The sequence below is a fragment of the Anolis sagrei genome, chromosome 2 (genome assembly GCF_037176765.1).
Source record: "Anolis sagrei isolate rAnoSag1 chromosome 2, rAnoSag1.mat, whole genome shotgun sequence".
In the NCBI taxonomy this organism is placed as follows: domain Eukaryota; kingdom Metazoa; phylum Chordata; class Lepidosauria; order Squamata; family Dactyloidae; genus Anolis; species Anolis sagrei.
Window position 1 is genome coordinate 24,468,531 of NC_090022.1, and position 110,616 is coordinate 24,579,146.

A 110,616-nucleotide genomic window follows, 5' to 3' on the forward strand; every position below is an offset into this window, starting at 1 on the left:
ATATGTAACCACACGGTACATGCAAAAAAACTACGTACCGTACTGACTGCTGAAGAAATGTAGAAAGGGGAGGGGTGAGACTGAAGGGGGAGGGATGGTGAAAATATGTAACCACACGGTACATGCAAAAAAACTATGTACCGTACTGACTGCTGAAGAAATGTAGAAAGGGGAGGGGGTGAGACTGAAGGGGGAGGGATGGTGAAAATATGTAACCAACACGGTACATGCAAAAAAACTATGTACCGTACTGACTGCTGAAGAAATGTGGAATAAAGGCGAGCCAAAAGGGGCGGGGTGGTGGGGGTAGGAGGGTATATAAATCGTCGGCATGCATGCCGTCCGCTTTCCTAGGTTGCGACTATTCACAGGTGAGTTTTTTTGGAGGGAGGGGAGGGGGACCAGGACTCCAAAGAGGAGCAGGAGCACTCCCGGTGGTCCCTTCGATGAACCCCTCGGAGCAGGCCTGTAGCCAGGATTTTAATTCGGGGGGGGGGGGTGAGTTTGATTCGAGGGGGGGAGCTGAGTCTGAGTGAAAGACGGTCTAGCTTAGCAACCCTTTTGTATCATTACCCCAATACCCCCATGCATATGGGATATATTGAGTATGGTGATCAGATCATAGTATGAATAAACATAACAGTTTAAATAATGCACCAGTAAGGCCTTCTCGCGGACCACCATCAGAATTTCGGGGGGGGGGGGAGGAGGCTGAAGCCCCTCAAGCCCCCCCCCCCCCCCCCCGCTACATGCCTGCCCCGGAGGGAGACATAGGCGAAGGGGACCAGGAGAAAACCACCTCTTAGAATCAGAGTTGGAAGAGACCTCGTGAGCCATCCAGTCCAAACTCCTGCCAAGAAGCAGAAAAATTGCATTAAAGCACACCGGACAGATGGCCACCCAGCCCCTGCTTAAAAACCTTCAAAGAAGGCGCCTCTTGCTACTAAGTTCCTTCTTGGTTCATTTTAAAAATGAAGGCGAATGTGGCTTAAAGAAAAAGTTTGCTCGCTGAGGAAAGGGGCAAGGGCACGATCGGGCCTCTTGGGGGAGGATTCGCCGGGGGAAGCAGGGCGGGAGGCCCCCAGCAAGCGCCCTTCCCTTCCCTTCCCTTCCCTTCCCTTCCCTTCCCTTCCCCATAGTTTTGGGGCTCCGGCAAAGCGGGGTAAAGGGGCTGCATCTAACACCAGGTCTGGGCATGTTTTGGACTCCAACACCCACGGCTGTTAGGAATTGTGGGAGTTGAAGTCCAAAACACCTGGAGGGCCCAAGTTGGCCCAGGCCTGGTCTACAGTTTTTTTGCTCTGGGACCGCCTTGTGAGTCGGGCTGCGTTGTGGGTGGGGCCAAAAGAGGCAGGGGCGGGGTTGGGTCTGGAAGGGGCGTGCCTCTTCTTTGCCCCCCCCCCCCCCCCCCGGGAAGGCACTGTCTCCAAACTATCACTTAAGAGCAGAAGGTTGGAAAATAGCCTGCCTGCTCTATATAAATCTCAAGCTAGTCCTCTCCTTTTAAATGGTCTCATTTACTTATTTACACGTGGTCCGAATGCCTGATCACTGTCTCCCAAAGCAGTTACAGTACTCCCAACTCAAGAACAGGAAACTGAGTGTTGGTGGGCAGGAAAAGAGATTTAAAGATGGGCTCAAAGCCAACCTCAAAAGGCAAAAGTATAATAGCTGGGCCAGGCCCGTAGCCAGGATTTTGATTGGGGGGTGGGGTGGGGTGGGGGTGCTGAGTTTGATTCGGGGGGGGGGGGGTTGCGAATCTACCCTAGCAAACCTTTTGTATCATTATCCCAATAGCCCCATGCATATGGGATATATAAATTATATGATATAATTTTTATTGTAGGTTTTCAAGGGTACATCTGAGAGTTGTTATTCATCATGGGATATATTGAGCATGGTGATCAGATCATGATATCAATAAACATAATAGTTTAAATAATGTACCAGTAAGGCCTTTTCGCGTACCTTAGAATTTCGGGGGGGGGGGGAGCCCCTCAAGCCCCCCCTGGCTACATGCCTGGCTGGGGCCCTACGCTGGTTGCCAGCAGGTCAGAATTCATGAAGGGAAGACATGCGTGTACAGGCATGTAGCCAGGGGGGGGGGCTCGGAGGGCTTCAGCGCCCACCCCCCGAAATTCTCATGGTGGTTCGCGAAAAGGCCTTACTGGTGCATTATTTAAACTGTTATGTTTATTCATATCATGATCTGATCACCATACCCAATATATCCCATATGCATGGGGGTATTGGGGTAATGATACTAAAGGTTTGCTAGGCTAGACCCTCTCTCACTCAGACTCAGCCCCCCCCCGAAACCCCCCCTGAAAAAAATTCAGCCCCCCCCTCCCCCCCGAAATGAAATCCTGGCTACAGGCCTGATGCGTGAGACAGCACAGCGACAGCAAGTGAGAGACGCAGCTGTGAGGGAAGGAGGAGGAAGGGGTCTATGGCTTCCACCACCGTCACAAGTACAGTTGGTGGGGACAAGAGAGAGGGCCTTCTTGGTGGTGCCCCCCCACCTCTGGAATGCCCTTCCAAGGGAAATAAGACAGGCCCCATGCCCCCATCCCTCCCTTCTTTTCATAAGAGCTTGAAGACCTGGTGGCAGGCATGCAGCCAGGGGGTGGGGGGCTCGGGGGGCTTCAGCCGCCACCCGAAATTCTCATGGTGGTTTGCGAAAAGGCCTTACTGGTGCATTATTTAAACTGTTATGTTTATTCATATCATGATCTGATCACCATACTCAATATATCCCATATGCATGGGGGTATTGGGGTAATGATACAAAAGGTTTGCTAGGCTAGACCCTCTTTCACTCAGACTCAGCCCCCCCGAAACCCCCCCTGAAAAAAATTCAGCCCCCCCCCCCCCAAAAAACCCGAAATCCTGGCTACGGGCCTGCCTGGTGGTTTCAACAAGTCTTTGAGAATGACCCGTTTTAGCCCAGCCCCAAACATTGTTGGATATTGCCCTATACTTCCTACCTATTACCACCAGTCAATCCAAAAGTGGCAGGCTCAAACCCAGCACCTCAATCCGTGGGTGATACCAGATGAAAGACTCCCCCCTGGCCACAAAGAAGACTGGGCGACTTGGAAGGTGCTGAACAGACTGCGCTCTGGCACCACGAGATGCAGAGCCAATCTTAAGAAATGGGGCCACAAAGTGGAATCCACGACATGCGAGTGCGGAGAAGAGCAAACCACTCCCCACCTGCTGCAATGCAACCTGAGCCCTGCTACATGCACAATGGAGGAACTTCTTGCGGCAACACCAGAGGCACTCCAAGTGGCCAGATACTGGTCAAAGGAGATTTAATCAAAGTTTGCAAAAATTGTGTTTTTTTATCTGTTTGTTTGTTTTGTTCTGTTAGAAATGTAATACAATGGTATGGTTGCTGATGACACGATAAATAATTCCTCTAATAGTCCCTGGAAATGAGCAGCCACAGACCCGTACCTGCTATTGCTGTTAGCCTGTTATAGCACTGTACTTAATTCCCAGTCCCCTCATATTTTGAGTTTGCACTAGCTTTGGCCCAGCCTTTTAATGGCTCTGAACAGGCGGGATAGTTTTTAACATATATGTGTTATTGTGATAATTTTATGCTTATGTTGTTTTTTAATTTTATGTTATGCTGTTTACTCTGTATGTTTTGGTGATGTTACTTGGAAACTGCCCTGAGTCCCCCTTTGGGGAGATGGAGCAGTATATAAATAAAGTTTTATTTTATTATTATATATACGGCTCACACATTCTGCCCTGATGTGCGGTACTGTTGCTGTGAAAGGATCTAACCAAAAATTGTTTTCTTGTTACTCTAAACGTCTTCTAAAAGATAATAGTATTCTGCTGAGGAGCAAAGAAATGACTGACTGCGAGGATCTCCTGGAAGCGGAGTTGAACAAGCAGCCATTTACCAATGGGACCTGTGGAAATGAAGCAGACACTTTAAACAATTTTGCAGTTAATGAAGATTACAGACCAAACACTTCAGAACGAACAGAACAGACAGGCAAATACTTAAGAATGATGTGCACATGTAAGTTACCATTCTGCTTAATGAGAAATGAGGATAGTGACTGGTGCAAGAATAAATGTTTTTCTTCAGAGAGCTGATTGGAAGCAAAAGCAGTCTTGGGGCCTTTCCACACAGCCATATAACCCAGAATATCTGCTTTGAACTGGAATATCTGAGTCCACACTGCCATATATCCCAGTTCAAAGTAGACAATGTGGAATTTTATTCAGCTATGTGGCAGGGGCCTTAGGGTGTGAGGAGTGGGAAAATGTGGTCTGTGGGTTGCACCAGCAACCATAGGACACAATGAAAAAAACCCATGCATTCCAGTTAAAAAAGATTTAAAGATTCTTCATTAGCTCCCAAATCTTTAAAAATGGATAAGAAATAGCCATTTTGAAGCCCTGGTGTAATATATGTGTGCGTGTGTGTGTGTGTGAAGTGGAATTTTTTTTCTCCTTTTCCCTTTATTATGGCACTTCAGTGATGTTCAGTTTTTCACTACAGCTGTTTGTTTGTTTTCAGAAGAGTGCCAAATTTCCAACCTGGGGGCTATATGGTGATGATCATTTTTAGATATGGGAGCATGTGATCCTATAATTGTATGTACAGCCAATTGTACATAGTCTAAATTAGGGGTGGGCACAGTCTGACTTTCCTATCAGTTCTAGCTAGGATATCTAATGGTGAGGAACACCAGCAACTGTAATGCAACATTGCCCAGTCCAATAGTAGGCTTGACCTACTATGGCCTAAGCCCAAAGTTATACAATGGTACAATTTTTCATACACATACAATCACATAATCACATGAACTGTATGATTCTGTGGACCTGTATGCAGTGCTTATTTTTAGATACTGAGGTTTATGTATGGCTAATATGTCTGCGCTCCATGCAGTCATGCTGGCTACATGACCTTGGAGGTGTCTACGGACAACACCAGCTCTTCAGCTTAGAAATGGAGATGAGCACCACACTCCAGAGTCGGACACGACTGGACTTCATGTCAGGGGAAAACCTTTACCTTAATATGTCTGCATGTACAACTACTTGTCATAACATGTCATGCATGAATCACAACATGCAGTGGCTCATAGTAGTTGTGCTCTTTATTGTGGGACTTGCACTCAACATGTATTTCTTTCTCATTCTCTTAGCTAAAAGACAAAACCGGTGGAAGATCTCGACTTTTGGGGCTATTCTCAGCAATGTAGTCACTGCAGTCATTTGTGAGTTCCCAGTCTCTTATTTATACTTTCTGATTGACTACTATCTGGTCCAGTTATTCAGTACTGGAATTAAAGGATTTGCTTGGTTTTCCCTACCACCTCTGCGTATGTGCCTTCAAATTGTCTTTTGACCCATAATGACTCCATTAACTGTATTAGACTTTCACTGATAAGAACTCAGGCCCCATCTACACTGCCATATAAGTTGGGAGGGGAAGGGATTTTTTTTTTGTCGTGTCAGGAGCGAGTTGAGAAACTGCAAGTCGCTTCTGGTGTGAGAGAATTAGCTGTGTGTAAGTACATTGCCCAGGGGATGTTTTTTGATGTTTTTACCATTCTTGTGGGAGGCTTCTCTCATGTCCCCGCATGAGGAACTGGAGCTGATAGAGAGAGCTCATCCACACTCCCCCCCCCCCCCCCGGATTTGAACCTTTGACCTGTCGGTCTTCAGCCCTGCCGGAACAGGGTTTTAACCCACTGCATCACCGGGGGCTCCTAGGGAAAGGGATGTTACATCGGCAAATACATATTTCTCTATATTTGCTTAAATAATGCAAAAACAGAGGTGAAAGTTGGTAGTCGCAGACAAGATATGTGCAGTTTCACCATTGTCTACACCTATTCTTTCTACCTCATTCCTTTCCCCGAGGGCTCTCCCCTTCCCCCCAAATGGCTTGATTCCCTTATTCAACCGAAGGCTCTTCCACACAGCCCTATATCCCAGAATATCAAGGCAGAAAATCACACATTATCTGTTTTGAACTGGGTCATCTGAGTCCCCACTCACATAATGTGGAATTTCCTGCCTTGATATTCTGGGATATAGGGCTGTGTGGAAGGGCCTTCAAGTTGCCCTAAGTCCATGAAATTCTCTAGTTGCGGATTTGTTCCTTCAAAAGCAGTGCAGTCGGTCAAGATTTACTGAATTGGGCCCTGGGGCTGCAGTCTAGTTTGGAAAAGCTAATATATGTGTTGCATGCCATAGCTGTCATAGGAGTGGCATACAAAAGGCACCAAAGGGGAGCACAGCAAAGTAGATGGGGTCAGTAGTAGGTCTGATCAGTTCCATAGACTGCAAACCACATTTTAGTTCAATAGAACAACTTTGTGTCCTTCAAATACCCTGTTAAAAACAAGAAGTAGAAGTAAACCTGAGGTTCCATATCCCTAAACTAAATTCACGTTACTTTCTTTGTTCTAGGTTTGAACCTGACCAAATCATCATGTGGCTCATGCCCAGCAACAATTTCCCCCCCTTGTCCTTCGGGTTGGGTTGAGCATGAGGGCAAATGCTACTACTTTTCTGAATCTGAAGGGACTTGGAACTCCAGCCAGAGCAATTGCTCTGCATTTGGTGCTTCTCTGGTTATGATTGAAGATCAAAAGGAAATGGTAAGAGAGACTTTCAGAATGTGTAGTAAGGTTTTGTTTGTTTGTTTGTTTTTATTATGCACTAACATTAGGTTCTACCAAGCATCTGTGGGGATCTGAATGCCATGAACCGGTGCAACATTGAACTCACGATGGCAGTAGAAGCTTGTTACATGACTGGGTTAATAATAATAATAATAATAATAATAATAATAATAATAATTCTTTATTTGTAGTCTGCTCTATCTCCCTGAGGGAACTCAGGGCAGCTTCCAACATAATAAAGGCAAACATTCAATGCCTGTATAAAGCAGAAGTAAAAAAAAATAAAAACAACAATAAAATACATCACACAAGTTAAAACAAGCAATTTAAATAAGACTTAAATAATCAACATTGGAACCATTAAAAGCCAGCCAAGATAGCATATCAAATCTATTTCCTTCTCTTTCCATTTATCAATATTGTGAACTCTATTCCTCCTTATCATCATATGCTTAAAAGCATAGGAATGTTTTAAGTTGTTCTTTAAAAATGAGTAAGAAGGGAGGCATTTTGCTCGCCTTGGGAAGGGCATTCCAAAGACAGGGGGTAACCACTGAGAAGGCCCCCTCTCTCATTCATACCAGCCATGCTTGAGATGGGGGTGGGATCGAGAGTAAGGACTCCCCGGCTGATCAAAGAACCCAGGCAGGTTTGTACAGGGAGATGCAATTTTTTAAATAGCCTCAGCCTGAACTGTATAGGGCTTTATGAGTAATAAACAGCACTTTGTATTTAGCCCAGAAGGAGACTGGCAGCCAGTGGAGCTGCCGTAACATGGGAGTTTTCCCGCTCCCTGAATGGCGGTAGTAGTCTGACTGCCAATCTCTGGATGAGTTGAAGCTTCCAAACTATCTTCAAAGGCAGCCCCACGTAGAGAGCATTGCAGTAGTCCAAGTAGCATGTGACTAAGGCATGGACTACCATAGCCAGATCTGGCGTCTCAAGGTACAGGTGCAGCTGGCGCACAACTTTTAATTGTGCAAAGGTGCTCCTGGCCACTACCGACACCTGGGGCTTGAGGTCAACGATGAGTCCAGGAGCACCTCTGAACTGCGAACCTGGGTCTTCAGGGGAAGCGTGACCCCCTCCAGCACAGGCTGTAATTCCATATCCTGATCTGCCTTCTGACTGACCAGGAGTACCTCTGTCTTGTCTGGATTTAGTTTCAACTTATTAGCCCTCATTCAGGACTAATAAGGATGGCATCCTTGGCATTGGGTGGAAAGGAGTAATAGAGTTGGTTGTCGTCCATGTAAATTTGACACCAAACTCCAGATGATCTCTCCCAGTAGTTTCATGTAAATATTAAAAAAGCATGGGGGACAAAATTGAACCCTGAGGGATCCCTCAGGCCACCAACCTGGGAGTTGAACAGGAGTTATTCAGTTGAGTGGGGTCCAGTGTTGGTTTCTTTAATAGTCCTCCGGCACCACCATTTGGGCCTGATCCTCCAAAAAGGACCAGAGCCACCGTCGAACAGTGTCCCCAAGCACCATTCTGGAGAGATGGCCCAGAAAGATACCATGGTCAATAGTATTGAATGCCTCTGAGAGGTTCAGGAAAACAAGCAGGGACACACTCTCTCTGTCTAGCTCTCTTTGTAGATCATATACCAAGGCGACCAATACCATCTCATTTCCATAGCCGGGTCTGAAACCAGATTGAAATGGATCTAAATATTCAGTCTCATCCGAGAAACTTTGGAGTTGTGAGGCCACTACCTTCTCTAGAACCTTGCCCAGAAAGGGGAGATTTGATACTGGCAATAAATTGTTCAGCTGAGTGGGGTCCAGTGCTGGTTTCATTAATAGTGGTCTTACTACTGCCCCCTTGAAAATACTCGGCATTATGCCTTGAGTTAAGGAGGAATTTACCAACACCCACACCCATTCCACCACCCCACCCACCCCCAAGTTGATTTAATAAGCCAGGATGGGGAAGGGTCCAGAGAACAAGTGGTTGCCTTCATCCCTCCCAAGATCTTGTCCACGTCATTGGGCTGAATAAGTTGAAAATAATCCATTAAACAAGGACAAGCAGATGCCTCAGTTACATCCTTGGAGACTGCATCAATACTGGTGTCTACGTCGGAATGGATTTGAGCAACTTTATCTGCAAAGACCATAGCAAAATCTTCACAATGAGTGTCGATTTTTTCAGGGAACTCTGGCTGAGCAGGGTTTAAAAGTCCTCTGACCACTTAAAACACCTCTCTCAGGCAATTCCTTGCAGATGCAATGTTGGCAGCAATAAAAGATTTTAAAAGCCACGGAATAGCCTTTTAAATGAGCTCTATATTGTGCTTGGATTTGCTGCAAGATTGACTCCAATGCTCCTGTAGTCTCCATTTCACTTGTTTCATCACCACTAGCTCCCTGGCTCTTCTTTGTGAAAGATGTTCGGGAGCTAGAATGACAGTGTACATCCTTGCTTTCACCCCTGCCTATCTACTTTTGCTTGTGAAACCTTTGGGTGCATCTATACTGTAGAATGAATGTAGTTGGACACCACGTTAACTGCCACGGCTCAATGCTCTGGAATCATGGGAGTTGTAGTCTTACAAGGTTCTTAGTCATCTCAATTAAGAAATGACAATTCCCAGGATTCCACAGCCATGTCTGTTTGAATCAGAATTAGGACTGCCAGGGTTAAAACTGGAGAGGGCTCCTCTGCTTTTAATGGCTGCTTGTTACCTAGTATGAGAAGCAATACCTGCTGAAATTCTCTTTTCCACACAACTGCCACATTCAGTGTAGAAGAGCCCCTTCTATTTTTTTAAAATAACCCCAGCAAAGTTTTATTTTATCAGATGATTTTTTTTTATAAAGCAGGTTGTGATCTCTCATCCAATTTCAGTAGCTACTGCTACTTGTATCTTCAAAGCGGAGGATTCTAAAAGGTTACTTTTGAAACTCCAGTTAGTCAAATCCCACATAATGTTGGGGGCTGGGAGCTTGCCGCATGTACTTTGGGATATTTCTTTCCTTGGTAACCCACATTTATGTCAAATACTGGTTTGAGATATATTTTTAATTGCAGGACTTCATAAATCAAACTAAGGGACCAACTGAATATTGGATTGGCCTGACAAGGAAGGATGGGCAACCCTGGGAATGGGCAGATGGATCCATCTTCAATAACTGGTAAGGTTTTCCAAATCACCAAAATGGAGGCAGCAGTCAAAAACCAAGCAACAAAATGCTGACCTTTAGTTAATCAGTGATTATTTTATTCTCTAGATTCTGGATTGGTTGCTTTTAAACATATTGTTGGTTATTTATTTCAGCCAGATATAGATTGGTGTGCCAGAATTCCTGATCTGGTAACTCACATATAGCCCAGTGCGTTGTACATGGGCTGCAGTAAATAATTTTGGGGGAAAGACTTTAGTATTCTCATTTTAAAAAATAGATTCTGCTTGCCCAGTTTCTCTTATTATAAGATATAGAATTTGCAGAGTTCTTTGTGTTTTCTTTGATGGCAAAGGCTGTATTGGATGGTTTCTTACAACTCTATCTTTCTCAGTTTTATTTGTTTTTTTCTTCCTTTGGCTCAATATAAATAATGAGACCATTGGTAGCATAATGCAGGTCATAACAAAGGAGCTCCACTTCTGTTGTCCTCTCATTGCAGGTTTGAAATTAGAACTAATGGATTTTGTGCATATTTGGATGATGACAGGGTTGGTTCAACGTTGTGTGGGACAAAACGAAATTGGATTTGTAGCAAGTCGGCTCATATTTCCTGAACAAAACTTGAAGGCTTCCCACCAGAAATATTTCAACATGCCTAGACTGCACATGGTCCAGACCAGAGTTTGGAAGTAACAAGTTACTGTATATAATATTTAATATATATAAACAAGCAAGAGTTCTAATTTGCCAAATAGTCACTGTCGAATGTTTTTATGTTGAATGTTTTTATATTGTGTAAATCCTATTTTAGACTGTAAGTCGCTCGGAGCACCTTGGTGGAGAGCTACTAATTAAGAAATAAAGTGAAGTGAAGTGAAGTTCTTTCTCCCACCCTGGACATTCCACAGATATATAAACCCAATTTTCCTAGTTTCCAACAGACCTCACAATCTCTAAGGATGCCTGCCACAGATGCAGGCAAAATGTCAGGAGAGAATGATTCTGGAACTTTGCTTTGACATTGTTTCTTAATACCCAAATGTATATGTGCCTATCCTGACGTTTGTACATTTTTTGATGCTGGTCAGTGACCATAATAAATTTTGCACTATAATGAAAGGGCTATATATTATTTATTGTTTATTTATTTATTTCAAACATCTGTACCCCGTTCTTCTCAACCTCTGAGGGGGGACTCAGGGCGGCTTACAATCGGCAGCAATTTGATGCTAACACTTACACCATAACAATATAACACAGATTCAACATTAATTAAAACATTAAATTATGAAACAGTCATTTAAAATATAGGGTAAAAGTAGATAAAAGGGATCATTGGATTCTGGGAAGGAAAGGAGTGTGTGTGTGGGGGGGGGGGGCAGGGAAAAAGGAAAAATATAAGGGAAAAACTACAGGAGGGGAAAAAGTTTGTTGACCTCCAATCTCCATTGTAGTTTTGCTTTAATCTTTTCTTTTTTTCTAAATTGCTTTTTCTTTCCCCTTTCCAGCTATTTCTGGGAAAATTACTCTTATTTTCATTGGATTGTTCTATATTTTCAAGCTTTTTTCCCTCTTGCATCATATAATCTTTAAAAGGTTGCCAATCTGTTTCTTGCTTAGCTCTCCCCTGATATTTTGACATTGGTTGATTTAGTTTGTCCATATTCATAATTTTCATCACTTTTATTAGCCAATGGTGTACCGGGGTATTTCTTTTAATCTCCAACATCTTGTATAGACTATTTTTGCTGCTGTTATTAAATAATTGGGGTGATTTGAATGCAATATTCCTGCTTCTTGGCAGAATGGGGTTGGACTGGATGGCCCATGAGATCTCTTCCAACTCTTTGATTCTATGATTCTATAATTGTAGTCTGTCCTTGTTTTCCTCCATATTAACGTCCATTGTTCACAATATAAAGCATTCTAGTATAATTTCTATTTTAATATTTTTATTTTTTGGGGAATATTTCTTGAATCTAATAAATTTAAACAAAATTAAACAAGCAAGCAAACAAACAAAAATACCCCCTAATTTGCCCATAGAGAACCATTATAACCATATCTAAGAGCTGATGAGAAGCGGCATAAAGAGCTGGGCATGTTTAGCCTACACAAGAGAAGGCAAAGAGGAGACATGATGAGGGCCATGTATAAAAATGTGAGGGGAAGTCATAGGGAGGAGGGAGCAAGCCTGTTTTCTGCTTCCCTGGAGACTAGGACGCGGAGCAATGGCTTCAAACTACAAGAAAGGAGATTCCATCTGAACATTGGGAAGAACTTCCTGGCTGTGAGAGCCGTTCAGCAGTGGAATCTCTGCCTCGGAGTGTGGTGGAGACTCCTTCTTTGGAGGCTTTTAAGCAGAGGTTGGATGGCCATCTGTCGGGTGTGCTTTGAATGCAATTTTCCTACTTCTTGGCAGGGGGTTGGACTGGATGGCCCGCGAGGTCTCTTCCAACTCTATGATTCTATGATGTGGTCTGAAAGTTTTCTGAATCGTCCTCAAATAACCCCAGAAATACGCCTAAAAACTGAGAGGCTAAGAGGTGATGATCATAGAATCATAGAATTGGAAGAGGCCTCATGGGCCATCCAGTCCAACCCCCTGACAAGAAGCAGATGTTTTGGTCTTCAGCTGGAAAACTGGGATTTCTGGGAGTTGTAGGCCAAAACACCTGGGGACCCAAAGGCTGAGAACCACTGCTGTAGAGAAACAATGTGATGCAATGTAGCATTATTGTACAACAAGCAATTAGAGCAGCTTTTTCTGTCTCCTCCATAAGAATAAATCCACTGAGCTGGGGGTGCGTCTACACCAGTGGTTCTCAACCTGTGGGTCCCCAGATGTCTTGGCCTTCAGGTCCCAGAAATCCTAACAGCTGGTAAACTGGCTGGGATTTCTGGGAGTTGTAGGCCGAAGCAGCTGGGGACCCACAAATCACCCCTGACAGATGGCCATCCAGCCTCTGTTTCAAAGCTTCCAAAGAAGGAGCCCCTACCACACTCTGGGGCAGAGAGTTCCACTGCTGAACAGCTCTCACAGTCAGGAAGTTCTTCCTAATATTCAGATGGAATCTCCTTTCTTGTAGTTTGAAGCCATTGTTCCGCATCCTAGTCTCCAGGGCAGCAGAAAACAAGCTTGCTCCCTCCTCCCTATGAATTCTCCTCACATATTTATACATGGAATCATAGAATAAAAGAGTTGGAAGTGACCTCATGGGCCATCCAGTCCAACCCCATTCTGCCAAGAAGCAGGAATATTGCATTTAAATCACCCCCCGACAGCATCTGTTTAAAAGCTTCCAAAGAAGGAGCCTCCACCATACTCTGGGGCAGAGAGTTCCACTGCTGAACAGCTCTCACAGTCAGGAAGTTCTTCCTAATATTCAGATGGAATCTCCTCTCTTGCAGTTTGAAGCCACTGTTCCGTGTCCTAGTCTGCAAGGAAGCAGAAAACAAGCTTGCTCCCTCCTCCCTATGACTTCCTCTCACATCTTTATACATGGCCCTCAACATGTCTCCTCTCAGCCTTCTCTTCTGCAGGCTAAACATGCCCAGCTCCTTAAGCCGCTCCTCATAGGGCTTGTTCTCCAGACCCTTGATCATTCGAGTCGCCCTCCTCTGGACACATTCCAGCTTGTCAATATCTCCCTTCAATTGTGGTGCCCAGAATTGGACACAATATTCCAGGTGATGTTGTGTGGGTTTGGGGAGAGCAGGAGAAAGCAGGGAGGGCTCAGTAATACCCTTCCCATCTTCTAGGAGGTGGGGACGGGGCCTCCTCTCAGTCGCTCCGCCCACTTGCTGCAACAGGAAGGGGAAAAGAGCACTTCCGGCGCCCGAGTTGCCATTTGGCTTCTTACCTTCGTCGGGAGAGGACGTGTCGTCCATTGTTCTGCAGCCGCTTCCTTTCCTCGTTTTTCCTGCCTTTTTGTTAAACCACATCTTGGACTTCAAGCCTTAAGCTTTCCCGTCTAAAAAAGGATTATAACCTCCTTGGGTTGCCTTCTCCCGGCCTGGCGGGGAAACCAGGAGGGAACGGAGTAAGTACCGCCTGGGGAGACCCAGTAGGGGCCCAGAAGCAGGCTGCGGCCTAGCTAGATCCCATTCCCAGGCCGCATAGGCGCGGGGGGAGTGGAGGCTTCCTCTCAGGCGGGGGTGGCCGCCATTTTGACGGAAGGAGGGGCCAATATGGCTCCTGGCAAAGCGAAAAGCCCGGATGTTCGCTCTCTTGTTCCCAGACACGCCGACAGAGGGCGCGCCTCGCTCTCCGATTCCCGTGAAGCAGGAGGAAAAGGAGGCGGGACTTTGAGGGCAGGCACGGCTCCTGATTGGAGGAACGGGCTTTCCATATTAACTCTTTACATTCTGAGAAGGGAGGAGGTTTGACACTCAACCCCAGTTCTATGCCAATGTGATCAGGCTTTGTGCCATGAAAAAAAGTGCTTGCACGACTGAAGGAGGTCCAATTCTCCTTCGGGGTGAGAAGGGTGGAATAAAAATGTTTTAAATAAACAAATAGTTATTCCCCAGTCCTTGGTGAAGCCAGCCCCTTTTCACACAGGTAGCTTTTTCTCGAGAGTAGTGGTTCTCTAGAGATGTGGAACCCTTTACAGGCTGAGAAGGGAGGAGGTTTGACACTCGACCCCAGTTCTATGCCAATGTGATCAGGCTTTGTGCCATGAAAAAAAGTGCTTACACACCTGAAGGAGGTCCAATTTGTCGCAGCTATGGTGTTGCTGCTTTATAGTTGGGGTTGATTTCAAGCATTCAAACCCCCTTCTCGGAAGCTGCGCCCCGTTGAGAAGCATAATACAATCCACAGAAGACAAACTTTCTTCCAATAAAGTAAATGTTTAAACAGATTCAATCCATTGATCCCAATATTCCAGCAAACCTTCCTTAAGCTTTTACGGGAATCTATTCCTCTTCCTCTTGCTTCCTTCACAGTCTCACCACCAGCATTCTCTGCTCATACTCTTCTCTACCTCTTCTCTACATTCTCAGTCTCTCAATTTGTAATAGCTAAGCTTTCACAGGTGGCTTGACTGTTGCTGGTCATACAATGACTGGACATGATTCTTGCAATCACTTACCCATTTTTCACTTAAGAAATGATCTAAAAAATATAAAACTCTGACACAATTCCCCTTCGGGGTGAGAAGGGTGGAATAAAAATGTTTTAAATAAATAAATAGTTATTCCCCAGTCCTTGGTGAAGCCAGTCCCCTTCACACAGGTAGCTTTTTCTCTAGAGTAGTGGTTCTCTAGGGCTGTGGAACTCTTTACAGGCTGAGAAGGAAGGAGGTTTGACACTCGACCCCAGTTCTATGCCAATGTGATCAGGCTTTGTGCCATGAAAAATAGTGCTTACACGACTGAAGGAGGTCCAATTCCCCTTCGGGGTAAGGGTGGAATAAAAATGTTTTAAATAAATAAATAGTTATTCCCCAGTCCTTGGTGAAGCCAGTCCCCTTCACACAGGTAGCTTTTTCTCTAGAGTAGTGGTTCTCTAGGGCTGTGGAACTCTTTACAGGCTGAGAAGGAAGGAGGTTTGACACTCGACCCCAGTTCTATGCCAATGTGATCAGGCTTTGTGCCATGAAAAATAGTGCTTACACGACTGAAGGAGGTCCAATTCCCCTTCGGGGTAAGGGTGGAATAAAAATGTTTTAAATAAATAAATAGTTATTCCCCAGTCCTTGGTGAAGTCAGTCCCCTTCACACAGGTAGCTTTTTCTCGAGAGTAATGGTTCTCTAGAGCTGTGGAACGCCCTGCCTGCAGATATAAGATCGGCCCCCTCCCTGCTAGCGTTTCGGAGGAAAGTGAAGACCTGGCTGTTCGAACAAGCAGTGTAATTGAACATAGGAATATGGAATAATGCATGATGAGACTGGATTCTGATTTTACTGTTGAAGAGCTAATGATTGTTATACGGATGTTTAATGATTTATGTTACAATTGTTTTTAATTGCCCTGTACTTGTCTCGTGATGTTTTGTATTGATGTTGTTCACCGCTTTGAGTCGCCTGGGGGCTGAGAAAAGCGGTATATAAAATAAATAAATAAATAAATAAATTCTCAACCTGTGGGTCCCCAGATGTTTTGGCCTTCAGGTCCTAGAAATCCTAACAGCTGGCAAACTGGAATTTCTGGGAGTTGTAGGCCAAAACACCTGGGAAACCCGCAGGTTGAGAACCAGTACTCTAGAGCAGGGGTCCTCAAACTTTTTAAACAGAGAGCCAGGTCACAGTCTTTCAAGCTGTTGGAGGGCTGGATTATAATTTGAAAAAAAACATGAATGAATTCCTATGCACACTGCACATACCTTATTTGTAGTGCAAAAAAACACTTCAAACAATACAATAATTAAAATGAAGAACAATTTTAACAAATATAAAGTTACTAGTATTTCAATGGGAAGTGTGGATCCTCGAGATAGGATTGTTGTTGTGTGCTTTCAAGTCGTTTCAGACTTAGGTTGACCCTGTGTGAGGGCCAAGTAAATGACCTTGGAGGGCTGCATCCGGCCCCTGGGCCTTAGTTTGAAGACCCCTGCTCTAGAGAGACTCCTTGCCAATGTGATGCAATGTTGCATTATTGTACAACAAGCCATTAGAGCAGCTTTTTCTGTCTCCTCCATAAGCATAAATCCACTGAGCTGGGGGTGCGTCTACACCAGTGGCTCTCAACCTGTGGGTCCAGCCCACTTTTCCAGCCCTCCCCTTTTTCCATCCCAATTTCCAGCCCTGCTTTCACACCTCAGTCATTCCCTTCCCCAGTTGCTCCCTTCCCACCCCAATCTGTCCTCCTTAACCGGCTACCCCCTTTCCATCTCATTCTCCCACTTTTTCAACCACCTCTTTCCATTCCAACCTTTTCTCATTTGCAGTCCTTCTTTTCCATCCCCTTCCCAAGCCAGTCTTTCCCACTTTTCCTTATTCATATACACACAGGGTTTTCCCCAAAATGTATTGTTAAAATAAACTGGTGATTGTTGGAAGGATATGTAAGCACATTTACATTGAAGAAGGTTAGAATTATAATTTAATCACTTGTCTTAAATTATAGTTTTATTTAAATATTCAAAAACATTTAATCTACTGATGCCTCAATTATTGTAATTTTATTGGAATCTATTTTTATTTTGAAATTTACCAGTAGCTGCTGCAATTTCATTCTTAGCTTATACTCGAGTCAATAAGTTTTCCCAGTTTTTTGTAGCAAAATTAGGTGCCTCGGCTTATATTCGGGTCGGCTTATACTTTACGATATATAATTTCAATCTAGAAAATTTTAAATAACAATGTTTTTGTTTAGTGTAGTTATTTCTGAAATATTCTCATTGTATGGTATATGTATTTATGTTTTTTGGATAGTTGTGATTTTTTCCCACTCTTTTTTGTTGTTTTTTTGTATTTGTATGCCCTTAATATAGTAAAAGCATACTTGTCAATAAAACCATTTTAAAAATTAAAAGAAGTACTGTTTCTTGCAGACTTGTGTCCTGCCTCTTTTTGTTTGCAAGGGATGTTTTTGTGTGGCGGTTGTGACTTTCTCTCCTCATGATGGATATAAAGCCACCAAGTAGTATAAGCCACCTATCAGATTTCAGAGGAAGAAATACTTCTGAAAGTCTGTTTTATATTGTTTGATCGGAAGAAGACATTGTCAGGAGGCCTCCACAACCAGATAATAGATATGTACTAAGTCCAATAGTGGGATTTGTGTTGCATTTCCAAGCTTCTCAGGAACTTCAGATCTGCTCTCTCAGCAGCTCAATAAATCTTGTCATGCCAGATATTTCCTTTTTTCTGAGCTGTCATTTCTACAGTGCGAATTCCTGTGAACTGCTCATCCAGAAGAAGGAAGTGCAAGCGGAGAGTCAGCATCACAACCCAGTTCCTCTTGCACATCTTGTGGTTTTCTTAAAATGGGGGGTTGGGAGCATGTAACTCTTTTGTATGGTTTCAGACCCTATCAACCTCCATCAGTTCACTTGATCAAGCATAACAGGAGCTGCCGTCCAACACCACTTAGAAGCCCATTGTTTACTTCACTCCTGGTTTGAAGTTCATGGTTTGTATCCATAAACAGGGATGGGTTACTAGAATGGCATTTTAAACAGGCAAGTTTTCATGACCTTCAGGAAAGGATGGTTCAGACAGGGAAGGATTATCGTTCTTGTGTACCTTTGCGCCATTTCTAACTTATTTTGACCCTACAGAGAGTCTCTTGGTAAGATTTGTTCAGAGGGGCGTTGCCTTTGCTTTCCCCTGAGGCTGAGAGAATGTGACTTGCTTGGTGTCACCCAGTTTCCATATCTAAGCAGGGATTCCAACCTTGGTTTCCAAAACTGTAGTCCAATGTTCAAAGCACTCATGTTGGTACCATCTTTTACATGCATCATTTTAAAACATGGTAATTTTGTTTTACTAGCAAACCAGAGGTTAGCACAACTCCTTATAAGAGATACTGAGATGGGTAAATTGTGATAATGAATTATATGAGGATACAATGTGTCCCATGAAAATCCTTTTTTAAAATATATGATGTATTCCTTATTTCACATAGGCTCAGAGGTTTCTCATTACGTCTATCCTGTAGCCAACACATTAGCATGCAATGACATGGAGTTTGGAAAGTTCTGGACTAGGTTAAGCCCAATCATATGCAATGAATATCTCCATTGAAGGCAAAGGTCTCCATTGTATTCTAAACTTCCTGGAAGTTACATAGACGCTACTGCCATTGTTGTTTCTGGCAGCTGAAAACATGCATACTATAGTGCTCTAAATGCCTAATCCTGTGATGTTTACTTTAGTGTAACCTCCCTCTGAGCAAATATGTATTTATTCCCACAGAATAAACATGGATAAAATTAAGTGCCCAATAGAGGGTTGACAGCAATAATGTACATGCCAAATTTATTCTGTTTGCACACTGTTAGGACCAGTAACGTTTCCTGAAGCAAGTTTTCGTGTACTCCAAAATTCTTCATCAAGTCAAGCTGAAGAAGAGCTGAGAAATTGAAACGATTACTTGTTGTGGCTCTTATCCAAGAAAATGAGAACTGCAACTTGAGCTTATCTATTTTTATATTGGACCTGAGGCTGCAGTTTTGATCAGTGTCCAAGATTTTGTGTGTGTGTGTCAGGAGTAACTTGAGAAACTGCAAGTCACTTCTGGTGTGAGAGAATTGGCCAACTGCAAGGACCTTCCCAGGGGACACCCGGAATTTTCTGATGTTTTACCATCCTTGTGGGAGGCTTGTCTCATGTGCTTGCATGGGGAGCCAGAGCTGACAGAGGGAGCTCATCCGCTCTCTCCCTGCATTCGAACCTCCAACCTGTTGGTCTTCAGTCCTGCCGGCACAAGAGTTTAACCCGTTATGCCACCGGGGGCTCCTATTGAAGCCAGATGATATATATTGAAGTGGATTGTGAGTCTATGTCACCAGATTATCTAGATTCAGAAACTGGATTATACAGCAGTGTAGGTGGGGTCACAGTGTTAGGTGGTTAACGCATTGGGTTTAACCCATTGCACCACTGGGCACTCCTAGATAACTGCATATCAGAGGACTTAATGCTTAAAATCAGACACGAACTGTGTCCCTTTCATTTTTGCTGGACTACACTGCAACTTTCATCAGCGTTAGGCCAGATACCCAGCGGTGTGGGAGGTGATGGGAATTACAGTCCAACAAGAGCTGGAAGGCTACAGTTGCCCATCCCACTTTCAAAGCACTGTAGAGCATTCAATAAAAATATTTTAAAAAATTAAAACCAATTGAGATCAACAAAATCCAATAGCTTGTGAGAAGAGGAGGTGTCTCAGCTCTTCTTTTGCTGCCATTATCTGAAAGCAGCTCACTGAGGGCATTTAAGAGTTTAAAAATAGCCAGTCCTTTGGGATAGGGAGATCTTTACTGGCTTATCAACAGCCCTCTTGGTCAGCCAGATGTCTGGGAGAGTTTGGAATGACGGGGAATTTACTTTTTGTATATCATAAAATCTATTAGATTTTCCTTCTTTCATATACTTCTTGCTTCTCTTATTCCTATCCCTAGCCATGCGTTTCCCTGTAAATATGTCCTTCAATGATAATATGACTACAATTCAACAGGAATGGAAGCAACAGCATATTTTGAGACACCAGCCTGGAGCTGGGCAAATAGCACAAACTGTTTTTGAGGATTTCAATGGGCATCTAAATAGGTCCATTAGGTATTTTAAATCCTATCCAAGTCCAAGTACTAGCCAAAGCATGGCCACATTATAGCACTGGAGGTGGGGGGGGGGGGCACAAAATCAGTCTTAAGAGACTGCCTTTTCTACATCTCTGGAAGATGATACTCTGGTTTGTGGAATTGATGCTGCTTACATAAAGGGGATTTCTGTCAGTGGGAAGGAAAGTTTCAGAGAAATGATTTCCGCCCCCACCCAGAAAATTGTGCTTTCCCCCCATTCTAAACCCTAGATAGAAGCAAGAAACGTAGGGCGATTCTTAACTGGAATTCATACAGTTTGACACCACCTTAACTGCCATGGCTAAATGCTATTGGATTCTGGGAGCTGTGATTTGAGGCACCAGCACCCTTTGGCAGAGAAGACTAAAGACTTTGTCAAACCACAACTCCCATGACTATAGCATTCAGCCATGCCAGTGAAAATGGAGTCAAACTGCATTAATTCTACAATATACATAGAATAGATGCACCCTTCGATGCACCACAATTGAAGAGAGATATTGACAAGTTGGAATGTGTCCAGAGGAGGGTGACTAAAATGATCAAGGGTCTGAAGAACAAGCCCTATGAGGAGGGGCTTAAAGATCTGGGCATGTTTAGCCAGAAGAAGAGAAGGCTGAGAGGAGACATAGCCATGTATAAATATGTGAGAGGAAGTCACAGGGAGGAGGGAGCAAGCTTGTTCTCTGCTTCCCTGGAGACTAGGACACAGAACAATGGCTTCAAACTACAAGAAAGGAGATTCCATCTGAACATTGGGAAGAACTTCCTGACTGTGAGAGCCGTTCACCAGAAGCAACTTGCAGTTTCTCAGGTTGCTCCTGACACGACAAAAAAAAAAAGAAAAGCAGTGGAACACTGCCTTGGAGTGTGGTGGAGGCTCCTTCTCTGGAAGCTTTTAAACAGAGGCTGGATGGCTTTGAATGCAATATTCCTGCTTCTTGGCAGGGGGTTGGACTGGATGGCCCATGAGGTCTCTTCCAACTAGGATTCCATGATTAGAAACTCCTGAGTGCAATCCTTCTGGAATCCAGCCAGAAATTAGTCTGATATATCTCACTACCTCTGAGGATGCTTGCCAATGGAAGAAATTAGTCTGATATATCTCACTACCTCTGAGGATGCTTGCCATAGATGCAGATGAAACGTCAGGAGAGAATGCCTCTAGAACATGGCCATATAGCCCGAAAAAACCTACAACAACCCAGTGATCCTGGCCACGAAAGCCTTCGACAGTACAAGTCTGATACAGGTAATTTGTGGTTCAGGTTTACAGCTAGTATCAAGGTTATAGAACTGAGTGAGATTTCTGGACCTTACAATGGAGGCACAGAGCAGAAAGAAGTATTGTGTTCTGCAGAAAGTTCAAAAACTAAAGCCTGACAAGAGCAATCAATATGTCTTTTAAAGTTGGTAGGGTTTAAGAAGACTCTTCTCTCCAGTACACAACTACTATGGTATTTTTCTCCTTCACAAACGTCACTGTTTCCATGGATATTGCGGATCCCAAGCACTCTTGTTATGTGCCTTCACATCATTCTTGACTTTAAGTGACCGGGTTTTCAGAAGTTGAGAGTGTCTGGCTGGAGGAAAACGGCATACCTTGCCAAAGAGAAGTGGGAGGAAAGTCAAGGCAAAACTTGCTTGACCATTTGTGACTGCCCAAGCAAGGGGAAGGAAGAAACTGCTTTACTTTGTCTTCATCTGGAGGTCTTGAGGTGTTGAAGGAAAAGCACCTTATTATTTCTTTTTCTCTTTCTTCCCTTCCTCCTCCTACTCCATCCATGTTCATGGCACTGCAAAAAATAAAGTAGAACAGCCCTGCCAAAGATATATAAAAAGGAATACGTTGCTTCTTGAAATGCTATCTTGGGCTTGGCATTTGTGAGCAATGTTTTTCTCAGACACGGTCTTCTCCTTCAACTGTCATGGCTCAATACTATGGGATCCTGGGAGTCTGTAGTGGGCTCACTCTTGGGCAAAGAAGGGTAAAGACCATGTAGAGCAGTGGTTCTCAGCCTATGGGTCCTCAGGTGTTTTACTTACTTAGGCAATCCCTCGTTGTCAGAGATTGGTGTACTGGCGGTGGGTCCGTAGGTGACTGTGTAGCCCTATTCTTGACCTGCATGTTCTCCCGCAGTGAAGGCATTGGTTTCTAGGTGGAAGTTGGTCCTGGGAGGGGTTGGCTTGGAATGCCTTCCTCTTGGCACGTTTCTCTCTTTTGCCCTCCATTCGTGTCTCTTCAATTCTACAGCACTGCTGGTCACAGCTGACCTCCAGCTGGAGCGCTCAAGGGCCAGAGCTTCCCAGTTCTCCATGTCTGTGCCAGAGTTTTTAAGTTTGGCTTTGAGTCCATCTTTCAATCTCTTTTCCTGCCCACCAACATTCTGTTTTCTGTTTTTGAGTTCGGAGTAGAGCAACTGCTTTGGGAGACGGTGGTCAGGCATCTGGACAACGTGGCCAGTCCAGCAGAGTTGATGGCGGAGGACTATCGCTTCAATGCTGGTGGTCTTTGCTCCTCCCAGCATGCTGTCATTTGTCTGCCGGTCTTCCCAAGAGATTTGCAGGATTTTCCAGAGGCACCACTGATGGAATCATTCCAGGAGCTGCATGTGACATCTGTAGATAGTCCAGGTCTCGTAGGCGCATAGCAAGGTTGGGAGGACAGTAGCTTTATAAACAAGCACCTTGGTATGCCTACAGATGTCCCAGTTCACAAACACTCTGCTTCATTTGGAAAAATGCTGCATTCGCAGAGCTTGCACAGAGTTGTATTTCAGTGTCAATGTTGACTTTTGTGGAGAGGTGTCTGCCTTAGCGGAAATGGTCAACATTGTCTAATGTTACACCATTAAGCTGTATTTCTGGCATTGGAGAGAGATCGGCTGGTGACTCCAGGAAGAGCATTTTGGTTTTCTTGATGTTCAATGACAGGCTGAGCTTCTCATATGCTTCTGCAAAGGTGTTTAGAGTAACTTGTAGGTCTTCTTCTGAATGCGCACAGATGACGTTTTCATCAGCATATTGGAGTTCTATAGCAGATGTTGTTGTAACCTTAGTTTTGGCTTTCAGTCTGCTGAAGTTAAATAGCTTGCCATGTGTCCAATAGATGATTTCCACTCCGGTGAGAAGCTTCTCATCAACAAGATGAAGTATCATAGCGATGAAGTTGGAAGATAAGGTTGGGGCAATAACACATCCCTGTTTGACACCTGATTCCATCTTAAATGGGCCACTTTGGGAGCCATTGCTGTCCAAGACTGTTCCCATCATGTCACAAATTTGTTAGGGCACCTGATCTTTTGGAGGATGGTCCAGAGAACACTGTGATTCACTGTGTCGAATGCCTTTGCAAGGTCAATGTGTTTACAATTCCCAGAAATCCGACAGTTTACCAGCTGTTAGGATTTCTGGGAATTGAAGGCCAAAACATCTGAGGACCCACAGGTTGAGAACCATGGGTGATTCCATAGCATTAAGCCTTGGCAGTGAACGTGGTATCAGGCAACATTGATTCTACAGTGTAGAAACACCGGTTCCAGTTCAAGAAGAGTCTTAACTCTCCAAACCATTCACTAACGCCTTACTTCAAGGGACTGATATATGCCTTACTTTCATATCAAGTGGGTTGTGGCTGTGGGTGTTGCTCATTGAGAGTAACGAATGCAGCCTGCGTAAAAAACTGTTGCCAGGATTGCTTTTGCTTCCTTGTATGTTCCGGACTATGAAATGATCCTGCCTGAACATCCCAGTGAGTACTTTCTTTTTTTCCTCCTGGTGTAGGTTTATATGATTGATAGGTACATTTGATCTCATTTCTTGATAAAGTTGGACCTGTAAGAGAGTTGTTTTCTGAAGAAGGGGCAATGCGAAAGGAGTCTTATCAGGGCTTGATCTCAGCAGTTGTTGTCTCACAGCAGTTGCGTTGCTTAAACAAAGGGAAAGATAGGGTGTGACTCTACACTGTCGAACAAACGTAGTTTGATAGCTTTTCACTCCCATGGCTCCATGCTATGGAATTGTGGGGGCTATAGTTTGGAGGGGCACCAGCACTCTTTGGCAAAAAAGGCTAAAGACCTTGTCAAACTACCACTTCCAGGATTTCTTAGCACTGAGCCATGGCAGTTCAGTCTCTACTGTATTAATTCTACAGTGTAGAACCCCAGTCTACCGAAGAGAAGGGACTGCTCTTCTGACAAGAACAAAAAAGAAAGCAATTTTCTGTCTAAAAAGGCTCCTCTTTTGTGTTTGTCAGCACTTTGCCACAACACGCCAACATGGGAAAGAATTCAATGTCAATGTCATTTCAGCATCCAATCAATAGAATATCTAGTCCAGACATGGGCAAACTTTGGCTCCCAAGTATTTTGGACTTCAATTCCTACAGGCTGTTATGAATTGTGGAAGTTGAAGTGCAAAACACTTGGAGGACCGAAGTTTGCCCATGTCTGATCTAGTTAGTAGTGACAGAAAGTTGAGTCCAAAGTCTTAGGAACAAGGAAACATTTGCAACATAAATGTACTGCCCTCTTCCTCAGTTCAAGATCAGTCATGCTGTTGGAATTTAGTTCTCTTTCCTGCTTTTCTGCTTTCTCTTTGGTAGGGTGTTGTTTAGTACAACATAAGCAAGTCCTGTAGCCTAGAGAGGATGGAGGCCAAAAAGAAGCAAATAGTCTTTTCTTGGTAAATTTTAGTCTGACGTTTACCTGACAGATGGTAATTTTGTCAGCACTGATTGTGTTTAAGTGCAGGCCAAGGTCTTTAGGCACTGTACCCAGTGTGCCGATCACCTCTGGGACCACCTTTACTGGCTTGTGTCTATCATCATCATCAGTACCATTCTCTCCTTATGCTGGTCTGTGACTACAAAATACACACACACAGAGAGAGAGAGAGAGAGAGAGAGAGAGAGAGACAGGGTTGTACAAATGCACGTCCTGGTCCTATACTGTCCCAAATGCCCCATTGCCTCCTCGGGACCATTTTGGGAACAAAACATTTGATCCAGGAGGACTCAAAGCCAGTCCTAAAGACAGTATTTAGTGCTTTGTCGATCCCTGCCCTATAGTTTTAGCCCCAAGGAATCCCCAAAGCAAGTGGCTCCAGTGATCTTTTGACCTAGCGGTCTCTCCAAAACTTGGGGCAGCACTTTTGTAAGGCGAATGGATCTTGCCCACTCAAGACCAAACTTCTCCAAATATACTTTGGATTACAACAGGGATAGTTGTACGTGGGACGTCTCGCGGGAATGGATTCATTTCAATTGGTGAAACCCGAGGATGTGGACAACATACTTGGAGGAATGAGGCCTACCACATCCATCCTAGACCCCTGCCCATCCTGGCTTCTAAAGGAGGCCAGAGGGGGATTGGCTGAGTGGGTTAAGGTGGTGGTTAACGCCTCCCTTCGGGAAGGCAGAATTCCAGCGAGCTTAAAACAAGCTATAATAAAACCGCCGTTGAAAAAACCATCACTGGACCCCACTAAATTTGACAATTTTCGGCCTGTTTCCAATCTTCCCTTTTTGGGCAAAGTCCTGGAATGTGTGGTGGCCTCACAACTCCAGGTATTCTTGGGAGACACGGATTATCTGGATCCGGCACAGTCTGGTTTCAGACCGGGACATGGAACCGAGACAGTCTTGGTCGCCTTAGTGGACGATCTGCGTCGGGAGCTCGGCAGGGGGAGTGTGTCCTTGTTGGTGCTGCTGGACCTCTCAGCGGCCTTCGATACCGTCGACCACGGTATCCTTCTGGAACACCTTGCGGGGATGGGTCTCGGGGGCACTATTTTACAGTGGCTTCGGTCATTCCTGGAGGGTTGGTCCCAGAAGGTGTTACTGGGGGACACCTGTTCAACCCCACAACCTTTGTCGTGTGGGGTTCCTCAGGGCTCAACACTGTCCCCTCTGCTTAATATCTACATGAAGCCGCTGGGTGAGATCATCCGGAATTTCGGGGTACGGTGTCATCTGTACGCAGATGATGTCCAACTCTGTTACTCCTTTCCACCTGCTACTAAGGAGGCTGTCGAGGTCCTGAACCGGTGTCTGGCCGCTGTAACGGTCTGGATGAGGGCGAACAAATTGAAATTGAATCCAGACAAGACAGAGGTACTCCTGGTCAGTCGCAAGGCCGAACAGGGTATAGGGTTACAGCCTGTGCTGGATGGGGTCGCACTCCCCTTGAAGGCGCAGGTTCGCAGCTTGGGTGTGATCCTGGATTCATCGCTGAGCCTGGAGCCCCAGGTTTCGGCGGTGACCAGGGGAGCATTTGCACAGCTCAGGCTCGTGCGCCAGCTACGCCCGTATCTTGGGAAGTCTGACTTGGCCACGGTAGTACACGCTCTTGTCACATCCCGCCTCGACTACTGCAACGCTCTCTATGTGGGGTTGCTTTTGAAGACGGCCCGGAAGCTCCAGCTAGTCCAGCGCTCGGCAGCCATGATACTAACACGAGCAGAGCGCAGGGAGCATACAACTCCTCTGCTGCACCAGCTCCACTGGCTGCCGATTTGCTACCGGGCTCAATTCAAAGTGCTGGCGTTGGCCTTTAAAGCCCTAAACGGTTCAGGCCCAAGCTACCTATCCGAACGTATCTCTGCCTATGAACCCACCAGGAGTCTAAGATCTTCTGGGGAGGCCCTCCTCTCGATCCCGCCTGCTTCACAAGCACGGCTGGCGGGGACGAGAGACAGGGCCTTCTCTGTGGTGGCCCCTCGGCTGTGGAACGCCCTTCCCTTGGACATAAGATCAGCTCCGACGTTAATGGTGTTTCGAAAAAAATTAAAAACCTGGCTGTTTGAACAGGCATTCAGATAAACAGTGCAATGAATATGATGAATATAGGAACGGAATTATAGATGACGAGTTGGATCACGATTCTAGTCACGAGACGCTATTGTGTTGTTATTGATGTGCCATTACTTGTATATTCTGCTCTCATGGTTTTAAATTGTTATTGCTATTTTAATATGACTGTCTTTTTGCTCTGTTGTGAACCGTGTTGAGTCGCCTACGGGCTGAGAAACTGCAAAGTAAATAAATAAATAAATAAATAAATAAATATCTCTGGTATTGGGGAGGGGATGGCTGGTGACTGCTGGAACAGCACTTTGGTTTTCTCGATGTTCAGTGACAGGCCAAGCTTCTTGTATGCTTCTGCAAAGGCGTTTAGAGTACGTGACGGGGTTACACTCCCCCTGAAAGTGCAGGTTCACAGTTTGGGAGTGATCCTGGACTCATCGTTGAGCCTGGAACCCCAGGTCTCGGCGGTGGTCAGGGGAGCTTTTGCACAATTAAAACTTGTTCGCCAGCTGCGCCCGTACCTTGGGAAGTCTGACTTGGCCACGGTGGTCCACGCTCTGGTTACATCCCGTATAGACTACTGCAACGCTCTCTATGTGGGGTTGCCTCTGAAGACTGCCCGGAAGCTGAAATTAGTCGAACATGCGGCAGACAGATTACTAACAGGAGCGGGGTACAGGGAGCATACTACTCCTCTGTTGCGCCAGCTCCACTGGCTGCCAATTAGCTTCCGAGCACAATTCAAAGTGCTGGTCTTAACCTATAAAGCCCTAAACGACTATGGCCCAGTTTACCTGTCCGAACGGATTCTCCCCTATGAACCATCAAGATTGTTAAGATCTTCTGGAGGGGCCCTGCTCTCGGTCCCACCGCCCTTGCAATCGCGTCTGGTGGGGACGAGGGACAGAGCCTTCTCGGTGGTGGCCCCTTGGCTCTGGAACTCTCTTCCACTGGAGATTAGAACTGCCCCTTCTCTCCTGACTTTTAGAAAACTAGTGAAAACTTGCCTCTGGAATTTAGCATTTGATGATGAACTCTTGATCACACGGACGGATGGTGATGAATTGTGATTTCATTCTGACGACTTGGCCTTATGTAATTATATGATTGTATTTTAATGTATTTTATGTATTAGTGTATTATGGGATGTGATGTTTTAAACTATTATTTATGAATCTTTTGTTGTGAAGCGGCCTGAGTCCTTCTTAGGAGGTCGAGAAGACCTGTATATAAAAGTTCTAAATAAATAAATAAATAAATAAATAGTTCATAACAATAGAGCCTTGCAAAGAACAATACACCTCTGGAGATTACAGCAAATGGAACCAGGGCAAAAGCAAGGGAGGTGCTTATTCTTCCTAATCATAAAGAGCCAGTGATTCAGTGTTGAAAGGCGAGGTCCAATAGATCACTGGTGTCAACTGGAAACTGACACATTTCAGAAAATGAGGAACTATATAAATACAAGCAGCTATCAGCCTTCCAGCTTCCTCCATGGCTCTGTTGGGCAGACAGAACCTCTCTCAGGAAACCCTGCCTGCTGCCAGAAAGCGAAATTCACTCACAAAATATTGGCTCAAAGGGAACATGAGCCCCTTCCTCACAGGACACCAAGCAAGTGGGTCTCAATACTTTCTTGTGAAAACAGGTGAGTTTTATAGTCAAGCAAAAGTAAGACAACTACAATTTTAAGAGCATTTCCCCTAGCTGCGTAGTATACAATAACCCTTTCAAGCTAGTTTTGAAACTCTATTTTACTTTTGTCAAACCTCAGATGGAATATTTTGTCCAGTTCTAGGCACGCCCATTCAAGAAGGATATTGACAAGCTACAGTGTGTCCAGAGAAGGGTGACCAATGTAGTCTAAGGTCTGAAAACGAAGCCCTATTAGGAATGGCTCAGGGAGCTGGTTATAGTTGACCTGGAGAAGAGAAAGCTGAGATTCATCTTCTTGGAATCTTTGAGATAGTGTTACATTGAGGAGGGGTTTCCTGGATTTCCTGGAGGAGGGGACAAGCTTCTTTTCGGCTTCTTGAGACTAGGACAGAAAGCAAAAGATTCAAATTGCAGGAAAAGAGATCCCGTTTAAACATTAGGAAGGGTGTTCAGCAATGGAAGAGGCGGCCCTAGGTAATTTTCAATGGTAAGCAAAGAGTATTTTGCCCCCCCCCCCAACCAATCACTGATATATATATATATACTAGCTTGGGGACCCGGCGTTGCCCGGGTTATTAGAGAAAGTGGGTAATGGCGGTTCTGTATGCCAAGTTTGGTCTTTATTGGTCTTTGGATAATGGCAGCATTATTTTCAGGAAGTGAGTGAAGGTACTTGAAGTCCCATCATCCATGGGCCATCCTCCTACAAACAGCAGCAGGATATAGAGTGGGTCATGGGGGCTTTGTGTGCCAAGTTTGGACTTTATCAGTCATTAGATGAGGGTGGCAGTGGTGTCAGTAAGTGAGTGAAGGTATTGCAAGTCCCATCATCCAAAGTCCATCCCCTTTCAAATTGCAGCAGGATGTAGAGTGGATCATGGGGGCTCTGTGTGCCAAGTGTGGTCTTGATTGGTCATTAGAAGGGGGTTGCAGCAATCTTTGGAAGGGAGTGGAGGTACTTGAAGTCCCATCATCCATGGTCTGTCCTCCTCCAAACTGCACCAGGATGTAGAGTGGGTCATTGGAGCTCCATGTGGCAAGTTTAGTCTTGATTAGTCATTGGCGAGGGTCTCAGTGGTCTCAGGAGGTGAGCAACGGTACTGCAAGTCCCATCATCCATCTCCAAAGTTTTCCAAATAACACCAGGACGTAAAGTGGGTCATGAGAAGTCTATGTGCCAAGTTTGGTGTTGATCCGTCATTGGATGAGGTTTGCAGAGGTCTCAGAATGTGAGTGAAGGTACTGGAAGTTCCATCATCCATGGTCCACCCTTCTCCAAAACTGCAGCAGGATGTAGAGTGGGTCATGGGGGCTCTGTGTGCCAACTTTGGTCTTGATTGGTCATTAGATGAGTTTTGCAGTAGTCTTGGATAGTGGAGGTACTTGAAGTCCCATCATCCATGGTCTGTCATCCTCCAAACTGCTCCAGGATGTAGAGTGGGTCATTGAAGCTCCATGTGCCAAGTTTAGTCTTGATGAGTCATTGGCGAGGGTCTCAGTGGTCTCAGGAAGTGAGTGAAGTGACTGCAAGTCCCATCATCCATTGTCAAATTCTTCCAAACCGCACCAGGATGTAGAGTGAGTTATGCGGGCTCTCTGTGTAAATTGTGGTCCTGATCCATCATTGTTGGCAGTTGTAATGGTCTTAGGAAGGGAGTGCAGGTATTGGAAGTCCCATCATCCATGGTGCATCCTCCTTCAAACTGCACCTGGATGTAGAGTGCGTCATGGAGACTCAGTGTGCCAAGTTTGGTATTTTTTGGTAATTGGATGAGGGTTGCAGTGGTCTGAAGAACTGAGCAATGGTACTGCAAGTCCCATAATCCACGGTCCATTCCCGGCCAAACCACACCAGGACGTAAAGTGGGCCATGAGAGGTCTCTGTGCGAAGTTTGGTCCTGATCAGTCATTGGATAAGGTTAACAGCGGTCTCAGAATGTGAGTGGTGGTACTGCAAGCCCCATCATCCATCGTTCATACTCCTCCAAACTGCAGTAGGATGTAGAGTGGGTGATGGGGGCTCTGTGTGCCTTTTTCGGTCTGTATTGGGAGTGTTCTGACCCAGCCTCCGGCCTTTCCTTTCCTCTCTTTCTCATCTCGGAATGTTGGATTTGAGGCTGGCCAATCAGAGACCATATGCAAATTTCCTTCTGTCATGCCCCGTTTCTGCCATGAACCCTCTTCTCCACCAGGGGCTCCTATTGAAGCTGCCCAATCAGAGACCATATGCAAATAGCACCACAGCAGCAGCCAATCAGAACGCTGGCACATACACCGCCCTCCACAATTCCGATACAAACACTCTTCTTTATTATATATATAGATATAGATATATGTGTGTGTGTGTGTGTGTGTGTGTGTGTGGTGGGGTGTGTGTGTATGTATGTGTGTGTGTATATATATATAGGCATGGACAAATTTTGGCCCTCCAGGTATTTTGGACTTCCTATTTGCTGTTTGGAATTGTGGGAACACATGGAGGGTCAAAGAAAGTAATGAGAAAGTTGGTTTCTAATATATGTAATTTTTTGATGCTTGTGGGTAAAAAGTATTTCTTGTTGTTTCTTAGTGTTGATGTGGGGATTGTCTGGTTTGCCTACTCTGGGACATGCAACATATCATTGTCCTTCTTTAGGGGTCCCTTTCAAATCTATGATATTACATCTTCCTTATGTGTGTGTGTGTGTGTGAATCATATAGATCTATCTCTATCTATGGCTGGATGGCTCTTTGTCAGGAGGGCTTTGATTATGTTTTCTTGCTCTGGTGAAGGGAGTTGGTCTGGTTGCAGTACATCAATCCCCCTTTGAGGCAGTATTTCCTAGGTAGCAATCATCTAAGTAAATGCAGCCAGACCACAAATAAGCAGCTCTGTTACATTATCTGACTAATGGCGATGAATTTGTAATGGTGATTTCACTCTGACAAACTGACTTTTTTGTAAATGGGATGAATTGTATTTTAATGTATTTTATATTGATGATGTATATTTGCTTTATCTTATTGTACTGAATCCTCTGTTGTTAGCCGGCCTGAGTCCCTCTCCGGAGGTTGAGAAGACTGGGTTATAAGAACTCTAAATAAATAAAATAATAAATAATAAATAACAAGGTTATCCTCTGATCAGATTAAAGTGTTTTAAATTGTTGTTGTTGTGTGCCCTCAAGTCATTTCCGATTTATGGGTACCCTAAGGCACACATAACAAAGTGCAATTCATCAGGTATCAAAGGGCCCTTCCACATTGCCATGTAACCCAGAATAACAAGGCGGATAACCCACATTATCTTCTTTGAACTGGGTTATCTGAGTTCACACTGCCATATAATCCAGTTCAAAGCAGAGAATCCGTATTTTATATGGCAGCGCAGATGGGGCTGAAAACCTTTTCTACACTGCCTTATATCCCAGGATCTGAACTGAGATTATTTGCTTTAAACTGGGTTAAACACTGCCAGATAATAATAATAATAATAATAATAATAATAATAAGCTTTATTTATTAATCTGGGATAAGAAAATAATCTGGGTTCAGATCCTGGGTTATAGGGCAGTGTAGATCCAAAACCCCTTCTACACAGCTGTATCCAGATTCTCTGCTTTGAACTGAATTATATGGCAGTGTAAACTCAGGGCCCTTCCACATAGCCCCATATCTCAGAATATCAAGGCAGAAAAACCCACATTATCTGAGTGTGGACTCAGATAAAACAGTTCAAAGCAGATATTGTGGGATTTTCTGCCTTGATATTCTGGGTTATATGTTTGTGTGGAAGGTCCCTGACAGGTCCTATATCCTAGGATCTGATCCTAGATTTTCTGCTTTGAACTGGATTATATGAGTCTGCACTGCCAGATAATCTGGGATAAACTGAAAACCTGGGTTCAGATCCTGGAATATAAGGTCTGCCTGGAAGGGCCCTGTGATAATCCGTTCAAAGCAGTGGCTCCAGTCCTTCCTCGAGGGTCGGTCCCAGAAGGTGTTACTGGGTGACTCCTGTTCGGCCCCACAACCATTGTTGTGTGGAGTCCCACAGGGTTCAATTCTACATGCAGCCACTGGGGGAGATCATTAGGAGTTTCAGAATGAGATGTTATCTCTACGCAGATGATGTCCAAATCTGTCACTCCTTCCCACCTGTCACCAAGGAGGCTGTCCAGACCTTGAACCGGCTTGGCTGCTGTGTCGGACTGGATGAGAGGTAACAAATTGAAATTGAATCCAGACAAGACAGAGGTCCTACTGGTCAGTCGCAAGGCCGAACAGGGCATAGGGTTACAGCCTGTGTTAGATGGGGTTACACTCCCCCTGAAGACGCAGGTTCGCAGCTTGGGAGTGATCCTGGACTCATAGCTGAGCCTGGAGTCCCAGGTCTCAGCGGTGGCCGGGAGAGCTTTTGCACAATTAAAACTGTGCCCGTACCTTGGGAAGTCGGATCTGGCCACAGTGGTCCACGCTCTTGTTACATCCCGAATAGATTACTGCAATGCACTCTACGTGGGGTTGCCTTTGAAGACTGTTCGGAAACTCCAACTAGTCCAACCGGCGGCAGCCAGATTAATCACTGGAGCGTCATACAGGGAGCATACCACCCCCCTGCTATGTCAGCTCCACTGGCTGCCGATCCAGTTCTGAGCACAATTCAAAGTGCTGGTTTTGACCTTTAAAACCCTATACGGCTCCGGCCCAGTGTACCTGTCCGAATGTATCTCCTTCTATGTCCCACTGCAGAGTTTAAGATCTTCTGGGGAGGCCCTGCTCTCGGCCCCACCTTTATCACAAGTGAGGCTGGTGGGGACGAGGGACGGGGCCTTCTCAGTAGTGGCCCCTCACCTGTGGAATTCACTCCCCAGGGAACTCAGGTCATCAACATCCCTCCTCTCCTTCAGAAGAAAGCTGAAGACATGGATATGGGACCAGGCATTTGGGTAATCTGGCAGATTAACAAGGTAATGATGACTAGAGTTGGAAAGGACTATGGCAATGCTAAATGGATTGACGAATTTTAGAACTCGATGAATGCGGGCTATAGAGCGGTTTTTTATTTGATTGTATTGTATTGCACTGTATTAATTGTTTGTTTTAACTATTGTGTTATTGCTATTGCATTTTATTGTAACTGTTGGCATTGAATTGTGCCGAATTGTAAGCCGCCCTGAGTCCCCCCTAAAGGGTGAGAAGGGTGGGGTAGAAATGACCGAAATAAATAAATAAATAAAGCAGATAATATGGGGGAAAATTAAGAAAAAGAAAAAAACTCAACTCTGGTTTTTTTTTGTGTTTTTTTTTTTTTTTTTTTTGCACACACCCCTGCCATTGATATTCTGGATTATATAGTTGTGCAGAGGGGCCCTAAACCTCTTTCTACACTGCCATATAATCATGGGGGGAGGGGGGGTCCCTCTGGCCTCTGCTAGCTTCCCGCGTCCCTCGCTCTTGGTGCCCCTGTGTACCGCAACGGCTTACTTTGCGTAATGCTTGAGCCGTCCCTGGGAATATGTTTGTGCTCCTACAAATAATGAGCAACATTATAACAAAGGAAATGACAGCAGGGAGCAGGCCCGTAGCCAGGATTTTGTTTTTTTTTGGGGGGGGGGCTGAGTTTGGTTCGGGAGGGGGGTTGAGTCTGAGTGAAAAAGGGTCTACCCTAGCAAACCTTTTGTATCATTACCCCAATACCCCCATGCATATGGGATATATTGAGCATGGTGATCAGATCATGATATGAATAAACATAACAGTTTAAATAATGTACCAGTAAGGCCTTTTTGCAGACCACCATGAGAATTTCGGGGGGGGGAGGCTGAAGCCCCCCAAGCGCCCCCCCCCCCCCCGGCTACATGCCTGGCAGGGAGTCTATTGGGTCTCCAGGTGGAGAAGTGGGGACCACAGGCAGGGTTTCCTAACTGGAAATTCACCATCGCCGGAGTGTCCAAACTTTTTAAGTGGAGGGCCAGTTCACGGTCTCTTAGCCTGTTGGGGGCCAATGAATAGTTGGGAAAAGACATTAACACATTCCTATGCACACTGCATTTGTCTTATTTGTAGTGCAAAAAAAAAAAACCCATAAAAGAACAATGCAATATATAACACAGACCAATTTTAACCTACGTAAACATGCCAGTCTTTCAATGTGAAGTGTGGACCTGTTTTTGGCTGATGAGTGAGTAAGTCAAGTTAATTAGGATTGTTTTTGTTCTGTGTCTTCAAGTCATAGAATCACAGAATCATAGAATCAAAGAATTGGAAGAGACCTCATGGGCCATCCAGTCCAACCCCCTGCCAAGAAGCAGGAATATTGCATCCAAATTACTCCTGACAGATGGCCATCCAACCTCTGTTTAAAAGCTTCCAAAGAAGGAGCCTCCACCACACTCCGGGGCAGAGAGTTCCACTGCTGAACGGCTCTCACAGTCAGGAAGTTCTTCCTCATGTTCAGATGGAATCTCCTTTCTTGTAGTTTGAAGCTATTGTTTCGCGTCCTAGTCTCCAGGGAAGCAGAAAACAAGCTTGCTCCCTCCTCCTTGTGGCTTCCTCTCACATATTTATACATCGCTATCACATCTACTCTCAGCCTTCTCTTCTTCAGGCTAAACATGCCCAGCTCCTTAAGCCGCTCCTCATAGGGCTTGTTCTCCAGACCCTTGATCATTTTAGTCGCCCTCCTCTGGACACATTCCAGCTTGTCAATATCTCTCTTGAATTGTGGATATCTCTCTTGAATTGTTGTTTCAAACAGTGGCATTTACTGCCTCAGAGTCTAGTGTAGCATCCTTCCCTGGAGGTTTTTCAGCAGAGGCAGCATGACCATCTGTCGGGAGGGCTTTGATTGTGGCAGGGGGGCTCATAGTTGCCACCTGGCTCTCCCCTTTTCTTCCCAAGGGAGGAGCCGTGGCGAAGGGCAGCCCTTCTGGAAAATGCAGGGTGGCAACACAGGATGAAGGTGGGGCAGAGAAGGGAGGGAGGGAAGCCAGGCAAGTGCACAACCTCCAGGGCCTGCCCTTCCTGGCTGTGCAGCAGCAGTGGTGGCGGCAGCAGGAGCAAGCTCCTGGGGCAAACAAGGCGATTGGGAAGCCTTCCTTTTCAAAGAAATAAAGAAAAAGTTGCATGGAAGAGAGAGAGAGAGACAAGGGGCCATTGGGACAGGATGCCCAAGGCCGGAGCCACCACTTAATCAGAGTGAAGGGACACAAGAGCATCTCTCTTTCTCTCCTCCAGAGGAGCCCACCTTTTCCGGGCTCTGAATAAAGGAAGGCAGTCAACGAATAGAGGAAGGCAGTCAAGAAAGGGAGGGAAGAAGGGAGGGAGAGGGCCGGTGGAAATTTGAACAGGGGCCACAACTGGCCCCCGGGCCGGACTCTAGACATGTCTGACTTAAGCTAAACATCAGAAAACCAGATTTAAAGCTTCCAGCTCCAGTTCATCTCAATTGACCTTTGTGTACAATGAAACCTCTTGAAACCTCTTTCTTTTCTCTATGAATGCTATTAACCTCCACCTCTCTTCACTTGTCCTCTTAAAGCTGTTCTTATACCTGGCAAGAGCCCATGTGAAGTACTAAGACTTTGGAGAATCCAGATTCAAACTCCCTTCTCAAGTGTCATCTGCTCTCTTTCGGTTCTCTCTTTCCTCAAGTGACTTACGTGGTCCTTCCTATTTTGGCCATCTAAATGACCATCTGATGGACGTATAACTATGACTGGAGTAGAAAGCAGCTGTCTCCCAGAGCCCTTCCACACAGCCCTATATCCCAGAATATCAAGACAGAAAATCCCATATTATCTGAGTGTGGACTCAGATAACCCAGTTCAAAGCAGATATTGTGGGATTTTCTGCCTTAATATTCTAGGATATAGAGCCCCATACTGTTATACCCCACCTCAAGGTTTGATGAGAGGAGGGTAACAAATACATTTATGATTATCACCACCACCACCACCACCAAGACTGATCCAGTCCAAAGTAAGATCTGAAGTCAGACCAAAGTAGGCCAAGATGACCTTTATTGTTGCAAAGTACTTACAGTAATTGCATTAATATCCTATTTCTTTGTTTCCAAGCACACTTTCCCCCTACATAAACAAGGTGGTCTTTTAACATAAATACATACATACCTTGTTTTACGGTACTGAAATGAGTAAGTGTTCTACAATCCATGATGTCAAGGTGAAAGGGTTAACAGAACTTAGAAATGTTGAAATGCTGAAATGCAAACCTAAAGAGAGGTTTGTCCCTCTCCTCTGACCTACAGAAGGCCAAGAGGAGATAATGTATCTATTGTCAAGTATGCCCAGGGAGTATGCCCAGGGTGGGTTAACACCCAACATGCTTATCTGTAACAATAATATGTGTGTTTACATGTGTGTTTACATAGTTTGTAGAAGGTTATCAGTTTAGAGGCACCGAAGTGGCAAAATATGAGAAAACATGTTTTTGAATGGTTGATCCGATAAGAGAGGTGTGTGCCCATGACACAGCGAAAAGAAATGTATATAAGGTGACTGAAAGATCCAAATGGCACAGACAGCCTTCTTTGAAGACACTGGTCTGTCTTGGCTGTTTGTCCCTGTGTGGCCACACTTGAATAAAGAGATTTTGCTTCACCTAGGAGACTGCTTGCTTTCTGACAACAGCCTAACTAAAGGGGTTCCCTTCAAAGGTAAATCATATTAAGGGGAATGCTGCCATCTCATGGCCATGTATGTGTGTATATTGTGTGTGTGTGTGTGTGTGTGTGTGTGTGTGTGTGTAAGTGTTCTACAATCCATGGTGTCAAGGTAAATCATATTAAGGGGAATGCTGCCATCTCATGGCCATGTATGTGTGTATATTGTGTGTGTGTGTGTGTGTGTGTGTGTGTAAGTGTTCTACAATCCATGGTGTCAAGGTAAATCATATTAAGGGGAATGCTGCCATCTCATGGCCATGTATGTGTGTATATTGTGTGTGTGTGTGTGTAAATGTTCTACAATTCATGGTGTCAAGGTAAATCATATTAAGAGGAATGCTGCCATCTCATGGCCATGTATGTGTGTATATTGTGTGTGTGTGTGTGTAAATGTTCTACAATTCATGGTGTCAAGGTAAATCATATTAAGAGGAATGCTGCCATCTCATGGCCATGTATGTGTGTATATGTATTTATTTATTTATTTGCTTTATTTCTATACCACATTTTTCAGCCCAGTCAGGCGACTCAATGCGGTTTACACAATACAGGTTATTATAACAATGTCATAGGCAATTAAAACACATCACATACAGCAGACAAAATCAACGACAACAATTATCAACTATATATTGTGTGTGTATACACAGTAGAGCAGTGTTTCTCAACCTTCCTAATGCCGTGACCCCTTAATACAGTTACTCTTGTTGGGGTGACTCCCAACCATAACGTTATTTTCGTTGCTTCTTCAGAACTGTATTTTTAATCCTGTTATTAATGGTCATGTAAATATCTGATGTGCAGGATATATTTTCATTCACTGGACCAAATTTGGCACAAATACCCAATGCACCCACATTTGAATACTGGTAGAGTTGTGAGAGGGGGCTGTTGATTTTGTCATTTGGGATTTATAGTTCACCTACAATCAAAGAGCATTTTGAACTCCACCAACAATGGAATTGAACCAATCTTGGCACACAAAATTCCCATGACCAAAAGAAAATACTGGAAGGGTTTGGTGGGCATTGACCTTGAATTTTGGAGTTGTAGTTCACCTGCATTCAGAGAGCACTGTGGACTCAAACAATTTAAACTTTAAGGATTGAACTCTGCATCTTTGCCTCCTTATGTCAATAATTCTTGACATAAGGAGGCAAGGGATATAAATAAATAAATATAGAAAAATAATATCTTTCATGTTTTTAACTAATTTTTATTTATTAGAAACAAAGGTATCATAATAAAAAAGCAATACAAAAGAGCAAATTTTCAGGACCTACATCTTATATATTGCTAAAGCTATTTATTTTATTTATTTACAGCATTTATATTTTTCCTCCTCACCCCGAAGGGAATTCAGAGCGGATCACAGAACACATATACAGCAAACATTCAATGCTGTTATGCAGGCAGGACAGACAACAGATACACAAACACACACACACACACAGGCATTTCCCATCTTTGGCATCCTGGAGGTTGTGCTCAATTTTGGCCATGGGGGGGGGGGCGTGCTGTTGCCCCAACCTCCATGTAGAAGAGCCTGTTCACAGACTTCCTCCCTTCTTTTGATCACTGGTATTTTGCTGGTATTTACTTTATGGTGCCATTTATTAATTAAGTATTTATTTACTGTATTTCTATACTGCCCTTCTCAGCCTGAGGGCGACTCAGGGTGGTTTACAAAACCGGCACAATTCGATGCCACAATAATATAAACAGTTAAAAGCATATAAACATCCTTAATATCCCATAAACAATAAAATCAATAAAACATAAAACATAAATCCTCCGTATCTAATTTCCAGAATCTTTATCCGATTACAATTGTCCAGCCGTTCTGAGGTCAAATAATTATTTACTACATTGCATTTGAGAAAGCCTGCTCACAAAGCCAGATTTTGACTTTTTTTGGAACGTTAGGAAAGTGGGAGCCGATCTAATATCTCTGGGGAGGGTGTTCCATAGCCGAAGGGCCACCACTGAAAAGGCCCTATCTCTCGTCCCCGCCAACCAAACCTGTGAAGAAGGCGGGACAGAGAGCAGGGCCTCTCCAGAAGATCTTAAATTCCTGGATGGTTCATAAGGAGAGATGTGTTCAGACAGATAAGCAGGGCCAGAACCGTTTAGGGCTTTATAGGCTAAAGCCAGCACTTTGAATTGTACTCGGTAGCAGACTGGCAGCCAGTGGAGCTGGCGCAACAAAGAAGTTGTGTGCTCCCTGAGCGCCGCTCCTGTTAGCAACCTGGCTGCCGCCCGTTGGACCATTTTAAGCTTCTGAACAGTCTTCAAAGGCAACCCCACGTAGGGAGCGTTGCAGTAGTCTATACGGGATGTAACCAGTAAAATACCTCTACTCACAGCTGTTTTGGAATGGCTAGGTGGGCAGTGAGCTGGGCTGAAGGCCAGGAGCTCACCCTAAACCGTTGGTACGTTGGAATAAGGACATTTTAAGGTGTAACTCCAACCAAAAATATACCATATATACTCGAGTATAAGCCGACCCAAATATAAGCCGAGGCACTTAATTTTACCACAAAAAACTGGGAAAACGTATTGAGTTGAGTATAAGCCGAGGGTGGGAAATGTAGCAGCTACTGGTAAATTTAAAAATAAAAATATATACCAATAAAATTACATTAATTGAAGCACCAGTAGGTTAAATGTTTTTGAATATTTACATAATATTGTTATTTAAGATAAGACCACCCAACTCTGATTAAACCATTATTCTAACCTTCTTCAATGTAAATGTGCTTACATAGCCTTCCAATAATAATAGAAAGAGTAAAATAATAAATGTAACAATAATAATTATAAATAGAATAAAATAATAAATGTAATAAAAATAACATAATAAAATAATAAATTACAGTGACTCAAGTATAAGCTGAGGGGGACTTTTTCAACCTAAACAAAAGGGCTGAAAAACTAGGCTTATACTTGAGTATATACAGTATATATTTTAGTTTTGGATAACATAGGGGAGGGTTAGTACCCCTGTGGTGTTTGTTTTGCTGTCTGTGTCTGTCAAGACACAGACGCCTTAAAGGGGCCACACACCGTTTTTAGTTCAAAAGCTCAGAAACACCTAACCTCACTGTTTCTTGCAACAACTCAAAGCGTAGACCAAACTTGGTGCAAATAAGGCAAATGGAGAAATAACCCGGATTAGCCGGAGAAAAGAATCGGATTAAACGCAGTCTTCAGCGGCAAACCAAAAAAACATACAAAGAGTTAACAGGGAACAAGAACCAAAGGGAGAGAGAAGCCGTCGTTAGTCGTAGTACAGAAGTCAAGATAGAAGCAAACCGGACTAGCGTCGTTTCCAAAATCCAGCAGGCAGAGTCGTCGTCAGTCAGTCCAAGGTTCAGGATAGGAGAATTCCACATTCATGAGAAGTCAGTCCCAACGAAGAAAATGGAACGCCAAGCTGGAGATCCCACACCCAAAATTCCCAACATGAAACAGGCAGCGACAAGAGCACACGATCCCAAAATAATACCTTGCCTTCTGCAAATGATTCCCATTTTTTACCCTGCTTATATCATACATCTTCATCCTCAGATGAGGAGCTAGCCAATGCCCCATCATTATCCCGTGCAGGTGCACCACGAGCCACACGGAAACTCCTGTGATCTCTCCAACTCAACCACCTCCTGTCAAGACTTAAATCTCCCCATGTTTCTGTAGCGCTCCCCGATTGCCACTCCTCACCCCCAGAAAAACCCATGAATGTGTCTCTGGACGTAGGTTCCCCACACACCGCTTGGACTTCTCGTACTTTAGTCCAATCCAAAGCCTCATCCCCAGTCCCATCACTCTGTGACCCAGAAAAACCCATAAATGACTCCTCATCCGCAGGGGCAGTAAATATATCTTGGATCTTCTTCCTTTGTTGTTCCCTGTCCGACTCCTGTTCGCTACTAACTCTCTTTCTACTCTGAGAGTAGACCATGGTACTCTCGTCTTCACTCTGGGACCCATCGTCCCTGGAGAAACCCTCAAAGGATTCTTCCTCTGTGGGGACCATAAGTATATCCCAGATCCTTTTCCTTTGACCCTCCTCATCAGACTCTTGCTCACGAGTAGCCCGCTTCTCTCCTCTAGTCCCCAGCCCACTGTTTGCACCAGTAGTAGCAGGTCTTACTACAACAGTGTCCCTGTTCAGAAGATTCCATCTCACTTTCTGCCTGTGATAACTTGATTTTGAAAAAATTGGCTTCTCGTCCCACACTATTCTTAACTATGAAAAGTTGGAAAAGTTACTCATGAAATATTTGTTTGCCTCCTTGTAGTAGTACCTTAACACTTCTTCATTTCCAAACTTTATTTTTCAGACTTGTTATTTTTAATATGAAACTCTAAGAAAGTTTCTTTCACATGGTGCACTAAAATTGTTGTTGTTTGTCAGGGTGGATGACTATTAAGAGACAACCAAAAGAAATCAGGGGCTGTAGACTATATTTCAGAAGAAGGAAGTCCCTAAGAAAGCCCTATGAAATTTATGCCATTAACATAAGCCAATAGGCAACTAGAAAGCACACATACACACACAATCTAATGCTGTATTTTCTGATATTACTGGTTGTGAAGGAGCCCGTATAATACTGCTACTAATTGTAAAGGCTTGGCCACTAATTTGCAACGATCCCACCAAATTGTAAGGATGTATAGATACAACTGCTACTAATATGTAGAGAATTAGTAAAAGGAGTCACCTCTTTGTGAGGGCTTATGAAAATGATGGCACAACCAATAGCTTGTAATGTTGCTTTGGTCTTTCTTTAATATGTAGCATGACTTGACTTGGAAAAGAATGGCAACATAGGCTTGACTTCAAAAAGAAATTGTAACAAGTTTATTGAGTTACAGAAGCATGATGGTTTCAAAGTTTCTCTTCTTTTAGAGGTACAGATCTTTAATGGTTACGTTCATGGTTAAGTTCTTAAATAACTCTTAGGTCTAATTCTTCTGACAAACAGGTCTCAAACTTAGTTCGTTTAAAAAGATGTTTCTTTCTTTAACAGGTTGTTTCAGACACATAGAATCATAGAATCATAGAATCAAAGAGTTGGAAGAGACCTCATGGGCCATCCAGTCCAACCCCCTGCCAAGAAGCAGGAATATTGCATTCAAATCACCCCTGACAGATGGCCATCCAGCCTCTGTTTAAAAGCTTCCAAAGAAGGAGCCTCCACCACACTCCGGGGCAGAGAGTTCCACTGCTGAACGGCTCTCACAGTCAGGAAGTTCTTCCTAATGTTCAGATGGAATCTCCTCTCTTGTAGTTTGAAGCCATTGTTCCGCGTCCTAGTCTCCAAGGAAGCAGAAAACAAGCTTGCTCCCTCCTCCCTGTGGCTTCCTCTCACATATTTATACATGGCTATCATATCTCCTCTCAGCCTTCTCTTCTTCAGGCTAAACATGGCCAGTTCCCTAAGCCGCTCCTCATAGGGCTTGTTCTCCAGACCCTTGATCATTTTAGTCGCCCTCCTCTGGACACATTCCAGCTTGTCAATATCTCTCTTGAATTGTGGTGCCCAGAATTGGACACAATATTCCAGATGTGGTCTAACCAAAGCAGAATAGAGGGGTAGCATTACTTCCTTAGATCTAGACACTATGCTCCTATTGATGCAGGCCAAAATCCCATTGGCTTTTTTTGCCGCCACATCACATTGTTGGCTCATGTTTGACTTGTTGTCCACGAGGACTCCAAGATCTTTTTCACACGTACTGCTCTCGAGCCAGGCGTCCCCCATTCTGTATCTTTGCATTTCATTTTTTCTGCCAAAAGTGGAGTATCTTGCATTTGTCCCTGTTGAACTTCATTTTGTTAGTTTTGGCCCATCTCTCTAATCTGTCAAGATCGTTTTGAATTCTGCTCCTGTCCTCTGGACTATTGGCTATCCCTCCCAATTTGGTGTCGTCTGCAAACTTGATGATCCTGCCTTCTAGCCCTTCATCTAAGTCATTAATAAAGATGTTGAACAGGACCGGGCCCAGGACAGAACCCTGCGGCACTCCACTGCGACACACACTTATCCTTTCTTTAGGATGGTTCTGTTACAATAAAGATGCTTATTAGGGCTTCCCCTCTTTTTCCACAACAGTTACTTTTAACATAAATAAGTCACCCGACTTATTTAAACTATATTGGCTGAAAGCCAAACCTCCTGATTCTTAATACCAAAGAATCAACCTCCCCCTGTAGTTCTTTGACTACAGAATCCTCACTGGTTTTCCACACATGACAAAACCAACCACTTCTGCAGTTCACCGACCACAGACGGCCTGCCTCAAAATGGCTGCTCTGCCAAGTGGCAGTTGGCTCCACCCCATCTCCATAGCAACTCAGTTCAAAGCAAGCTAAGCTGGTTACCATCCCCCAATATTATGCAATACCTTATACTTACCATTACACACACTTATCTATAACAATACATAACTGTAGATAAAAATATATATACATCTCATCACACTGGTATTCACTGTAACTGTATAACACTGTACAATTTGGAAGAGCATTTCACACTAATAATGTTTATAAGATTATTTTAATTTTAATATTTTTGATCAGCTATAAACCTAGGGTACATCTACATTGTAGAATGAATGCAGTTTGACACTACTTTAACTGCTATGACTTAATGATATGGACTCTTTGGGTTCTTAGTTCAATGTGGCACCAGCACTCTTTGGCAAAGAAGGCTAAAACTCCCAATTCCACAGCATGGAGCCATGGCAGCTAAAGTAGTGTTAAAGTGCATTGATTCTACAGTGTAGATGCACCCCTAGTAATGCCCTATTACCTTACAGCAAGATACAATGAATTGTGGCAATCTTATTTTTCTAAGGTGGGCTGTAACCGGTGAATACCAACCAAATTGGATGACAAGATGTTTAAGCCTCAGGTGTCAGAGTGTGCTGCTAAGCAGCCCTGAGTTACAAAACATTTTCATCCGACTGCTCCATCATACTTTGATTCAGACACAAGATGTGATTTCTGTGGATGATGTTGTCCAACTCCATTCCTGACACATTCCACAGTTGAAACAGACTGAAGTGCTGCAGTATATTGATATCGAGAGCTATTTTCCTCAAAGCATTTGATCCACTTTTTTTTATAGCAAACCATTACAGCTACTATGATGGCAACGGCAGGTAGTAACCAAAGAAGATGATATAGACCTATATTAAGAGAGAGGGGGACAATGAAAGACAGCCGTATCGATGAATAAAAATGATATAAAAAGCCATTTTACAGCATATAATTCGAGTGCATAAATGCTAGCGACCGAAGCAACATTCTCAAAGGTGTTGTTGTTTGTCATGTGCCTTCAAGTCATTTCCGAGCTATGGCAACACTAAAGCAAACCTATCATTGGGGTATTTGTGGCAAGCTTTGTGAATTGCTCAAGGTTCATAATTACTATTATGAATGCATATCCTGCCTTCTCCTCACGATTAGTACTCAGTGGGGTTTAAGGAATATTAAACCCAAATAGATTAAAAACATTCAAAATCATAAATGGAAATATATTAAACTATTTCAAAGTGTAATCAAACAGCATATTAAATCAAACCCATTTTAACATTTTTATAGAGCACGATCTTAAAAGAGCATGACCATACAAATACTATTGCATATCGTAACTAACCAGCAGATGAATAGCCAGGAAAGGCTATCTTAGCCTTTCTGAAGCTTTCTAAAATCTAGAGTGCCTGTCTGGCTATACTTGACTTTCCCTTTTTTCTGTATAAGAAACACTAGAACATGGTCACTCTCACCTAAGGAATCGCTGTATCCACCCCATTTATCAGGACATCACTGTTGGTTAGGATCAAATCTAAAATAGCTGACCCACATGTTGCCTTCTGCCCCATGGAATTGTCTGCAAGGCAAGTGAGGAACTGCTGGACTTGATATTCTTAGCAGAGGAATTTTCTTCTGTTGTCACAAACTAGGTAGTATTCTGTTTTTGTACAGCTGACAGAAGGGCCCTCTCCCCCACTTCCAAGAATTTAGCATGTTACACCCATTTTCAAATACAAAAGGCAAAAATATCCCCAGCTGAATGCTAAATTTTAATGGACTAGTTTTTGATATATCTAATCAATAACCACATCTCACCCCACAAAACAAGCTTTGTCCTCTAAGAATAGTTTACTTTCCATTTCTCAAGAATAGATAAAAAATAGACTAGTGCTTTTTAGAAGCGATATACGTAACATTTGAAAAAAGCGGATTTCTCTCCTCTCCCTTGTTGGTTCTTACCATTGTTTCTGGAAGGAGATGCTGGGGATCTAGTAGACATGTTCGTGTTAGATCTGGGTGTTACATCTGCAATGGGAACAGTATCTGGAAAAGAAAATGGGGCCAGAGATGGCTGTGCTAAATATTCAGCTCAGTGCCATGACTCTGTAGATCTGAACTGTTTCTTGGGCAGAGCATCTTTTATTAGACAGAGGGCCCATAGAACCCAAGGGAGTGGGTGCAGATATACAAACTGTAAGGTTTTTTTTTTCCAGTAAAAGCTAAACCATGCAGTATTATTGGGGGGTGGGGGGGGGTTGTATCATCCATACCACAGTAGTACTCCCAAGAGCACAACATTACCTCCTCCTGCCAGGGGGCGCGGGAATGCATCCAGAGTATTACCTATTCCTCCTGGGAGCTACATAGAGGTCCCACCTAAGCATTAGGAAGAATTGGCCATCTGTTGGGGATGCTTTGAATGAGTTTTCCTTCATGGCAGAATGGGGTCAACTTCCTCCAGTTGTTCAAGAGTTCTTAGAGACTCCTAGAGAGAACAACCCTCTAGGAATCTCTCCAGATTCTCCAGTGTGTTTCTATGCTTAGCTTTTAATGAAGGGTGACTATAGGCCCTTCCACACAGCCCTATATCCCAGAATATCAAGACAGAAAACCCCATATTATCTGAGTGAGGACTTGGATAACCCAGTTCAAAGCAGATATTGTGGGATTTTCTGCCTTGATATTCTGGAATACAGGGCTGTGTGGATCACAGTCCAATTGGCACGTGCTAGCTGGGACACAAGTATCCCATATACTTGTTCTCTTTGTTTACATGCACCTCACCTTGGACGTCATCCTGCCTATCAGAGACCTTCTAATCTGTACTCTTCTGGACCCAGGGAGACATTAGTATCAGAAGCAGAAGGAAGAGATCCCCTTCTCCAGCTTATAATGTTGTGTATCTTCATTTCAAAGTGTGTGAGAGTTGGGAAGCCAGTTAGATACCCTGTCCTAGAGCATGGGTTGCTGGTACTGTCTTGTATTCTAGGTATCAGCTTACTTCCTGCACTCCTTTGACTTCTTATATCTCTTTAACTTTCTCTTTATGTCAGAGTGCAGATTTGACAGAAGGATTTCTCTCTATAAGGAGACATTTTGTTCTGTCTATAATTCATATGACAACACCCATTCCTTACCTTACATTCTACAGCTGATCTCAAACTTTGGGAAAGTGACTTTTTGGACTACAAGACCCACAATCTCTTTGTCAACATAGCTAGTGCTCATGCAGACTGTTGTGTTCTGAGAGCTTCATTTCCAAAGGTTATTCTTCAAGTTCTGGGTGATTCTATCTCATGTGATAGTTAGATTGCATAGGCCTAAGAAGTAGCTTTTGGACACTGTCACACTGACACATTTATATTATTCCTCATGGCACATGGAGAAAAGGTTAATTTTTGATCCTTTGAGATGGAAAAATTATACCATAGGCCCAAACTGTTGTATCAGGGTAGACATTTTGCAGTGAGGCACTCCCTTTCATCAGACTTTACTTTAACAAGCACATGACAGACCCACGTTGGAAACAATCATTTTCTCTATAAGGGAATGCTTTCTCCTCTCTACTATAATCCCTATGGCCAAACATACACCAATACTATGAGGGGAAAGTTTTACCTGGAGTGATGCCCCCCCCCCCCCCCAAAAAAAAAACTTACCAAGAATGGTTAGATTTTCTTGTGCTAAGCACTTTCTAGAAAGCAGCAATATTATTCTGTAGGTGCCTTCATGTTCCTTGGTTGCATTTGTCACTGTCATGGTTTGGTTCTTCAGAGAAACTCCTATCCCGTTACATAGAGGATGGAGGTTATTTGGAAGACCAACAAGTATTTCTCTACATTCCCTTCCCCGAAGGTTACATTTCTGGACGATGATAGTCTTTTCTTCATTATACTTGAGACCGAATGACTTGTTGGAACCTTGATACATGCAGTCATTGTACTCGTGGAGACATTTTTTTCTTCCTGTCAAAGCCAAATGTTAACATTGTGAGACAGTGGCATCATTGGTCTTGACATGCTAGAAGCCAGTGGAGGAGGAGGAGGAGGAGGAGGAGGAGGAGGAGAAGGAGGAGGAGGAGGAGGAAGAGGAAGAGGAAGAGGAAGAGGAAGAGAAGAGGAGGAGGAGGAGGAGGAGGAGGAGGAGGAGGAGGAGGAGAAGGAGGAGAAGGAGGAGGAGAAGAAGACGGAGGGGGGAGGAGGAAGAGGAGAAGAAGAAACAGCAGCAGCCAGGGCCGTAGCCAGAAAAAAAGGCCTGGCAGCACCACCACCAGGCAATCTGTTGCCAAAAATAATTTGAACAGTGCTGAGGAAGATGCCCTGCCTTCAGAGTGTTGATGTTGCCCTGACAGAGGCGTTGGACCAATCTCCCTGAAGGAGCAGCTGCTTCCAAACCCTTCTGCCTGATCACTAAAACTGTCTTTGGAGGGTCTCCCCATCATTAAAACAATGCATGGAGATCAAGGAAAGAGCTTCTTTGTTAGTTGATTGTTAGGGAGATTTGCCCAACCTCCTGATTGGTAGGATTTAGTTAAGACTGTCCCCTTTTGACAGACATAAAGCCCTTAGCACCCATTTCTATCTTTGTTTCTATTTATTATCTTTGTTTATATTTATTCTGTGATTGTAGTGTTCCTTCAGATCACTTCCAACTTCACTAAAAGGGATTTCCTAGCAAGATTTATTCCAACCTTTGTCTTTTAGAATCTAAAAGTGGATCTACATTGTAGTAATCTGCAGTTTGACAGTACTTGAGCTGCTCAATGTAATGGAATATGGGAATTGTAATTTTATAAGATTTTTAGCCTTCTCTGCCAAATGGTTGTTGCCTCGTCAAACTACACATCCCACGATTTCACAACATTCTGTGCCTCCTTAGTATGACTTGTGCTTTTTTTTAAACTTTGGGAAGCCATTATTATTCACTGCTGCCTTGAAAAACCTTTTCCTATTAACCACAATACAAGCAGTCCCCAAGTTATGGGCAGAATAGGTTCTGTAGGTTTGTTCTTAAGTCAAATTTCTCTGAAAGCTGGAATAAGTGCACTTTAAACTCCACACACACACACACACACACACACAAAACATTTGGATAGAAAAGGGAAGGTTCACGCTCCTGTGACATTTGTTTTGCTCCCTGTGCCCTTGTTCAGAAGATTTCACCTCACTCTTTGTCCCTGAGATAATTGGATTTTGGAAACTTTGGCTTGTTGTAGAAACAAGAATTGGTGATAAAGCTTTAGTTGAGAGACCTTTTCCCCATGATAACTGTTTCAGGAGTGAATTTCCCTTCTGAGGGCCAGATATCTCTTGCTTCCTTCTGTCTCACCCCCGTTCTTAACTATGAGTCATGTGTAATTTAACCCAGGTTTTATTAGGGATGTTCAGGCAGGGTTAAGAAGGAATCCTGCCAGGAATCAAGGCGAGACACTGTCAACTACCTTTAATAATACCGGAGGAGATAGACCCTAAATCTGACCCAGTCCAAGGGAGCTTTCCATGTTCCTTCCTATTTCCAAGAGTTACCATCAGAAGATAAATGCCAGTTTTGCAGTGCTGCAGTTCTATTAAAATTTATATTGAATCTATCTCTTTAAATGCAAGAAGGCTTGATTTGGAGAGGAAGGACTAAAAGGCTTCTTTTGACATTCCTATACTTGGATTTTAGTCTAAACCGTTTTCAAAAGCTGCCCACATAGAGAGTGCTGTTTGGATCCTGTTGCACCCTGAGGTCCTTCCTATTTCCCCGAAAGTTACCGTGCCATCAGAAGAATTACAGAGCCATTACTGCAGTCCTATGAATGGTTAAAACACAGCTATCTCTTCAAACTCAGTGAGACTTGAAATACACTTAAAATCTGGTTTCTGCCTCCTGCAGAATTCTGGGGTTTGTAGTTTTGGGAGGAGCCTTTAACAGTCTCACTATACTACAAACCCCAGAATTCTGCAGGAGGCAGAAACCGGATTTTTAAGTGGATTTTTTCTCTAGTGTAATGAGGCTGGGAATAGAGGTGTGTAAAAAGCTCTTTTGGCATCCCTACTCTTATGTTTTAGTCTGACCTACAAAGCTGATTGGTCCTTTACAATTTAGACTATATCCTGATGTGGATTCACTGCCCCATGAAAACAGAAACCTTTTGTTGCCACTGAAAAAAGAAACTGAAATGGAAGTTACAGGAATTCTAACTGGTTGAAATTTCATTCAGTGCCAGTAGTCTCGTATTTCCCCACTTTTCTCACCATATTTCTTTTATCTCTTCTTTCCAGATTGCTAAACTGCCCTGGGATGCCATCCGTAAGGAACTGCTCATTGCACTGGATTTTATATAAAACTATAAAGCACAGAATGGAAGGCCTCCAATCAAGCTTCCCTAACTACTCATCTAGGATTATGGAATCTGGTGTTTCCATATTCTGCTCATCCCTGCTTCATAGCAGCAAATGGACCCAGAGAATAAAAACAAAACAAAACAAGTACATCCAAAAATACTCCAACCTGAAACTTAATAAGGTCTACAGATCTGATGGAGTGTGACAGATCAAATTGCAGTGGTTACCCCTGGATGTATTAACTCTTTTGTGGATTAATCTACAGAATAACTTCTTTGAAGAAGCAACATCTACTTGTTTTGGCTGACAGGTATGTTGATTTTAATTCTGTGTTTGTAGGTGTGTGTTATATTGTGTCTTACAGCTTCCCCCTGTTGATATTTTGAGTTAATTAATTCCCACTTTTCTCAAAGGGACTGATGATGTTAGTAGCTCATAAACCAGACATGAGCAAACTTCATCCCTCCGGGTGTTTTGGACTTCAACTCCCACAATTCCTAACAGCCAGTAAGCTGGCAGGGCCAAAACTCCTGGAGGGCCAAATTTTGCTCATACCTGCCAAAAGCAAATATGAGTCAACACCCTGATGTAGAAGGTAATAAGCCAATGTATTTGTGGGCTGCCACCAGGATTCTAGTGTCTAGATCAGTGGATCTCAGCCTTTGGATCCCCAGATGTTTTGGGCTTCAACTCCCAGAAATCCTAACAGCCGGTAAACTGGCTGGGATTTCTGGGAGTTGTAGGCCAAAACATCTGGGGACCCACAGGCTGAGAACCACTAGTCTAGGTCAATGGGTATTCCCACTCTGTTCCACTTTAGTCAAAGCACACCTGGAATTCTGTGATCAGTTCTGGGCACCGTAGTTAAAGAAATCTATGGCTAAACTGGAATATATCCAGAACGGGGTAGCCATGATGGTCAAAGCCCTGGATATATAAACCTTACAGTCAATGATTTAGGGAGCTAGTGATATGTATCTTGGAAAAAGAAGACAGAGGCTGTGTGTCTACATTGCAGAGTTTGACACCTCTTTAACCACCACGGCTCAATGCTATGGAATAATGGGAGGTATAGTTTCGTGAGTCAACAGCATTTTTTGGCAGGGAAGGCTAAAGATTTCGTAGCAAAAAATAAAGACTTGACACCAAATCTAGGAAGACTTTGTGTCCTTTGACTTCAATGGTGTTATCAGCTGGAAGAGGCTGGAGGGACCCAGAAGAGCAGAGTTTGCGGGCACTCCCGTTTGGAGCTTGGTGAGATAATCCTCTGTGCCAGTCAAGAAGAACCAATCAGTCAGCCACACTAAAAAGGCCAAATAAAGCAGAAAGGTGTGGCTCCATCAGGTGCCCTTGGAAGCACTGCTTAGAGGAAGGTCTTGCTAGGAGGGCACTGCACCAGACTCGCTGGTCTAGAGGTCTGTCTTCCTCTTTGGTTTTCTCTCTGTTTCTACAGCAGACATGGGCAAACTTCGACCCTCCAGGTGTTTTGGACTTCAACTCCCACAATTCCTAATGGTCTGCCAGATGTTAGGGATTGGGGGAGTTGAAGTCCAAGACACCTGGAGGGCTGAAGTTTGCCCATGCCTGTTCTACAGGCACCACTGCAACACTATTATTTCCACCCTTCTTGGATGAAATGAAAAGTGCTGCCTTCTCCTGCTGCCTTCTCTCTGTTTCTGTACTGTATACGAATTACACTCAATTTATTATTATTATTATTATTAATAATAATAATAATAATAATAATAATATCCCAATGTATTCCCAAGAAGGAGAAATAAATCAGGAGATAAACAAAAAGGAACTGAAATGCTGAAATCTATATAAATAAAAATGTAATGTTTGTTTGTGGAATTAACATAACTCAAAAATCACTGGACGAATTGACATGCAATTTGGACACAAATCACTCATAAAAACACTGAAAAACAAAACAGAAGGGACTCAAAAGGCCAAAAAAGCAAAAAGACGCTACAGCACATGTGCAAAAACAACTCCCCCTGGCAAACAAAACACACTATAGCATATCCACACTCTCTTTCAGACTACAGCTCCCAGCATTCCCTAGATCCTTTAGGAGAGGAGGATGATCCAAATGCACTGCTTCCAAGCTGCAAGCTCTCTTCTCCTTGGGTTTCTTTGAGAGCATCCTAATCCCTGCATATTTCCTATTTCTATTCCTGGACTGCAACTTCCAGAAATATATATATAAGATAAGATAAGATATGATAGATTAGATAGAGATAGGTATGTAGATAGATAGATTGATCAGAAGGACTGCTGGGAATTGCAGTCCAAGAATAGGTAGAGAAGGAAGAAAGGGGAGAAAGATGAAGGGAAAGAAAAAGGGGGATGAAGGAAGGGAAGAGGAAGAGAAGGAAGGAGAGAAAGAAGGAGGGAAGGTTGGCCACAGCATTGCGTGGTGGGTACAGCTAGTGTATTATAAATATAATTTAAAAGATGTTCACAATGGGAAAAGTGTTTTCAGTATTGAGGTGCTTAACTTTAAAAAACTAATAAAAACACAGTTCTCTCCCCTCCCCCTCAATTTTTATATTTTTTATGAATTCATTTGTTGATGTTTCAATGCAGTTTAAGTTATTTTAAACAGATATTTTGTTCCTTTTAGATTTCTTTTACCAATTTCTTATTGTTTTCTCTTTACTGCCCAAAGAAATCTCACTCAGGGCCCTTCCACACAGCCCTATATCCCAGAATATCAAGGCAGAAAATTCCACATTATCTGAGTATGGACTCAAATAACCCAGTTCAAAGCAGATATTGTGGGATTTTCTGCCTTGATATTCTGGAATATAGGGCTGTGTAGTTTCCAGGCTGCACGGCTATAAAGCTGTGTTCTAGTGGCATTTTCTTCTATGTTTTGCTTGCAGAGGATGCGAAACATCCGGAGAAAATGCTGCTAGAACATGGCCATACAGCCCGGAAACCACGCCTCTCCAATGTGCTTTGCAAAGCAAAAAGACATTTCTCTTCCTCTTTCTTCCCTGCAAACAGCAGCCATTTTACATATTCATCTTACATTGTTGTTGTTTTTGTTCATTCATTCAGTCGCTTCTTACTCTTTGTGACCTCATGGACCATCTCATGCCAGAGTGCCCTGTCGGCCTTCACCTCCCCCAGCTCCCTCAGAGTCAAGCCAGTCCCTTCAAGATTACCATCCATCTATCTTGCCCTTGGTCGGCCCCTCTTCTTTTCTCCTTCCATTTTCCCCAGCATCATTCTCTTCTCCAGGCTTTCCTTTCTTCTCATGATGTGGCCAAAGTGCTTAATCTTTGCCTCTACTATCTTTCCCTCCAATGAGCAGTCAGGCTTTATTTCCTGAAGTATGGACTGGTTGGATCTTTTTGCGGTCCAAGGCACTCTCAGAACTTTCCTCCAGCACCACAGCTCAAAAGCATATCTCTTCCTTCGCTCAGCCTTCCCTAAGGTCCAGCTCTCACATCCATAGGTGACTACGGGGAATACCATTGCTTTAACTATGCGGATCTTTGTTGCCAGTGTGATGTCTCTACTCTTCACTATTTTATCAAGATTGGTCATTGCTCTCCTCCCAAGAAGTAAACATCTTCTGATTTCCTGGCTGTAGTCTGCGTCTGCAGTAATCTTTGCACTTAGAAATACAAAGTCTGTCACTGCCTCCATGTTTTCTCCCTGCATTTGCCAGTTGTCAATCAGTCTGGTTGCCATAATCTTGATTTTTTTTTAATGTTTAGCTGCAACCCAGCTTTTGCGCTCTCTTCTTTCACCTTGATTAGAAGGTTCCTCAGCTCCTCCTCACTTTTGGCCATCAAAGTGGTATCATCTGCATATCTAAGGTTGTTAATGTTTCTTCCAGCAATTTTAACCCCAGCCTTGCATTCGTCAAGCTCCACACATCGCATGATGTGTTCTGCATACAAGTTGAATAGGTTGGGTGAGAGTATACAACTCTGCCATACGCCTTTCCCAATCTTGAACCAGTCTGTTGTTCCCTGGTCAGTTCTGACTATTGCTACTTGGTCCTTGTACAGATTCCTCAGGAGAGAGACAAGGTGATTTGGCATCCCCATACCAACAAGAACTTGCCACAATTTATTATGATCCACACAGTCAAAGGCTTAGAATAGTTAATAAAACAGAAATAGATGTTTTTATGAAACTCCCTGCCTTTTTCCATTATCCAGTGGATATTGGCAATCTGGTCTCTCGTTCCTCTGCCTTTTCTAAACCCAGCTTGTACATCTGGCAACTCTCTCTCCATGTATTGCTGGAGTCTTTCTTGTAGGATCTTGAGTATTACCTTATTGGCATGAGAAATAAGGGCCACTGTACAAACGTTTGAGCATTCTTTAACATTTCCCTTTTTTGGTATAGGGATATAAGTTGTTTTTTTCCCAATGTGATTGCCATTTTTATGTTTTCCATATTTGCTGGTATATGGCATGCATCACCTTGACAGCATCATCTTTCAAGATTTTAAACAGTTCAGCTGGAATCGTCTCCTGCTGCCTTGTTGTTAGCAATGCTTCTTAAGGCCCATTCAACCTCACTCCTCAGGATGTCTGGTTCTAATTCATTCACCACACCGTCAAAACTATCCTTGATATTATTATCCTTCCTATACAGATCTTCTGTATAGTCTCGCCATCTTTGCTTGATCTCTTCAGCTTCTGTTAGGTCCCTGCCATCTTTGTTTTTGACCATGCCCATTTTTGCCTGAAATTTACCTCCAATGTTTCTAATTTTCTGGAAGAGGTCTCTTCTCCTTCCTATTCTGTTGTAATGAGGGGTAGCCAGAGGCACTGGGCTCTAGGAAGCCTGTTCAGAACATCCTTTTGCATCTGTCAGGTAGATTTGCATCCCAGCACTATCTTTGTGAAGAATCTTATCATGTCACAGCCAGATGCCATACCTGAACTCACTTGGTATAAGTCTGGCACCCCCTAATCAGAAATGTTGCTTTAGCTAATGTCTAAAATGATCCCCGTGTGTGTGTATGTAAACACACACACACACACACACATTTATTTCCCACTCTATAAAGCCAAAGATTAAAGGGCAATTTACTATAAAAGCATTTAAAATAACTTAAAATATCTATAGAAATAAAAATGTAATGTTAGTTTGGGGGATTAACAGAACTCAAAAACCACTGGACAAAATGACACCATATTTGGCAGCAAAACACATTCTAATCCGATCTATGTCTTTCAAACAAAAACCCTGTAAAAAATGAAGGGGAAATAACTTAAAACTCCCCAAAAAGAAAAATGCCTTACAGAGCATGCGCAAAAGCCCCTCTCCCCATTGCACAAGAAGAATGAAGCACCAACCGTTGTGAGGGACGAGAAGCCGTCCCTTTCCATGCGTGGACTCTCCTTCCCTCCCTCCCTCCCTCCCTCCCTCCCAGTCTCCTTCCTCTCTTTGTCAGGCCCACCAAGAACAGGCCTCTTCTCCTTCTTTTCCCCCTGGAGAGGTGGGTGGGTGGGTGGCTGCTCCATGTGGACACTGCTTGCCAGGCTTCACCTTCCCTTGCCTGGGCGCTCTGCAGCCCTCAGCCTTGCAGGGCCCGGCGGGTGTGGGCGGCATTTTTCAAGGTGTGCCTTGCTCACCCACATTGGCCCCTTCTTTCTGCCACAGCTGCAGGGCGCCTTCCATGTGACCCTGCCTTGCGTGCTCACCCGCCAAACAGGGAAGGCGCCCTGCAGCTGTGGCAGAAAGAAGAAGGGGCGGCGCTGGGTGAGTGAGGCCTGTCTTGAAAAGCACCTCCCGCCTGCCCCATGCCTGGCCCAGCAAGGCTGAGGGCTACGGCAAGGCTCCCTTACTGCCAGTGCCCAGGCAAGAGGTAGAGAAGGTAAGGAAGGAAAGAGGGAGAGAAGAAAGGCTTTAAAGAGGGCAGGAAAGAAAGAAAGAAGGAAGGATGGAAGCAAAGAAAGGGAGGAAAGAAAGAGGTAGAGAAGGAAGAAAGGAGAGAAAGAAGGAAAAGAAAAGGGGGAAGGGAGTGTAGAAAGAGAGAAGGAAAGAAAAAAAGGAAGGAAAGAGGGAGGGAGGGAAGGAAGGAGAGAGAGAAAAAGGGGGGGGGGAAGGTTGGCCACAGCAACGCTAACAGACCAATGAGTGTCCATCAATCAACCCCCCCCCCCAAAAAAAAACAGTGGAAAGGACTTCAAATCCCCCAAAAGATAAATGACATACAGAAAAAAGAGAAGGAAGAGGAACGAATGGAAAAAGAAGGAAGGAAGGAAGGAAGGGAGGGAGGGAGGGAGGAAGGAAGGAAGGAAGGAAGGAAAGAAAGAAAGAAAGAAAGAAAGAAAGAAAGAAAGAAAGAAGCATGGAAGCAAAGAGCGAAGGAAGGAAGGAAAGAGGCAGGGAAGGAAGAAAGGAGAGAAAGAGGAAAAGAAGAGGGATGGAAAGAAATGGGTAGAGAAAGAAGGAAGGAGAGAAGGAAAGAAAGAAAGAAAAGGAAGGAAAGAGGGAGCGTAGGAAGAAGAGAAAGAAAGAGGGAGGGAAGGAAAGACAAAAGGAAGGATAGAAGCAAAAAGCAAACGAAAGAAGGAAAGAGGCAGAGAAGGAAGAAAGGGAAAGGGAAGGAAAAGAAAAAGGGAGGAAGTAAAGAGGTAGAGAAGGAAGGAAGGAGAGAAGGAAGAAAGAAAAGGGAAGGAGGGAAAGAAGGAGAGAAAGAGGGAGGGAAGGTTGGCCACAGCAATGTGTGGCGGGAACAGCTAGTAAGACTATGAAGAAGTACAGGCAGTCCCTGAGTTACAAACATCCAACTGACAAACAACTCATAGTTCAGAATGGGGTGAGACAACAGGAAGTAAGAGAAATCTACCCCTTGGAAAGGAAATTCCAGCTTTTTTGCCAGCCCATATTAATTTAAGCATATCTAAATGAGAGAAGAGATAGGGATAAGAGACTGGTCCTGTTACCACCAATTACATTATCGATTCAGGAAAGGTGTTAATTAGGGTTCGCCAAGAGAAATACGATGTTGGAATGTATTCTTGAGAAGGGGAATAAGGGCTTAGTTTCAAGATTATATAAATATACCTTAGAATACAATTTAGAAGATAACAGAATAAAAATTGCTATGATTTCATGGGCTACAGATTTAGGGGAAAATATTGATCTTGAGAATTGGGAGCATCTATGGAGAAGAAGATTTAAATTCTCAATAGTTGGGTCCATCAGAGAAAATATGTATAAAATGTTTTATAGAAATTATATAATGTCAGAGATAATAACCAAAATGGACAAATCTAATTGGGGGGAGTGCTGGAGGCGTAAGATGCAGATAGGCAACTTCTTCCATGTTTGGTAGACCTATAGGATAGTACAAGATTTTTGGGAAAGGGGTGATTAAGGAAACAAACAACATGATTACCAATAGGGTTAAGAAAAATCCAGAAATGTGCCTTTTAGAAATATTTAGGGAGAGAATTAGCAAAGGGGAAGAGGAAATTTGTCAAAATAGCTTTGTTGCAGACAGATTGACAATAGCAAAATCTAGAACTGTCTTTAAAGGATTTGAGAGAAAATTTATTAAGACTGTATGCAAATGGCCAAGCTATCTAATAGTATCTGGGGAGGAAAGAATGAACAGTTTGAAAAAAAAATGAGGCTGTCATGTGAATATTTGGAAAGAAAAACAAATGTTGACTTTGAAGCAAGGGGATTTTACTAAAGTAGCTATAAGGGTAGATTTTATTAGATGCTAGCTGGGGGCCCAGCGTTGCCCGGGTTATTTTTTTAATTGTACAAAATGCATAAGGTTGTGGCTGAACTACAAATCATATCATGCCAGGTTTACCACACAAAACTCCATCAGTACTTAAAGTATGTTATGTTGGGCAAATTTGCTCTAAATGCATCATTGGTGGGGTTTAGTGTTCTCTCTGGCTATAGGGTAAACTACAAGTCCCACTCTGGTGAGTCAGTCCCCTCAAGCCCCTCCAGTAGGTTGAGTTAGTCATGGGGGTTTGGTCCAAGTCCATCATCAGTGGAGGTCACAGTTTCTCTGGTTGTGAGCGAACTATAACTCCCAGAAAGGAACGTTAGATCCTCCCAAAACCCTCCAGTAATCAAATTTCAGTATATCAGGTATGATGTATTGTCGAAGGCTTTCATGGCCGGAATCACTAGGTTGTTGTAGGTTTTTCTGTTGGGGCTAGGTGTGACTGTTTCAAATGACCACCTCGATTAGCATTTGATGGCCTGGCAGTGCCTGGGGCAATATTTTGTTGAGAGGTGATTAGCTTTCCCACATTGTTTCCCCTCTGTTGTTTTGCTGTTTTAATTTTAGAGTTTTTAAATACTGCTAGCCAGATTTTGTTCATTTTCATGGTTTCCTCCTTTCTGTTGAAATTGTCCACATGCTTGTGGATTTCAGTGGCTTCTCTGTGTAGTCTGACATGGTGGTTGTGAGAGTGGTCCAGCATTTCTGTGTTCTCCAATAATATGCTGTGTCCAGGTTGGTTCATCGGGTGCTCTGCTATGGCTGACTTCTCTGGCTGAAGTAGTCTGCAGTGCCTTTCATGTTCCTTGATTCGTGTTTGGGCCATGCTGTGTTTGGTGGTCCCTATGTAGACTTGTCCACAGCTGCATGGTATACGGTAGACTCCTGCAGAGGTGAGAGGATCCCTCTTGTCCTTTGCTGAACGTAGCAGTTGTTGGATTTTCTTTGTGGGTCTGTAAGTGGTTTGTATGTTGTGTTTCCTCATCAGCTTCCCTATGCGGTCAGTGGTTCCCTTGATGTATGGCAAGAACACCTTTCCTCTCGGTGGATCTTTGTCTTTACTCTCATGGCTTGTTCTCGGTCTTGCAGCTCTCCTGATGTCTGAGGTGGAGTCTCCATTGGCCTGTAGAGCCCAGTTTAGGTGGTTCCGTTCATCTTTCCGTTCATCTTGGAGGAGGTGGGGTTCGCAGATTCTTTTTGCACGTTCTGTCAAGGCTTTAATGGTGCTTCTTTTTTTACTTGGGTGATGGTTGGAGTTTTTATGTAGATATCTATCTGTGTTTTCTGTACACGGTGTGACCCAATTGTTGATCTGGTTTGTGGGTGACTATGACATCTAGAAAAGGCAGGCTTCCTTCCTTTTCTTTTTCCATGGTGAATTGGATGTTTGAGTGGATGCTGTTAAGATGGTCCAGGAACCTGTTGAGTTCTTCTTCTCCATGGCTCCAAATGGTGAAGGTGTCATCCACATATCTGAACCATATCGTGGGCTTTTTTGTTGCTGTTTCCAGGGCTTGTTCTTCAAAGCGTTCCATGTAGAAGTTAGCTATGACCGGGCTGAGAGGGCTCCCCATAGCTACTTCATCTTTCTGTTCATAGAATTCATTGTCCCACTGAAAATAGCTGGTGGTGAGGCAATGATGAAACAGAGCTGTGATGTCTTCTGGGAACATCTGGTTGATTAGTGCCATGGTGTCTGCTACGGGGACCATGGTAAATAGAGACACCACATCAAAGCTGATCAGTTTGTCATTGGTATTTAGCTTGAGATTGCTGATTTTTTTCTATGAAGTGGACTGAGTCCTTGATGTAGTGTGTTGTGAGCCCAATATGGCTTTGTAACTGTGCAGCAAGAAATTTTGCTAAGTTGTATGTGGGGGATCGACTGGCACTCACGATGGGTCTGAGTGGGGTGGAGTCCTTGTGGATTTTTGTGAGTCAGGTATGTGTGACAAGTTTGATCCAGATCCATCAGTGTTTGGGTTCACAGTGCTCTCTGAATATAGATGAACTACAACTCCTCCGAATCAAGGTGAATTTTACCCCCAAAGACCTCCAGTATTTTTTGCTCATCATGGGTGCTCTGTGTGCCAAATTTGGTCCAATTCCATCTTTGGTGGAGTTCAGAGTGCTCATTGATTGCAGGTGAACTAAAAATCCCAGTACCTTCAAAATGTCCAGGCCAAATCCCCTGAAAACGCACCAATATTTAATTTTGGGCATATCGGGTATGCATACCAAGTTTGATCCAGATCCATCATTGTTTGGGTTCATAGTGTGCTCTGGATGTAGGTGAACTACAACTCCTATAAATCCCTCCAAAGACCTACGGTATGTTTTGTTGGTCATGGGGGTTCTGTGTGCTAAGTTAGTTCTAAGTCCATCATTGGCAGAATTCAGAGTGCTCTTGGATTACAAGTAAACCTACAACCTATCCCAGTACCTACAACTCCTATAAATCATGGTGAATTCTCCCCAGACCCCTCCAGTATGTTCAGTTGCTGATCAATTCCTCTGTTGGCTGTGTGCCATAGAAAAGAATAGGAAAGGGTTAAGGGAGAGGCAGTGAATGGGGTCATGCAAATTCCATACCAAGAAACACTGGGATGTCGGTCATGGAGGAAACACACAAAATTTCAGATGAAATTGTCCCCATATGAAAGTCTTCACTCGGGTGGTGGGCAATATGGTGTTTGTGGGGGACAGTGACAGGGCTCTTGGACATGTTCATGGTGCTCACTATAACCTGAAATGTCATTGGAGGGAGGGCCATTGATGACTCCTGAGTAGTGGGAGCTATCCCAGTACCTACAACTCCTATAAATCATGGTGAATTCTCCCCAGACCCCTCCAGTATGTTCAGTTGCTGATCAATTCCTCTGTTGGCTGTGTGCCATAGAAAAGAAAAGTTTGTGGAAGTGGGAGCTTGTCTGTATAAGTGGACACCCCAGCCACATACACACATACACATTTTCACAATTTTATTATGTGTATAGATGATATTCACAGTGAGTAATGATGGAGGTCATGGGTGGTGGGTTCACAGGTGACAGGTAGGAAGTAAAAGATTTGTTAGAATGTTGCAGTGTACCTGTTTGGCTAGTTAATGCAATTTGTGCTTATGTTTATGACTTGGATATAATACAAATTTAAAACATGAAGAAATATAACAATCCATGCAATAAATATAAAGCACACTGAAGCCCCCGGTGGCACTGTGGGTTAAAGCGCTGAGCTTGCTGACCTTTCTTGCTGACCAAACCCTGGGAGCGGTGTGAGCTCCGACTGTTAGCCCCAGCTTCTGCCAACCTAGCCGTTTAAAAACATGCAAATGTTAATAGATTAGTAGCTACACTCCGTGCAGTCATGCCGGCCACATGACCTTGGAGGTGTCTACGGACAATGCTGGCTCTTCTACTTAGAAATAGAGATGAGCACTAACCCCCAGTGTTGGACATGACTGGGGAAAACCTTTAGCTTTACCTAAAGCAGTGATGGGCAACCTTTTGAGTTTGGTGTGTCAAAATTTGCCAAAAAACCAAGCATAATTCAGGTGGGGTGCCACTTTGAGAAAAAAACCCCATAATTTTGCGATATTTACTTTAGATAACAAAAATGCATAATTGTAATATATAAATTACAATTTATTTAATAATCCAAAAACTAATTATTTAACTGCTTAGTGACATCTTTGTTCATCCTTCAGTCGGTTTCTTTTGTTGGTCTTGATATTATTTAACACACACCCTTTAAAAATTGGATACAAGAAGCTAAACCAGAAGACGAACATTGGAGGAAAAAACTAGATAGAATGCAATGAAGGCTCGAATAAATGAAGAAGGACCATCTTGTCAATGGGGGGAGGGGGGAGGATTAGGGGTGGAAGAAAAAATGTATTGAAACTAAAGCAATGTAAAGATAAATGTAAAAAAATATTGTTTAACACTGAGAATAAGATGTCACAAAAATTGTGAGAAGCCACTGAAATCCACAAGCATGTGGACAATTTCAACAAAAAGGAGGAAACCATGAAAATGAGCATAACCTGGCTAGCAATATTTAAAAAACTCTAAAATCAGGACAGTAAAGAAAGAGCAACACTCAGAAAACAGAGGGATTCCAGACAAGAATCAGTCAGGCCCAGCTAACACCTCCCAACAAAGGATTCCCCTGAGCAGGAAGGAGCCAGATTTTGAAGCTGAAAGGCCATTTAGTGCTAATCAAAGTGGCCAATTGCAACATTCACACTTGCCTCCAACAGACAAGAGTTATTTCTCCCACCCTGGACGTTATTCCACAGGGATATAAACCCCACTTGCCTAGTTTCCAACAAACCTCTGAGGATGCTGCCATAAGATGTGAGCAAAACGTCAGGAGAGAATGCTCCTGGAACATGGCCAGACAGCTCGGAAAACTCACAGCAACCCAATGTGTGTAAAGCTTTGGTTGATGTCTTTTAATATAGGCATTTGATTACTTGTAATTATGTGTTTTAGCTATGTTGCACCCCACCCTGAGTAGAGAGGCAGATAAGAACAGGAATAGACGGTCAGAAGGATGTTGGGATGGGAGGAGAGATCTAAAAACTACAGTGAAAATACCAGGATCACAGGATGGAGGAAAGGAAGGGTGGGGTGAATAGGAAGGAGGAGAAGAGAGAGAGAGAGAGAGAGAAAGGGAAAATCTGGAAAAGTGAGGAAGAGAGGAGGGAATGCAGGATGGGGCCAGCGGCTGCAGGACCCCCCCCCCCCCCAACTTGGCCCTCCTGCCTCAGGAAAGTTTGACTAGCTGCCAGCCCAGCCTGAGACAGAAGCAGCAGCGCCGGATGGGTTTAGCTGAGGAGGAGGAAAAAAAGACCCCAACCACCAAGGTGCGCCTGTGTGTGCGCGCGCCGGGCAGAGACAGCCCTCGCCTCCCTTCACCAAAAGCTGCCAGGTCAAAGGCGCAGCCGGGTGATTGGCAGGCGAGGGGCGGGGCCGGAGGATCCTTTCTCCCGCGAGCGCTCCTTAAAGAGACAGCACACTTTTTTTCCTCTCTCCCTCTCTTTCTACCGTTTGGAGGAGCGAGCAAGCAAGCAACCAGCCAGGGGCGTGCCCTTCGGGATTTGGCGCTATGTGGCTGCGTGTCATTGAAAATGGCTATGCGTGTCAGTGCTGACACGCGTGTCATAAATTCGCCATCACGGACCTAAAGCAAACTGACATCACGGTTTATATATACTTTATATTTATTATCTCAGGGTTTTGTAATTTTTTTAAAAAATTCTGTTTGGATTAATTTGTTTTCCTATTGTATTCCATAGTGTTATACTCTAGTGATATATATATATATATATATATATATATATATATATATACACACACACACACACACACACACATACATATATACTCACATACATACATACATACATACGTACATCATACATACACACACACAGCTTAAGTTTGAGGCACTGGTTGTTGTACTTCTGTCTGGATTAATTTTATAATTGTAAGAAAAAGAAACAAAGAAATTCACTCCAGAAGAGTTATCATAGGAAAAAGGTGTATCCACTGAAGCTTTATCACCAATTCCTTGTTTTTCAAAATCCAATTACACAGGAACAGAAAGTGAGGTGAAATCTTCTGAAGCACAGACAGCAAAATAAACACCACAGGCAGGCCCGTAGCCAGGATTTCGATTCAGGCTACATGCCTGACCACAAGAGTGTTAACCCTTCCTATGCTTGCCAAAGTGCATACACACATATACACACACAGCTGGAATTACACTTGTTCCAACTTACAAACAAATTCAATTTAAGAATAAATCTACAGAGCATATGTTGTTGGTGATATGGCGACTGTCTCTACTTATTGTCCAAAGACATACAAACCAGTCTATTTAATTAAAACAGTTGCAACCATATTGACATAAAACTTGGAGGGCAATCATCAGATGCCAAAGCCTTTAATGACAGCAATATTTCACTGATGCTGAAGTGAGGCCGGTGCTGCCTCAATGGGACCTCCCAAGAAAGGGGGCTCCTCAAGCCCAGCAGACAAGACCCCAGTGTGTTCCAAGAAGGCATTGTCCCCACTAGTGGGATGCAAAGTTAGGCCCCTCCAACAGAACTGAAGCCTTGGGCAGGGGGTCTCCTTCAAGCACCCAGGTCCCCAGGGATTCAACCACAATCTGCATTCTCCTTACCTTCCTCTGCTTTTGGGCAGTCCTCATTGCGGCCAAATGCCTGGGGAGTGAGCAAAAGAAGAGCGGCACACACTGCAATCCACCATCTCAGATCCATGGCAGGAGAGGGTTCCCTGCGGGAGGAGGAGGAGGAGATACAAAGACACCCCATGAACCACCAGAATAGAATAGAATAACTTTATTGTCATTGTACATATATCACAAAACAACACACTTATTCCTCCACACCCCAATCACCACTGCACAACCCTGAATGCATCATCAATGCAAAATGGTGGAGTTCAGCTCTAGGATCAAAGCTCTCTCTCAATCTGTTTGTCCTTGTCTTTGTCACCCTTTACCATCTGCCAGGTGGCAATAATTCAAAAAAGAATATGCTGGGTGAAATGGTTACTTAAGAATGCTCTGAGCTTTCTTAAGGCTGCAGGACTTACAAAATTCTTCCAAAGAGGAGAGAAAGAGAGCAACCAATGATTCTCTGTGCAGTAGGGGAACACCTTCCTGTCTGCCACTGTGCAGCTATCAAACCATGTGCAGATGCAGTAGGTTGCACACTCTATAGCACAGCGGTAGAAAGTCACCAGCTGTTTTTCATTCAGTTGTTGGTTCCTTAGAAGTCTTACAGTCTGGGCTGGGTCCTCTTCACCAACGCTGCCTGCTTTATGGGTGCTGCAGGTCAGATCCTCCTTAAAACTTGCTACCCACTCCACTTGATCTCATCCTAAGCCTTTTTGGGTGAGATCTTCCAAAGCCTTTTTAAAATCATAGAGTTGGGAGAGACCCGTGGGCCACCCAGTCAACACAATACAATACAAAACTCTTACTGTCACTGACCAGCACAAGGGCCACCCAGTCCAACCCTGTGCTAAGAAGCAGGAAAATCACATTCAAAGCACCCCTAACAGATGGCCACCCAGCCTCTGTTTAAAAGCCTCCAAAGAAGGAGCCTCCACTACACTCCGGGGCAGAGAGTTCCACTGCTGAACAGATCTCACAGCCAGGAAGTTCTTTCTAATGTTCCGGGATGGAATCTCCTTTCCGGTAGTTTGAAGCTGTTGTCTTGAGTCCTAGTCTCCAGGGACGAGATCTTCTTTACTGCTGCTCAGCAGCATTTCTGTCCATGTTACTGACCGTGGGGGACATCTCAACGGAGGCCGATAAGCCCCTGGCTCCGCTTTCCATGGCCACTACTTTTTTTTTATAAAATTCGGTTTCTGCCTCCTTTAACAGCCTCACTAAACTACAAACCTCAGAATTCTGCAGGAGTGGCAGAACCTACTCTACCCCAATCTGGCCACATTGTGGAGCCGCACCTCCCATCAACCCCAGTCCAGAGTTATAGCCCAGCCAGCATCCTTCCCCCCAATCCCTACTTAGCCCACCCCACAGGCAGACTTTCCCCAAGGTGTTCCATACAAAGGGGATTCCGGGAGTCGCCTTAAAGTGATACCATTCACAAAGGGAGGAAGTGAAATCTTTTCCCTGGGAAGGGTCGGGGAGCCCTGCATTTCCCAAACCCTCATCTGCCTCCTGGAAGTTTTGGAAAGGAATGAAGGAGGGAAGAAAGGGAAGCAGGTGGAGGGAGAGGAAAGCGGCGGCCCCTCTTCTTCCACGGGGTTTTGCACGAGGGGAGGTTGGGCGACACCCCTCTTTCTTTCCGATCGTGTTAAAAAACCAAGTAGGGATTGTGAATGTTGCAATCCCAGGTGATAGCAGGACTAATGAGAAACAACACGAAAAGCTGACACGATATGAGGATTTAAAGATTGAACTGCAAAGACTCTGGCACAAGCTAGTCAAAGTGGTCCCAGTGGTGATCGGGATGCAGTGCCTAAAGACCTTGGCCTGCACTTAAAAACAATCGGCACTGAGAAATTACCATCTGCCAGCTGCAGAAGGCACCTTACTGGGATCTGCACATCACACAGTCCTAGACACTTGGGAAGTGTCCGACGTGTGATCCACTACAACAGCCAGCAGAGTGATCTTGTTTGCTGTGTACCCATCTTGTGTTTCAAATAACAACAACAACAAGTCAAGGTTATTGCAGGTTCCCTCATCCTTTCTGCCCCATATAATAAAATAATAATAATAATAATAATAATAATAATATAACAACAACAGTAAGTCAAAGTTATAACAGGTTCCCTCATCCCTTCTGCCCCATATAATAAAATAATATAACAATAATAATAATAATAATATAACAACAACAGTAAGTCAAAGTTATAACAGGTTCCCTCATCCCTTCTGCCCCATATAATAAAATATAATAATAATAATAATAATAATAATAATATAACAACAACAGTAAGTCAAAGTTATAACAGGTTCCCTCATCCCTTCTGCCCCATATAATAAAATATAATAATAATAATAATAATAATAATAATATAACAACAACAGTAAGTCAAAGTTATAACAGGTTCCCTCATCCCTTCTGCCCCATATAATAAAATATAATAATAATAATAATAATAATAATAATATAACAACAACAGTAAGTCAAAGTTATAACAGGTTCCCTCATCCCTTCTGCCCCATATAATAAAATATAATAATAATAATAATAATATAACAACAACAGTAAGTCAAAGTTATAACAGATTCCCTCATCCCTTCTGCCCCATATAATAAAATAATATAATAATAATAATAATAATAATAATAATAATATAACAACAACAGTAAGTCAAGGTTATGGCAGGTTCCCTCATCCTTTCTGCCCCGTATAAAATAATAATAATAATAATAATAATAATAATAATAATAATAATAAAAACAACAACAGTAAGTCAAGGTTATGGCAGGTTCCCTCATATAATAAAATAAGAATAAGAATAAGAATAAGAATATAATAACAACAGTAAGTCAAGTGGGGCCAGGAAGTGGGGCCAGGAAGTTCTTGGAGGCAGAGGGGAAGAGAGCTGTGCTGCTGCTCTCTCTGCCCTTGGGTGATTTGGACTCCAACTCCCACTATCCTTGCAGCCTCAGGCGCTTTCCTTGTAAGCAGGTGACTAGAACTGACCTGGCCTTGAGCTTCTCCTTAGGGTCCTCGTGGATCTTGGCTAGCTCGAGCTGGAGGCAGGCGTGCTCCTTGGCCACCTTGCCAAACCCTCCTCCTCTCAGGCCTCGTGGCTTTCGGTGCCTCGAACACAGCTGCTATGCCTCCTAATGGCGGTGAGACAGAGGAGCCCGCCTTCCCCTTCCAACAGTATCAAGCACATAGGGCGGGCGCATGTGCGGAGCCAGAAGGGAGGCACCGGAGTGGCAGCTTCTCCATGCCGCCTTCAAGAGGGAGAGGGAGGCGGAGAAAGGTTGCAACTCGCAACTGTGGAGGGGCATTTACAGAGGCGCCTCTTCGCCCCTGGCAAAACAAAGTGTACCTCAACGCCTGACAAAAAATCTTGAGTGATTGATTTCAGCGCCTTGCCTCGCTTCCTCCTCGCCCTCGCCATGTAAGCCTTGACTTATTCCGGAGGAGGACTCTGTGCCTTTTCGGTCCGTTTAGAAAAAAAACCCAGCTGCTTTTTTAGAGTTTGGAAACTCAGATTTGCAAAGCGAAGGTGTCTCTTTGGAAAATAATGCGCTTCATTGCCCGGCGCGAATATATGGGGCAACCTTATTTCACACATGTGTTGTCGGAGGCTTTCATGGCCGAAATTACAGAGTCGCATCAGATGCCTGCCATAGATGCCGGGGAAACGTCAGGAGAGAATGCTTCTGGAACACGGACACACAGCCCGGAAAACTCACCGCAACCCCGTTATGTTACACCCTTTGGCTGTGTTTCTTAGGATGAGTTCAGACTTCAGCAAAGTGTGTCTGTGTTATCACGAGTGGAGATAAGACATTTCTCAAGTACTTTTATTCCTCTCAAGGCCCTTTCACACAGCCAGAATATCAGGCAGAAAATCCCAGAATATCTGCTTTGAATTGGGTTATCTGAGTCCACACTGCCATATATCCCAGTTCAAAGCAGATCAGGTGAGGATTTTATTCAGTTGCGTGGAAGGGGTCTCAGCTGGGCAATAGGGAAACGGTTGCCATTTCCAACTAAAACTGCCTTGTATTTGCAATGACCTTGAGTTTGGGAGTTTTAGTTCACCTACATCCAGAGAGCACTGTGGACTCAAACAATGATGGATCTGGACCAAGCTTGGCACAAATACTCAATACGCCCAAACACTGGTGGGATTTGGGGAAAATAGACCTTGACATTGTGGAGTTGTAGTTGCTGGGATTTATAGTTCACCGACAATCAAAGAGCACTCTGAACCCCACCAACGATAGAATTGGGCCAAACTGGGGGACCTAGACTTTCACTCAGAGGTTTAAAACAGAACCCCCTTGACCAACAGAACACGCGCGACCCTCCTTCCCTCCCACCCCCACCCGGACCCTCAGATAGGGAAACACTGCTCTGCTCTGCAGGCCTCCCTTCCAAAGGGACCAGGCGTTGGGCTTGAAGCGGGGCGCAGAGTCTCACGCTAAATGCTCGCTTCTTCCCGGCTTTGGCTCCGCGACCGAAATTCAGCAGAAGCGGAGGGATCATGGGGCAGAGAGGAGGAAAGCCGAGGGGTCCGGGACCCACCATGGATGGGCGGGTGGGCGGGTTTCATTTATAGGCATGGGAAGAATGGGGAATCACCAGCATGGAGTCCGCCCGGAGAATGACCTCGTTTATACAGTAAAGAGGGGATGAAACAGGATGTGGTTCTCCAAAGCTGTGGTTCTCACTGTGGTCCGTGAAACCAGCCACTGGTCTCCCAAAACTCTTGGCTTATTCAATATGGTTCTCTGTGAGCGAGCACATGGCAACTACTGGATGGCATATGTTCTGTATCAGAAGCTAGAGGCTCTCTATCCCGCCTGCTTCACAGGTGCGGCTGGCTGGCGGGCGGAGAGACAGGGCCTTTTCTGTGGTCCCCCCCAACGCCCTTCCTATGGAGGTAAGATCAGCCCCCTCGCTAATGGTGTTTCCGAAGAAGATTAAAAACTTGGATGTTTGAACGGGCATTCGGTTAAACAGTGCAATGAACGTGATGATTACAGGAATGGAAAGGAATGGAAATTTGGACGACTAATTGGATCACGACTCTAGTTATGAGATGCATTGTGTTGTCTATTGTGTCAATATTGTATATTATGCTTTTATGGTTTTAAATTGTATAATTGTATATCGTTGATTGTTCTTATCCTTGTAAACCGCGTTGAGTCACCTGTTGGGCTGAGAAACTGCGGTATACAAGTAAAGTAAAGTAAATAAATAAATAAATGCAGTTTTCTGACTCACCTCCTCTCCCCCCCCCCCCCCCCCCCCCCAGAAAATAACCAAGCCGAATCTAAACTTGACCAAAAACTGATTCACAACCCTTTTGGTACCCATGTTGGAGAGTGGTCCCTGGTCAAAGGGGTCCCTGGTCAAAAAAAAAAAAGGTTGGGAACCATTGGTCTAAAGACATGAAAAGTCTGGAAAGCTCTGATATGAAGCCGGCAATGTTAACCAACATCAACATCATCCTATATCATTGTTCTCAAATCACACCAGTAGTTGGCCATACATGTCAAGTTAAGAAATAAAGTGAAGTGAAGTTGGTACCAATCCATCCTTTGTGCTCTCTCTATGTGGGTAAACTATAACTCACAGCTTCCAAGGTCAATTCCTTAGGCAAGGAAGGATGATTGCGTGGCAGTCAAGAGGAAAAAAGGAGTTATCAATAAATATAGCCAGAGTTTTCTTCTCTTATTTTACTAAAATGGGTAGTTGCTATTCGTTCCTAATGAAGGGGGTGTTGTAGGTTTTTGGAGCTGTATTGCCACGCTCTAGAAGCATTATCTCCTGACATTTCGCCTGCATCTATCCCATTTCAGTTTGCCCCATCTTTAGTGTCACCTCTCTGATACACCCTCCGCCCCGTCCTAAACTGAAATCCACTGGGCTTTTTTTTATCATTCTTGGACTCCCCTCACTTGCGTATTCTTATTCCTACCTCATCCAGGGTTTTATTATTTCATTATTTCGTCTTGTCCGTTTGGCCTGCCCATCCTGTTCGATTTTATTTTGTGTGAATTTGCTTTAGTGTTTTACTTTGCTATTGTAATTATCTTCTGATGTAATTTTATTTCTGTATTCTGTATTTTATTGTGTTGTATTGTATTTTTGGGTTTGGTCTCACGTTAGCCGTCATGAGTCCCCATTGGGGAGATGGTGGCGGGTATAAATAATAATAATAATAATAATTATTATTATTATTATTATTTGAAACACAACAAGATGAGTCCACAGCAAACACGATCACTCTGCTGGCTGTTGTATTGGATCACACTTCCCAAGTGTCTAGGACTGTGTGATGTATTGGCGAATAATGCGTGCAGATCCCAGTAAGGTGGACTTCTGCAGCTGGCAGATGGTAATTTTGTCAGCTCCGATTGGGTTTAAGTTTAAGTGCAGGCCAAGGTCTTTAAGTACTGCACCCAGTGTGTCATCACCACTGGGACCACCTTGACTGGCTTGTGCCAGAGTCTTTGCAATTCGATCTTTAAATCCTCATATCCTGTCAGCTTTTCCAGTTGTTTCTCTTCAATCCTGCTGTCACCTGAGATTGCAACATCAAGGATCCATACTTGTTTTTTTAACACGATTGTGAGGTCAGGAGTATTATACTCCAAAATGCTGTCTGCCTGAATCCGGAAGTTCCAGAGTAGCTTGAAGTGTTCATTTTCTGTAACTTTTTCTGGCTTGTGATCCCACCAGTTCTTTGTCGCAGGCAGAAGGTATTTGTGGCACAAGTTACAATGAATCATCTGAGCATCTGTGTTCTGCCTCTGCTTGTAGTCTGTCTGCTCGATCTTCTTGCAGCAGCTGAGGATGTGATCTATTATTTCATCTGCTTCCTTGCAGAGTCTACATTTGGGATCTGTTGTTGACTTTTCAATTCTGGCTTTGATGGCATTGGTTCTAATGGGTTGTTCTTGGGCTTCCAGAATCAGACCCTTCATCTCCTTTTTCAGAGTTCCATTTGTGAGCCACAGCCATGTTTTTTCTTTGTCAGTTTGGCTCTCAATTTTTTCCAGGAACTGTCCATGAAGAGCCTTCTTTTGCCAGTTTTCTCTTCTGCTCTGGATTGTGTTTTTACGTATTCCCTCTTTGTCTTTTGCACTTGAAGCAGATTACTACCATTAACGTCCTTCAATGTTGGCTTTTGACTGCCTTTCACGTAATCTGCCAGTGCATGTTTCTCTTCTTCTTCTTCTTCTTCTTCTTCTTCTTCTTCTATTATTATTATTATTATTATTATTATTATTATGGCATCCTCTGAGGTCATGAGGTCCTAATGACTTCATTTCCTGAGCCAGTTTTCACCGAGCAGCGGCCAACGAAACTAAAGGCAAATCTCACAAACTTATACGATTTCATCACACTAGAGAATGATTCCCCTTTAAATCCGGTTTTTGCCTCCTGCAGGATTCTGGCCTTTGTAGTTTAGTGAGGCTGTTAAAGGCTCCTCCCTCAACTACAAACCCCAGAATTCTGCAGGAGGCAGCAACTGGATTTAAAGTGGATTCATTCTCTAGTTCAGGCATGGGCAAAGTTGGACCTTATACGGGAGCAAGTGAAATCTTTTCCCTGGGAAGGGTCGGGGAGCCCTGCATTTCCCAAACCCTCCTCTGCCTCCCGGAGGTTTTTGGAAAGGACTGAAGGAGGGAAGAAAGTGGTGAAGGTGAAGCAGGTGGAGGGAGAGGAAAGCCGGCGGCCAGGCATGTAGCCAGGGGGAGGGCTGGGGGGGGGGGGGCTTCAGCCCCCCCCCCCGAAATTTTCATGGTGGTTCGCGAAAAGGCCTTATTGGTGCATTATTTAAACTGTTATGTTTATTCATATCATGATCTGATCACCATTCTCAATATATCCCATATGCATGGGGGTATTGGGGTAACGATACAAAAGGTTTGCTAGGGTAGACTTTCACTCAGACTCAGCCCCCCCCCCCCGAAACTCAGCCCCCCCGAAACCCCCCCTGGAAAAAAATTCAGCCCCCCCCTGTTGGGTAAATGCAATCTCACACACATTCCTGTGTTTGTGCCATGCTGTAATGTGATCTACTGAAATTCCAAAGTTTATTGCCCCTGATTTAAATATGCATGTAAGCTAATGAGTAGTTCACCATTTCTCAAGGTGTCTTGGTCACGTATGTCTGACCACATGGATGAAAGGGTATAAAAGGGGGATGCATCTTTTGTTCCCTCTCCTTTTTGCCCATTTTGCCCAGTTCATCTATTTCGTTTTGCTCTACTTTTGGGATGTAACCGCTTTGGGAAGAGAGGCCTGCTCACCATCATTAAGGCCTTCTGCTCATTGCTGTCAATGTAACCGAAAGAGCTGTTTTACCTGTATGAATTTACATCATGCAAGTTTTTCTAAGTAAGTAAATACTTTTGATTTTAACTCTGTCTCTGAATGGTTATTTGCATGCGTATTTCCTAAAAGGGAGAAAGAAGGGGGGTGGCCTAGTATCTTTTACAGCCGCTGACATTCATCTACTTTAGCTCTGGTTTCCGCAAGCTTGCTACTCTGCACATTAAAGGCTATTTTCTGGTGTTGTAATGACTGCCAGATTATGCAAATATAGTTTTATTCATCACCCCCCCCCCCCCCCCCCCCGAAATGAAATCCTGGCTACAGGCCTGCCGGCGGCCCCTCTTCTTTCACGGGATTTTGCACGAGGGGAGGTCTGGCGACACCCCTCTTTCTTTCCGTGGGCTTTTTTCTTTGTCCCATGGACACCGGTCCCAAAGTGACCGCTCTGGCGCCACCTACTTTCCCCCTTACAACCTCTGAGGATGCTTGCCATAGATGCAGGCGAAACGTCAGGAGAGAATGCCCAGAGGGACTTTGAGTCTCGATTAAAAGAGAAAAGAGGGGTATCAATAAATATAGCCAGAGTTTCCTTCTCTTATTTTGCTAAAATGGGTAGTTGCTATTTGTTTCTAATGAGGGGGTTGTTGTTGTAGGTTTTTCTACATGTCCTAGGAGCATTCTCTCCTGACGTTTCGCCCGCATCTATGGCAGGCATCCTCAGAGGTTGCGAGGTCCTAATGACTTGAGCCAGCTTTCGCTGAGCCGCAGCCAACGAAACTAAAGGCAAATATCACAAATTTATCTTACTATTTCATCACACTAGAGAATGAATCCCCTTTAAATCCGGTTTCTGCCTCCTGCAGAATTTTGGGGTTTGTAGTTTAGTGGGGCTGTTAAAGGATCCTCCCTAAACTACAAAGCCCAGAATTCTGCAGGAGGCAGAAACCGGATTTAAAGGGGATTCATTCTCTAGTGCAGGCATGGGCAAAGTTGGACCCTCCAGGTGTTTTGGGGTTTGTAGTTTAGGGAGGAGCCTCTCCAGGTGTTTTGGACTACAACTCCCAGGGGGGGGCATGAGGCTGTTAGGAATGCTGAGAGTTGAAGTCCAAAACACCTGGAAGGCCCAAGTTTGCCCAGGCCTGGTTTAGGTGATTTCCCTCCTTTGAACGGATACCATACAAAGTTTTACAACCCTCCCCCAGTTTGCCTCTCCTTCCAAATCAATCCCCAAAGCCAGTTTACCTGCAGATAGGCACACCCGATAAAGGACTTCCAACACAAAATACTGGAGGGGTTTGGGGGAAGCATGTACAATAATTTAGATTTGCAGTACCTTCCGTTCGTGAAGAGGCCTCCTTGCCGCCATGAGAGGAGCCCCTGACTAAGCACTTTGCGGTCTCTTCCCCTGCGCTCTCTTCCCCTGCGCGCTTTGCAACTCCAGGAGAGTGACGCGCCCACGACGTTCTCTCCCTTGGCCTGCGAGGAGGAGGAGGAGGAGGAGGAGGAGGAGGAGGAGGAGGAGGAGGAGAGGAAGACAATGCGCGCGCGCGCGCACTTGTCAGGGAAGGAGGGAGGGAGAGCGAGCTGCCTCTGGGTGCTGTTCGGGGCAGGGATGATTGTGTGTCAAAATCCCTTCATTCGACATTATAGAGCAGGGTTTCTCAACCTGAGCGTAGGGACCCCTGAGGGGATCGCGAGGGGATGTCAGAGGGGTCGCCAAAGACCAACAGAAAACACTGTATTTTCTGTTGAGAATTGGGGTTCTGTGTGGGAGGTTTAACCCAATTCTACCATTTGTGGGGTTCAGAATGCTCTTGGATGGTAGGTGAACTATAAATCCCAGCAACTACAACTCTCAAATGTCAAGGTCTATTTTCATCAAACTCCACCACTGTTCACATTTGGGCATACTGAGCATTCGTGCCAAGTTTTGGTTCAGTTCTATCATTGTTTGAGTCCACTGAGCTCTCTGGATGGAAGTGAACTACAACTCTAAAACTCAAGGTCAATGCCCACCAAACCCTTTTAGTATTTTCTGTTGGTCATGGGAGTTTTATGTGTCAAGTTTGGTTCAATTCCATCGTTGGTGGAGTTCAGAATACTCTTTGATTGCAGGTTAACTACAAATCCCAGCAATTCCAACTCCCAAATGACAAAATCAACCTCCCCCCAACCCCGCCAGTGTTCAAATTTGGGCGTTTCATGTATTTGTGCCAAATTTGGTCCAGTGAATGAAAATACATCCTGCATATCATATATTATTTACATTACGAGTCATAACAGTAGCAAAATTACAATTATGAAGTAGCAACGAAAATAATTTTATGGTTGGGGGTCACCACAACATGGGGAACTGTATTAAGGGGGTCATGGCACTAAGAAGGTTGAGAACCAGTGTTGTAGAGAGTGAGTCTAGAGGGGCTTTGAGTCTCCATCAAGAGAGAAAAGAGGGGTATCAATAAATATAGCCAGAGTTTCCTTCTCTTATTTTGCTAAAATGGGCAGTTCATTCATTCATTCGTTCATTTAATTACTTATTAATCGCCCTCCATCCAAGATGCTCTAGGCGATTTACAAGCTAAAATTGTAAAGGATAAAAATACATACATACAGATATTGATAAAAATTAACAAAGATCAACAAAGAATAGTTGCTATTTGTTTCTAATGAGGGGGTTGTTGTTGTAGGGTTTTCTACATGTTCTAGGAGCATTCTCTCCTGACGTTTCGCCCGCACGTATGGCAGGCATCCTCAGAGGTTGCGAGGTCCTACTGACTTCAATTCCTGAGCCAGTTTTCGCTGAGCTGCGGCCAACGAAGCTAAAGGCAAATATCACAAATTTATCTTATTATTTCATCACACTAGAGAATGAATCCCCTTTAAATCCGGTTTCTGCCTCCTGCAGAATTCTGGGGTTTGTAGTTTAGTGGGGCTGTTAAAGGATCCTCCCTAACGTAGAAACCCCAGAATTCTGCAGGAGGCAGCAACCAGATTTAAAGTGGATTCATTCTCTAGTGCAGGCATGGGCAAAGTTGGACCCTCCAGGTGTTTTGGACTTCAGCTCCCAGGAAGGGGTCTGAGGCTGTTAGGAATGCTGGGAGTTAGAGTCCAAAACACCTAAAGGGTCCAACTTTGCCCATGCCTGCGCTAGAGAATGAATCCACTTTAAATCCAGTTTCTGCCTCCTGCGGAATTCTGGGGTTTGTAGTTTAGGGAGGAGCCTCTCCAGGTGTTTTGGACTACAACTCTCAGGAGGGGGCCTGAGGCTGTTAGGAATGCTGAGAGTTGAAGTCCAAAACACCTGGAAGGTCCAACTTTGCATATGCCTGCTAGAGTGTGAGAAGTGTTGAGGTTATTTTGGAGGGATTTTTTGGAGGGTGCTGAGTTTTGATAGAATCATAGAGTTGGAAGAGACCTCGTGGGCCATCCAGTCCAACCCCCTGTCAAGAAGCCCTTTTTATTATCCTCTCCGTATAAAGAGTTCATCATTTGACAAAAGTACTATTTGACGCGCGTTTCTTTATTTATGACCTGCCCTTTTTGAGCCTGGGAACAAAAGGAGGCAAAAGGAGGCTAAAACAGAGCTATCCTTTGTTTAAGAAGCACAACATCATACACATGTTCCAGTTCTCGTTTCAAAGGGCTAGGGATCTCACCTCAACAACACGCGCACAGATAGGAAGTGTTGTGACTCATGCCCAAACGACGTTTTCCCCCACCGCACCGAGATCTTTACCTCTTCTTCGGAGTGGTGTACACACAGAAATAATGCTGTCTCTTTGTTTCAACACTTCTCATTAACGCAAGCGAGGGGTGTGTGTAAAGACTTGCGGATCATCCCTGGGATCTTGGGTTTGTGACTGTATTTGCAGTTGGTGCTCATTTCCAGTCCTTCACCAAAGCCATTGTTTCCTTGGATATTGTGAATCCCAAGCACTCTAGTTATGTGCCTTCACATCATTCCTAACTTTAAGTGACCGGGTTTTCGGAAGCCGAGAGTGTCTGGCTGGAGAAAAACTGCATGCCTTGACAAAGGAGAAGTGGGGGGAAAGCCACGGCAAAACTTGCTTGACCATTTGTAACTGCCCAAGCAAGGAGAAAGAAGAAACTGCTGTACTTTGTCTTCATCTGGAGGTCTTGAAGGAAAAGCACCTTATTATTTATTTTTCTCTTTCTTCCCTTCTTCCTTCCTCCTCCTCATAGAATCATAGAATCAAAGAGTTGGAAGAGACCTCATGGGCCATCCAGTCCAACCCCCTGCCAAGAAGCAGGAATATTGCATTCAAATCACCCCTGACAAATGGCCATCCGGCCTCTGCTTAAAAGCTTCCAAAGAAGGAGCCTCCACCACACTCCGGGGCAGAGAGTTCCACTGCTGAACGGCTCTCACAGTCAGGAAGTTCTTCCTCATGTTCAGATGGAATCTCCTCTCTTGTAGTTTGAAGCCATTGTTCTGCGTCCTAGTCTCCAAGGAAGCAGAAAACTAGCTTGCTCCCTCCTCCCTGTGGCTTCCTCTCACATATTTATACATGGCTATCATATCCCCCTCTCAGCCTTCTCTTCTTCAGGCTAAACATGCCCAGCTCCTTTAGCCACTCCTCATAGGGCTTGTTCTCCAGACCCTTGATCATTTTAGTCGCTCTCCTCTGGACACATTCCAGCTTGTCAATATCTCTCTTGAATTGTGGTGCCCAGAATTGGACACAATATTCCAGGTGTGGTCTAACCAAAGCAGAATAGAGGGGTAGCATTACTTCCTTTGATCTAGACACTATGCTCCTATTGATGCAGGCCAAAATCCCATTGGCTTTTTTGCCGCCACATCACATTGTTGGCTCATGTTTAACTTGCTGTCCACAAGGACTCCAAGATCTTTTTCACACGTACTGCTCTCGAGCCAGGCATCCCCCATTCTGTATCTTTGCATTTCATTTTTTCTGCCAAAGTGGAGTATCTTGCATTTGTCACTGTTGAACTTCATTTTGTTAGTTTTGGCCCATCTCTCTAATCTGTCAAGATCGTTTTGAATCCTGCTCCTGTCCTCTGGACTATTGGCTATCCCTCCCAATTTGGTGTCGTCTGCAAACTTGATGATCATGCCTTCTAGCCCTTCATCTAAGTCATTAATAAAGATGTTGAACAGGACCGGGCCCAGGACGGAACCCTGCGGCACTCCACTTGTCACTTCTTTCCAAGATGAAGAGGAAGCATTAGTGAGCACTCTCTGTGTTCGTCCACTTAACCAATTACAGATCCACCTCACCGTAGTTTTGCCTAGCCCACATTGGACTAGTTTCCTTGCCAGAAGATCATGGGGGACCTTGTCGAAGGCCTTACTGAAATCCAGGTACGCTACATCCACGGCATTCCCCCGCCTCTACCCAGCTTGTAGCTCTATCGAAGAAAGAGATCAGATTAGTCTGGCATGACTTGTTTTTGATAAATCCATGTTGACTACTAGCGATGACTGCATTTGTTTCTAAGTGTTTGCAGACCGCTTCCTTAACAATCTTTTCCAGAATCTTGCCCGGTATCAACGTGAGGCTGACTAGACGGTAGTTGTTTGGGTCATCCTTTTTTCCCTTCTTGAAGATTGGGACCACATTGGCCCTCCTCCAATCTGCTGGAACTTCTCCCGTTCTCCAAGAACTCTCAAAGATGGTTGCCAATGGTTCCGAAATGACTTCCGCTAGTTCCTTCAGTACTCTTGGGTGTAGTTGATCTGGCCCTGGGGACTTGAACTCATTAAGAGCGGCCAGGTATTCCTGGACGACTTCTTTCCCAATTTGGGGTTGGATGTCCTCCAATCCCTCATCCACTCCATCTTGCTGAGGTTGAAGACTCTCTTTTTGTGAGAAGACCGAGGCAAAGAAGGCATTAAGTAGTTCTGCCTTTTCCCTATCCCCTGTCAGCATTGCCCCATCTTCTCCTCGAAGAGGTCCTATCGCCTCCTTGTTGGGTTTCATCCCTGACTTTCCTATCCAGAATGGATTTCTTTTATCTTTAATAAACATGTTATTTTGATCCTATGAGTTGTGGATCTGCAATCCTGTTCCATCCTGCTGAATGGAAGTCAATTCTTGCTCACTACATGTAAGTTTCTGCTACTTATTTACTGTGCACCCTGCACTCTGCTATATTTTGGTGGAATCACCCCCAGAGAGGGTTATTTTTGAGCCTAACAGCTCTTGATTCCCAACACTCCTTGTTTTTCCTTTTTCTACTGACATAAGAATAGAAGCCCTTTTTATTGTTTTTAATGTCCCTGGCAAGCCTGAGCTCGTTTTGTGCTTTAGCCTTGCGGACCTTTTCCCTACAGGTGTTGGCAATTTGTTTGAATTCTTCTTTGGTGATTTCTCCCTTTTTCCACTTCTTGTGCATGTCTCTTTTGTGTCTTAGCACAGTTAGAAGTTCTTTGGACATCCATTCTGGCTTCTTTGCACTTGTCCTATTTTTTCTCTTTGTTGGCACGGTTTGCAATTGCGCCTTGAGTATTTCACTCTTGAGAAATTCCCATCCATCCGTAACTCCCTTGTCTTTTAGTATCTGTGTCCACGGAATGCTGCTCAGCGTTTCCTTCATTTTTTGGAAATCAGCTCTCCTAAAGTCCAAAATGCGGGTTTGACTTGTCTTAGTTTCGGCCTTCCTTTGTACCTCAAATTGCAGGAGCACATGGTCACTTGCCCCTAAGGATCCTACTACTTCGACCTCATCGATCAGGTCCTCCACATTTGTTAGGATGAGATCAAGAGTAGCCAATCCCCTTGTTGCCTCTTCTACCTTCTGGACCATGAAATTGTCTGCAAGGCAAGCGAGGAATTTGTTGGACCTTGTACTCTTGGCCGAGTTTGTTTTCCAGCAAATATCGGGATAGTTGAAATCGCCCATGACTACTACATCTCTTCTCTGTGCCTGTTTGGTCAACTGTTGGCAGAAGACTTCATCAAGTTCTTCCTCCTGGCTTGGGGGTCTGTAGTAGATGCCTACAACGACATCTTTTTGAGTCCCAGTTCCCTTGATTCTTATCCAGATGATTTCAAGCTGGTTTCCCAGATTGCTGTCTTGAATCTCTTCTGCAGCATAAGAGTTTTTGACATATAAGGCTACTCCGCCTCCTCTTCCCTTTGTTCGGTTTCTGGGAAAGAGGTTATACCCCTCGATGTCTACATTTCAGCGATAGGAGTCATCCCACCAGGTTTCAGTGATCCCTATGATATCATAGTTGTGGTGTTGTGCTAAAAGTTGGAGTTCGTCTTGTTTATTTCCCATGCTCTGTGCATTAGTGTAAAGACATGTGAGCCCCTGAGATCTTCCCTTGAGCTGTTTAATTGGGATTATTGTACTTTTGGTACTTGGTCCTTGTGTTTGTGCAGCAAAAAATAAAGTAGAACAGTTCACGGCACTGCAAAAAATAAAGTAGAACAGCCCTGCCAAGGATATATAAAAAAGGAATACGTTGCCTCTTGAAATGCTATCTTGGGCTTGGCTTTTGTGAGCAATGTTTTTCTCAGACACAGTCTTCTCATGACTCAATACTATGGGATCCTGGGAGTCTGTAGTGGGCTCACTCTTGGGCAAAGAAGGGTAAAGTCAGCGTAGAGCAGTGGTTCTCAGCCTCTGGGTCCCCAGGTGTTTTACTTACTTAGGCAATCCCTCATTGTCAGGCCCGTAGCCAGGATTTTGATTGGGGGGGGGGGGAGTCTAGGTGAAAGAGGGTCTACCCTAGCAAACCTTTTGTATCGTTACCCCAATACCCCCATGCATATGGGATATATTGAGAATGGTGATCAGATCATGATATGAATAAACATAACAGTTTAAATAATGTACCAGTAAGGCCTTCTCGAACCACTATGAGAATTTGGGGGGGGGGGGGCTGAAGCCTTTATAGCCCCCCCCCCCACATGCCTGCTCACTGCCTGAGTAAGATTGTCTTCCAAGATAGATGTAATGACAGTGGGTCCATAGGTGACTGTTGAGCCCTATTCTTGACCTGCATGTTCTCCTGCTGTGAGGATATTGGTTTCCTTTTTTTTAAAAAAATATTTTTATTGTGCATTTTTCTGTGTATTTACATCAAAAGAGTGAGAACAAAGATTTTTAAGAGAGAAAGTGTAGAAGGAAGTGTAAGAGGGGAAAACCGTAGGGGGGGCATGTTAAAAGGGAGAGAGGGAGAAGAGAGAGGGGGGGGGAAGGGGGGGTTCCAGGTGGAAAGCTGTCCCGGTCAGGGTTGGCTTGACATGCCTTCCTTTTTGGCCCGTTTCTCTCGCCCTCCTTTCGTGTCTCTTCAATTCTACAGCACTGCTGGTCACAGCTGACCTCCAGCTGGAGCGCTCAAGGGCCAGGGCTTCCCAGTTCTCAGTGTCCATGCCACAGTTTTTAAGCTTGGCTTTGAGCCCATCTTTAAATCTCTTTTCCTGCCCACCAACATTGTGTTTTCCGTTCTTGAATTCGGAGTAGAGCAACTGCTTTGGGAGATGGTGGTCAGGCATCCGGACAACATAGCGGAGGACCATTGCTTCAATCCTGGTGGTTTTTGCTTCTTCCAGCACGCTGTCATTTGTCTGCTTGTCTTCCCAAGAGATTTGCAGGATTTTTCAGAGGCAACGACGTCTGTAGATGTTTTGCAGGCGTATAGCAGGGTTGGGAGGACTACGGCTTTATAAACAAGCACCTTGGTATCCCTATGGATGTCCCGGTCCTCAAACACTCTCTGCTTCATTCAGAAAAATGCTGCACTCGCAGAGCTCAGGTGGTGTTGAATTTCAGTGTCAATGTTGACTTTTGTGGAAAGGTGGCTGTATTTCTGGCATTGCAGAGGGTTTGGCCGGTGACTGCTGGAAGAGCACTTTGGTTTTCTCGATGTTTATGCTTCTGCAAAGGTGTTTAAAGTGGCTTGTAGGTCTTCTTCTGAATGGGCACAGATGACATTGTCATCAGCATACTGGTGTTCTATAACAGATGTTGTTGTGACCTTGGTTTTGGCCTTTGGCAGAAACCCAGACAAGTCTGAGCTGCCCTTTTGCTGCGAATCCCTGCTGTGGCAAGCATACAGACAGGGGCGGCTCAACCCATTATGCAAAGTAAACATTTGCAGTATAGTTGATTTTTCCCAGGGGCACTCTTGAGGCACTCTTGGGGGAAAATAGACCTTGACAGGGCCTTCTCTGTGGTAGCCCCCCCCCCCCCCGACTCTGGAACTCTCTCCCCAAGGACATCGGACAAGCCCCAACATTGGCAGTCTTTAGGAAGAGCTTGAAGACCTGGCTGTTCCAGTATGTCTTTCCAGAATAGGAAACTCCCAGCATCATGTCCAAACGCACTTTACCAGAGATTTAAGATTCTCTGCACATCGCACCTACCCTAAAATCCTTACATTTTACCTGTCATGTCCAGCACTTGTAATTTATTCATTACATTTGTCCTAGCCCCATTTTTAAATGTGTCATGATGTATTGTTTTGATGTGTTACTGTTATTGCTTTAATGTTTATTGGTTTGCTTTATGAGTTTTATTGTATTTGTTGTGCTGTTGTTTTTATTGAGGGTCTTGGCCTTTGTAAACCGCACTGAGTCCTTCGGGAGAAGGGCATAGAAGAAGACAATCGGGTTCCCTTCCGAGGTGAGAGGTTCTGCACACAAAAGCGCATTATGAAGTGCAGCAACTTCCCCTGAGGCAGGCAGGAGAAAGGCACTGGACCATTTTGTCTTTTCTGCTGGGCTAGTGTATTACATATGTCCAGATAATGTCCATAGTATGGGTGAGGCCAGGAATTGATTGTGAAATCCCCAGCTTGGAGTCTGTTCTCGCAGGGTGTATGATCATATGGGATGCAAGACTTCCTTTTGTGGTCAGGAATACAGTTTTCCATCCAGGGAAAGGAACAGGGAATCTCAGAAGCACAAAATATATTTGTAACATAACATAGGAAAGGCAAGGAATTTTAGGGCATTTTTCATGCACACAAGAGACACAGTTGTGGAGAGGAAATAAAACAGTCAGAATGTCATTTCCATGCCCATATTTGTACTTGTTGGGTTGCCAACTTTTATACCAGCCTTAGCTCCTCTGCCTTCAATGTTTTATGATTTTGCCATTGTTATCCATCTTGGATTTGATGTTGAACCCAACTGGAGCTTTCCCCAGCTGATATCTGCAGGTCAACATTGTTAAAAGCATAGCAATGTAGAGGGTTGGGATCAGTTGGCAACCCTGATTGCAGTCAAAATAGAAACTCAACTAATATTGCATTCCTGAGACTGAAAGTTTTCATGATTTTGCAACTGTGACCCACTTTGGACTTCGTTCAGAGCCCAATGTGAACTTTTCTAGCTAATTACTGTTAAAACCATAGCAGCATAGAGGATGGACTACAACTCCCAGCAGGCTCAAAGAAGGAAGGCAAAGGGGATGCAAAGTCACCCCCCCCCCCCTTCCAACTATGGCTCTATGTGTACTGCCGAATTTATAGTGGTTTGGTACCATAACAAATGCCACAATTCAATGCTATGGAATCCTGGTAGTTTTTGGGATGAAATATAACCCACCTCTGATGCCCCAACAAACTACAAATCCCAGTATCCGTTAGGGTGGAATACATATCCCTCTCTATTTGGGGTTTGTTAACTTCCTGTCTATCTCTCTTTCTACTTTCCTATTTGTTAGTCTGTTTGGCTATCTATTTTCCTAAATATCTATCCCTAGCTGTCCATTTATCTATCTTCCTACCTGCCTATCTGTCTGTCTGGCTATTTATCTTTCTATCTATCATCTTCCTATCTTTCCTATCTATCTATCTATCTATCTATCTATCTATCTTCCTCTCTGTCAATTATCTTCCTATCTGTCTATCCATCTATTTTCCTATTTTCCTATTTTCCTATCTATCTATCTATCTATCTATCTATCTATCTATCTATCATTTTCCTATCTGTCTTCCTTCCTTCCTTCCTTTCCTATTTGCCTTCCTTCCTTCCTTCCTTCCTTCCTTCCTTCCTTCCTTCCTTCCTTCCTTCCTTCCTTTTCTATCTATCTATCTATCTATCTATCTATCTATCTATCTATCTATCTATCTATCTTCCTATCTATCAATCATCTTATCTGTCTATCTCGCCAGCACGCAATGGAAGCGTGAGAGCAGGCTGTGCGGTGCAGCCTCCCTTTCCTGGCCTCGCACAAAGCCCCTCGCTGCTTCCATTGCTTGCAGGCGAGGGGACTGGATCTGGGAAGCAGCAAGGGGCTTCGCACGAGCCAGGCCACGCGGTGCAGCTTTCCTGGCTTGTGCTGCCCCTTGTGTGAGCCAGGAAAGGGAGGCTGCACCACGCAGAGCCCTTCGCCAGGCCCAATCCCCTCACCTGCAAGCAATGGAAGCGAGGTGGAAGGAGGTGGCTGCCCCTGTCAGCCACCTCCACCAAATCTGGCCTCCTTAATGAGAGCATTCAACCCCCCCCCCCCCAAGTGCTTGCAGTTCTGGAGGGACTCTTAATTTTTTGCGTCTCATAGACTTAGCATAGGGATTTGATTAACCAGTTTGATTATAGGTGAACTATAAATCCTAGCAACTACAACTCCCAAAAGACAAAATCATAATTTTTTGAGTGATGGTCACTCCTTGTGTTGTGAGACGTTTTGCTGCCAAATTTGGTGTGATTTCATTCATTGGTTCTTTTGTTTTTAAGGTACTCATTACACACAGAGCATTTATATATATATAGAAAATGTAGGTAAGACTGACTACGACTCCACCAACGATGGAGCCAAACCTGTGAACCACATTGACTGGGTCTTGTATCCTTTAAAAAGCAGATCAGTTTGCAGAGATTAGGGGAAGATGTTTCTCCCAGTATGGATATAAATATCCCCTACTAACATCTTGTCAACACAGGAAACCATGGTTTCTGCTACAGTTGAAAGTTGGCACCACTTACTTGGGGAGGCATGGTCAAGCAATATATACTTTTGGGATTTAATTTTTTAAAAGCCATGGATGGTTGAATCCAAAATTACCATCTGTCAGCTGCAAAAGGCCACCCTATTTGGATCTGCACGATACATCACACAGTCCTAGACACTGACAAACACAAAAGAGGAGCCTTTTTTGACAGAAAATTGCTTTCTTTTTTTTTCTTGTCTGAAGAGCAGTCAGCACTTTGCCACCACACGCCAACATGGGAAAGAATTCAATGTCAATGTCATTTCAGCCTCCAGTCAATAGAATATCTAGTCCAGACATGGGCAGACTTTGGCTCCCAAGTATTTTGGACTTCAATTCCTACAGGCTGTTAGGAATTGTGGAAGTTAAAGTGCAAAACACTTGGAGGACAGAAGTTTGCCCATGTCTGATCTGACTCAATGAAAGTTGAGTCCAAAGTCTTAGGAACAAGAAAACATTTGCAACATAACTGTACTGCCCTCTTCCTCAGTTCAAGATCAGTCATGCTGTTGGAATTTAGTTCTATTTTCTGCTTTCTCTTTGGTAGCGTGTTTGCACAGTTTGCACATAAGCAAGTTCTGTAGCCTAGAGAGGATGGAGGCCAAAAAGAAGCAAATAGTCTTTTCTTGGTAAATTTTAGTCTGACGTTTACCTGCATATATTTGTTATATGTAATTTAATAGTGTTCTGTTTTGTCTTGTTATTTTAACCAAGTTGTTACCAGCAGGTCATAATAAATGAATAATAATAATAATTATTATTATTATTATTATTATTATTAATATTATTATTATCTGATGTGTAATCCAGCACAACAGCCAACATAGTAATCTTGTTTGCTGTGTAGTAATCTTATTGTGCTTCTAATAATAATAATAATAATTATTATTATTATAATTATAATTATAATTATAATTATTAGAAGCACAATAAGATTAGTACACAGCAAACAAGATTACTATGTTGGCTGTTGTACTGGATTACACATCAGACACTTCCCAAGTGTCTAGGACTGTGTGATGTATCGTGCAGATCCAAATAGGGTGGCCTTTTGCAGCTGACAGATGGTAATTTTGGATTCAACCATCCATGGTTTTTAAAAAATTAAATCCCAAAAGTATATATTGCTTGACCATGCCTCCCCAAGTAAGTGGTGCCAACTTTCAACTGTAGCAGAAACCATGGTTTCCTGTGTTGACAAGATGTTAGTAGGGGATATTTATATCCATACTGGGAGAAACATCTTCCCCTAATCTCTGCAAACTGATCTGCTTTTTAAAGGATACAAGACCCAGTCAATGTGGTTCACAGGTTTGGCTCCATCGTTGGTGGAGTCAGGGCCGTAGTCAGTCTTACCTACATTTTCTATATATATATAAATGCTCTGTGTGTAATGAGTACCTTAAAAACAAAAGAACCAATGAATGAAATCACACCAAATTTGGCAGCAAAGCGTCTCACAACACAAGGAGTGACCATCACTCAAAAAATTATGATTTTGTCTTTTGGGAGTTGTAGTTGCTAGGATTTATAGTTCACCTATAATCAAACTGGTTAATCAAATCCCTATGCTAAGTCTATGAGACGCAAAAAATTAAGAGTCCCTCCAGAACTGCAAGCACTTGGGGGGGGGGGGGGCGGGGGTTGAATGCTCTCATTAAGGAGGCCAGATTTGGTGGAGGTGGCTGACAGGGGCAGAGCTGCAGGTTATTGAAGGCTGCTCTGCCACCTGCTGTGCTCTTTGCTTCAGCGTGAGCTAGGAGGCAGGTTTCAACCCCCCCCCCCCCGAATTTTTTTTCTGGCTAAGGCCCTGGCCTAGCCAAACCTGCTACACAAGACTCCCTTGACCAACAGAAAACACTAGAAGGGTTTGGTGGGCATTGACTTTGAATTTGGAGTTGTTGTTCACCTACACGTAGAGACTCAAAAAATGATGGATCTGGACCAAACTTGGCACAAATACTCAATATGCCCAAATATCAACACAGGTTGAGTTTGGGGGAAATAGATCTTGACATTTGGGGGTAGTAGTTACTGGGATTTATACTTCACCTACAATCAAAGAGCATTCTGAACCCCACCAATGATAGAACTGGGGCAAACTTCCCGCAGAGAACCCCCATGACCAATAGAAAATAAAGGCCACCCAGTCCAACTCCCTTCACCAGGGCAAGAAAATATAATCAAAGCCCTCCTGACAAAGAGCCATCCAGCCATAGGTATAAATATATATGATTCACACACAGAGAGAGATAGTATCATAGATTTGAAAGGGAGCCCTAAAGAAGGGCAATTATATGCTGCATGCTCCAGAGTAGGCAAACCAGACAATCTCCGCATCAACACTGACAAACACTGACATCAACACTCCGCATCAACACTGACAAAGAAACAGCAAGAAATACTGTTTAGTAGGTTCTTGTGGGTTTTTTCGGGCTATAGGGCCATGTTCTAGAGGCATTTCTCCTGACGTTTCGCCTGCATCTATGGCAAGCATCCTCAGAGGTAGTGAGGTCTGTTGGAATTAGGACAATGGGTTTATATATCTGTGGAATGGCTGGGGTGGGGCAAGGAGCTCTTCCTTGCTGGAGCTAGGTGTGAATGTTTCAACTGATGCTAATGAAGGTGATCAGTTGAAACATTCACACCCAGCTCCAGCAGAGAAGAGCTCCTTGCCCCACCCCAGCCATTCCACAGATATATAAACCCATTGTCCTAATTCCAACAGACCTCACTACCTCTGAGGATGCTTGCCATAGATGCAGGCGAAACGTCAGGAGAAATGCCTCTAGAACATGGCCCTATAGCCCGAAAAAACCCACAAGAACCTAGTGATCCCGGCCATGAAAGCCTTCGACAATACATTAATACTGTTTAGCCACAAGCATAAAAGCATTACACCAGGCATGTGGGGGGGGGGGGGTTGAGAGGCTTCAGCCCCCCCCCCCCCGAAATTCTCATGGTGGTCTCCGAAAAGTCCTTACTGGTGCATTATTTAAACTGTTATGTTTATTCATATCATGATCTGATCACCATACTCAATATATCCGATATGCATGGGCGTATTGGGGTAACGGGCCTGCATTACACATTAGAAACTAACATCTCCTTAAAAGGCTGTGAGAGAGGGCGGGGTTATGAGCGGCAAGACCGCGCATGTCAGCTGTGGTAAGCCTCATATGGGATGTCAGATGTGTTAACGCTCTCACTTCAGCCCAGACGGAGTTGGAGGTGCTGAAGCTTAGCAACAGGTAAGATTTACCGGTAAGATGGCTTTGAGGGTCGATTCTCTTCAGAGGCCAACCTGGAAGGAGGAGGCAAACTGGTCAGCTCTCTCTCTCCTTAAGACTCCCCTTCCCTCGATCTATTTCTTTGTCAGTGTTGATGCGGAGATTGTCTGGTCTGCAATAGGAAAAGGGGGAAGGGGGGTTGCAGAACTTTATACAGTGTCGTTTCAAAGGAGGGAAATCACAAAAACAACTATGTTCAGCCAGGCCCGTAGCCAGGATTTCGACTGGCTCTACAGGCCAATGGAGACCTCCACCAAAGAGCAGACGTTGTCCAAAGACATATCCAAGGTCATGTGGCCAGCATGACTGCATGGAGCGCCGAGCAGGAAGGTATTGCAAGTTCGGCAGCTCAGCGCATTAACCCAGGGGGAGGGGGGCTCCAATTTGTGGAAAACCCTTTAGCCCAATCCTTGATCTTTCTATTACTTTTTTTGCAATATGGTTTCATTTCCAATTAATCTCCACTTGAAAGTTACTCTGTTACTCTTCAGTTTCAGAACTGTCATGATGGGAAAATATTTTTTTTTAAATGTAACACGTTTTTTGACAACCGATACATATCTATCCTCGAGAGTGATTTATATCTTTCTGAATGAAATGCAAATTCTTTTTCTTTTCCATTACTTTGCTCTCCATCCACGATGGAGTCTCAAATCACCTGTCGAACTGGGAAAAAAATGGGTTGCTGGGAGTTTTCCGAGCTGGATGGCCATGTTCCTCACGCAGGCATCTTCAGAGTCTGTGAAGTCTGTTGGGAACTAGCCAAGTGGTGTTATTTATCTGTGGAATGTCCAGGGTGGGGGAAAGAATTCTTGTCTGTTTGATGCAAATGTGGATGTTGCAATTGGCCAGCTTGATTAGCATTGAATAGCCTTGCAGCTTCAAGGTCTGGCTGCTTCCTGCCTAGGGGGAATCCTTTGTTGGGAGGTGTTAGCTGGCCCTGATTGTTTCTTGTCTTGAATTCCCCTGCTTTTTGAGTGTTGCTTTTTATTTACTGTCCTGATTTTAGAGTTGTTTTCCTCTGGGTGAATCTTTGTCTACAGTTACACTCTCCTGGCTTGTTCTTGGTCCTGTAGCTCTTCTGATGTCTGTGGTGGAGTCTCCATTGGCCTGTAGAGCCCAGTTTAGGCGTTTCAGTTCACCTTGGAGGAGGTAGGGTTTGCAGATTCTTTTGGCCTGGGTGATGGTTGGAGTTTTTATGTAGGTACCTATCTATGTGTGTAGGTTTTCTCTAAACCGAGTGGCCCGATAGTTTAGGGCAGGTATGGGCAAACTCAGGCCTGGGGGCTGGATGTGGCCCCTTGGTCTATTTTCTTAGGCCCTCCTCTCTCACACATCCTATCCCTCTTTCCTTCCTCCTTCCTTTCTTTCCTTCCATCCTTCTCTTTCTCCCCTCCTCCCTTTTCTTTTTCCTTCCTCCTTCTATATCATCCTTCCTTCCCCTTTGTCTTTCCTTCCTCTCTCTTTCCTTCCTCCTTTTCTCACTCCCTTCCCTTCCTGCATGGCAGGGGGTTGGACTGAATGGCTCTTGGGGGTCTCTTCCAGCTCTAGGATTCTATATCTGTATTACCGTATTCATGTGTTTTATGTATTTTACTGTGTTGTTGCTTGTGTTTTGGTTTTTATTTCATTGTAATACTTGCTGGGCTTAGCCTCATGTAAGCCGCCCGAGTCAGTCCCGCTGGAGAGATGGTGGCGGGGTATAAATAATAATAATAATAATAATAATAATAATAATTATTATTATTATTATTATTACTACTAGCCATCCCCTGCCACGTAATGCCGTGGCCCAGTCTGTGTATATGCGTTTTGTATGTGTATATATTTCTGGCTGGCGGGAAGGAACGACTAGACTTAATGTTTTACCTACTAAACAGTATATTGTATTTATGAGCAGAAAACTTAATGCTCGTGAGAGATTGGAACGAGAAATAGATCTGGGTTGTTGTAGGTTTCTCGGGCTATATGGCCATGTCCTAGAAGCATTCTTTCCTGATGTTTTGCCTGCATCTATGGCAGGCATCCTCAGAGGTTGTGAGGTCTGTGGGCCTGCCATAGATGCAGGTGAAAAGTCAGGAGAGAATGCTTCTAGAACATGGTCATACAGCCCGAAATGTTTATATAATTTGTGTGTATATATATGTCTGTATGTGTTGTTTTGTGCATGTGTTGTAATTTGTTTTTGTTTTTTGGCTTTTTAAGTCTCTTCCACTGTGTTTTTCAGTGTTTTTTTTTCCCCCAGTGATTGTCACTCGTTGGCCTAATAGGTGTATTGTGTCCAAATATGGTGTCAATTCGCCCAGTGGTTTTTGATTTATGTTAATCCCACAAACGAACATTACATTTTTATTTATATAGATTATGTTATTTATTTATATCATATTATTTATTTATCTAGATTATTATTGTCCAAGGCTTTCATGGCCGGAATCACTGGGTTGTTGTAGGTTTTTCGGGCTGTATGGCCATGTTCTAGAAGCATTCTCTCCTGACTTTTCACCTGCATCGATGGCAGGCATCCTCCCACAGACGTCACAACCTCTGAGGATGCCTGCCATAGATGCAGGCAAAACATGAGAAGAGAATGCTTCTATGGAACGAGAAACAGAACAACCCAGATCTATTTCTCGTTCCAATCTCTCACGAGCATTGCGTTTTCTGCTCATAAATACAATATACTGTTTAGTAGGTAAAACGTTAAGTCTAGCCATTCCTTCCCGCCAGCCAGCGGGAGCTCACCCCATCCACCGACCTTCTGGTCTTGTTGATCGGAAGCACTGTGGTTTAACCCGTTGCGCCACGCCACTATATGAGATTAGCCTCGGACAGGATGGTAACACATCCGGGCTCTTCTGGGTAGCGTCCTTGCAGACAGCCGATTCTCTCACACCAGAAGTGGCGTGCAATAGATTCTCAATTCACTTCTGATACAAGTAGGTTTAATTAAAAAATAGCTTTGTTTTCCATAGGGTTATTTCCTCCTTGACAACTTTCTTCTCCCGTTTGTAGTATAGTTGTCTTGAATATTTGTTTCTTACGACTTCTACGGTCTCCTGAAGGCTTAATAGAGCCCCCACAGTTGCCCAGTCCTATAGTACACAGACATCTGTTTAATTTCCAAGTTTATAACTCAGCATTCTATATAATCTGTTCTATTGACTCTCTTGGAATTATCCTCTACATTGGAAATCGTTCAGTATTCCTTTGAGCCACTCGTAACTCTTGTTTTCTGGGTTGTTGTAGGTTTTTCGGGCTATATGGCCATGTTCTAGAAGCATTCTCTCCTGACGTTTTGCCTTGCTCTGTGGCAGGCATCCCCAGAAAAAAAAAACTCTTGTTTTCTTTTGGGCAAAAATAGACCAAATGTGTTAATAAGTATCTCACTGATGACAGAAGAATACAGTCATCGCACTAGAGGGGGAAAATCCACTTTAAACCCGGTTTCTGCCTCCTGGAGAATTCTGTGGTTTGTAGTATAGGGAGGAGCCTTTAACAGCTTCATTAAACTACAAACCCCAGCATTCTGCAGGTGGCAGAAACCGGATTTAAAGTGGATTCATTCTCTCGTGTGCTGAAGTAGTAAGTGAGCAAAAGCTGAACAATCTATGAATAGGACAGAAACGTTTAAGTTTAATTGAATTGATGGCTTTTAATGTTTTGAAACAGTGCTTCTCAACTTGTGGGTCCCCGGGTGTTTTGTCCTACAATTCCCAGAAATCCCAGCCAGTTTACTAGCTGTTAGGATAGCATCTGGGGACCCACAGGTTGAGAACCACTGGTTTAGAAACTAAATCCATCCGCATTTTGAACAGAACAACAGATCATAAGGGTCTTAACACACCTTGCACTTAAGAGAGGAGAGAAAATGAAATACGGAAGAGTGCAATGACAACTGGAAGGGTTTTGGTGGATTTGACATTGAACCTTTTGCCGCTCCTCCTCCTCGGTGTGGATTCTCTGGGGTCTGTTCAAGCTGGAGCTGACTCCAAAGCTTTTCCAAATAATGCACAGATAACTATGAGTATACAAAGAAACAAGGTATATAAATGGGGTTTATATTCCTGTGGAAAGTCCAGGGTGGGAGAAAGAACTCTTGTCTGTTTGAGGCCAGTGTGAATGTTTCAATTGACCAACTTGATTAGCATTTAATGGCCTAGCGGTTTCAAGGTGTGGCTTCTTGCTGCCCGTGGGAATCCTTTGTTGGGAGGCGATTAGCTGGCCCTGATTGTTTCTTGTCTGGGCCTCCCGTTTGTGAGTGTTGTTCTTTATTTAATGTCATGATTTCAGAGGCTTTGAATACTGGTAGTCAGATTTTGTATTTGAATTAGCCTCCCCGCATCCGAGGGTCAGGAAGGGAGCGGAAGGGCACAGAGGGAAAACGCAAGCAGGCGCCTCTTCCTTCTGCAGTCTCCCCTGGATCTGGCTGGACTCGGACCCAAGGTGGATTTGGAAAGCACAATGAAGAAGGTGGGCTTGGCACAGGAGGAAGGATTTGGAGCCCCATCTTTGAAATGTATGCATAAGTGTGAAGGATTTGAGCTGCATTTTTGGAGAAAAAATTGCCGACACTGCAAGAGCGGCCAAGAAGAGCATGACGTTCCCACCAGGAGTGAGGATGACCGTAAAGTGGGGAAGCTCTTTGAGGATACCAAATACACAACCCTCGTTGCAAAACCGAAATCGGATGGGATCCCTGTGTACAAGCGCAATGTGATGATACTGGCTAATCCTGTGGCGGTCAAGAAAAATGTGTCCCTCAACACTGTCACTTATGAATGGGCCCCTCCAGTTCAGAATCAGACCCTGGCGAGACACTACATGCAGATGCTTCCGAAGGAGAAGCAGCCCGTGGCAGGCTCAGAGGGGGCTCAGTACAGGAAGAAGCAGTTGGCAAAGCAGCTGCCCGCTCATGACCAGGATCCATCCAAATGCCACGAGCTGACTCCTAATGAAGTGAAGAAGATGGAGCAGTTTGTGAAGAAGTACAAGAACGAGGCGCTCGGAATGGGAGAGGTTAAGCTCCCGAGCGAAGTGGAAGGGAAGGCTGGGGAGAAGAAAGTCCCAGCGAATGGAGAGAAGGCAAGCTGCCTGGACAGAAAGCACCCCAATATTCCTGTTTCAGATGCAAACCGAACATGAAGGAGGGTGATCCAGCCATCTATGCCGAGCGTGCTGGGTATGACAAGCTCTGGCACCCTGCTTGCTTTGTCTGCTGTACCTGCAATGAGCTTCTGGTGGACATGATCTATTTCTGGAAGAATGAGAAGCTGTACTGTGGCCTACACTATTGTGACAGCAAGAAAGTTCGCTGTGCTCGATGTGCCAAGCTTATATTCAGCAATGAGTATACCCATGCAGAAGGTCAAAGGTGCAATCTGAAACATTTCTGGAATCTGAAACATTTGATTGCGACTGTATCTTGGCTGGAAAGATCTACGTCATGGTCAAGGAGAAGCCTATTTGCAAACTATGCTATGTGAAAGACCATGCTGTGATCTGCCAAGGTTGCCACAATGCAATTAACCCAGAAGTGCAGCGTGTGAGAGGGGCTCATCTGCCTCTCCCCGGATTCGAACCTGCGCCGGCACAGGGGTTGTAGTTGGTCATGGGGATTCTGTATGGGAAGTTTGCCCCAATTCTGTCGGTGGTGGGGTTCAGAATGCTCTTTGATTGTAGGTGAACTACAACTCCCAAATGTCAAAATCTATTTCCCCGAAACTCTCTGGATGTAGGTGAACTACAACTCCCAAACTCAAGGAGCCCACCCCCCCCCCCCCCCGTGGCGCAGTGGGTTAAACCCCTGTGCCGGCGCAGGTTCGAATCCGGGGAGAGGCAGATGAGCCCCTCTCACACGCTGCACTTCTGGGTTAATTGCATTGTGGCAACCTTGGCAGATCACAGGGGTTTAACCCACTGCGCCACGGGGGGGGGGGGGGTCCTTGAGTTTGGGAGTTGTAGTTCACCTACATCCAGAGAGCACTGTGGACTCAAACAATGATTGGTCTGGACCAAACTTGGCACAAACATTGCATATGCCCAAATATGAACACAGATAGCGTTTGGGGGAAATAGAGTCCCTTGGGAGATGGTAGCGAGTATAAATAAAGTATTATTACTATTATTATTATTATTATTATGTCTGTGTACTGTAGGACTGGGCAACTGTGGGGGCTCTATTAAGCCTTCAGGAGACCGTAGAAGTCGTAAGAAACAAATATTCAAGACAACTATACTACAAACGGGAGAAGAAAGTTGTCAAGGAGGAAATAACCCTATGGAAAACAAAGCCATTTTTTAATTAAACCTACTCGTGTCAGAAGTGAATTGAGAATCTATTGCACGCCACTTCTGGTGTGAGAGAATCGGTTGTCTGCAAGGACGCTACCCAGAAGAGCCCGGATGTGTTACCATCCTGTCCGAGGCTAATCTCAGATAGTGGCGTGGCGCAACGGGTTAACCCACAGTGCTTCCGATCAACAAGACCAGAAGGTCGGTGGATGGGGTGAGCTCCCGCTGGCTGGCGGGAAGGAATGGCTAGACTTAACGTTTTCCCTACTAAACAGTATATTGTATTTATGAGCAGAAAACGCAATGCTCGTGAGAGATTGGAACGAGAAATAGATCTGGGTTGTTGTAGGTTTTTCGGGCTGTATGGCCATGTTCTAGAAGCATTCTCTCCTGGTGTTTTGCCTGCATCTATGGCAGGCATCCTCAGAGGCTGTGAGGTCTGTGGGAGGATGCCTGCCATAGATGCAGGTGAAAAGTCAGGAAAGAATGCTTCGAGAACATGGCCATACAGCCCGAAAAACCTACAACAACCCAGTGATTCCGGCCACGAAAGCCTTCGACAATAATAATCGATATAAATAAATAATATGATATAAATAAATAATATAATCTATATAAATAAAAATGCAATGTTCGTTTGTGGGATTAACATAAATCAAAAACCACTGGGCGAATTGACACCATATTTGGACACAAGACACCTATCAGGCCCACGAGTGACCATCACTGGAAAAAAATATATATATTACAACACATGCATAAAACAACATATATGTATATACAAATTATATAAACATATACAGAAATATATACACACACAAAACACATATACACAGACTGGGCCACAGCAATACGTGGCAGGGGATGGCTAGTAATAATAATAATAATAATAATAATAATAATAATAATAATAATAATAATGTATACCCCGCCACCACCTCTCCAGCGGGGACAGACTCGGGCGGCTTACATGAGGCCAAGCCCAGCAAGGTATTACAACGAAATAAAAACCACAACACAAGCAACAACACAGTAAAATACATAAAACATATGAATACAGTAAGCAATATAAAAATACAATACAAAACCATTTAAAATCACAATGACAGTGAGCGGGCGCGTGTATTTATTATTTATTTATTTATTTATTTATTTAAAAAAACTTTTATACCCCATCTACCCCCGTAGAGGGACTCAGACCGGGTAACAGCTAAACATTAAATGCTTTTAGTAATACATCTAAAAACATAAAATCACAATGAGTAAAAATACAGACAGAATAAATACATATAAGCCAAATCACCAAGATAAAATCAAGTTCCACTCAGTCCGCAAATGTGGTCAGCTACTCCTGATATAGAATCCTAGAGCTGGAAGAGACCCCCAAGAGCCATTCAGTCCAACCCCCTGCCATGCAGGAAGGGAAGGGAGTGAGAAAAGGAGGAATGAAAGAGAGAGGAAGGAAAGACAAAGGTGAAGGAAGGATGATATAGAAGGAGGAAGGAAAAAGAAAAGGGAGGAGGGGAGAAAAAGAAGGATGGAAGGAAAGAAAGGAAGGAGGAAGGAAAGAGGGATAGGATGTGTGAGAGAGGAGGGCCTAAGAAAATAGCCCAAGGGGCCACATCCAGCCCCCAGGCCTGAGTTTGGCCATACCTGCCCTAAACTATCGGGCCACTCAGTTTAGAGAAAACCTACACACATAGATGGGTACCTACATAAAAACTCCAACTATCACCCAGGTCAAAAGAATCTGCAAACCCTACCTCCTCCAAGGTGAACTGAAACCCCTAAACTGGGCTCTCCAGGCCAATGGAGACTCCACCACAGACATCAGAAGAGCTACGGGACCAAGAACAAGCCAGGAGAGTGTAGACAAAGATTCGCCCAGAGGAAAACAACAACTCTAAAGGACAGTAAATAAAGAGCAACACTCAAAAAGCAGGGGAATTCAAGACAAGAAACAATCAGGGCCAGCTAACACCTCCCAACAAAGGATCCCCCCCCCCGGCAGGATGCAGCCAGACCCTGAAGCTGCAAGGCTATTCAATGCTAATCAAGCTGGCCAATTGCAACATTCACACTTGCCTCAGGCAGACAAGAGTTCTTTCTCCCACCCTGGACATTCCACAGATATAAACACCACTTGGCTAGTTCCCAACAGACTTCTCAACCCCTGAGGATGCCTGCGTGAGGAACATGGCCATCCAGCCCGGAAAACTCCCAGCAACCCATTTTTTCCCCAATTCGACAGGTGATAGAAAAATAGTAATAGAAAAATCAAGGAAAGGGCTAAAGGGTATTCCACAAATTGGAGCGCCCCCCCCCCCCCCCCCCCCCCCAGGGTTAATGCGCTGAGCTGCTGAACTTGCAATACTTTCCTGCTCCGGCAGGAAGGTAATGACGCTCCATACAGTCATGCTGGCCACATGAACTTGGAGATGTCTATGGGCATCTTTGGCTTAGAAATGGAGAGAAGCACCAACTCCCAGAGTGGGACATGACTGGACTTAATGTCAGGGGAAAACCTTTACCTATCTATCTACAACTGATAGCTAATCCTATAAGGAAAACCCAAAGACCTCTAGGTTCTTGTGGGTTTTTTCGGGCTATAGGGCCATGTTCTAGAGGCATTTCTCCTGACGTTTCGCCTGCATCTATGGCAAGCATCCTCAGAGGTAGTGAGGTCCTCTACCTCTACCTCTGAGAATGCTTGCCATAGATGCAGGCGAAACGTCAGGAGAAATGCCTCTAGAACATGGCCCTATAGCCCGAAAAAACCCACAAGAACCTAGTGATTCCAGCCATGAAAGCCTTCGACAATCCAAAGCCCTCTTTTCACTTTGGACCAAGACCAAACTGGAGGTGTATTTACTAGTGAATAGTCTTTCAAAAAGGATAGTGTCTGCAATGACTATTGTTGGGTGTTTCCTAAACACTAGTTGGCTAGGTGTTTGGACTTCAGCTCCCAGAGTTTCTGATTATTAAGCCAGGCAGCTGAGGCTTCTGGAAGTTTAAGTCCAAAAAGCATGTATCTGTGCATGTGAAATTCCTCGAGGGCAGAGCTTTCAAACTGCGTGTCACATGTTATTGTGTTGGCTGCAGTGTGTTGGTGTATTACATGAATGTAAAGAGAAACCTTTGAGTGCACATTAAATAATATTACTGAAACATGGAAGCCTAAAATGCTTAATGAGGGAAATCAGAGTGACTTTATCTCATATTCCACCAAATATTCAAAAGCTATATTCATCCAATCAACTTATATATCTAGTCAAAATGGGAAGTAGTTATCTTATTAGTGTTATACAACCTTTTACCATTCTTGCACATGTATATTGTTACTCATAAATGATAAACAGCAATGTTATTATATTACAAATCACATATTTTTAAAAATCTAAATGAAAAGTTACCATGAGATACTTTGTGTCCCCATAACTTTTGCTATTATAATTTATAAATGTGTCCTTATCTCTTGTAAGGGTCTATAACCTCTGATTTTCTAGTAAAACTGAATTACTGTGTTGATAAAAGATGCCTGTCTAAAAAGTGTGTCACCAACATGAAATGTTTGGAAAGCTCTACTCTAAATTAGGGCCTCTTTGGGTTGCCCAAAACCTTTAAGAGGAAGCAGGTGGCTATTTTTTTTTTTTTTTGTCGTGTCAGGAGTGACTTGAGAAACTGCAAGTCACTTCTGGTGTGAGAGAATTGTCTGTGCCCGGATGAAAGGATGTTTTTATCATCCTTGGGGGGGCTTCTCTCATATCCCCTCATGAGGAGCTGGAGCTGATAGAGGGAGCTCATCCGCCTCTCCCCATATTCGAACCTGTGACCTGTCGGTCTTCAGTCCTGCTGGCACAGGGGTTTAACCCACTACACCACCGGGGGCTCCATTGCTATGGCTATTAAATTGGAATCATAGTGCTATAATTGTGCAGTATGAAAGGTCCCAAATTCGACTGCGCTCAGAAATGTTAGTGCTGATTTTCAATTTCTGGGGAGCAACGGAATTATTAGCTGTTTTACCAGTTTGATGTCCTTAAGACTTAGATGTCTTTTTAAGTGTGCCAGGAAAGAAACACAAAAACCAGGGTGGGAGTGTGGGCGCCCTGATGTGCATGTATTATTGTTATGAAAGGATATATAAACGAACTGACACTGTTATTTTGCAAAGGCAATTGACTATAAACATCTTTCTAAAAGATAAGAGTAATCAACCGAGGAGAAGGGGATGGCTGTCTGTGAAAATTCCCTGAAGGTTGAGGCATACGATGAAAACTGTGGAAATTGGCCAAACGCTTCCGACGAGATGGCACAGAGGAAGGGACACTGTGAAAATGGACCAAATGCTTCAGTGCAAATACAACTGACACCTGAGTTCTCAGGAAATACAAAAGCATCTGGTAAGCTACCCTTTTTTGTTTAATAAAGAGAACTGAGAGGAGAAACGTTTTTTTCCGTTTTAAAAATTATTATTATTATTATTATTATTATTATTATTAAAATTATTATCCACCTCACAAAGTGGTTTGAGGAATGGGAAAATATGGCCTGTGAACTGCATCACACTAAACCCTTTCTTGTGTCAACAGGATACTGTACTCTGAAACCAATCCCTATGCATTCCATTAAAAAGCCGATAAAGAATTTTCCGTTACCTCCTAAACCTATAAAAACATGGATGAGGAACGGCCACTTTTTAATTTATTATTTATTTATTGAGAGCATTTCTATCCCGTCCTTCATGCCTCCAAAGGGAGACTCGGGACGGCTACCAGCAGACACCATTTGGTGCTGAACAGTACATACCATAATATACACTTTACCTACATTTAAAAAGTTATAAATACATTAAAACAATTCACCATTTCATGTCATCCTCCAAATCAATCCATAGCCACCAGTTCAACAGTCCATTAAAACCATCTTCAATCCATTGCCGTCAGCTAAAAACAGTCTGTTAAAACCATCTATTCTGTGAATGCTTGATCCCATAACCAGAATTTGAGCATCTTCCAGAAGGTCATGAGGGAGGGGGCAGATCTAATCTTGTTAGGGAAGGTGTTCCACAGCTGAGGGGCCACCACTGAGAAGGCTCTGCCTCTCATTCCCACCAAATGTGACCGTGATGGCGGCAGGACTGAGAGCAGGGTCTCTCCAGACGATCTTAAGGTCCTTGGGGGTTCGTAGAGGGAGATACGTTCAGATAGGTAAGCTGGGCCAGAGCTGTTTAGGATTTTATAGGTCAGCACCAGCACTTAGAATTGTGCTTGGAACCTAATAGGCAGCAGGCATAACAGGGGAGTTGTATGCTCCCTGTACCCCGCTCCGGTGAGCAACCCGGCTGCTAAGCGTTGGTCTAGCTGGAGCTTCCAAACAGTCTTCAGAAGCAACTCCACATAGAGTGCATTGCAGTAATCTATATGGGATATAACCAGAGCGTGGACCACTGTGACCAAGTCCGACCTCCCAAGATATGGGCGCACCTGGCGCACAAATTTTGGATGAAAAAAGAAACCCAATCTAATCTGACATCTGTTTTGGGCCAATTGCCATAAGTCGGTGTTGCCTGATAAAGGGTGTCTATGGGGAGGGGGACCAGCCTGCCAGCACCAGAGTTGTTGTAAACCTCTGTGCCTCCTCATTCTATTCATGACAGTGTATGACTTACATACAGTTCTTCTGCTTCCTTTTCCCCTATGTATTGCCTCCCTTTCTCTGGTAAGAAGCAGCAGTAAGAGCAGCTGGGCCCCTCTGGGGTTTGAGTTGCTGGGGCCTGTGGAGGACACAGGACTGTGCTGGAGGGCATTAGACTCCACCAGATCAGTGTTGGACCTTGGCTTTCTTTCCAACATGAGAAACAAGCATTTTATATGGCTAAAGCACCACAGAAGAGTGATCCTATTCTCTGTCACAAATGTGTACATCTATTGTATATATACTCATGTATACATTGAAAAATTCTTGACAAAAATGCCCTAAATCTGGCTCAATTTATGCGTGTGGTAATAGATCTAACACAGTGGCAGAGGCAAGAAACACTTCCACTTCTTTCCACCTCCTTCACCCAAACTGTTTCCCTTGACAAATTCCAGGGAGTCTAGCTGCTTTAACTGCCTTTTCTTAAAAATCTGTTCAAACTGCAGATTTCAGATAGACACAGTTCTCCTCTTTACATCTTGTAGTACGTTATATTTTAGCTTGTGATTTCTTGGTTTTCTATACAAATGTAAGCATTTCTTTTTGCCATGGCTCAACTGGCACATCAGTCATCAAAATGGATATTGTCTGAAATAAAAACATCATTTTTGTCTTCAAGGATTTCCTCAACAATATCAAATTTAATTTGTCCCTTCTTAACATATTTTATTTAAATATTTAGCTTTCTTCTCCGTTTTAAAATCACCTTGATCTTTGATGCCCATGCCATTTCCATCAGCAATAGCCCGAAAAACCCCACAAGAACCTAATCTTTTGTCTGTTACCATCTCCAGTCATCCAGAACCACGATGAATCCCACACAATTTCTTTCCCTCAATTCCAGCTGTGATCTTCATCTGTGACATCAGATTCACTCTCTAAAATTTCCATTTCATCACCAGCTTGTTTCCTATCTCTAACCAGCTGTCTCATTGCTTCTCCAAAGGCGCAACCTGGCCTTCTTATAAACCCCATCTACAATGTCTAACAATAAGGAACATTGGGAGCTGTGATGCAACAATATTTGGAGGACTGCATGTGGCCCAGTTTGTTGTGGACCTGAAGTGTATGGCATGGCCTCCTGTGGTGTAAGCCAAAACTCATACAAAGACATTCTTTTCGATACACATAGAATCTAAGGCCCCTTCTACACTGTCATATAAAATCCAGATTATCTGCTTTAAACTGGATTTTATGGTAGTGTAAACTCATATAATCCAGTTCAAAGCAGATAATTCACATTGATAATCTGGATTATATGGCAGTGTAGAAGGGAACATGGAGTTACATGAAACTTATCATTCTGTGGACCTGTATGTGGTGCTTATTTTCAGATATTGAGGGTTATGTGCCTGTATGCAGAGCCACTTGATCTGGCATAACATGTAATCAATCACAGAAATTATGTATTTTATTGTAGGAATCTGTACTCAACATGCATTTCTCTCTCATTCTCTTAGCTAGAGGACTAAAAGCAAAATGGAAGAAGACGAAGCCGACATGTATTTTGATGACTGTTTTGCCCCTTGTCAGCAGTGCTGTCACTGCCCTCATTTGTAAGTTCGCAGGTCCTTTTTTATCCATTCTGTTTGACTACATCTTGCTGTCATACTTCAGTTTTGGAATTAAATGGTTTTGTACAAATCTTCAAGTTGTCTTTCAACTTACGGTGATCCTTTTAATTATGTTCAAATCTTCAAGTTGTCTTTCAACTTACGGTGATCCTTATAATTATGCAGGTTTTTAGAGGCAATGAGTACTCAAAAATGGTATGACTGGGAGGAGGACATGACTTTGGCAAATGCATATTTCTTTGTCTTTGCTGATGCCATAGAAAAGCAGAGGTGAAAGATGGCATTAGCAGACAAGCCAGATGTAGAGTTTCACCACTGTCTGCACTTATTCTTTCTACTTCATCATTCCCCCAAGCAACGTGCCCTTTCCCACAACTGGCTTGATTCCCTATCTCTGAACTCAACTGGGTAAAAAAAACACCTATGAAGTGAGAGGGGGAAAATGCTAGACGTTATTCAGTTTGAAAGTGTCTGGGACAAAGGCAACTAGGTAATGCTTCCCAGATATAGTCACAGTTGTTATACCAGCCTAAGGTGATAAAAGGTACTTCTGACACTTTCTATGCGTGCCTAGGTAGCACTGATACTTGGAAATCCTCCCATTGTAAATGTATTCCTCCAAAAAGCATTAAATAAGTGTTAGCAAACTGAGCCTACCTTTGCGACCTTTAGAAACTATCTTGCTGCTAAAAATAAGAAGTGGAAATAAACGGAGGTTCTTTATTCCTGAACTAAATTCATGTTACTTTCTTAGTTTTAGGTGTGATGCTGACTGAACCACGCCCAGCCACATGTGTCCTCTCTTGCCCTTCAGAATGGATTGGGTATAAAGGCAAATGTTATGACTTTTCTAAATTGGAAGGGACCTGGTATGATGGCCAGAACAATTGCTCTGCATTTGGTGCTTCTCTGGTTGCAATTGAGGATCAAAAGGAAATGGTGAGAAGGACTTTCAGACTGTGTTGTAAGGTTGTTGTTGTTGTTGTTGTTGTTGTTTTGTTTTGTTTTTCTACCATGCATAGCCATCAGGTTCTACCAAGCATTTGTGGGGGTCTTAATGCAATGAACGTGAATAACGTTGAAGTCATGATGGTGGTTGAGGTTTGTTACATGAATGGGTTAGTTAGACTTGTCAGAGTTAAAGTCTTAAACCTATAATATGTGGCATAATGTAAAATAAACCACATATAGTTCACATTTGAGCAGCCCACACACTGCGTTGCCAGAGAAAGAAAATATGCCACACAGATGAACAATAAAGAACAAGTAGTTTACTCTTCTTAATTCAGAACAGCATATGTATAATGTGATCAGTTGCATCAACTTACACAATGTCCTTTTATGAGAGAGTTAAGATAGCCTTTATTTTGTTTATGTGGATAAACTCTTTCAACAGTTCATGAAGCAAGAGCACACTCCAAAATCTGTTTCTCTCTACTTATCTCATCAAACTCTCTCTCTCTGCACTTGCATAGGTCAAGCCTGAACAAAAACGAACAGTATCCAAAAGTCCCAGGCTTAGTCATCTCCTTGGGCATTGCCCAACCAATCAGCTTCATGCATCTTATTTTGCAGTTCGCACACACACACACACACACACACACACTGATTCCTTGCATGCGCCAACATAATGCATGTGCAAAAGAAGGAATTTCTGCAGGTGAAACAAGTTTCTTCTTGAAGGAAACAATAGCACTTTTGTTTTCTGCACAAAACCATTGTTTTCTATGCAAAAGCAAACATAAGTGAAATTTCACAGTATAGACTCTCAATTAAAGCAGTTTCTTCTGTGCATAAAATAGCATTTTCTCATAATGTGCAAAAACCACTGATTTCTACACATTCTACGACATGAAAAGTTTCCTTCCATGCTTTTGAGAAAGTAGACTGGTCTTCAAAAGCTCATACTATGAACTTCTTTCTGTTAGTTTCAATTGTGCTATGGGATCCATCTGCATACGGACACTCCAGGCTAACATGGTTAGGTCTTTGAACTGAAAAACTTGGTTTTGTACAATTTTTGGAATATGTTTAAATATTATTTCAATCTCTATCTGCTGCAATCTCCTCTTCTACATAACCACTAAAATTATGAGATTGCTCTCCAGTTTTCATTCTGGCAGTGTTCATCCTTGCTCTCACCCTTGCATACCTGCTTTTGCCTGTGAAGTCTTTGAGTGCATCTGCACTGTAGAATGAATGTACTTCAACACCTCGTTAACTGCCATGGCTCAATGCTCTGGAATCATCGGACTTGTAGTCTTACAAGGTTTTTAGTCTTTTCAGCTAAAAAACTACAACAACTCCCATGATTCCACAGCATTGATCATGTCTGGGTTGTTGTAAGATTTTTTCGGCAAAAAAAGCCAATGGGATTTTGGCCTGCATCAATAGGAGCATAGTGTCTAGATCTAGGGAAGTAAAGCTACCCCTCTATTCCGCTTTGGTTAGACCACACCTGGAATACTGTGCCCAATTCTGGGCACCACAATTCAAGAGAGATATTGACAAGCTGGAATGTGTCCAGAGGAGGGTGACTAAAATGATCTAGGGTATGGAGAACAAGCCCTATGAGGAGCGGCTTAAGGAGCTGGGCATGTTTAGCCTGAAGAAGAGAAGGCTGAAAGAAGATATGATAGCCATGTATAAATATGTGAGAGGAAGCCACAGGGAGGAGGGAGCAAGCTTGTTTTCTCACTCTGTAGACTAGGACGCAGAACAATGGCTTCAAACTACAAGAAAGGAGATTCCATCTGAACATTAGGAAGAACTTCCTGACTGTGAGAGCCATTCAGCAGTGGAACTCTCTGCCCCGGAGTGTGGTGGAGGCTCCTTCTTTGGAGGCTTTTAAACAGAGGCTGGATGGCCATCTGCCAGGGGTGATTTGAATGCAATATTCCTGCTTCTTGGCAGGGGGTTGGACTGGATGGCCCATGAGGTCTCTTCCAACTCTTTGATTCTATGAATTAGGACTGCCTGAGTTAAAGCTGCTTTTAATGGCTGCTTGTTGCTTGTTACGTGGTTATGTGAGAACAACACCTGCTGAAATTTTCCTTTCCACACAACTTCCATATTCAGTGTAGAAGAGCCCCTTTGATTTTCCAACATGATAACCCCAGCAAAAGTTTATTTTATCATATGAATTTTATTTATAAAACAGGTTGTGGTCTCCGCATCCAATTTCAGTAGCTATTGCTATTTCTGCTTCTTGTATATTCAAAGCAGACGATTCTAAAATTTTACTTTTGAAACTCCAGTTAATAAAATTCCACATAATGTTGGGGCTGCATGTACCTCCTCCTGAAGGTGCAGGTTTACAGCTTGGGAGTGATCCTGGATTCATCGCTGAGACTGGATCCCCAGGTCGGGTAATGGCCAGGGGAGGTTTTTCACATTGACATTTTTTTGCGCCAGTTGCGCCTGAACCTTGGGAAGTCAGACTTGGCCATGGTAGTCCATACTCTGGTTACATCCCGAATAGACTACTGAAACGCACTCTACGTTGCCTTTGAAGACTGTTTGGAAGCTCCAATTGGTCCAATGGGTGGCAGCCAGATTGCTGGAGCGAGACACAGAGATCATACAACTACTCTGTTACATCAGTTCCACTGGCTGCCAGTCTGCTACCGAGCACAATTCAAAGTGCTGGCTTTAGCCTATAAAGCCCTAAACGGTTCTGGCCCAGTTTACCTGTCCAAATGTATCTCCCTCTATGAAACATCATGGAGGTTAGAATTGTCTGGGGAGGCCCTGCTCTCGGTTCCATCTCCTTAGCAAGTGCAACTGGTGGGGATGAGAGACAGGGCCTTCTTAGTGGTGGCCCCTCGGCTATGGAAATCCTTCCCCACCAAAATTAGATCTGTGCCCTCCCTTTTAGTCTTCAGAAAGAAAGTACAAAAATTGATGTGGGACCAAGCCTCTGGGTCCCACACGCTTATGTGTAATTCACTTTTGGAAAGGCCTAGGACTTGGCTTATTTATTTATTTATGGCATTTATATCCCATTCTATCTCACCTGCATAGAGGGACTCAGGGCAGCTAACAACTGGCACAGCATAGTGCCCACAATAAGAAAAGCATAAATATACATAATATAATAAAAAAAGTATGAAAACAATACAAAAACATTACATACAACGCCGAATTCAGTCATAATCCTAAAAGCAGTCAATCAAAGTCCATTAAAACTTTAACTTTGCCAGCAAGTCAGTCTAGTCCGCAAAGGCCTGATCCCACAGCCAGGATTTCACTTTTTTCGGAAGGACAGGAGAGATGGAGCAGATCTGATTTCATTTGGGAGGGAATTCCATAGCCAAGGGGCCACAACGGAGAAGGCCCTTGGCTTCTGAATTATGTGATTTTAATGTTTTATATTGTTTTAATTTCATGTTTAAATGTCTAGATGTTGTTTTTCTATTTAATATAGTTTAATTTAATTCATAGTTATATGTTACAGTTGTTTTACACTAGGTTTTTAAATACATTTTAAGGCATTAATTTTTTTCTGTGAACATGTTGGACACCATTTTGAGTTCCCGTGGGGGAGAAAAGTGGTATATAAATGAAGTAAATAACATAAAAATAAATAAATAGTTTGGAATATTTCTTTCCCTGGTAACTTACATGTACATCACATAATGGTTTGAGATATATATATATTTAATTGCAGGACATCATAATGCAAATTAAGAGAAAAACTGATTATTGGATTGGCCTGAAAAGAAAGAACGGGCAGCCCTGGGAATGGGCAAATGGAACTGTCTTCAACGGCTGGTAAGGTTTTCCAAATCACCAAAATGGAGGCAGCTGTAAAAAATAATAAATAAATAAATAAATAAATAAATAATAACCTACAGAAATTAATCTTTCATTCTTTTAAACCTATCTTTGGTTATTTATTTCAGCCAGCTTTAGATTGGTGTGCCAGAATTCCTGATCTGGTAACTCACATATAGCATGGTACATAATTGCTGTAAATAATTTTAGTGGAAAGACTTCAGCATTCCCATTTTAAAAAATAAATAGATCCTGCTTGCCCAGTTTCCCTTATTATAAGATATACAATTTGCAGAGTTCTTTGTTTGTGTTTTCCTTTATGGCAAAGGTTGGCCCTTTTGGTCCCTTTCAACTACATCTTAATCTGTTTCTATCAGTTTTCGTACAACATAAATAAGGAGCCCATTGGTAATATCACGCGGACCATAACAAAGGAACTTCACGCGGACCATAACAAAGGAACTTCACTTCTGTTATCCTCTCATTGCAGGTTTGAAATTAAAGCGGATGGATTTTGTGCCTATTTGGATGATGACAGGGTCGGTTCAACATTATGCGGGACAAAACGAAATTGGATTTGTAGCAAGTCAACTAATGTGGCCTGAACAAGTTACTATATATAATGTCTAAGTCTAGAAACAATATGCACACCGACATAGACATACAGATACAAATTACATGTATGAACAGACAAAGACCACTTGTGTGTTATAAACGACCATACCTTGGGAAGTCTGACTTGGCCACGGTAGTCCACGCTCTGGTTACATCCCGCTTAGACTACTGCAACACTCTCTACGTGGGGTTGCCCTTGAAGACTGCTCGGAAGCTTCAAATGGTCCAATGTTCGGCAGCCAGGTTGCTAACAGGAGCGGCACTCAGGGAGCACACCACTCCTCTGTTGCGCCAGCTCCACTGGCTGCCAATCTGCTACCAGGCACAATTCAAGGTGCTGGCTTTAGCCTATAAAGCCCTAAACGGTTCTGGCCCTACTTACCTCTCCGAACGCATCTCCTCCTATGAACCGACTAGGACATTAAGATCATCTGGGGAGGCCCTGCTCTCGGTCCCGCCCGCATCGCAGGCGCAGTTGGCGGGGACGAGAGACAGGGCATTCTCAGGCATTGTTTCAGAACTGATGAAGACCTTGGCAGTTCTCCCGGTTCCCTGGCCATAGTTTGGGAAGATTTCTAGGATATCAAGTACGGTTAGTGGATTGCTAACAGATTCCAGTATTTCCCAGTGAGGCTTTTGGTTTTGCTTTCTCCATTTAAATTCATGTTTGCGGATTTTGCTGTGGCTTTTGACTTGCATTTTTCCTTTATTTTGTAACCATTTTTCTTCAATAAAAAAGGATTGTTTTTCACAACCAAGTGTGGTGGATAGTTATCTTAGGGCCTCGTTCCGTGCTCTGGATTGCAACAGATTTGATATGTTTTGTATAATGTGTTTTAACTGCTTTTTGATGTTGTTGTGTGAACCTTTACTATGTAAACTGCCTTGAGTCGCCTTTTTTGGCTGAGAAAGGCGGTATAGAAGTAAATCAAATAAATAATAAATAATAAATAATAAATAATAAATAAAAGCTTGTGTGTTATTAAAGTTCTATTTTTTAGAGCAGGGGTCCTCAAACTTATTAAACAGAGGGCCAGGTCACAGTCTCTCAAACTGTTGGAGGGCCAGATTATAATTTGAAAAAAAACAACAACCATGAATTCCTATGCAAACTGCATATAACTTATTTGTAGTGCAAAAAAAATCACTTAAAAACAATACAATAATTAAAATGGCGACACAGTAATTCACTTTTACTGACAAACCAGAGGTTAAACCAACCCCTTACAAGAGATACAAGAGGACCCATAAACTGGAATAATGAAATGTATGGGGATACAACATGTCTTATGAAAACCTTTCATGTATTTAAAAATATATGACTTGTGAGATAATAAAATACCTTGTCAATATTTTTGTCATTATTGAACAGTAATATGGAAATATATGCAAGAATTTTAAAAGTGTATAACATTAATAAAATAACTACTTTTTATCTTATTTAAATGTATGAGGTTGATTGGGTGAACACAGCATTTGAATATTTGGTAGAATTTGGTAGAAGACACTCATATTTCATCATCAACCTTTTAAAGCTTCCACATTTCAGTGGTATTATTTCACACAGATTCAGAGGTTTCTCCTTATGTTCATGCAACACATCTACACACTGCAGCCAACATTTGAACATGTCAGGAACGTGTCTCCTGACATTTGAACATGTCAGGAGACACAGTTTAGAAAGCTCTGCTGTAAATGCATCCTTCAGAAGACGCATGGGAATTGATTACATACTAGCACCATCTGGTGGTTCCCCATATTATTATGGCATCCTTCTATATTCATACATATATTCATTCTTCTATTCATACAAGAAGGTAATGATGCTGGTTTAGGAAAAGCATGTCCTCTCAATAGACTTTTGCTACCTGCTCCTTGGGAGTCTGTGCCTTCATGAAACATGCAAGCCAGGGATTTTAATGTGGGCTGATTGATAACTGGCAAATAGAGGGAGAAAACATGGAAGCAGTGACAGACTTTGTATTTCTAGGCACGATTATTACTGCAGATGCAGACTGTGGCCAGGAAATCAGAAGACGTTTCTTTCTTGGGAGGAGAGCAATGACCAGTCTCGATAAAATAGTGAAGAGTAGAGACATTACACTGGCAATGAAGATTTGCATACTTAAAGCAACGGTATTTCCTGCAGTAACCTATGGATGTGAGAGCTGGACCATAAGGAAGGCTGAGCAAAGGAAGATAAGAAACTTTTGAACTGTGGTGTTGGAGGAAAATTCTGAGAGTGCCTTGGACTGCGAGAAGATCCAACCAGTCCATCCTCCAGGAAATAATGCCCGGCTGCTCTGGAGGGAAGGAAATTAGAGGCAAAGATGAAGTCCTTTGGCCACATCATGAGAAGACAGGAAAGCTTGGAGAAGAGAATGATGCTGTGGAAAATGGAAGGAAAAAAGAAGAGGGGCCGACCAAGGGCAAGATGGATGGATGGTATCCTTGAAGTGACTGGCTTGACCTTGAAGGAACTGGGGGTGGCTGGCTGACAGGGAACTCTGGCATGGGCTGGTCCATGAGGTCACGAAGAGACAGAAGGAACTGAATGAATAAACAATGCTTTTTAACTGTTTGTCCCTATGGAAGAGGGACAAACTGAGATAGAAGGGCAACTATATATCTCTAAACATTGTCTCTTATAAACATTCACCTGCAACAGTTGCATAAATTGTAACAGTCTGTCATAGTCATTTGTATCTGTCAGGTCAAGTAAGAAAGTATCAGGCTTTAATTGGATATGTTTCCACAAAATTTTCTGGATCAACATATGGATTTGAACTAGTATTTCTTGGCATAATTGCATGTCCATGACATATGGCAAAGAGACCCCACTTGTCGTTTAATTTTCTAGTGTTGGAAACTTCTTTCAACATTTTAGAAAGTTTTTCAGGAGTCATATACCATAGATACATCAATTCATAGTAATTCACTTTCAAATTAAAACAATGTAGCCCTTAAGTCCACACTTTCTCCCATTGGCCTATATCGCTCACTATCATCACTATATTCCTAGTTCTTCCCTCCTCCTTCTTCCATGGCAGGGATGTTGATGGGGAGGAGCAAAAAAAGGCCTCTTCGGCTGGAGGGCCACAGTTTGAGGATGCTTCCCCAAGAACATTGTAGGCAGGATTGTTCAATGCAGAAGAGGACAGGGCTGCTACGCTTCAACTGGCATGTGGAAAAAGCCATTTCAGCCTCACCTAGGTTTGCAGCTAGACACCTTCACAGGCTTTGTACAAGGGAAGGCCCAGTTTGATTATATAAATCATCCCTTTCAGCTTAAGTGGGTGGGTCATAGAATCATAGAATCATAGAATCAAAGAGTTGGAAGAGACCTTTTGGGCCATCCAGTCCAACCCCCTGCCAAGAAGCAGGAATATTGCATTCAAATCACCCCTGACAAATGGCCATTCAGCCTCTGCTTAAAAGCTTCCAAAGAAGGAGCCTCCACCACACTCCGGGGCAGAGAGTTCCACTGCTGAACGGCTCTCACAGTCAGGAAGTTCTTCCTAATGTTCAGATGGAATCTCCTCTCTTGTGGTTTGAAGCCATTGTTCCGCGTCCTAGTCTCCAAGGAAGCAGAAAAGAAGCTTGCTCCCTCCTCCCTGTGGCTTCCTCTCACATATTTATACATGGCTATCATATCTCCTCTCAGCCATCTCTTCTTCAGGCTAAACATGCCCAGTTCCCTAAGCCGCTCCTCATAGGGCTTGTTCTCCAGACCCTTGATCATTTTAGTCGCCCTCCTCTGGACACATTCCAACTATTCCAACTATTTTGAGATTGATTAAAAACATTAGTGACGTGTCTCAGCCACCAATCAAAATGGAAAATGTGGTCAATGACATCAGGACAAAGAATCAGATACTAGTCTCAAGTGAAAAGACAACTTTGTTGAACACCAAGGTTTGGGTCATCCCTACCATGGAATTTCCCATTTCAAACTCTGGCAGATAGTCTCAAACTGCAGCCCTCCCACTATTTGGGCCTCCAACTCCCAGAAACCCCTGTTGCCAGCTTGTTCAATGGTCAGGAATTCTGTGAGTTGGAGGCTGCACTTTGAGGATGCCTGATGCACAGAAAGGAGGGCTGGACAGTGAACAAAATTGGAAGAAATCAACTCTTTTGAAATGTGGTGCTGGAGGAGACTTGGGGAGATAATCAAGGGTTAGCACATCATTACATTTATTATTAATAATAATTTTACAAAAGTCAAAACTTTGAATGCAGAAGGATGACTGTACAGGAAGTCACTGAGATACAAACATCCAACATCCTAATGACTCATGGTTAACAATGGGG

The 110,616-nt window shown here is 43.6% G+C and overlaps 1 protein-coding gene, 1 long non-coding RNA gene and 1 pseudogene across 6 annotated transcripts; all 3 read left to right on the forward strand.

Annotated features, from left to right (window-relative positions):
- Nucleotides 1–292: 292 nt before the first annotated feature.
- On the forward strand, nucleotides 293–107,059 carry LOC132765643 (C-type lectin domain family 2 member B-like). Of its 5 annotated transcripts, XM_067463382.1 has the most exons (6): nucleotides 293–371; nucleotides 3,842–4,045; nucleotides 5,184–5,255; nucleotides 6,457–6,647; nucleotides 9,711–9,814; nucleotides 10,305–10,924. In XM_067463382.1, exons 1-6 carry the CDS (start codon nucleotides 332–334, stop codon nucleotides 10,417–10,419), a joined length of 726 nt encoding a protein of 241 aa, XP_067319483.1. In that variant the 5' UTR covers nucleotides 293–331; the 3' UTR covers nucleotides 10,420–10,924. The 5 variants fall into 5 exon arrangements, with proteins under 5 accessions (XP_067319483.1, XP_067319481.1, XP_067319482.1 ...); XM_067463380.1 differs by lacking the exon at nucleotides 293–371 and having other exon boundaries at nucleotides 3,731–4,045; XM_067463381.1 differs by lacking the exons at nucleotides 293–371; nucleotides 9,711–9,814; nucleotides 10,305–10,924 and adding exons at nucleotides 105,584–105,687; nucleotides 106,181–107,059 and having other exon boundaries at nucleotides 3,733–4,045.
- On the forward strand, nucleotides 13,617–17,288 carry LOC137096019 (uncharacterized). Its single transcript, XR_010909134.1, has 2 exons — nucleotides 13,617–13,848; nucleotides 14,047–17,288. It is a non-coding gene; the product is annotated as an uncharacterized lncRNA (long non-coding RNA).
- LOC137096455 (testin pseudogene) lies at nucleotides 59,474–92,951 on the forward strand (annotated as a pseudogene).
- Nucleotides 107,060–110,616: the final 3,557 nt, after the last annotated feature.

What these genes read in the sequence shown, in the direction of transcription:
- LOC132765643 (XM_067463380.1), top strand. Translation starts at nt 3,769, where the DNA reads ATGTGCGGTACTGTTGCTGTGAAAGGATCTAACCAAAAATTGTTTTCT. An exon ending in CTTAAGAATGATGTGCACAT is followed by an intron (nt 4,046 to 5,183) that starts GTAAGTTACCAT and finishes TCATTCTCTTAG; the next exon opens with CTAAAAGACAAAACCGGTGG. An exon ending in TTGAAGATCAAAAGGAAATG is followed by an intron (nt 6,648 to 9,710) that starts GTAAGAGAGACT and finishes TTTTAATTGCAG; the next exon opens with GACTTCATAAATCAAACTAA.